Below are 144,179 nucleotides of genomic sequence, written 5' to 3'. Positions count from 1 at the left end.
GGTCCAGTCCCATAGTTACCAAACCTTACAAAGGTGTCTTACTACTCAACCGGTACTGAGATGTCCTGATTTTAATCTCCCATTTCACCTGCAGACGGATGCCTCGGACGTGGGTCTGGGGGCAGTTCTTTTCCAAAAAGATAAAGAGAACGTAAGCCACCCTGTGGTGTTTATTAGTCGCAAACTTTTCCCCAGGGAACAAAGATATCCTATAATAGAAAGGGAGTGCCTGGCCATCAAGTGGGCAATTGAGAGCCTGCAGTATTATCTCCTAGGGCGGTCTTTCCTACTATATACGGACCACGCTCCTCTTACGTGGCTCTCAAGATATAAAGATACCAACGTACGTATTCTGAGATGGTTTATGGAGCTTCAACCTTTTTCCTTCCAGGTTTGCCACCTCCCTGGTGATCTTAAGGGTCAGGCTGACTATTAGGCCCTCTGGGACTCGAACAGCCACATTCTTGGGAGGGGATGTGTAACCGGGCATCTATCGCCGTGGTTGCCCTCTCTCCGACGGAGGCCGTAACAACATACCCCTGGGGCACTCCTGGGAGTCCCTAAGGGATGACGTCAGATGCAGAAGGCGTCTCGTTATGCCCTGAAATAGAGAACGGACGAGAAGAGCCGCGTTTCAGAAAGCAGGAAGGAACCCTGCAGGCACGGACCGAGGAGAAAGACACGCCGAAGCAAGAAAGAGCCGAGGAAGAACGCGACACGAGCGGAAAGAAGCCAGAGCAAAGAGAAAGTCTCGGAGCGCCTCCAGCAACTACCGAGGAGAAACCAGGATACCACGAAGGGGCCAGCCACGTCCCAGGAGGGGCGTGGCACCCACAGGCACGATCGTACCTAGCCTGGGGTTTCTGGCCGGCTTGGCTACGGGGAGGGAAACCAGGGGAGGGGGATACGGGAAGTGAGGAGGGGAGGTCCTACAGAGAAGGGGAAATCTACTGATCCTACCACTAACCTCACTGTGAGGGGAATCCCTCTTAGAAAAAGGAATAAAGACAAAGAGGGAAATTAAACCAGAAGGTTCACGGAAAGGTGACAGACACTACTGAGCGAAGTTACCCCACCACAACCCTTCACCGCCCTCTCCTCCCACCAGCCCTAATAACCCTATTAAGACCCCTACCTTACCTCTACACTTACCTATTGTCCCGTTCTTCTTTTTGTTTTGGGCAAAACCTGGGCTGCTGCCACGAGAGAAAGACCGGGGCCTCCTTGTACCCGGGAACGGGCTGCATGGGAACCTCGACCCAGAAACCTACAAGAGAGAAAAGAACCCGGATGAATACCATAAGAAGCCAACCTGAAACATAAGAATCAAAGAGGACAACCTTATATACCTATAAATAAAACAATTATCCACTCAGTCCTGAGCCTATAGAGTTATTCCAATAGCTCTCCCACCTGGAGGCAAAGAACCCATTACAGAGACCTTAGCTAAATGTTTTCCAAATTAGTGTTCTAAATTGTTTTGCATGAAGCCCAACATGCTAATGCTAATCAGTGGTTAGGACAGGCGTTCACCTAAACTGACGCAAATAGACAAACGACCGAGACTATGCTTTGTTGAACTGACACAATATTGACACTCTGCAAAACTTGATCTATGTTCACGCCGTGTTATCTTCTGATGTTTGTGATTCTCACTTTAATGAAATCTTATCAAAGTTACCATATCATGACTATGCTATTATGTTTCTTGGTGTTGAGATTAATGCATATGCTTCTAGATTGTAAATAATAGGCAATACAATTCATAAAATTCTACTAAACTGGTGTGGTTATTCATGGCTGAAAGGTCATGGTAGCGTTTTGAATTGATTAATGACTTTGACTAAAGTGAAATGCATTGTTGTGATAAATATTGATGACATCTTGATGTATTGATTGATATACTGATTAGCTATCTCGTCCTACGGTGTCTCTCAACTGGGTCAAAAGATTCATTGGCCTAAAATGAGTCCTAATGTGAAATAAAGTATCATAAAGGGACACGTTAACAGTTCTAAACACTGGTCTCACTTGTGGAGCTTTTGTGGGACAAGAAAGTCCAGTGCTCACTTAGGACTATTAGACATTCTACTCCAAGATAAAATGGCAAGTTCTCTTGACACAGCTTCGCAGTGGGATAGCCGTAATTCATTTTGTTGATTGGACTAGCTTTATTTTTTTCTATAAGAAAATCAACCAAACAGACTTGAGAACAGTGACCTGAAAAAACAAGGGAATAAGTCTAAACACAGTCATAAAACCAGTCAGTAAGTCAGATCCAATATTCCTGAAAAACCATGTTGTGCTTGTTGTGTTTGATGAATGGAAGATGGTACGTATGAGATCAGCAAAGTGAGTTGGAAAACGAGTGTTTGAATCTTTCACACAGAGCTGTTTGTAAGACTTCCTTCCGCTGATGTTGAGGACATTTCGTTCTGCATTAATATTGCAACAAACTTGTTTACGTTATCAAAGCACATATTAACCATATCTATTTTGGCCTAAGGAACATTTTCAAATTAACTCCGTGGAGGGGGATACAAAGTGATACCACAACACTTTACAGTTCTTTGTACAGTTAACACAGGAGAACCCAGCTGTGGTGCTACAGCATGTTCCATTTGTTTATATAAAATAAGAGCTGTTACCTAGAAGTGTACGATAGAAGGGAATGAATGGAACAAGTTTCACCAATAACTTACAATTTAAACCTGGTCGCAAAGGGTTATAACCTCTGCTCAGCGTGATGGAGTTGCAGAGGAGTGAGTGACCTAGAGGATTAGTACATCCAGCTGCACTCATAAATGATGGATTTTCTTTAGTGTAACAGTGCAATACAAATGGGAACTCCCATACATGATAAAGGAAAACATTGTATATGTTTCATAACAGCCCAAGGACCTGTGTTTTTGAAACTCATAGAATACTCCATGTAGAAGTCACGTAATATGTGGATCTTCTGCAGCGAAAAACAAGGTACTTTCTAACTTCTCTGTATTTATAAGAGTGTATGTGGCTTCTTTTTCAGACATGGTTTTTTGAGCGGAAGTCAAATCATAAGGTTCAAACACAGTATTCGTATTTAACACGGCACTCTTGTATGTGAGTCGTCATGGCACTTTACCTCATTTTAGTATTTGTAACGCCCGCATTAGCTGTGTACTAGCTGGCATCTGAACCTGTCCGGGTTATAAAAGATTTAAGTCTACCTTTAGGAGAAAAAGGGCTGGTGACATTATAGTACTTGTTATGTACACTTCTTATGAGAGTGTTCGGAAGAGTTTGGAAACCATTGTCAATAACTTTAAATATTTTCATTATTTCTTGCCAATTTCTCAATATTTGTCTGCAGCTTCCCAGAGTAAGTCTGCACATCTTTATAAGAGGAATATATATCCAAGGGCACAAAATGTTTATTTTTAACTGGCGAGAACCTTGGAGAAAATAATTAAAACCCTTTTCATCTCTAACTGTGGGGAGGTGCTCCGTTGCAGCAGCTAGGTTGAAAAGTGTTAGCCGCCTGTGACATAGCTTGCCTAAACTGTATGTGATAACAGTGACAGATTCATATTTTTTATACTTGGGGGTGTGGGTGATTAGCTTAAGGACCGGGAGTATTGGAACGAAATTAATTCATACATACATTACTATTAACTGGCCACAGGGCTACCCCATCAGACTGTAACACAGTCAAATTATAAGTCCTATTTTGGATCATTTCCTTCAATTCAGTATCTGTAATATATTTCCTCCACTGCCAATTCACAAATTGTGTTGAACTCATATTCAGAACAGAGGGTGTCTTAAAATTTCTAATGGACCCAAATCCCAACCAAGTTATCTGCCGGCCTTCTTTATTTCGGAAAATAATTTCTCTGGGTATTATGCAAGCTCTAAATAAAGCTTCCGTACCCTGAATGTACCAACATTTTGTTTCTCAGATACTTTTTTCATTATTGCTTTGTTTCTAACAACTATAGCTTTGTATAGCAAGATTTTCAATGAATTGTGTAAATTCCATCAGGGCATGCAATTGTCTTAATGTAGCACACTTCTGCAGGTAGTCAGGTACTAAACCCTTTCCCTTCATGGATGATGTGTATCCAAGAAAAATCACATTTAAGTATGCAATTTGGGATTTTTTTAAAACTTATTTTTCAATTCTGTCTGGCTAATAATGTTACTATACTGTTCACCCTAGTCAGAGGCTCATTCAAGTAACTCAGTTGTATTATCAATGTAAGATAGTGTCTTAGAATCTTCCTGTAAGATCTCCATGAATCTTTCTGCAAGCAAACCAGTGATATTCTTATTGTCCATGGGCAATCTCATATAGCAGTATTGAAACCCATTGAATGCAAAAACGTTTAAATACCGACTTTCCGGTGGTATGTTTTGGCTGAAAAAAACTATTGTAAATATCCAGGGTTGGTTGGTATTTTTTCTATACTAGGTCATCATCTGCCAAGTGCCATGAACACTTTGTACAGCAAAAGTATGCAGATCAAAATCCTGTAATTTAAAACTGTTCTATATGATCTGGGAAGTATTAAAACCAGAAAAAAGGATGTTCATTGTAGAGTTACAAGGCACTATTATGCCTTGATATTGTATCTGATCTAAAATAGCGTTTATGTCGTGTTTTGCTTTTGACTTAAGAGGATATTGAGCCTGCACTTGGGGCTCACTCCTTAAAGGAATGATAGTTAAGTTTAATGATGGGGTCAAACCAATGTGCATATGATGAGCATACAAAACAGAAGCAATTAATATATATGGCTCACAAATTTCTATTATTGACAGAACTGTGTTTGATAAAGAATGATCTAGCACCAAGATCAGGAAATCAATTATTAAACCAGGGCATAATAGTATCATATTCAATAGTTATTTTCGGACTAGAATAGCTCTTAAGGCATGTGTTACTTATGTCTAGGTTTATGTAGCAAAAGATGAGGACAGCATTATTAGAAGACACCTTAAGGCACTTTGCATGGAGTTTGATCCTTGTGCCTCTCCCCAATATCTACTCTAGAGATGCAAAGCTCCACGGATGTCATTGTGGATACTACAAGGCAGTGTTAGAGGTGAACCTAAGCTGACTTAAGGGGTTCCACCATGCTATAAAATTAAAAGCAAACACTGTACCCGCTAAACACAAGGTTGGGAATATCCCTTTTGTGGCTAGAAAGGTTAGTCCTATCTTATGTAAGAAGTATCAGGACTGTGTTACTATGGTTATCTCCTGTGGTTGTGGTAAGGAATATGTCTAGTTGGGTAAGGTTGTAAGTTGATCTGTGCACTTTGAATAGGAACATTTAGATTGATTGGTAGCCTTTACCTAAAATTAATGAGCTAGTGCCAACCTTATTTGGGGCATGCACAGGACTTTCAATCTGAAAAGTGCATGTCATTAGATGAGCTTGAAGAAAGATCTAGGAGTTTAACAGCTGTTGTGAACACCTGAAGTTGTGTTTTGTTTAGGATGGATGCCTTTTGGGGTGGCGTCAGCGTCAGCTGTATTTTTCCATCAAAGTTTTGAAAATGTCAAAGGAATTATAATGTTAAAATACATTATATGACAAGCAGGGTGTAAATAGGGGCTGAAGAGGCAGAGGAAAGGAAGAGGTATGGGGATTGATAGGAGTACTAAGTGAGAGAAACACAATTTTGGAAAAAAATAATGAACATTTTAGGACTTTCAAAACAGAGATTAGAGAGTGTGTGTGTGTGTGTTTTTGTCAGTCTGTGCGCGCATAAATGCCAGGTGAAATCTGACAGACAACTCACCATGTCCGACTGAAAACAACTATAGCCAACTATTCATCAGAAAACACATTTATTAGGAGGGTGTAGTACCCCAAACACCCCCGAAGCTAAGCCCCGGTGTGTGGGGTAATAGATTTCTAATACAAACAGATCACAAACCACTATTCCATATTCTTTCTAGTGGCAAACAGATAAACATGGCTGCTAGACTGCGCAGGTTGGTTTCACGTGTTAGTGCACAGGTGTTTGATGTCTACTGCAATCTAGGCCATAGAATGCTTGCAGAGATTGCCCTTCCAGGTAGCTCTTGGAAAAAGTAGAAGGTTTAGAACAGGATGAATGGCGGGGTTGTATTATGGCCAGAATTGAGGTTGAAGGGGAAACTAACAGCTGCACGAACAAAGAGTAGTGGAAAGATGAGTTGGCTGCAGCTCTGTTTTTGTGTCCTGTTTTCTGTTTACTTATCAATAGTTGTTTGGGCAAGCTGTCTTTGATTTTTATGCTACAACCTTCTTAGAAAATGAACGATGACATTTCCTTGGAAGTCAGGTTGTTGTTTAGGGAGTTTAAACCGATTCCACAAACCACGTTAACACACAAATTGTAACATTGACTCACTGAGGCCACTTGGGGCGTGCTTTAAATAAAGAAGGCTCAGCCAGATGTTTTGGATGCCTGACTAGGATACTGATCTGGATTTGTATAGTCAGGCTTGCTGTGTTTTTAGTGCTGCAAATAAAATTGTATGCATGCTTGAACCACAATTGGAACACATTGAGTCAGCATGGCACACTTTAGGTATGGATTTCATGGGGTCTTTCCGGTTTCTCAGAATAGATTGTCCGTATTTAATTGCTATCACAGACTACTATACCCAATGTTTTCAATGGCAGTTTGTAGAGCAGATCACCACAAGTAACATCATTAAGTTTCTGAAGGATGTTTTCATAAGCAAGGGTTTTTCTGCTTAACTGATCACTGACAGGAACGACGAGGACTTTTAAGCGCTGCTAGCATGTAGCATTATAGAACTTCCTTGTTTCATCCTCACACCATTGGGTAACGTCAGAGAGCTAATTATAATCTGAAGAATTTATACAGTGGGCGCTGGTTAGCTAGTGAGATACATGAGTCCTTGAAGCACATGACATGGGCACACAGAACTATACACATTCAGACAAAAGTCTCTTTTCTTTCTGCAAGGGGGTAGACAAGCCACCTCCATGTTTGTTTCTGACCAAACACATATGGCAAATGGTGGAATTGCAATAGGGTCTCCAAGTTGCACGGGAAAGGGTATATAGGAAGTGAGATGGATGTGATTGATGCTACTTTTCGCATGTGACGGCAGGTGGATGAGTGTGAGTTGGGTGCAATGATGGATTCTGGCCATATGGAATAAGAAACAAGATTGGATTCTGGCCACACACAATTGGAAACAAGATTTTCTATCTGTGACATCACGTCCCCTGTGCCTATGTTGTTGATTGAAGTGGTATATGGCCTGTTGTTACACGTGGGGAAAAACTGTTATGTTGCCCAGGAACTGAATGTTTATGTTTTGGATTCAAGCTTTACTCCGTTTTGGGATGATATGTAGTGATAACATACAGGGCCATATGGACTAAAGCGTTTTCCCATTAACACAGAATGGGTAAAACCCTTTGATACATCTGGCACATAGTTCGATTACATGACATTACTGTGCATGTTGGAATGTTAAGACATTCCAATGCATGTCCCAAGGGTATTGTAAGGGCTGTGTGTGTAACAAGCAGTTATGAGTTGTGCTTTGAAGCTGCCACACTGTCTGGGAATTAACTTATTTGAAGTGACTGGTGTCTCCATTCATCATTTATTTTAACTTCTTCCAATGACTCATATGGCTCCCAGAGAGCATAGAACTCCCCCTCTGCCAGACCTTATTAAGATCATTTTCGACCTCTGTAAAAGTTACCCCGTAATTGTGTCATTCTTGGACTTTTGAATGCATGAAATCCATGTTTTGATCCTGTCCTTCTTTCTAATCATTTTTAAGCCAAAAAAAGGATCTGCTTTTGTCAAACACAGTAAATGTTTGCCACCATACTGGCAAGACCTGTTCGAGCCGAACCATACTGTCATATTCATTAATGCATTAGGGCGTGCGTGGTCTGAATCCTACAGCTGGACAGGTATAGTTAGTCTGTGTTAGACCTGGCATCCTTGGAGTGGTTCTCCCTGTCTTTTTGCTTCTGCTCCCTGTATTTTTCACTGAGTGCTGTACTTCGTTTTTTGCAGTTTTTTGGTACTTTGGGAACTTTACCACTTGACCAGTGCTAAAGTGCAAGTGCTCTCTGTATAAAATGTGATTATGATTGGATATCCCTGATTGGCATATTTGATTTACTAGTAAGTCCCTAGTAAAGTGCACTAGAGGGGCCCATGGCCTGTAAATCAAATGCTACTAGTGGGCCTGCAGCACTGATTGTGCCACCCACATGAGTAGCCCTGTAAACATGTCTCAGACCTGCCACTGCAATGTCTGTGTGTTCAGGTTTGCACTGCTAAATCAACCTGGCAAGTGTACGCACTTGCCAGGCCCATACCCTCCCTTTTACTACATGTAAGTCACCCCTAAGGTAGGCCCTATGTAGCCCCATGGGCAGGGTGCAGTGTATGTAAGAGGTAGGATATGTACTGGTGTGTTTTACATGTCCTGAAATACTGCCAAATTCGGTTTTCACTATGGCAAGGCCTGTCTCTCCCATATGTTAACTTAGGGAATGCCTTTAAATATCTTTCAAGTGCAGTTTTCTATTGGGAGCAGATAGAGAGTTTGGGGTCCCTGGACTCAAATTAAAAATACATCTTTTGGTAGATTTGGGTTTTTAGATTGCCTGTTTGGAAATGCCACTTTTAGAAAGTGGGCATTTTCTTGCTTACCCATTCTGTGCCTCTGCCTGCCTGTGGAATCCACATCTGTGTCAGACTGGCAGTTGAGCTGTTTGTGAATTCCCTCTACACAGTAACAAAAAAAGGAGCTGAGGTCTGTCCTGCATATCCTGATGAGTCTTCCTGGGCTAGAGTGGGGAGGGAGGAGCTACCCCTGCACCTGAAAGGGCTGTGCCTGTCCTCACACAATGCAGTCTCCAGCCCCCCAGATTGTCTCTGAAGCTAGGCCTGGGAAAGGCAGGATGTTGTGAAAAACAAAGACTTTCCTTTGAAGTTTGCCTACTTCAAATGCAGAAATGAGCATAGGTAGTGGACCCAAAACCCCAGATTTTTGGAACACTTCTGGATCAAGGGGAACCTCTGCTAAGGAGAAGAACTGAAGACCTGGAGGAGGAATATGGCCCCTTTGATGTATGTGCTTCTCTGGGTTGCCCTGAAGTTGCTGCTTCTGCATTAAAGAGGACAAAGACTGGACTTTGCTGTGTATTCTGGTTGTGAAGATTCTCCAAGGGCTTGGACTGAGCGTGCCTCCTGTTAAGAAGTCTCAGGAACATCAACAACTTCATCTGCCAGCATCTGGGCTCTCTTGCTGAGCCCCTCTGACTTGCCAGGTGGTGCCACATCCAGTCCCTGGGCCCCTGGAAGGAGAACCTAGCTGAACCAGAGAGCCGAGCAGCAGAAAAATCGATGCAGCGCCTGCACCGCGGCTGACAAATCAATGCAGCACCAGTGAAATCAACACATCGCTAGCTCAGCGCAGATTCACCGCTGCCATGCAGCCGGATTTTTCATGCATCGTCCCTGAGTGTCAAAATCTTCACCATCACCACACGGACCCGGATCTGGAAACCGATGCATTGCTTACCCGGCGAAGAAAGATTTGACGCACAAACTCACTTGCGAGTAAGGAATCGACGCATCGCTTGCTTTTCTGACACATGCTTGCCTGGGCGGCTTTATTTTTGATGCATACCATGTATGTGCTAAAACAATGCATCCATTGATTTTTCTGGGTTGAGACTCTTTTTACTTTAAAAATTCATACCTTTGCTTATGTCTGATGGTTTTTTGTTGTTTTGGTCTTGCTTGATTTAGATAAATATTGGCTATTTTTCAAAACTAGTGTGGAGTCTTTTTGTGGTGGTTTCACTGTGTTACTGTGTGTTTGTACAAATTCTTTACACATTGCCTCTGAAATAAGCCTGACTGCTTGTGCTAAGGTACTTAAGGGGTGAACAGGGGTTATCTAAGCTGTGTATCTCCCTTACCCTGACTAGAGTGAGGGTTCAGACTTGGACAGGTTGTAAATTGACTGCCAACTAGAGACCCCATTTCTATCAGTCTGCCAGCAATTTTGTAAGGCCTTACTACTCTATACATTCGTAAATCACTGCAGATTTTGTCTTGGGCTCTTAAGCTCTCTATGGACTGCTACTTACAGTTTTCTACCTTGATTTTAGCATTTGGTCAGGACTTTCCAACACATATGTGGGTATGGTCTGTTTTCCTTACACATAATTTTTTCACTCCATTTTTGCACCACATTGCTGTAGGCCCTCTTTAATTACTAAATTGTAAAGATTCATTGTTTGTTTCGATGTCTTGGTGCCCTTCAATTCTGTTAAGAAACTCTTTCACACCATGGTGTATGGTAATTTATTTTAAATTTTCTTTATGGTCCTTTGTCTATAGAAACAGTACAACAACAGCAGAACATCGCCACAATGTGTATTACATTTCTTGTAAGAACGGTGTAGCACTCTGCAATCCTCAGTGAGCAGTGACCGTGAGATAAGCACAAGACCCTCATGGGTCCTGTGTCGCCAAGGGCACATGAAACCGCTTACAGTAACTTGTGCCTAAGGTAGATATTGAGACAGCTCGATTGTTGATAAGATAATGGCATGGGTGATTACGCAGGGATGCCGGGGTGGCCACTTGGCATCCTAGACATGGAAAAGGTGGGGTCTATCGCTCTAAGCTGACTTCCACTGCGGTAGCAGCTGTTGGCGTTGTATCAGAATTTCTGTTTTGAAGAAAGGTAATAAAAGGACCCCAAATATCATTAGGGTGGGACCTTTGAGGCATCAACTCCCAGTAGTTGGTCAGTTGTTCCTGACAATACACCACATCACACATCCATGTCTTGGTGGAGGGGGCAGGTTTCCTTCCCCAGTGCATGGCACAGCAGTCAGTGGACATTGTGCTGTGGGTACATTGTTAACATAACTCAGCAGGGCCACCACAGGGTTGAAAGTGGGAGAATGACTAGTTATCATGTGATTACTTTCAGAGGCTGGTGTGAAATTGCAGCACATGCATCTAGGGTCAGAGACCAGCACAAGTTTGAAGAGCTGGAACGGGGGTGCGATAGAGGTGCTCCAGGAAGGTAAAATGAATGAGACAAAGTCTACAGTTAGGAGAGAGTTGTTCTGGTTGACCACAGCAGAAGGACCACTGTGTGTCTATGAGAGGAAGTGCATATCCTCCTCCCAATGGGATCGCACATGTGGGGGAGCTGCTGGCAATGAATTGTGCTTGATGTTGTAGAGATGAGTAATCAGTTTGTGCGGGGATGGGGATGTGTGTATATGTTCCAGTGTTTTAGGGAGGCAGTGAAGGGGATGGAAAGATGTTGTGTATTATGTGGCATGTAGCTTGTATCTGGTCATAAAACAATGTGTCTAGGAAAGTGGGGGGCATGGATGCTTGTCCCTCAAGGGGTCGGAGGAATTGGTCATCAGGGCAATGATCAAAAAACAGTAAAGGCCGCCTTTGCGTGCGCAAGCAATTGCACCCTTTTCCTAGAGTGGTGGCATCATAGGGTTGTTGGCAAGCAGATTGGATGGTGCATATAGTGATAAAAGGCCTGCTCTCCTCCTTCACCCCCCATGCCCATCTAACACACTCAACTGTGTTGATTTCAGCACGAGGAGCTTTGTAGGGCAGGTTTAGGGCTGTCGAGAGGGGTTAGAGGGTTGCGCAGTCCACTTCCACGGCTATGTGGGTTTGTAAAGGAGTCAGGTAGAGCCAAAAGTGTAGGAACTGGGCCTGAGCACAGTATTAGTACAGTGCCAGATCTGGTGCTCCCCAACCACTCTTTACAAGTGGTAGGATAAGGACCTCCAAGAGATCCGTGGTTGTCTCCCTGCCCAAACCAAGGATATCAAGTTAGCCTTCAGTCACTTTAGGAATTGGGCAGTGAGAGGGAGGGGAATATTTATAAAAAGGTTTTGGGAATTTGGGGAAAATGGACATCTTGGCGATCGCTATGTGACCAGCTAGAGATATGGGCAGTTTGGACCATATCGGCATGTTGTCCTTCAACCAAAACATGGCGTGTCCATAATTTGCTCACCATATTTCATCAGGATCACAGCTCAGCCAGATCCCTAGGTATCTAGTCGGTTCCTCTGCCTATTTCATGGAATACTCACTGGGAAATGGGAATTGGATATCAGTAAGACAATGTATTATCGACTTGGTCCAATTGACCTTTATACCTGAAGAGCCTCCAGATTTTATTACCTCCTGGATCAGTGGTGTCAGGTTCTCCCTAGGGTTACATGTGTAAAGAGCGATGTCATCAGAATACATTGAAACCATTAACCCCCTGGTGGTGAACCCTATACCCCTGTTTGCATGACATTGATGCAGTCTGGCAGCAACGGGCTCCATCGTGATAGCAAAGAGTAATGGAGAGAGTGGGCACCCTTGCCTAGTACATTGGGACACCAGGAAAGGGTCCGAGGTAACTCAGTTGAGGTGCAATTTGGTTGTGGGTGCCAGATAGAGAAGTTGTATTTGTTTAAAGTAAAGTGGGCTGTGGCCGAGCCGTGCTAGCAGAGGAAAGATAAATGCCCATTTTAGGGAATCAAATGCTTTAGTTGCATCTAGTAGGGCTGCAACCACAGAAATCTTAAGGTTAAGGTGGTGCATAACCACAAAAATGGTGCAGAGGTTATGCGACGTGACCTTAATCTGGACAAAGCCCAATTGATTGGGCCGCACTATCTTGGGCAGGAGGGATATCTGGCAGTTGTCAAGCTCCTTAGCATAGATTTTATTGTTTACGTTTATGAGTCGCAGCAGTCAGCTGGTTTAAGGACGGTGATGTTTACCGCTTTCCGCAGCGAGAGCAGGAGCAAGCTTGTGTGTAGGGATTCCTGATATGTCACCAGGAGGCGTGGGGCTAAGAAGGAGGCATATTCCTTGTAAAAGGCAGTAGTAAGGCCATTGAGGTCAGGGGCCTTGTCTCCAGGGAATCCACTTTAGACATAGATGATTTCTTCAGTGGTAATGGGGATGTCCAGATAGGCATGGTGGACGCTATACAGCCACTGTATGGCATTGAAGTATTTAGTGAGCTCAGCCATGTCAAGAACCCGGGTGGCTGTATAAAGTTATATATAGAAGTTTGACATTACATTTAGTATTTCTGGTGAGGATGACACTAGTCTAGAGTCAGAGTCCTAAAGCTGCGCAATATAGCCAAATGTCCGCGATGGGCAAAGTAGACCCTCCCCTGTTCTGTCCGGTTGGTCCCTTTCACCATACCGTCAAGCCTTCACTTCCCGGTACAAATAGCGGGTTTCGCAGGTGGCCTCCTCCTGGAATTCAGACAATTTGTTGTAGATACTGGCCAGGGTAGCTTCATTTTTGGTATGAACGTATTGCCTTTCTGGGATGCAAATTTCCCAGTCCAGTCTGGTCAGGGACCCCCAGATCGCACTCAGAACCGCAGATTGTTTTGCAATACAGGCACCATGTATGACTGCCTTAAAGGCTTCCAGGAGTGTGGATGGCGATTTTACTGAGTCTTTGTTGTGATTCAAGTAGTCAATGGTATCCATGCGAATTTCCTCTCGGAATATATCATCTCACAGCGTAGCTGGCGGTAGCCTCCAAGTGAATGCTCGAGCTGTAGTCGGGGCACTTGGATCTCCAGAAGAACCAGAGTGTGATCCGAGAGGGTGCGTGGAAAGTGGCCCACCCTAGACCTCCAGGTCTGGACAACCTTGGATACCAGCCAGAAATCTATTCTGGACCAGGCGTTATGGGCTGCTGGAAGACAAGTGCCCTCATGGGCTTGGGGGTGTAGGAGCCGCCAGATATCTTGTAGGGAATTATCCTGCGCCAACATGTTGAGAGTCGACATGGAACTGGGATGAAGACTTCTGGAGGACCCAAATCAGTGTGTTTGGTCATCCATCACAGCATTAAAATCACCGTCCCATAAGAGAGCGCGGGGTCTCAGTCCAGATAATTTTGTTCAAAGGTCAGCAAAAAACTCAGGGTTGTCAGAGTTGGGACCATGAACTGCCACCAGAGTCACTGGGTGCCTGTAAGAATGGTATAACAACCATTAGGGTCGAGGGAGTGGGATAGCTGCCATGGGAGCCCTCTACGGAGCAGAATCGAAACACCACAAGCATAATTAGAGTAAGTGGGGAAGTAGGTCTCATTGCACCATATAGTGCACAGGCCAAGGGCTAGTGAGTTGTGTATATGGGTTTCCTGGAGGAAGCAAATGTCTATTTTATGTCTGTTATTGTAGGAGTGTAGCAAGCATGCTTTAAGGTGATCGTTTATGTCACTATTGTTCCAAGTGATGCAGTTTAAAGTGGCCATGTTATTTGAGGGGATGGGACAATAAAGCAGATGGGCAGGTGCTGCATGAGCTATGGTATGATGGTGCAGTTAAAGGAAAACATGACCTGTGGCGAGGATGAAACAAAGAACTACAAACAACAATAAACCAAAATCAGAAACAAAAAAAAGACCTCCCTCCTCCCACTCCAACCCACCAATCAGGTTGAGAAAAGCACATCCCCCCCCATCCACGATGTTTCCCATTCTGCCACAATGTGGCAGAATGGGAAACATCCCTGGGGAGGGGGTACACCCAGCAACAACCCTGCCATGTATAGCTAGGGTGCCTGAACAAGAGGTAGAAGGGAAGCACCCACATGGATGAGTACATTGGTAGGTTAGAACAGGATATGAGATGTTGTGAGCAAACAGACTGAGAAAACAAAGCTCCCTACGTTGAAGGTGCAAGGAGGAACAGCATGGGACACATCAACATACAAGAGAATGAGTTGTTACAGTAACTATCAATTGTTGTCGTTCAGTTGGGTCTCCTGCACATCGCTGGGTGACCCCTGAGATAGTGGTGGACTTTTGCAGTTTGCTTGGCAAATTTCAGTGCCGATTTAGCATCCGTAAAGAAATTGGGCTTTCCCTCATAAGAGATCCTGAGTTTAGCCGGATATAGGAGGGCATATGGAATCTCAGCTTTCTGAAGGAGCCTTTTAACAGGCATGAGGTTGTGCTAGGCCGCTTCCACCGCCAGTGTGAAATCAGGGTAAAAGGAGATGTTATTGCCTTGATATTGGACTGAACCACATTCTCTAGTAAGTCATAGGACTGCATTGCGATCCCGATATTTCAATAGCCTTGCTATTATGGGACAGGATGGCATGTCTGGAGGTGGGCGGGGGCCAAGCGGGTGATAAGCATGCTCCACGCTGAAGACCGATGACAGGCCCTCACCAAAGAGATCCCTCAAGACTGTTCCACAAAGTCCACCATCTTGGAAATTGCTGTTGATTCTGGAATTCCTATAATTCGGAGATTGTTGTGCCGGGACCTTGCCTCCAGATCTTTATTTTTGGCCTCGATCAGTTCTAATACCTTGTCCATACAGAGCATATGTTTCTTGTATTCTGTCTGGAGATCATCAGCATCAGAAATGTGATTTTCCAGGTGGTCCAGTCTTGTTTCATGTTTGTCCACACGGTGTTTAACCTGGTCTAACCGACTAGTGATCAGGTCCAGCTTAGTGTCAATATTTTTTAGGCTTGTCTTGATGTCCAGGAGCAGCTCCTACAGGTCAATCTCCTGGGGTCCATTTTCCTCTGATTGATCCACGGCGGGCTTGGAGCCCCCACCATGTTCCTCTTGTTGGGTCAGGCGTTTTTTCTAAATTAAAGGTTGGCTTGCTTGGCCTCATGTTTACCCTTGTTGCAGCCTCCGTGGTAGTAAGCGTGGACAAGGGGCAGGCAGACCTCCAGCACTGAGATGGATGAGGTACCAGAGTCCACGGTGACATCTGTGCGTCCCTGGGTGAGTGTCCATGTGACAGCACCAGGTCCAGAACCCTGGGACAATGTAGCCCCGCCACACCCTAGTTAGTTAAGTATGCCAGAGGGCACGAGCAGGCTCGGGTATGAGGTCTCCCGGCAGGCCCCACAGGCAGCGTTGGCATGAGTACGCGGAATGCCAAAGGTCTATTGTGCAATACGGCAGGCCTGAAGATGCCTCCCCCCCTCTAAAAGATCTCAGCATAGGAGGGTAAAAGAATACATTTCCACACAATCTGTACAGCTGAGTGTCCTCCTTGTAGAGTTAAAAGAGGTAATAAAGGTCTGGGAGCATTAGGTACCAATTGTTATACTAATGTATGGAGGAGGCACCCCAGGGCATCAAGCCAGTTCAGTTATACATGCACTGGTTGAAGTGCACAGTGGGGGATTATGGTGACAGTAATGCCTGCACTGGCCAGAGAGGCCTGCCTTCCCATGTAGTGTAGGTCCATATCTAACCAGTCCACCTAAGCAATGGGGCCATACCAGTTTGTGGTCTGAGAGCGAATTCTGATTTGAATGACAGCCGTGTGGGGCTATTAAACTGTAGTCAGGCCGGAGGGACAGCGCTGGCAACTAACAATGTTGTGGGCCCAGGTGGTGCCACAGTTGTTAAGGGCCGGGCCGACTCACCCGGTCACAGCAGGTGTGCCTCCTGCGTTCACACAGGGGCCACAGTTAGCGATTCTCCAACAAGGAAGCTCTCAGGACCACCAGCACATTGGGCTGCAGCCACATGTCAGGCCGTACACCACCACCCGGCCACAGGCTCCCAGACCATGGTGCCAGGGCTTCAGATCCGCAAGGACGTAGTCCAGTCCCCACCGAGCACGCTTGATGCTCATCAGGCGGTGACGGCGAGTAGAAGCAACAGTGCATTGAGTAGTTCCGGCCACCTTCCAGGTGCACAGGCCTCTGCTCCCCAGCCCCGCATCAGCCAGGCCACCCCCCATGTCCAAGAGGCCCACGCTTGTCCATCTTAATCTTGTGTTCTGGTGTGCCCTGGGGCCCCCAGGGGGACTCCGCTTGGATCTGGTCTCCTAAGGGATCCCGCACAGATTGGACCCAGGTGAGGGCCATCCCATTTGTGCCAGATGTATGTCGGGTGGTTTGTTTGCCTGACAGACCCCTCTACTGAGCGGCCATCTTGCAGCCCAGAGTAGCCACTCCCCCACTGTGTACGGTAATTTCACGGTTGGATCATCCTGTAATAAATTATTTATGATTAATTGAGTTACAGTTAATCCCCAGTACGATCCTTATTACTTTTTTTCGATTTTGCAATCACTGAATAAACTTTTTGTCTTGACGATGAGCTTTCAATAATCTCTAAGGTCGAAACATCGTCAACACCCCCAAGATTGTATCTTCTAGGTACCATAATTTTTTATTTGGAATTCCTGAATGTTTGTATCTTATCCACCTCTGTAGCTTGTTCTCATTGTTCATATTAGTCTGTGTATAATTATGAAGCCGTTGGTTCTCAGACACAGCTCCATATAATAACCATTTTGAGCACCGCATCACTGCTGCAAGTATAATTGTTCCCCAGTAAATGTCTCATCCATCTCTATATGAATTGTGACCTCTCACATTATTTATGTGAGAGGCGAGGAACCCTCGAGTGGAATTCTGCAACCACATCACTTTGATAGTTATATAACTTTATTGGGCTGCATAACCATAAAAGTAAACACAATAAGTAAAGGAGTAAAATAACAGTAATAAATAACAGTAATAAAAATCAATACATTTCGAATCATACATCCACTTGTCAAAGTTCATGTTGGATTGTATTAGTCACTTCTTAGATGTTTTGAGTAAATAGTTAAAAAAAATATTGGATGAATTAAGATAAAATTAAATACATAGATTAAGATATAGACAGCACAAAGGGAGACACATATTAGGCAAATATCACTAAGTCAGGGCAAGGTAAGTGGTGACATGGGAGGACTAAGTAATACCAGGGTAGTTGTACTGCGTAAATGACTAAAAGAATAAAATGCATATGCACGGCTTAACAGGAGGATTGCCTGTTGACCACTCAAGATGACGCAAGGATTTCATGTATAACAAATCTAAACATAGAGCAATCCTATCAACAATATATGAAAATACAAATAAAGACAACATCATAATGACCAATAAAAATGATATAACTGAGGCGACAACACAATTTTCATAACACATTAGAGATCTATAAAAAGCGGCTGCCCTAGAGCCTTGTCCCTTATAATCTATGTCAAATGCAAGAATTGGCTACGCTACACACAATTGATTCTTTAAATTTTGTTCGCAGGAGGCTCAGTGCCACAAGCTATTGTCTGCAGCCTGTCCACGGATAGGGACTATCCAGTGGTTTCTTGGTCGAGCATAACCTGTGCAGAAAAATAGAAGGTGTGGCACTGTCTCAGCTGCCCCCAAACAAACAGGGCAGATGTCGTTCTGGGTTCTATGATTCTCCCACTTTGAGAAAAAAAGAAATAACTGGGAGAGTTTTATACCGAAACATCAGGAACAATCGCCTGGCTAGTGGAACAGAAATATAATCAAGAAAGTCTTCAAATTTTCTTTGGTTCTTAATGGCCATACCATTAGATATTAGGGACCCGTGCTTCTTATTACTCACTTCCAGACATGAATGAAATGCCCAAAAAGTATCCTTGACACATTTCTTGAAGACCGTCACATTTTTCACCCCCCAGTCCCATACATTGGCAGCGCCTAATCAAACTAGAGAATTCTTGATGTAATAGATCCATTTGATTTTCCTGCCTTTGTTAAGACCAATTACTTCAAGAAGAGCACTTTAAAAACTTTCAAGAGCACGGGTATGCTTCTAGGGCCACCAATAGATAATAGGTCTTACGTTGGCCTTGAGGTCAATGGGTTTGATACCCAAGTCCCAACATAAAGGGAGAAGGATGGTACTTTTAGGCAAAGACAGTAAGTCTCTCAGGAAGCTATTTTTAATGGATACCTAAGAGGTAAGCCCTGAGTGGTCCCATAACTCAGCCCTTTAAAGGGCACTTCCAACCGCCTTTGCATTGCACACATTAATAGCTGGGGCGACATGCTTTGAATTTGTAAAATTATTGAATTTTGTTACCCCTCCAGCATGCTGGCATAATTTAAGACTACGTTTCTTTACTTCGGCCTACCAGGACATTTTAGTGTTAAATCTAACTCCTAAATAATCAAACTAGGAGACCCTTTCCAGAGTAGAACTGCCCAGCCTTATAGAGCCTTAGAATGATTTGTGGGGGTTTATAGGTATGATCTTGGCTTTAGAATGATTACTATTTAACCCTCTATCTAGACAAAAGGCCTCAAAACGGTCTACATGGACCTGAAAGTCTGCCAGGGTTTTGGATACCAGCAGTGTATTGTCTGCAGGCAGGAGCAGAGGAATCTTTTGGCCAGCTATACAAAGGGCTTCATTGTTACAATTCTCCAAGTAGGCTGCAGCATCATTTAAGTAAAGGGATAATAAAGTGGGAGCAAGGACCCACCCCTGCCAAACCTCTTTGTGGGTTCCTATACTTTCCGAACGTTCTCCCTGGGGTCCCCATCTTACTTGTGCGTAGGTCCCTTCATGAAGACGAATTAAGATACCAAGTAAATCTCAGGGTACACTATTATGCTCTAGGACTTCCCAAAGTAGGCACCATGAGACCAAATCGAATGGGGACTTTGAGTCCACAAACGCTATGTAAAGATGTTGTTTCTGTAAAACTATGTACTTCCAGTAGATTTTTAGGAGCCTCAGCACCTGATCGACTGTGCTAATTTGTTTCCTAAAACCAGCTTCTAAAAAGGACAGGCCATTTTGTTTCCTCAATCCATAGATCTAATCTATTTAATATCTATTAACAGGACACCTTCTGTAAAGCATTGATTAGGTTAATAGTCCTATAGTTTACCGGGAAATCCCTGGAGCCTTTGATGTAAAGCGAAAATATTTTCGCGCCCTTCCAGCTACATGGAATTTCTGCACCTTGCTGGATAGCATTAGTCAGTTTATGGATACAAGTGGCCCAATCCTCAGTGACAGCTAGAAAGAGGTCACCTAGAGTTAATCCAGGCAACCACATCACAGACCTTATTGTTACTCCCTTCCTCAGATCAACCAACTACATCCTCCTCAGGGACCTCAATTTCTACCTAGAAAACACCACAGACCCCCAACTCCATGGCTGTCCCTTGAAAGCCTCAGAAACCTTGGACTCACCCAGTTCGTCACTGGACCAACTCACACACTCTCACACTCAGACCCTCAGACCCTCAAACCTATTTTCTCCTCCAGCAACAGGATCACCCTCACCCATATAGTCTGACCACTATATCATACATTTGAAGATACCTGCCCACCAAGCCACCCACAAGAAAAAAACCAAAGCACCATCAAGTGACTGGGGCACAATATGGGAAAAAACTGGACCAAGACCATACAAGAATGTCCACCCAACCACACAGGGGACCTTGATGTTGACACCAAGCTCTTCAATAAATGGCTCACCAACTGTGCCAATTGCACTTCTTGAAAGAAAATAAAAACTCAACAAAAACACCACCTCAAGATCCACATAAAAAGCCACCCTCAACCTCTACCAATACGAACTATGAGATGTAAAGAAAAAGGCCCTAACTCTCAGACTCGAAGCCAGCCCCAACAATAGCAAAGAAGGCTCCACCATTGTCAAGGAGTTCTCCAACCCCACAGCTGCCAACCCCAACATCATCCCATCCCAAGCACTCTGCAACAACCTCTTATACTTCTTCGAACTGAAGTTTGCCAAGATCTACAACACATTCAACCCACAGCATACCAATATGAACACCCAGCAGGACATCTCATTAATGGCCAAACAGCAGCTAAGCATCTGGAATCCCCATTAAATGAAGATACCACCACCCTGATGATTGCCATCCACTCAGGAGCCCTCTCAGTCCCATGCCTCCACTTCATAAACAACCTTGAAAAACCATCATCTACTCCGCACTCACCACTATCATTAACACCTCCATAATCAATGCAGAAGTCAACACCCTATTGAAGAAACCAACAACGGACACCAATACCCTCAGTAGCTACAGACCCATCTCACGCTTGCCTTATTCAGCTAAAGTAATGGAGAAGGCCATTAATACCCAACTCGCAGACCACCTATAACTCCATCAACTCCTAGACTGCTCTCAATCTGGCTTTTGCACCAATGACAGCACAGAAACAGCACTCGTTGCGACCACCAATGACATTGGAAGCATCTTTGATGGCAGCACTTATCCTCCTTGACCTCTCCACAGCTTTTGGTACGGTCTCCCCCAACTCACTCATCAGAAACCTTCAGTACTTGGGTATCTGTGGAGCGTCCCTCAAGTGATATTCTCCTCCTCATGTACAGAACTTATTGAGTTAGACTTCCCCCCTACACCACCTCAGAACCCAAGAAACTGATCTGGGGAGTCCCTCAAGGATCGTCGCTCAGCCCTACATTCTCAAGCATCCACATAATGTCCCTTGCGACATCATCAAAGCCCACGGCATCAACATAGTATACTACACTGACGACATACAGCTCATCCTCTTCTTGAACGACTCAACCAACACCGCCAAAGCTAATTTTGCCAACTGCATGCGCAATGTCGCTGCATGAATGAAAAAAACTGCTCCAGCTCCCAACAGACAAAACAAAAGTCTTTATTTTCGGCAACAACCACTCCCACTTGGATGCCTAAAGGTGGCCTTCCAAACCTGGCTCCCACCCACGACCATGCCAAGAACTTAGGGATCATCCTGGACACCAACCTCTTCATGAGCAGACAGATCAAAGCTATCACCTCACCATGCTTCCACATCCTACGAGTGCTGAACATCGTTTTCAAGTGGAAACCAGGGCAAAAATAAAAATGAAGGTACCAGTTTCACATGCAAATGTACACTCAGGCAAGGGAACACACTCAGTTTCCATGCAGGGAATATTTTCGTCCCAAGAAGAATGTATCAGAACAGTGAAAAAAATGCATTTCTTTTCCACTTGTTGCTATGTTTCATCATTTTGAATTCATGGCAAATTATGGCCCACATTATGACTTTGGCAGCAAATCCCACTTACCGCCACGCTGACTGCCGGCAACATACCGCAGCGGCGGATATCCGTTCACCATATTATGACACACACACACCAATCCGTCACTATCCAGACACAAATCCGCCACACCAAAGGTCAGTGATAAACTGGCGGTATCAAAACCCACACCATTATGCCAACAGAACAACGCCCACTACATTATGACCCACACATCACCACTGCAGACATTCAACGGTGGTAAACCATTGGCGGTACATACCGCCACGCTCAAAATACACACACTTAAACTAAACAACACCACGTTGGACAATTCAAACTACACACACCTGACACTCATACACACACCACACACACCACACACCCACACCACTATAAAACACCCACCCACAACCCCTTACGAATACAAATCATTGGCACGAGACAGACACCACAACCACAGACAAGACCAGAGACACATAGCACCATCACCAATACACCACCCATGCACCTCACAACACATACCCCAACACATCACCCTACACATCCTCACCCACACTACTCACACAACACCTATGGCACTACAACAACACCCCAGATTCTCTGAGGAGGAGCTAAGGGTCATGGTGGAGGAAATCATCAGGGTAGAGCCACAGCTATTTGGAGCACCGGTGGAGCAGATATCCATTGCTAGGAAGATGGAGCTATGCGGAGGATCGTGGACAGGGTCAACACCATGGGACAGCACCCCAGAACAAGGGATGATATCAGGAAGAGGTGGAACGACCTATGGGGTAAGGTACGTTCCATTGCAGCAAGATACCAACTCGCTGTACAGAGGACTGGTTGTGGACCCCCACCTCCTTCCCCACAACTAACAACATGGGAGGAGCAAGTCTTGGCAATCATGCATCCTCAGGGCCTGGCAGGAGTAGCAGGAGGACTGGACTCTGGTAAGTCAACTCTATACTACTATCACCCCCTACCTGCATGCCATCACATACCCTCACCCTCACTCCCATCACTCCACCACTTCCCACACACCGCGCAATCACATCTCACTCATCCCAATGCCAAGCCCTGCATGCCATACCAATGCATGAACACCACTCACAGGCATGCATGGACACTTATCACTAAAGCATGCAAACTAGAGAGAATCACCTAGCCCACCACATACCAACTCACACAAGTTAAAGCTGCCAGGGCAAATCCAACCAAAGAGGGCAAGCCACCCATGCACAAAATGTCAAACACAGATACAGTAACACTGCATTTACATCCCCACAGGTATCCCAGCCAATGTCAGCGGAGAAGAGGTGCCAGCAATTTCCAGTCCCCCCACAGAAGAGGCCCACAGTGATGACAGCAACTCTGGCCGCCTGGATCTGGATGACCAACCTGGCCCATCAGGGACCTCTGGACAGTCGGTTATCCAGCCACAGTCACACACCACCACATAGCCTCCCCCCTCAGGAAACACCACCACAGCACCCACCCACCCAGTGTACCCATGCCTCTGTCCCCAGGACACGTCAACCAGCAGTGTGTCAACCACTACAGGGACCCCAGGGCACACCTCACACCCAAGACAATCAGGGACCTGGGGTCAGTGGCAGTGGGCACACGGTTCAGGGGACAGAGGCACAGGACAACAGGGAAACTGGGAGGAGTGCTGTGTGCCAGGGGGAGGACAGGCCCAAGGAACCGACTCTCCAGGAGGCACTCTCCGAGATCCTGGAAGTATACCAACATTCCCAGGATACGCTGGGCCCGACCCTGGCCAATGTGCAGGAGAACAGGTGGCTGCAGGAGGGACAGTACCAGGGGATCAGGGAGGACTTGCAGGTCATTAACACCACCCTGGTCTCCATTGCAGGGGTGCTGGCAGACATGGCCAACATTATGAGGGAGGCAGTCTTACAACAGCGGGCCCCTGCCAATAGCCAGACTACTTAACCGCCCTCCACTGCCGTTAGTGGACAGGAGCCCCCGCCACAGGACCAACAGGCCACCAGCACCTCTCCCCCTGCTGAAGGAGAACCACCCCGCAAATGTTCCCTGCGATCCAGGCAGAAGACAGAGACTATTGCCAAGACCCCTGCCAGGAAATAAGACTCTCCTGATTGTCACCCTTGTGTCCCACTCTGTCACCCTGTCCACCTTAAAATGTCATTGCTCCCCTTGCTATGTCCCTGTGCTACCAATAGACTGGAACTATACCCTGGACTTTCCTCCATCATTACCCCAGCCCATTGCACTTCCCCCTTTTCTTCATAGCACTTCAATAAACACACTTTGAAAAAATACAAGTATGGAGTATATCAAATGATTTAAGTATATATTCGTTTAACAAGGTTCAAATATTGCAAATCAACTGTACAGTAATGTGCACATAGGATAGACCTGTTGTTGGCTGCAGTGAAAACACCAAGAGCGATAGTGGGGCACCAACATCTACAAAAAGAGTTGGCAAAGGGCACAGTGAGTGGGCATAGAAGTGGGAAATCACAGCCTGACTGTGACAATGTGAAACAAACAAATGACAATTAAATGTGAAGTTACACTGTCTTACCTGTGTGTCATTGGAAGTATTGTCGAATCACTGCAGTTCTGTTGTCCTCATCCGCATCCTCTGCCTCCTCATCTTCACTGTCTACAGGATCCACTGCTGCCAGACGGCCATCTCCAGCCTCCTCCCCATGCAGAAAAGGCACATGGCATCTCAAGACAAGGTTATGCAACATGCAGCATGCCATGAGTAGCACAAGGATCCACCTGTTAGATAGAGGCACCGAAACCTGGCCTTCAGGAGGCCAAAGGTACGTTCAAGGATCCTTCTTGTTCGCCCATGTGCCTCATGGTTACGTTCATCTGCCCTTGTCCTGGGATTTCTCACAGAGGTCAGTAGCCATGATAGGTTGGGGTAACCTGAGTCACCTGCAAATATTGTGTGATAACATTTAGCCACACACTATGCCATATGGCCCCCACCATGCCCATACACCAACATCCACTGGGTGGGAGCCAGGGCACACCTATTAGCCACACAATGAACCTCTGTAGTTGGGCCATCACATTTGGGATGCTGCTATTCCTCAGGATAAAGGCATCATGCACAGACCCAGGATACTTTGCATTGACATGGGAGATGTACTGGTCCGCCAGGCACACCATCTGGACATTCATTGAGTGAAAACTCTTTCGATTTCTGAACACCTGTTCATTTTGCCAGGGGGAACAAATGCCATATGTGTGCCATCAATTGCCCCAATGATGTTGGGGATATGTCCCATTGCATAGAAGTCAGTCTTCACTGTGGCCAAATCCTCCACCTGGGGGAAAACAATGTTGCTGCAGATGTGTTTAATCAGGGCAGACAACACTCTTATCAGCACTATTGAGAACATTGGCTGTGACATTCCTGCTGCCAAGCCCAATGTCACTAGGAAATAACCAGTTGCCAAGAAATGGAGCACAGTTAGGACTTGCACAAGAGGGAGGATCCCAGTGGGGTGATGGATAGCAGATATCAGGTCAGGCTCCAGTTGGGTACACAGCTCTGTGATTGTGGCCCTGTCAAGTCTGTAGGTGAGGATAATGTGCCTGTCCTCCATTGTTGCCAAGTCTACCAGGGGTCTGTACAAGGACATATGTCTCCATCTCCTATTCATCCGCAGCGGTAGCAATCTATGGGGCAAAAGAGTGAGGAGCCAGTCACAAACTGTACTTCATAGCCACAACAGTACAATGCATGATGTTAATTTGAAATGTATAAGTGGCATCCGTCCTGTAGGTACAATTGTGAACTGTGACGCAGTTATAATCCAGGGCCTGCCACCTCCCCCCCTGAAACAGTGTCCGCATGTTCTGTGTGGAGGGACAGGTGGACGTGAGGTAATTCCACTGACGTTGTGTTCAGTTGCGGGAGGCGGTCAGGAACTGCTGTGCAACGCCTCATTGGATAATATTGGCCACTATGGGGTACAGTGGCCAATGGGGATGTACACCGGTGGTGACGGTATGCACCGCCGCGGACATCACCGCCATTTTCTATTTGTTCACTCACTTGCTACCTGACGTTCAACAGGAGAGGACCTATACTGCATGTGCTGGTGTGACCTGTGTCTGGAACCGACGATGGCGCGTGTGACTGGGGAAAGGGCCCCTGCCTTCACCTCGGCGGGGTTGGAGAGACTGGTGGAGGGGGTCCTACCCGAGTACCGACTGCTGTATTGGTCTCCAGACCAACAGTTGAGTACACTGTGAGCACGATGCATGGGGCATGAATGCATGGGGTGGTGTTTGTGAAGGGGGTTGGTGGATGTACCCTGGGTGAAGTGCAGCTCGTGTGCTGGGGCAGGTCTGTGTTAATGGGGATTGGAAGGGGTATGGTGGGCCATGAGTGTAACAGGCAGGACTGTCTGACTAATACCTTTCCCTGTGTGTATTTCCTCTGCAGGTCAGCACCCATCAAAAGAAGGGTATATGGCGTGCCATCGCCAAGGACGTGCAGACCCTGGGGGTCTACGGCACGCGGAGCCCCCACTGTCGGAAATGGTAGGAGGACCTGAGACGCTGGGAATGGAAGATGACGGAGGCCCAGCTGGGGATGGCCTCCCAACGAGGAAGGGGTGCCGTCGAACCCTGATTCCGCTGATGGCCCGCATACTGGCAGTGGCCTATCCAGAGCTGGATGGGTGCTTGAGGGCATCACAGCAGCCACAAGGGGGCGAGTACAGTGCCCATCATTACTACTCACGCCTGGTGGGGTGATATCCGGGTGGGGGATGTGTGTCTGTGGGTGCCCCTAGGCCAGGCCTGACATTGCAGAGTAGGTCCCATGTTGGCCAGGGTTCTGATGTGATATTCCTCCTACCTAGCTTGTAGGCATCCACTACTGGGCAGGGCTATGTGGGTCCCAGTATGCTGTAGTTGGTGGTATGTTCCCCTCCCCATGCCCTGGTGACTACCATTGTTACTGGTAGTGCATTGCATAGTGCGTAGGACTGTTCCCTGTGTGTGAGAGTGCTGTGTACGCCAACGGTGGTGTTGGTGCAGCCATTGACCAAGTGTATCCTTTGTCTCCCCCCCTTTTTTGTTTTGTCATCCTGTCCTTATGTGCATTAGCATCATCTGGCGGAGGAGCAGAGGCACCAGCAACGGAGGGAGCTGCATCCCACAGGACCCAGGAGGCAGAGTCCACTGATGCTGAGGGCACCAGTGGGACAGAGGGTGAGGGGAGCACCACGGCGGAGACCGAAGGGGACAGTTTGGACACAGATACCTCCTCTGATAGAAGCTCCCCGGTGGTGGCAAGATGCTATCCCCACCTGCTGCCAGGAAGTGCAAGGAGCCTGCCCAAAGTGATGCCAGGAAGAGCAAGGAGCCATCCCCAGCTACTGCCAGGAAGGACAAGGGGCCTGCACCAGAAGGCAGGAAGGACAAGGGGCCTGGTGCTGGGACTTGGTCGGAGTCTCCACCATCAACCATGGTTGTGCAGCCACCCGAGGCTGCAGGGGATGGGCAGTAGCTTCCCTCCACAACCACCACCAGCAGCAGCAGCACCACCACCACTAGCAGTGATTAGCCATCCGAGGCTGCAGGGGATGGGCAGAAGCTTCCCCCCACAAACACCACCAGCAGCACCGGCACCACCAGCACCACCACCAGCAGCAGTGGGCAGCTGTCTGAGGCTGCAGGGGATGGGCAGGAGCTTTCCCCCACAACCACCACCAGCAGCAGTACCACCACTGAACAGCTGTCACTGCCAGCGGACGGTCTGTAGACCTGCCTCCATGGACTGTTGTATAGCCTGCCCCATGCAAATCCTGTGGGAATGACACCTAGCTGAGTGTAACCGGGCGTCCATCGCCGCGGTTACGAACGGTAGGCCCGGGCCGGCAGAATTGTACCCCGGGGGTACCCACAGGAGAATAGCCGACCCGGAAGTGGTATCCGACCTGGATATCTGGGACACGGAGACGGCAAAAAGAGGAGAGGAGAAGCCAGAGCGCGTGCGACCCGACAAGTCAGAAGAAGACTCGTGGAGCAGGACCGAGACCGAGTGGAGAACGCGCTGGAAGCGGAAGGAAGAATAGAATCAAAGGAGAAGGCCGATTGCGAGGACGTGAACAATGGAAGAAGGAATCCAGAGACAGCGGGAAGCCTGGAAAAGGGTCTGAAGACCCCCACGGAGACACCGAGGCGAAACGAACAACGCCGCCACATCAATGGAGGGGCGTGGCTGACACAGGTACGATCGTACCTTAGATTAAATTTCATGCCCGAGTGGATGAAGGGTGGAAGAGTGGGAGAGAGCTAGAGGGAAACGAGAGGGGGTCGGGAGGAAAGGATTAAAAGAAGGAGAAACTTTCCCCCAGGTACATAACGGCACAAAGGGGGGTGGTGAAGATAACCACCCTCCTATAAAATAAAGAAAGAGAGAGAGAGAGAGAGAGCCTCCTGTACCGGGGAGAGGGTAATACACTATAAATGTATTCTTCTCACTCGCCTACACCCCCTTCCCTCCCACACCCCTACTAGCCCTGATAATTCTTCAAACCAACACCTGCATTTACCTGTTTTTCCCATTCTTTTCTTTGGGAAACCGACCAACATCCTCTGGGGATGAGTTCCTGTTTCCTCCCGACGACCATCCAGATGGGATCCTGGCCACCAATTAGAACGCCCTAGAAGAAAAAACCCATATCATCATCTTTACTTGGGACAAAGAAGAAGAGAAGACCAAAGACATTTCTTAAAGAGAGACAGTATATAAAGTGAAGGCTCCACTTCAACATATCCCAAATAAAGGGAAATTGCAACCAAGCTCAGAGTCTAAAGAGTCATTTACATACCCAAACCCGTACAGCGCAGGAACCCACTACACTGAGAGACTGTGACCTTGCACTCCCCAAGATCTGCATCACAGGGCACGATGCCCCCTCCAGAACCAGTGGGTAAGCCAACCACTCACCCCATCCTCCCCAGGATGGAGATCACAGGGCACGATGCCCCCTCCAGAACCAGTGGGGAAGCCACCCACTCATCCCATCCTCCCCAGGATGAAGATCACAGGGCACGATGCCCCCTCCGTAACCAGTGGTCAAGTCACCCACTTGAGAGACCGTGGCGTGGCACTCCCTAGAACCAAGCACAGGGCATGATCCCCCCTCTAGACCATGTGGGCATGTCACCCACTTGAGAGACTGTGGCCTTGCACTCCCCAGGACAGAGCACAGGGCATGTTGCCCCCTCCAGAACCAGTGGTCTTATATCATCTGCTGGCTGAGGTGCCCCCGTTCCCCATCCCCCTGAGGTGCCTGCCTGTTTTCAAACTGATGCCCCTGTAGTGTTCTCTCCATGTTTTTGCAGGAGACAAGTTGGGCCTTGGACTTTGTCATGTGGCCCTGTGTCCCAGGCACATTGAGGACTGAGCAGTGTCCCTTGAATTGTACATACTTATATACTTTTAGATTGGATGTACATATTTGTACTGTATTTATATTATTACACTCACTTACTCCTGAGGGGTAAGGGGTCAATATGTTTTCTTACTGCATCTGATTGTGTGTATGGTGTTGGGGGTGGGTGTGTGTGTTGTGCGTGTGTGTGTCACTCTCCTTTTCATCCCCCCTCCTCAGTGTGCTAGGCGGCTGTACTCACCGTGGTCTTCTTTGCTGTCGTTGGTGTTCGTGGTGGAGCAGGACGAAGAAGAACATTGGAAATATTTGCAGCTCGGGCTCCATGGCAGTGTGGTTGCTCCCTGTGTCTCCAATGGTGAGTCCTTTCACTTCTCTGCAGCGTTTCCACCAGGCTTTTGATGTAGTTGGTACCGCCCCGGAAAAGGTGGCAAATTGGGCTGTCATAATACAGTGGGAGGAACTTTGTCTTCCGCCTGGCTGTAGGCGGCTACCGTTGTGGTGGCTGTTGTTTCCGCCCTGGCGGCCGGTGTGGTAAAGTGGCTGTCTATCTGAGATCTTTCCGCCATGGTCATAATTTGGAGGTAATTACCGCCAGCCTGTTGGCGGTATTACTGCCACTTTATCACCGACCGCCAGGGTTGTAATGAGGGCCTATGTGTTAAAATAAAATTATCAACTCTGTGTTTCTCATATGTGATAGTTCATCACAAGTGAATAAAATGAAAACGTATTAACAATGATAAGGATTAAATCAAGCCAATAACATAGCTCTTACGATTGGCCTGACAACTATTCTTTTTTTTTTAATCTCTTTTTTTGCACCTCACCACGATTTATGAATACATTTTCAGTTTGTGGCATACGCTAGGCTTCAATGAAGGCAAATATGTTGTCATCTGCATCAAGGAATTATGGCATCACTTTGTGGGATTCAGAGTTAAAGGTAATATGTGGTCACTTTCCGTGTTGCCACTGAAGTCAATAGCGCTGTGATGTTACTTCTATTTACACTTGCATTTTGGTGAAATTGGTGCCCATAGTTCATCAATTAGTATTTCTGTCACAAACAAAATAACCCTTTGTGGTCCCTAAAAATAAATCCAAAACAAAAAAAGGTATTTTTTAAAAGCAAATAACATCTACATGCAATATACATGTCTAATAGCAATGGAATGAGAACTAGCTTGTGATATTTTTCAGTTTCTGGAAAAAAATATGGGCAGGGCAATTGGCTGTAATGCTATAAAAACCAAACTGTTTAAAATGAAATCCATTATCAAAGCAAGTAAAAGCTAAGAACCTAGTCTGTATCAAAAGATTGCTAAGTGTGACAAAACATCAGCAGAAAAAATACTTGTGTTCATTTGTGAAATACATTATTACAGTTACTCACAACAAAACCTCCATTGTCTAAAAATGCAGACACTATTATGTGCTAGTAATAGAAAAGAGATATAGGCCCTCATTATGAACTTAGCGGTCTTCACTGAAGACCACCGAGGTCCCGCTGGACCGAAGACCGCCAGTGTTGGCGGTCTTCCTCCAACCATATTATGACTGGTGGTGACTCTCCGGCATTTTTTGGTCGGAGAGCCGTCAGCAGCCATACTGGCGGTCGGCGGCGCAGTGGAGGTTGCTCCTCCGTCACCGCCACGTCATCAGAACACCGCCCACCGAATTACGCTTCAGTATTTGGCATGGCGGTGTTCTGGTGACGAGGAACTGGTGGCGGAGCAGCCCCCATGGAACCCGTTCCCCCCCGGACGACCACCGAGGCAGGTAAGGTGATCGTCCAACAGGGGAGGGGGTGGGGGGTTGTTGTGTGGTTAGTGCGTGAATGGGGGTGTGTGGGTGCGTGTATGTATGCAGGGGGTGTGATGTGTGTAGTGGGGATGTATTGTGTATGTGTGTGTGCATGTCTGCATGTATGTGCGCGTGTATGTGTGTGAGTGGTGTGTGCGTGCGTGAGTGGGGGGCGGAGGATATGTCTGGGGGGCCCATTGAGGTCAGGGGGTGGGGGAGGGGAGGGAGCCCTACCACCTTTGGAGGGTTGTAGGGGGGTTGTGGTTATTGGGGAAGGACTCTGGGGATGGGGGCGGGGGAGAAGCCTATCAGTGCCAGGGAAAGAATTCCCTGGCACTGTTAGTGCCTACCGCCATGGTTTTCGTGGTGGTTCAAAAACCACAAAAACCATGGCTGTATGCCTGGTCATTATCCCGCAGGCAGGCTAGTGATGGCCGCTGGGCTGGAGACCGTGGTTTCCAGCCTGGCTGCCGTTACTGCTGTGGCAGACTCTGTGGTACATTGGCAGTTTGGCATGTGCCAAACCGCCAATGTCATAATATGGTGGTAATTACCGCCAGCCTGTTGACGGTGCTACCGCCAACTCAACACCGTCCGCCAGGGTTGTAATGAGGGCCTTAGATATTTCAGTGCACATCTAAATTCTGTCTTGGTGTCAGCAACTGTTTTGGTTTTGTTGAAGCAGATGTCCTAATTAGAAATTATTAATGAGTGTTTATGTATTTTGAATAATGAATTATGTAGAAAATGAATGACGTAGAGAAAAATAATGTACACGTTTAAAATTCTGACTTCAAAGAATGGCCATCAGTGTCCACGAAATGTACTTATTAATGATTAATACTTATAAATATTGAAAATGTATTAGATTAACATAGTAATGTGTCATATTAAGGGTTATGAAGTATGCTTTAGTTTATAAATTGTAGGCCTTAACTTAGCAAGTGTCTTGGCCTAGGTTTGCCAGGCCTCATGCAGAAGCTGTATTCCTTAGCGTTCAATAGAAAATGCTGACAGAGTGAATTAACTGTGAAAAGTTCATTGTTTTAATATAATGCTTAGCAGAAGCTTTCCATGAGAACCAACTAACAGGAGACAGTGTCCTTAAAAATGTAGCGAGCAATGTGTAATGTGTGTGAGATGTACTTTTCCAGGACGTGAACAATGAAGACACTGACTGGAGAGGAAGATGCAACAAATTTGATACCTGACGAGCCGGATGATGAGGACATCGTAAAGCAGACCAATCAACTTCGTGTGAAGGGCGAAATATTAGAATTCATAGATTTGGTATAGAAATATTATTGGATAGTGTATAAACATGCAATTAACTGACCAATAGGGAATTAGGGGATAGTTTAGGTGACTTTGATATGACAAAGCGACAGAGAATAATTTTTCAGATTTTAGAGAATTACTGAGATATTGAGAGAAGAAGAGACTCAAGATTCTGCCATTGGGCTCATACTCTCTGACTGAGAGCCTGATGTTTTGCTGATCGATTGATGACCTGAGGACGAAGACTGATTCTACTTGCTGACCCATATGGTGGATAGGTAGATATGACAATGTGACTGTAACGCATTTTCATGCCTTTTCTTTCTAGGTACCAACTGCGCTGTCTTAATAGTTTTTTCTTTAGCTAGATGTTTTCTAAATTTGTGTTCAAAATTTGTTTTGCATGAAGCCCCACATGCTGATGCTAATTTGGATTAATTGAGGCTATTCACATGACAACTGACAAACTGCAGGGACAAATGTTTGATGAGCTATCTTGCTGAATTCTATGTGTCATATATCACTGTTGCAGCTGACTTTGCTATTGATTTTCACTATTGCCTTAGAATGTGTTGTCGTTCAAGTTTTGATTTTATTGCGTTTCTTCTGTCGCTTTGGTCAACCTGTATTGTTTTCCATGTGTGCCAGTTGATATTGAGATGAATCTACATGAATTTAGAATTGTTAATATAAGGGAAATAAAATTGCTAAACTTTACTTAGGGTGTGGTTGTTCACGGCTGAAAAGTCATGGTCTGTGACAATTACTGACTCCGTCGATTATTGATTTGACTAATGATTATTGCGTAGTGATTATTGTTTCTGTTCTGGAGCTATGGTAAGAACATCTTAAACGAGTAAAAAAGTTAATCAACCTATAAGCATCCCCTTGTAAGTTTGCTTATTAAGGACTGACGCGCTAACAGTTATGGTAGCTGAGGATGGTTAGCCTCTTTGAGAGCTTGCCATAGGTGTCCAGAACAAAGTGACAGGTGTTAACAGTTGTGACAAGAGACTGGACAGGTGCCCCTAGTTATGATAATAGTTTAAAGATTTATCCGTTTAAGAGTTCATTATTACTGAGATTTGGACTTTGTTTTTCAAAGATGACATTTGTAAAGAAAATGATGTTCCCTTAAGCCCAGAAATGACTTTCCCAGATCCTGGATCCTGGTAGTAGTGTTGGGTATGTTCCTGGCATTCTAGTAATAGAGTGAGAGAGATAGTTCGCGCTTACACAGCTTATGCAAATCGAATCGCAGGTGAATTGTGACATATGGGAGAATTTAGGGAGTTTGCGTACTCCAAATGAAGTTTTAGTAGGAGTGTGCGTACTCTGCAGTATGAGAGTAGGGAAGTTGTTGAACTTCACATGCGTGTGGCGCTTTGTGCTAAAAAATTGTCCACGTGGTTGTTGATGTACGGACCCTGCGTAGTCTAAGACTCCGGAGTATTTTGAAAAAGTGTATGAGACACTTGGTTATATGTTGTAATCTGTCTGGTTTAGGAGGTTGATCGGGCGTGGTCAACAAGTCAGTGAGTTAAGTGGGGCGAGAGGGAATTTCAACTGAGATTTGCCGAGTCCTATGTGCATCAGGACAGACCCATTGATCAGTTGAGAGTAAAATTTGCGAGTTTAATTTTGCTCGCGGATCTGGGAGACCGAGAAAGAGGAATAGCTGCATGCGTGAAAGAGCCATCAGTGGAAATCCGTAAGGTCTCTGAAGCAATTGTGTTACATTCCCTGTAGTAAACCAGCAGATTTTGTTTGTTTTTTGATTAGTGCTCGCAATATTTTGCATTTGTTTTGTGAGAATTTGAATTTAGGAGGACGAGCCGCAAGACTTTGTCAGCCACAGTACATGTGAGTGTAACATCATTTGAGCCGCGCTGAGATAGGTTGGTTAGTGATAAGGGTCGGGCACAGATTGGCAGCCATCCGTGAGAGGCGATTGGTTGAGAACGTGGGTGAAAGGAATCTTGGGAGTAAAAGTCATTTCCTGATTTGATTTTGAATAAACAAAAGTATAAAAGATAAAGTTTTTCCAGGTGTTGAAAAGTGCACTAAGGGGAGATACATACATTAGAGTGATTGTAGGAGAGCTTACCCCACCAGAGAATACACCAGCTTACATTGTAATGGAGGAGAGAGATGTCGCGCCATGTCTTTGGTTAAAGCAATGGTGCAAGTTACCAGAGAAAAATGGGAGCTTAGCATTTCCTGAGAGTGTGATGTTCAATTTGAGAATTTTGGAGCAATTGCGGATGGCGCAATATGAATCAAAGCCCCTTCCGAGACCAGCACAGTTTGAGGCATTAGCAGTTTGGGAGCTGGTAGCTAGACAGCAACAGCAAATGAAATTTGAGAGAAGAATACGAAGGGTAGAAAAGACTTTAGCGAGGATGAGACAGAAGGAAAGAAAGTGACTAGAAAAATGAATAAAAGTCAGTCTGAGAGTAAGAGAGCTAAAAGGTCTTCCATAGTAGAGGAGGAATCAGATGCTGAGGATCTTGTTACGCAGATACTGAGAAACCGACCACCACCGTATGGAGTGCATGAGAGTGGTCCGAGTAATTGTGCTGATCCAACAGCCCCGGCACAGTCAGTGTGTCCGGTACAGGTTAATGCTAACCTGACACAGGGTGTGGTGCAAGGTAGTCATAATGTGCTGACTACTTCTGTAGTTCAGGTGCAGATGCAGCCGCCACTGATACAGAGAATTCATCCTGATGTGCCTATTTTAGAGACGACTCCAAATCTAGTGATGCCTACGAAGCAACTGGTTCTGAGACCAATGTTGGTCCAGACTGAGCTGACTCCGATTTTGTTGCCCCAAGTGCAGCCGCAGGTAATGGCGAGATTTACGCCAATGGCAGGGACACATTCAGACTTGACTCCGGTAATGAATCAGAGTATGGGAGTTACTCTCCCACAGAGTACAGGTAGTAGAGCAGCCCCAGATGCAATATCGCTGCCAATTACTGTTGGTCCAGCAGTACCATTATTTGCGCAAAAGAAGCCAATTATGAGTATACAAGGAGCAATGTCCCAGAGTCTAATGAGGAGGGGACCAACCGAACAAGTTCAGGTAGCCTCTTCTGTGGGTCAGACGTTTGATGGATCCAGATCATTGTTGGATCTCAGTCCACTTGTTGCACTTTCAGATGTCGTGAATGGACCAAGTGCAGGTCAGAGCTTGAAGCTATTGACACCGCAAACTCCGAGTGCAGTGGTACAGCAGGTGCCACCGGTTCAAGCTAGTAACATTTCATTACAGCGACTGACAGCTCAGCAGTTGACTGAATGGTTAGACAATCTGAATACCCCACAGAATACTTGTAAGAGTGAGGAGCAAATCAATTGTGTTAGATTAAGCATGGAAGCAGATTAATTAGTTGAGGGAAATATGGGGGTGAATAGATTAGAATCCTACACAGAAGCAGAGTTGAGATACTTATGCCCAAGGATTACAAGAGAGGTAGGCAAAGTGCATCATAGATTGACAGATTTGGTGGGAAAGCATGGCATAGAAATTGAGAAAATGAAGCACTTAAAGAGAAGTTACAGATTATATTTTGAGGCAAAAGATTTTGAAACACATGAGGTCAGCTGGAATGAAGGCACACCTAAAAGAGTTATTGCAGAGTGCTCAGGTTTGGGGAGCTTTAGAGAAGTGGGAAGGCAGATGCGTAAAGAAAAGAGACTCTCTAGAAGTGACTGAGAATGTACAACAGGACAAGGATCCGGGGAAGATTTTACCAATGAGACAAATCCCAGGGGGGAATTTTGTTCACGTCCCTTGGAGTAGGAATGATACTCTGTTGTTCACGAACGATTATTTAAAATTGAGAGAGAAGCCAATAGAGTGGTATCATCAGACAGACAGGTTTGTGAAGCTCGCAAAGTGTTTGTTGGAGGACTTGAACACCTTACTGGAAATGGTGGTTCCACCTGACTTGTGGGTTGAGTGTAAGAGAGCTGTAGATTGGCCAACAAGTGAACCCGAGAGAGATAACAGTACAGGTGCACCATCTCCTGAGATAATAAAATATTAAATAAAGTGATAGAGTTTCTGAAGACAAGGATTTCGCCCAAGAATATTGATTGACAGAGGATTGATAGGACAGTGCAGGAAGTTAAGGAGTCGATACATGCATACTAGGAGAGATTGTTGAAGGCATTCAAGGAGTACAGTGGCAAAGAAGCAATTGAGATGAAAGGCATGCTACATTTTGTGTCCAGATTTGTTGAAGGATTGAGACCTGAGATATGTCAGATGATTAAGAGTCATTTGATTTGCTAGCAAGGAAAGTCAATTGATGAGATGCTGCAGTATGCGAAATACTGAGGTGATGAGATTGAGGTGAAGCAGAAAAAGTTGAAAGAGAAGGTGATGCAGATCAAGGTAGCTCAAACAGGAGTGCAAAGGAAGTTTTGTGCAGCAGATACCGTAGCAGCAGGGAAATGTCATGTTTCAGCCCCAGATGTGAGAGGTAGAGGTCATGGGGGCAATATGAATCGTGGTCCAGATTTGAATACTGTAGTGGTTCAGAATGATGTGCAGGGAATGAAGAAGCTATTGCCGTGTCACATTTGTGGAGCCGTGGGTCACTGGAAGCGGGAGTGTCCGATGATGGTGCAGGAAGGTGTTGTTCAGCAAGGTAGCAACATCAATACATTTCAGAATGTGAGAGGTCCAAGACTAAGGGGTCCAAATCCAAATTTTCAGAATAATGTGAATCAGATGCAGAATTTCCAGCCCATGTAACAGGTGCAAATGCCCCGTGCACAAGTGTCACTGTTGCAGCCAATGCAGCAGCAGGTTACTATGGTACCTAGTCAGCAAATGCACATACCTCAAGCCCCGATGGAGCAGCAACAGATGATGCTTTCTCAACAGGTCACAGGTCAGAGACAAGACAGAAGTAGTAACACAGTGCACCAATTCCCATTACACAGCGAGAATGAAATAAATGGTGAATGGATGAGTGACAGTTCAGATGAGGAGGCATGTGTGCTTGCAACTTTAGAAGTAGATCAGAGAGGACCCTATGTAAGGGGGAAGGTGATGGGCCACAGAGTTTCATTTTTGGTGAACACAGGAACAACACGCTCTACCATAAGAAGTGCAGAGGTCCCGAATCTGCCCCTTTCAGGAAGAACGGTTCAGGTTGTGGGGGTAGTAAATCAGTATTTGACAAACCCGATCACAGACCCAGTGCAAGTTGAGATTGGCAATTTCCAAGGACTGCATAAATTAGTAGTCTGCGATTTGAGTCCGGTATCCCTACTGGGAAGGGACTTGTTGTGTAAGACAAAGTGTTTGATTACTTGCTCAAATGATGGAATTGAAATTCAGACAAATAGTGATGATGAGGAAAACCCAGCCCAGAAACAGTGTGAAACTATAAATGAGGAGTACCCCTTGATTGAGTTTTTCCCGATGTTCACAGTGAAAGAGCTTCATTCTGATTTGCAGGGAACAGTGCAAGAGAACCTGTGGGATTTGACAGGGAAATAAGTCAATTTGATCAAGGGAGTGGAGCCGACTAAGGTTACCTTAAAGACGAATGCAGTCTTTCCTCAACTTCCGCAGTACAACATGACACAAGATGTCCTGATGAAAGTGGCTCAGATAATTGCAGATTTTGTGAAGCAGGGAGTTCTGAAGGAAGTGTTGAGAAGCCCATGTAGTTCACCAATAATGGGTTTGAAGAAGGCATGTGGAAAGGTTCGAATTGTTCAGGATTTGAGAAAGATAAATGAGATTGTGGTCAAGTGTTGACCCGAGATGCCCAATCCAGCTGTGATAATGTTCCAGATTCCATGTGATGCATAGTGGTTCACAGTTGTTGATCTGTCACAAGCGTTCTTTTCTGTGCCTCTTCATGAGGATAGTCAATTTCTCTTGTTTCAAATTCCTGAATCGAGTCTACTGCTGGGTACACAGAGTCACCTTCCATGTTCAACCAGATTTTGAAAAAGAATTTGGAGTCATTAGAGTTACCGTTTCAATCGACTTTGGTACAGTACATTGATGACTTATAGATTGTGTCCAAGACAAGGGACGAGTGTAAGTATGACTCGATTGCCCTGTTGAACCAGTTGGGAAAGTATGGTCATAAAGTGTCTCCACTAAAATTGCAGTATTGTCAGAAAGTAGTGAAGTATTTGGGTCACCAAACTGAGAAAGTGTCAAGGAAAATATCCAGAGAGAGGATTACAATGATACTGCAGAGAAGTCCCCCAACCACACAGAGAGATGTCAGGATGTTTCTGGGAATGGTGGGCTATTGTCACCAAAGGAAATTACGAGACCACAGCAGAAGTTGACTCATAAGGAAGTCACAGATCCTATAGTACTAGACCAGGATGAGATAAAAGCGTTCACTGACGTAAGAGAGAGTTTGTGTAGAGCTACCGCATTGGGTATGCCTGACTACATGAAACCTTTCACATTGTTTTGTCATGAGCGTGATGCATGTTCATTTTCTGTCTTGACTCAGGTCCATGGAGGTGCTCATCACCCAGTAGCATATTTTCCAGCTACCTTGGACCCAGTTGCAGCAGCCTTACCAGGTTGTTTGCATGCAGTCGCTACAGTTGGTCAGAGTCTTTCACAGTGTGAGGGCGTGGTGGTGGGATATCCCCTGACTGTAATGGCCCCTCACTCGATTGGGATTTTACTGACAAGGACGAAAACCCAATACTTGACTGGTGCTAGGATGACTAGGTATGAGACAAGTATTTTGGGTGCACCAAACGTGACACTGAAAAGATGTACAGTGCTGAACCCGGCAACTTTACTTCCCAGTGATACTACCGAAATTGAAAATGAGGAAGATGTAGAATATGAAGCTTCCTGGCTTCGAGGAGTGTATTCTGCTCAGGGAGTGGAATTGGTCGCTCTTACTAGGCGTGCCATGTTTCTGCTCGATTGAGGGTTACTATCTACACAGATAGCCAATACAGATTTGGAATAGATCATGAATTTGGTGAATTGTGGTCGCAGAGAGGTTTTCTGACCTCTACTGGATCACCAGTGAGAAATGGTGAGAGAATAAAGGAGTTGTTATATGCAAATCTATTACCTGAAGAAATTGCCGTGGTGAAATGCAGTGCACATCTAAAGTCACAGGACTACGTGTTCTTGGGAAATGGATATGTGGATCAAGTCGCAAGGTTTTGTGCATTGAACTGTATATCGTTCAAAGCCAAGTGGAAATTGTTACCTGAAGAAGACACAACATGTACGAGTTATGCATTAAAAGTGATTGAGACTTTGGGAGAGTTCAAATGTTTACAGAGTGATGTGGACAAAGAGGAGAAACGTTTATGGAGTAAAATGAAATGTGTTCAAAGACAAGATGAATTGTGGATGTCTGAGGAGGGCCAATCGGTTTTACCAAATAGCCTGTTGTCCCATATGGCAAGGTACTATCATGGTGAGGCACACATTGGGAGGTATGCCATGGTTTGTCTGTTCAAAATTGATTGGTTTAACCCTAAGTTTAGACAAGCAACTGAAGCAGTATGCCATAGCTGGTCATTTGTCAGCAATTAAATGTGGGCAAAGGGACAGTGGTTAATTTGAGCCACATTGGAAGAGCAGGAAGTCCATTCAGCAGAATGCAATTGGATTTTATTGAGATGCCTGCCTGTGGAGGTTTGAGATATGTATTGGTGATTGTGTGCATCTTTAGTCACTGGATTGAAGCGTACCCTACACTGAGAAATGATAGTCTCACAGTAGCGAACCTGTTGCTTAGGAAACTGATACCGCAATTCGGATTTCCAATCTCTTTAGAATCAGACAGGGGAAGTCACTTCAATAATGAGGTGATTAAACTACTGTGTGCAGCATTGAACATCGAGCAGAAGTTACATTGTAGTTATCGACCTGAAGCATCAGGACTAGTGGAGCAGATGAATGGTACTTTGAAGTCAAGAATTGCCAAAATGTGTGCAACTACGAATTGGAAATGGCCTGATGCACTGCCTTTGGTGTTGATATCTATGAGAAACACACCTGACAGGAAGACAGGATTGTCACCCCATGAGATCCTCATGAGCAGAGTAATGAGGTTGCCAGCAGTTCCAGCAAATGCACTTGTCAACATTACAGATGATATGGTGTTGGATTATTGCGAGGGTCTTGCTGATGTAGTCCGCTCTTTCTCTCAGCAGGTGTAAGCCACCACACTGCCACCAATCCATGATCCAGGGCACAACCTGAAAGCCGGAGACTGAGTTGTTGTCCGAAAGCATGTGCGAAAGATGTATTCCTTAGCGTTCAATAGAAAATGATGACAGAGTGAATTAACTGTGAAAAGTTCATGTTTTAATATAATGCTTAGCAGAAGCTTTCCATGAGAACCAACTAACAGGAGACAGTGGGGGTTATTCTAACTTTGGAGGAGGTGTTAATCCGTCCCAAAAGTGACGGAAAAGTGACGGATTTACCACCAGCCGTATTACGAGTCCATTATATCCTATGGAACTCGTAATACGGCTGGTGGTATATCCGTCACTTTACCGTCACTTTTGGGACGGATTAACACTCCTCCAAAGTTAGAATAACCCCCAGTGTCCTTAAAAATGTAGCGAGCAATGTGTAATGTGTGTGAGATGTACTTTTCCAGGACGTGAACAATGAAGACACTGACTGGAGAGGAAGATGCAACAAATTTGATACCTGACGAGCCGGATGATGAGGACATCGTAAAGCAGACCAATCAACTTCGTGTGAAGGGCGAAATATTAGAATTCATAGATTTGGTATAGAAATATTATTGGATAGTGTATAAACATGCAATTAACTGACCAATAGGGAATTAGGGGATAGTTTAGGTGACTTTGATATGACAATGCGACAGAGAATAATTTTTCAGATTTTAGAGAATTACTGAGATATTGAGAGAAGAAGAGACTCAAGATTCTGCCATTGGGCTCATACTCTCTGACTGAGAGCCTGATGTTTTGCTGATCGATTGATGACCTGAGGACGAAGACTGATTCTACTTGCTGACCCATATGGTGTATAGGTAGATATGACAATGTGACTGTAACGCATTTTCATGCCTTTTCTTTCTAGGTACCAACTGCGCTGTCTTAATAGTTTTCTTTAGCTAGATGTTTTCTAAATTTGTGTTCAAAATTTGTTTTGCATGAAGCCCCACATGCTGATGCTAATTTGGATTAATTGAGGCTATTCACATGACAACTGACAAACTGCAGGGACAAATGTTTGATGAGCTATCTTGCTGAATTCTATGTGTCATATATCACTGTTGCAGCTGACTTTGCTATTGATTTTCACTATTGCCTTAGAATGTGTTGTCGTTCAAGTTTTGATTTTATTGCGTTTCTTCTGTCGCTTTGGTCAACCTGTATTGTTTTCTATGTGTGCCAGTTGATATTGAGATGAATCTACATGAATTTAGAATTGTTAATATAAGGGAAATTAAATTGCTAAACTTTACTTAGGGTGTGGTTGTTCACGGCTGAAAAGTCATGGTCTGTGACAATTACTGACTCCGTCGATTATTGATTTGACTAATGATTATTGCGTAGTGATTATTGTTTCTGTTCTGGAGCTATGGTAAGAACATCTTAAACGAGTAAAAAAGTTAATCAACCTATAAGCATCCCCTTGTAAGTTTGCTTATTAAGGACTGACGCGCTAACAGTTATGGTAGCAGAGGATGGTTAGCCTCTTTGAGAGCTTGCCATAGGTGTCCAGAACAAAGTGACAGGTGTTAACAGTTGTGACAAGAGACTGGACAGGTGCCCCTAGTTATGATAATAGTTTAAAGATTTATCCGTTTGAGAGTTCATTATTACTGAGATTTGGACTTTGTTTTTCAAAGATGACATTTGTAAAGAAAATGATGTTTCCTTAAGCCCAGAAATGACTTTCCCAGATCCTGGATCCTGGTAGTAGTGTTGGGTATGTTCCTGGCATTCTAGTAATAGAGTGAGAGAGATAGTTCGCGCTTACACAGCTTATGCAAATCGAATCGCAGGTGAATTGTGACATATGGGAGAATTTAGGGAGTTTGCGTACTCCAAATGAAGTTTTAGTAGGAGTGTGCGTACTCTGCAGTATGAGAGTAGGGAAGTTGTTGAACTTCACATGCGTGTGGCGCTTTGTGCTAAAAAATTGTCCACGTGGTTGTTGATGTACGGACCCTGCGTAGTCTAAGACTCCGGAGTATTTTGAAAAAGTGTATGAGACACTTGGTTATATGTTGTAATCTGTCTGGTTTAGTAGGTTGATCGGGCGTGGTCAACAAGTCAGTGAGTTAAGTGGGGCGAGAGGGAATTTCAACTGAGATTTGCCGAGTCCTATGTGCATCAGGACAGACCCATTGATCAGTTGAGAGTAAAATTTGCGAGTTGAATTTTGCTTGCGGATCTGGGAGACCGAGAAAGAGGAATAGCTGCATGCGTGAAAGAGCCATCAGTGGAAATCCGTAAGGTCTCTGAAGCAATTGTGTTACATTCCCTGTAGTAAACCAGCAGATTTTGTTTGTTTTTTGATTAGTGCTCGCAATATTTTGCATTTGTTTTGTGAGAATTTAATATTTAGGAGGACGAGCCGCAAGACTTTGTCAGCCACAGTACATGTGAGTGTGACATCATTTGAGCCGCGCTGAGATAGGTTGGTTAGTGATAAGGGTCGGGCACAGATTGGCAGCCATCCGTGAGAGGCGATTGGTTGAGAACGTGGGTGAAAGGAATCTTGGGAGTAAAAGTCATTTCCTGATTTAATTTTGAATAAACAAAAGTAGAAAAGATAAAGTTTTTCCAGGTGTTGAAAAGTGCACTAAGGGGAGATACATACATTAGAGTGATTGTAGGAGAGCTTACCCCACCAGAGAATACACCAGCTTACAATGTAATGGAGGAGAGAGATGTTGCGCCATGTCTTTGGTTAAAGCAATGGTGCAAGTTACCAGAGAAAAATGGGAGCTTAGCGTTTCCTGAGAGTGTGATGTTCAATTTGAGAATTTTGGAGCAATTGCGGATGGCGCTATATGAATCAAAGCCCCTTCCGAGACCAGCACAGTTTGAGGCATTAGCAGTTTGGGAGCTGGTAGCTAGACAGCAACAGCAAATGAAATTTGAGAGAAGAATACGAAGGGTAGAAAAGACTTTAGCGAGGATGAGACAGAAGGAAAGAAAGTGACTAGAAAAATGAATAAAAGTCAGTCTGAGAGTAAGAGAGCTAAAAGGTCTTCCATAGTAGAGGAGGAATCAGATGCTGAGGATCTTGTTACGCAGATACTGAGAAACCGACCACCACCGTATGGAGTGCATGAGAGTGGTCCGAGTAATTGTGCTGATCCAACAGCCCCGGCACAGTCTGTGTGTCCGGTACAGGTTAATGCTAACCTGACACAGGGTGTGGTGCAAGGTAGTCATAATGTGCTGACTACTTCTGTAGTTCAGGTGCAGATGCAGCCGCCACTGATACAGAGAATTCATCCTGATGTGCCTATTTTAGAGACGACTCCAAATCTAGTGGTGCCTACGAAGCAACTGGTTCTGAGACCAATGTTGGTCCAGACTGAGCTGACTCCGATTTTGTTGCCCCAAGTGCAGCCGCAGGTAATGGCGAGATTTACGCCAATGGCAGGGACACATTCAGACTTGACTCCGGTAATGAATCAGAGTATGGGAGTCACTCTCCCACAGAGTACAGGTAGTAGAGCAGCCCCAGATGCAATATCGCTGCCAATTACTGTTGGTCCAGCAGTACCATTATTTGCGCAAAAGAAGCCAATTATGAGTAAACAAGGAGCAATGTCCCAGAGTCTAATGAGGAGGGGACCAACCGAACAAGTTCAGGTAGCCTCTTCTGTGGGTCAGACGTTTGATGGATCCAGATCATTGTTGGATCTCAGTCCACTTGTTGCACTTTCAGATGTCGTGAATGGACCAAGTGCAGGTCAGAGCTTGAAGCTATTGACACCGCAAACTCCGAGTGCAGTGGTACAGCAGGTGCCACCGGTTCAAGCTAGTAACATTTCATTACAGCGACTGACAGCTCAGCAGTTGACTGAATGGTTAGACAATCTGAATACCCCACAGAATACTTGTAAGAGTGAGGAGCAAATCAATTGTGTTAGATTAAGCATGGAAGCAGATTAATTAGTTGAGGGAAAAATGGGGGTGAATAGATTAGAATCCTACACAGAAGCAGAGTTGAGATACTTATGCCCAAGGATTACAAGAGAGGTAGGCAAAGTGCATCATAGATTGACAGATTTGGTGGGAAAGCATGGCATAGAAATTGAGAAAATGAAGCACTTAAAGAGAAGTTACAGATTATATTTTGAGGCAAAAGATTTTGAAACACATGAGGTCAGCTGGAATGAAGGCACACCTAAAAGAGTTATTGCAGAGTGCTCAGGTTTGGGGAGCTTTAGAGAAGTGGGAAGGCAGATGGGTAAAGAAAAGAGACTCTCTAGAAGTGACTGAGAATGTACAACAGGACAAGGATCCGGGGAAGATTTTACCAATGAGACAAATCCCAGGGGGGAATTTTGTTCACGTCCCTTGGAGTAGGAATGATACTCTGTTGTTCACGAACGATTATCCAAAATTGAGAGAGAAGCCAATAGAGTGGTATCATCAGACAGACAGGTTTGTGAAGCTCGCAAAGTGTTTGTTGGAGGACTTGAACACCTTACTGGAAATGGTGGTTCCACCTGACTTGTGGGTTGAGTGTAAGAGAGCTGTAGATTGGCCAACAAGTGAACCCGAGAGAGATAACAGTACAGGTGCACCATCTCCTGAGATAATAAAATATTAAATAAAGTGATAGAGTTTCTGAAGACAAGGATTTCGCCCAAGAATATTGATTGACAGAGGATTGATAGGACAGTGCAGGAAGTTAAGGAGTCGATACATGCATACTAGGAGAGATTGTTGAAGGCATTCAAGGAGTACAGTGGCAAAGAAGCAATTGAGATGAAAGGCATGCTACATTTTGAGTTCAGATTTGTTGAAGGATTGAGACCTGAGATATGTCAGATGATTAAGAGTCATTTGATTTGCTAGCAAGGAAAGTCAATTGATGAGATGCTGCAGTATGCGAAATACTGAGGTGATGAGATTGAGGTGAAGCAGAAAAAGTTGAAAGAGAAGGTGATGCAGATCAAGGTAGCTCAAACAGGAGTGCAAAGGAAGTTTTGTGCAGCAGATACCGTAGCAGCAGGGAAATGTCATGTTTCAGCCCCAGATGTGAGAGGTAGAGGTCATGGGGGCAATATGAATCGTGGTCCAGATTTGAATACTGTAGTGGTTCAGAATGATGTTCAGGGAATGAAGAAGCTATTGCCGTGTCACATTTGTGGAGCCGTGGGTCACTGGAAGCGGGAGTGTCCGATGATGGTGCAGGAAGGTGTTGTTCAGCAAGGTAGCAACATCAATACATTTCAGAATGTGAGAGGACCAAGACTAAGGGGTCCAAATCCAAATTTTCAGAATAATGTGAATCAGATGCAGAATTTCCAGCCCATGTAACAGGTGCAAATGCCCCGTGCACAAGTGTCACTGTTGCAGCCAATGCAGCAGCAGGTTACTATGGTACCTAGTCAGCAAATGCACATACCTCAAGCCCCGATGGAGCAGCAACAGATGATGCTTTCTCAACAGGTCACAGGTCAGAGACAAGACAGAAGTAGTAACACAGTGCACCAATTCCCATTACACAGCGAGAATGAAATAAATGGTGAATGGATGAGTGACAGTTCAGATGAGGAGGCATGTGTGCTTGCGACTTTAGAAGTAGATCAGAGAGGACCCTATGTAAGGGGGAAGGTGATGGGCCACAGAGTTTCATTTTTGGTGAACACAGGAACAACACGCTCTACCATAAGAAGTGCAGAGGTCCCGAATCTGCCCCTTTCAGGAAGAACGGTTCAGGTTGTAGGGTTAGTAAATCAGTATTTGACAAACCCGATCACAGACCCAGTGCAAGTTGAGATTGGCAATTTCCAAGGACTGCATAAATTAGTAGTCTGCAATTTGAGTCCGGTATCCCTACTGGGAAGGGACTTGTTGTGTAAGACAAAGTGTTTGATTACTTGCTCAAATGATGGAATTGAAATTCAGACAAATAGTGATGATGAGGAAAACCCAGCCCAGAAACAGTGTGAAACTATAAATGAGGAGTACCCCTTGATTGAGTTTTTCCCGATGTTCACAGTGAAAGAGCTTCATTCTGATTTGCAGGGAACAGTGCAAGAGAACCTGTGGGATTTGACAGGGAAATAAGTCAATTTGATCAAGGGAGTGGAGCCGACTAAGGTTACCTTAAAGACGAATGCAGTCTTTCCTCAACTTCCGCAGTACAACATGACACAAGATGTCCTGATGAAAGTGGCTCAGATAATTGCAGATTTTGTGAAGCAGGGAGTTCTGAAGGAAGTGTTGAGAAGCCCATGTAGTTCACCAATAATGGGTTTGAAGAAGGCATGTGGAAAGGTTCGAATTGTTCAGGATTTGAGAAAGATAAATGAGATTGTGGTCAAGTGTTGACCCGAGATGCCCAATCCAGCTGTGATAATGTTCCAGATTCCATGTGATGCATAGTGGTTCACAGTTGTTGATCTGTCACAAGCGTTCTTTTCTGTGCCTCTTCATGAGGATAGTCAATTTCTCTTGTTTCAAATTCCTGAATCGAGTCTACTGCTGGTATAGACTTCCTCAAGGGTACACAGAGTCACCTTCCATGTTCAACCAGATTTTGAAAAAGAATTTGGAGTCATTAGAGTTACCGTTTCAATCGACTTTGGTACAGTACATTGATGACTTATAGATTGTGTCCAAGACAAGGGACGAGTGTAAGTATGACTCGATTGCCCTGTTGAACCAGTTGGGAAAGTATGGTCATAAAGTGTCTCCACTAAAATTGCAGTATTGTCAGAAAGTAGTGAAGTATTTGGGTCACCAAACTGAGAAAGTGTCAAGGAAAATATCCAGAGAGAGGATTACAATGATACTGCAGAGAAGTCCCCCAACCACACAGAGAGATGTCAGGATGTTTCTGGGAATGGTGGGCTATTGTCACCAAAGGAAATTACGAGACCCCCGCAGAAGTTGACTCATAAGGAAGTCACAGATCCTATAGTACTAGACCAGGATGAGATAAAAGCGTTCACTGACGTAAGAGAGAGTTTGTGTAGAGCTACCGCATTGGGTATGCCTGACTACATGAAACCTTTCACATTGTTTTGTCATGAGCGTGATGCATGTTCATTTTCTGTCTTGACTCAGGTCCATGGAGGTGCTCATCACCCAGTAGCATATTTTCCAGCTACCTTGGACCCAGTTGCAGCAGCCTTACCAGGTTGTTTGCATGCAGTCGCTACAGTTGGTCAGAGTCTTTCACAGTGTGAGGGCGTGGTGGTGGGATATCCCCTGACTGTAATGGCCCCTCACTCGATTGGGATTTTACTGACAAGGACGAAAACCCAATACTTGACTGGTGCTAGGATGACTAGGTATGAGACAAGTATTTTGGGTGCACCAAACGTGACACTGAAAAGATGTACAGTGCTGAACCCGGCAACTTTACTTCCCAGTGATACTACCGAAATTGAAAATGAGGAAGATGTAGAATATGAAGCTTCCTGGCTTCGAGGAGTGTATTCTGCTCAGGGAGTGGAATTGGTCGCTCTTACTAGGCGTGCCATGTTTCTGCTCGATTGAGGGTTACTATCTACACAGATAGCCAATACAGATTTGGAATAGATCATGAATTTGGTGAATTGTGGTCGCAGAGAGGTTTTCTGACCTCTACTGGATCACCAGTGAGAAATGGTGAGAGAATAAAGGAGTTGTTATATGCAAATCTATTACCTGAAGAAATTGCCGTGGTGAAATGCAGTGCACATCTAAAGTCACAGGACTACGTGTTCTTGGGAAATGGATATGTGGATCAAGTCGCAAGGTTTTGTGCATTGAACTGTATATCGTTCAAAGCCAAGTGGAAATTGTTACCTGAAGAAGACACAACATGTACGAGTTATGCATTAAAAGTGATTGAGACTTTGGGAGAGTTCAAATGTTTACAGAGTGATGTGGACAAAGAGGAGAAACGTTTATGGAGTAAAATGAAATGTGTTCAAAGACAAGATGAATTGTGGATGTCTGAGGAGGGCCAATCGGTTTTACCAAATAGCCTGTTGTCCCATATGGCAAGGTACTATCATGGTGAGGCACACATTGGGAGGTATGCCATGGTTTGTCTGTTCAAAATTGATTGGTTTAACCCTAAGTTTAGACAAGCAACTGAAGCAGTATGCCATAGCTGGTCATTTGTCAGCAATTAAATGTGGGCAAAGGGACAGTGGTTAATTTGAGCCACATTGGAAGAGCAGGACGTCCATTCAGCAGAATGCAATTGGATTTTATTGAGATGCCTGCCTGTGGAGGTTTGAGATATGTATTGGTGATTGTGTGCATCTTTAGTCACTGGATTGAAGCGTACCCTACACTGAGAAATGATAGTCTCACAGTAGCGAACCTGTTGCTTAGGAAACTGATACCGCAATTCGGATTTCCAATCTCTTTAGAATCAGATAGGGGAAGTCACTTCAATAATGAGGTGATTAAACTACTGTGTGCAGCATTGAACATCGAGCAGAAGTTACATTGTAGTTATCGACCTGAAGCATCAGGACTAGTGGAGCAGATGAATGGTACTTTGAAGTCAAGAATTGCCAAAATGTGTGCAACTACAAATTAGAAATGGCCTGATGCACTGCCTTTGGTGTTGATATCTATGAGAAACACACCTGACAGGAAGACAGGATTGTCACCCCATGAGATCCTCATGAGCAGAGCAATGAGGTTGCCAGCAGTTCCAGCAAATGCACTTGTCAACATTACAGATGATATGGTGTTGGATTATTGCGAGGGTCTGGCTGATGTAGTCCGCTCTTTCTCTCAGCAGGTGTAAGCCACCACACTGCCACCAATCCATGATCCAGGGCACAACCTGAAAGCCGGAGACTGAGTTGTTGTCTGAAAGCATGTGCGAAAGATGTACTTGGAGCATCGCTGGAAGGGACTGTACCAGGTGGTCTTAACGACTACGACAGATGTGAAGTGTGCTGAGATCCTGAACTGGATTCACGCAAGTCACACAAAGAAAGTGGCATGTCGGCTGGATCATGAATAAGCGTTGTTGAGAGTGCCAACAACAGTGAAACAAATCACAGCACCAGAAAAAGAACCAAGAGGAACTGAGACTGGATCTGAGCTTGTTGAGGACAGTTCAGTTACTCCAGAGAGAGACAAGGGTGGAGACCTTCAGGAGGGTGCTGGAGAACGTATCTCAACTGAAGCAGCAGTAGAGCCTAATACAGAGGGGGCCCTCCCATACGTAGATGATTCTGAAAGACAGGTAGAGCTAGTGCCAGACCCAGAAGGGGAAGGAGTTGAGGATCAAAGTCAAGGTGGTCCGACTCCTCCTGAACCGGTTGCAGGTCCATCAAGAGAAAACACCACAGAGAAAGAAAAGGATTTGAGTTCAATCCTGAAGAGAATACTGACAGAAGGTTCACTAAAAGGATATAAGTGGCCGAAATCGCAAGTGATTTTTGAGGTGACATGAAAGAGATCAAGGAGCTGAACTACTGAAACAATCTGAGAAAAGTGACAGGTGTTAACAGTTGTGACAAGAGACTGGACAGGTGCCCCTAGTTATGATAAAAGTTTAAAGATTTATCTGTTTGAGAGTTCATTATTACTGAGATTTGGACTTTGTTTTTCAAAGATGACATTTGTATAGAAAATTATGTTCTCTTAAGCCCAGAAATGACTTTCCCAGATCCTGGATCCTGGTAGTAGTGTTGGGTATGTTTCTGGCGTTCTAGTGATAGAGTGAGGGAGATAGTTCGCGCTTACACAGCTTATGCAAATCGAATCGCAGGTGAATTGTGACATATGGGAGAATTTAGGGAGTTTGCATACTCCAAATGAAGTTTTAGTAGGAGTGTACGTACTCTTCAGTATGAGAGTACGGAAGTCGTCAAACTTCACATGCGTGTGGCGCTTTGTGCTTAAAAAGTGTCCACGTGGTTGTTGATGTACGGACCCTGCGTGGTCTAAGACTCCAGAGTATTTTGAAAAAGTGTATGAGACACTTGGTTATATGTTGTAATCTGTCTGGTTTAGTAGGTTGATCGGGCGTGGTCAAAAGTCAGTGAGTTAAGTGGGGCGAGAGGGAATTTCAACTGAGATTTGGCGAGTCCTATGTGCATCAGGGCAGACCCATTGATCAGTTGAGAGTAAAATTTGCAGGTCGAATTTTGCTTGCGGATCTGGGAGACCGAGAAAGAGGAATAGCTGCATGCATGAAAGAGCCATCAGTGGAAATCCGTAAGGTCTCTGAAGCGATTGTGTTACCTTCCCTGTAGTAAACCAGCAGCTTTTTTTGGTTTTTGATTAGTGCTCGCAATATTTTGCATTCGTTTTGTGATAATTTGAGTTTAGGAGGACGAGCCGCAAGACTTTGTCAGCCACAGTACATGTGAGTGTGATGTCATTTGAGCCCCGCTGAGATTGGTTGGTTAGTGATAAGGGTCGCGCACAGATTGGCAGTCATCCATTAGAGGCGATTGGTTGAGAACGTGGGTGAAAGGAATCTTGGGAGTAAAAGACATTTCCTGATTTGATTTTGAATAAACAAAAGTAGAAAAGATTAAGTTTTTCTAGGCGTTGAAAAGTGCCCTAAGGGGAGATACATACATTAGAGCGAGTGTAGGAGAGCCTATCCCGCCAGCAAATACACCAGCTTACATTGTAATGGAGGAGAGAGATGTTGTGCCATGTCTTTGGTTAAAGCAATGGTGCAAGTTAACAGAGAAAAATGGGAGCTTAGCGTTTCCTGAGAATCGGATGTTCAATTTGAGAATTTTGGAGCAATTGCGGATGGCGCTATATGAATCAAAGCCCCTTCCGAGACCAGCACAGTTTGAGGCATTAGCAGTTCGGGAGCTGGTAGCTAGACAGCAACAGCAAATGAAATTTGAGAGAATACGAAGGGCAGAAAAGACTTTTGCGGAGGCTAAATGGGATTGGGAACAGAAGAAATGGAGATCAGTGAATTTGCAGGATGTTAAGTTGTTTCCAGCTATTACACAGGAGGATGAGACGGAAGGAAAGAAAGTGACTAGAAAAACGAATAAAAGTCTGTCTGAGAGTAAGGGAACTAATAGGACTTCCATAGTAGAGGAGGAATCAGATGCTGAGGATCTTGTTACGCAGATACTGAGAAACTGACCACTACCGTATGGAGTGCATGAGAGTGGTCCGAGTACTTGTTCTGATTCAACAGCCCCAGCACAGGCAGCGGGTCCGGTACAGGTTAATGCTAACCAGCAACAGGGTGTGGTGCAAGGTAGTCCTAATGTGCTGACTACTCCTGTAGTTCAGTCGCAGATGCAGCCGCCACCGATACAGAGAATTCATCCTGATGTGCCTATTTTAGAGACGACTCCGAATCTAGTGGTGCCTACGGAGCAACTGGTTCTGAGACCAATATTGGTCCAGACTGAGCCGACTCCGATTTTGTTGCCCCAAGTGCAGCCGCAGGTAATGCCCAGATTTACGCCAATGGCAGGGACACAGTCAGACTTCACTCCGGAAATGAATCAGAGTATGGGAGTTACTCTCCCACAGAGTACAGGTGCTAGAGCAGCCCCAGATGCAATATCGCTGCTGATTACTGTTGGTCAAGCGGTACCATTATTTGCGCAAAAGAAGCCAATTATGAGTAAACAAGGAACAATGTCCCAGAGTCTAATGAGGAGGGGACCAACCGAACAAGTTCAGGTAGTCTCTTCTGTGGGTCAGACGTTTGATGGATCCAGATCATTGTTGGATCTCAGTCCACTTGTTGTACTTTCAGATGCTGTGAATGGACCAAGTGCAGGTCAGAGCTTGAAGCTATTGACACCGCAAACTCCGAGTGCAGTGGTACAGCAGGTGCCACCAGTTCAAGCTAGTAACATTTCATTACAGCGACTGACAGCTCAGCAGTTGACTGAATGGTTAGACAATCTGAATGCCCCACAGAATACTTCTAAGGGTGAGGAGCAAATCAATTGTGTTAGATTAAGTGTGGAAGCAGATGTATTAGTTGAGGGAAACATGGGGGTGAATAGATTAGAATCCTACACAGAAGCAGAGTTGAGATACTTATGCCTAAGGATTACAAGAGAGGTGGGCAAAGTGCATCAGAGATTGGCAGATTTGGCAGAAAAGCATGGCATAGAAATTGAGAAAACGAAGCACTTAAAGATAAGTTACAGATTATATTTTGAGGCAAAGGATTTTGAACACATGAGGTCAGCTGGAATGAAGGCACACCTAAAAGAATTATTGCAGAGTGCTCAGGTTTGGGGAGCTTTAGAGAAGTGGGAAGGCAGATGGGTAAAGAAAAGAGACTCTCTAGAAGTGACTGAGAATGTACAACAGGACAAGGATCCGGTGAAGATTTTACCAATGAGAGAAATCCCAGGGGGAAATTTTGTTCACGTCCCTTGGAGTAGGAATGATACTCTGTCGTTCACGAACGATTATCCAAAATTGAGAGAGAAGCCAGTAGAGTGGTATCAGCAGACAGACAGGTTTGTGAAGCTTGCAAAGTGTTTGTGGGAGGACTTGAGCACCTTACTGGAAATAGTGGTTCCACCTGACTTGTGGATTGAGTGTAAGAGAGCTGTAGATTGGCCAACAAATGAACCCGAGAGAGATAACAGTACAGGTGAACCATCTCCTGAAGTAATTAAATATTATATAAAGTGATCGAGTTTCTGAAGGCAAGGATTTCGCCCAAGAATATTGATTGACAGAGGATTGATAGGACAGTGCAGGAAGTAAGAGTCAATACATGCGGACTATGAGAGATTGTTGAAGTCATTCAAGGAGTACAGTGGCAAAGAAGCAGTTGAGCTGAAAGACATGCTACATTTTGTGTTCAGATTTGTGGAAGGATTGAGACCTGAGATAGGTCAGATGATTAGGAGTCATTTGATTTGCTGGCAAGGAAAGTCAATTGAAGAGATTCTGAAGTATGCGAAATACTGAGGTGATGAGTTGAAGCAGAAAAAGTTTAAAGAGACGGTGATGGTGATGCAGATCAAGGTAGCTCAAACAGGAGTGCAAAGGAAGTTTTGAGCAGTAGATACCGCAGCAGCAGGGAAATGTCATGTTTCAGCCCCAGATGAGAGGTAGAGGTTGTGGGGGCAATATGAATCGTGGTCCAGATTTGAATACTGTAGTGGTTCAGAATGATGTGCAGGGAATGAAGAAGCTATTGCTGTGTCACATTTGCAGAGCCGTGGGTCACTGGAAGCGGGAGTGTCCGATGATGGTGCAGGAAGGTGTTGTTCAGCAAGGTAGCAACATCAATATATTTCAGTATGTGAGAGGACCAAGTAGGAGGCTGGCCTGGCTTGTAGTGGGTACCTTGTGGTACTTGCACCTTGTGCCAGGTCCAGTTATCCTTTATTAGTAGAGTAGAGGTGATCTATCAGCTTAGGCTGATAGAGGTAGCTATAGCAGAGCAGCTTAGGCTGAACTAGGAGACATGCAAAGTTCCTACTATACCACTTATATCATATAGCACCATATCATAAGAAAACACAATACTCAGAGTTACTAAAAATAAAGGTACTTTATTTTAGTGACTATATGCCAAAAGTATCTTAAAGGATATACTCCCTTAGGAGGTAAGTAATATACACAAATTATATGCACACAAACCAAAATCAGGTAAGTAACAGTTTGAAAAGTAGTGCAAACAATGTAGAATCACAATAGAATGTAATAGGGAGAAATAGGCCTGGGGCAACACAAACCATATATTCCAAAAGTGGAATGCGAACCACAAATGGACCCCAGGCCTAGTGTAGTGTGTACAGGGTCGCTGGGAGTGTAAGAAAACACTAAGGGTGTCCAAGATACGCCACCCCAAGACCCTGAAAAGTAGGAGTAAAGGTACCCTACTACCCCAGAAAGACAGTAAAGTCGAGATCGGGGATTCTGCAAGGACAACAACTGACTGCAAAATGCTGAAAACGGATTCCTGGACCTGAGGACCTGTAATGGAAGGGGACCAAGTCCAAGAGTCACACAAGTGTCCAGGGGGGACAGGAGCCCACTAAACCCCGGAAGAAGGTGCAAAAGGGCTGCCTCCGGGTGGAAGAAGCTGAAGATTCTGCAACAACGGAAGGTGCCAGGAACTTCTCCTTTGATCAGAAGATGTCCCACGGTGTGCTGGAGAATGCAGAGTTGTTTACATGCAGCAAGACCGCAAACAAGGCTTGCTAGCTGCAAGAGTCCCGGTTGAGGATTTTGGGTGCTGCCAGGGCCCAGGACGGACCAGGAGAATGCCTCTTGGAGGCGGAGACAGAGGGGGCGCTCAGCAACACAGATCCCACGCAGAAGCAGGCAGCACCTGCAGAAGCACCTGAACAGGCACTTAGAAGATCTGAGTACAACGGTCAACTCAGAGTCACAAAAGAGGGTCCCACGACACCAGAGTCGAACTCTGTGAGTTGGGTAATGCAGGACGGAGTGCTGGGGACCTGGGCTAGGCTGTGCGCAAAGGAAGTCTTGCAAAAGTGCACAGAAGCCCGAGCAGCTGCAGTTCATGCAGTACACAGGATTACTGTCTGGCGTGGGGAGGCAAGGACTTACCTCCACCAAATTTGGACAGAAGGGCCACTGGGCTGTCGAAGACACTTGGACCCATCTCCTGTGTTCCAGGGACCACGCTCATCAGGATGAGAGGGGACCCAGAGGACTGATGATGCAGAAGTTTGGTGCTTGCGTTAGCAGGGGGAAGATTCCGTCGACCCACAGGGGATTTCTTCTTGGTTTCCAGTACAGGGTGAAGGCAGACAGCCCTCAGAGCATGAACCACCAGGAAACAGTCAAGAAAGCCGTCAGGATGAGGCGCTACAATGTTGCTGGTAGTCTTCTTGCTACTTTGTTGTGGTTATGCAGGCGTCTTGGAGCAGTCAGCGGTCGATCCTTGGCAGAAGTCGAAGAGGGAAGTGCAGAGGAACTCTGGTGAGGTCTTGCATGCGTTATCTGGTGAGATACCCACAGGAGCGACCCTAAATAGCCCACAGAGGAGGACTGGCCACAGAGAAAGGTAAGCACCTATCAGGAGGGGTCTCTGACATCACCTGCTGGCACTTGCCACTCAGAGCTGTCCATTGTGCCCTCACACCTCTGCATCCAAGATGGCAGAGGTCTGGGACACACTGGAGGAGCTCTGGGCACCTCCCCTGGGAGGTGCTGCTCAGAGGAGTGGTCACTCCCCTTTCCTTTCTCCAGTTTCACGCCAGAGCAGGGCTGGGGGGATCCCTGAACCGGTGTAGACTGGCTTATGCAGAGAGGGCACCATCTGTGCCCTTCAAAGCATTTCCAGAGGCCAGGAGAGTTTACTCCTCCCAGGCCTTTCACATCTATTTCCAAAGGAAGAGGGTGTAACACCCTCTCTCAGAGGAAATCCTTTGTTCTGCCTTCCTGGGACCAGGCTGCCCAGGCCCCAGGGTGGCAGAAACCTGTCTGAGGGGTTGGCAGCAGCAGTAGCTGCAGTGGAGACCCCGGAAAGTTAGTTTGGCAGTACCCGGGGATGCATGGAATTGTGCCCCCAATACCAGAATGGTATTGGTGTGACAATTCCATGATCCTAGACATGTTACATGGCCATGTTCGGAGTTACCATGGTGACGCTACATATAGGTAGTGTCCTATATGTAACGCACACGTGTAATGGTGTCCCCGCACTCACAAAGTCTGGGGAATTTGCCCTGAACAATGTGGGGACACCTTGGCTAAGGATAGGGTGCCCACACACTAATTAACTTTGCACCTAACCTTCACCAAGTGAGGGTTAGACATATAGGTGACTTATAAGTTACTTAAGTGCAGTGTAAAATGGCTGTGAAATAACGTGGACGTTATTTCACTCAGGCTGCAGTGGCAGTCCTGTGTAAGAATTGTCTGAGCTCCCTATGGGTGGCAAAAGAAATGCTGCAGCCCATAGGGATCTCCTGAAACCTCAATACCCTGGGTACCTAGGTACCATATACTAGGGAATTATAAGGGTGTTCCAGTGTGCCAATCAGAATTGGTAAAATTAGTCACTAGCCTGCAGTGACAATTTTAAAAGCAGAGAGAGCATAAACACTGAGGTTCTGGTTAGCAGAGCCTCAGTGCTACAGTTAGGCACCACACAGGGAACACATATAGGCCACAAACTTATGAGTACTGGGTTCCTGGCTAGCAGGATCCCAGTGAGACCGTAAAAACACCCTGACATATATTCACAAACAGGCCAAAAGTGGGGGTAACAAGGCTAGAAAGAGGCCACCTTCCTACACCCCCCCTCCAAACGAAGGACAATAAGGCTAACCTTGGCCAGTTGAGTATTTATTGTCTAAGTGGTGATAATTGGAGAGTAGCTCTGCAATAGATTGGTTACTGCCTTTATCATCCACTATATGGTTACTTCCCTGTGGGGATGTAAACCACCCTGTTGGAAGTTTGTTAGCTAGCCAGCAATGTAAACTTATATTTTCAGAGTTCCTATTAGTATGTTTTAGTTTAGAGCAGTGGGAATTGTCCACTGGACCTATATCAAAGGATGAGAATGCCAGACAGGGATGCTGTCTCAGTAAAGCCATAGATGGGCAAAAACGTTGTCCATATGGCTGTAAGAGAGAACAGGTTTGCTGTTTCTCTTGAGTTGGAGCAGGGCAGGGATGCTGTCCTATAAGCTCCACACTAGGGCAGGGCTGCTGTCCTAAGTGTTGTGAGGCAGTGCAGTGCTGCTGCACTAAAGTTTCTCTGGGAGGGTTGGAGGTATGCTCCATGTCAACTAAAATGGTGCACTTTTTCTCACCACTATTAGTTATTTCACAGAGAGGTACTTCTACCTCTGGGAGTACAGCTGTGTTAGCTGATGATTCCCTTGGTACAGATGCCACCCCAGGAGAGGTTTCTCCTACCACAGGAATGGTATCCTGAATGGCAGGGTGGGTGGGGGATACTTTGATGCCCTTTTTACCTGTTGTTGGAGAAGGATCCTGAGTTTTCAGGCCTTTTTCTCTCCTTTGCTTTTTCATCTCAGCTGAAATGAGAGGAAGCAATTCCTCAGGGATACCCAGCATGGCTGCATGGGTATTAAACTCTACCTCAGCCCAACCTGAGGCCTCTAGGTCATTACCTAAGAGACAGTCTACAGGTAAGCTAGATGATACTACCACCTGCTTAGGGCCAGTAACTCCACCCAAACTAAACTGAACTATAGATAAGGGAAGGATCTTAGTGGAGTTATGGACATCAATAATCTTGTACTGTTGTCCAATGATGTGTTGTGCAGGAGACACTAGGTTTTCAGGCACCAAAGTGATACTGGCACCTGTGTCCCTGTAGCACTGAGCCTCAACACCATTTATTGAAACTGTCTGCCTATACTTATCCGTTGTAACCGGACAAGCAGCCAGTGTGGCAAGGCCAATGCCACCAGGTGTGACAGAAACTGTTTTGGGACTGACTGCCCCAGTTTCTATGATGGACCCATAAGTGAACCCAACTACACCCTTATTTTGGCTGTTGCCAGCAGTCCCACTACTATTACCACTACTGCTAGGGGCACTAGAGTTTGATGTATTAGTGGTGGTAGGCTCAGGGGTTTTACCTGGGCAGGACTTATCACCTGGCCTATGGCCTTTATTTTTACACACATAGCACCAATGCTTTTTAATGTGTTTGGATTGTGAAGAAGAGGACGAAGTTGATTTATCCCCACCCCATGAAGAGTGTTTAGGATTTGAAGAAGGGTCTTTAGTTTTACCCTTATTCCCATGCTTATCCTGAGATTTCTCACCATCTTTCTTCTTGCCATCCTTGTCACCTCCTGTATGAACTTTTCTGTTCACTCTTGTTCTGACCCATTTGTCTGCCTTCTTTCCCAATTCTTGGGGAGAGGTCAGATCTGAGTCTACCAAGTACTGGTGCAACAAATCAGACACACAATTGTTCAAATTATGCTCTCTCAGGATTTGATTATACAGGCTTTCATAGTCAGTCACCTTACTGCCATGTAACCAACCCTCCAAGGCCTTCACTGAACAGTCTACAAAGTCTGTCCAGTCTTGAGAGGACTCTTTTCTGGTGTCTCTGAACTTAATCCTGTATTGTTCAGTGGTTAAGCCAAATCCATCCAAGAGTGCATCCTTCAAAACTTTGTAGTTATTAGCATCACTTTCTCTGACAGTAAGGAGCCTATCCCTACCTTTACCAGTGAAAGATAGCCACAAGATAGCAGCCCTCTACCTTTGAGGGACTAACTGCACCATACAGGCCCTCTCAAGTGCAGCAAACCACTTGTTAATGTCACCCCCCTCCTTGTAAGGGGGGACTATATTATGCAGGTTTCTGGAATCTTGCTCTTTAACAGGGTTGCTATAAAAACACTGCTGCTGCCACCATGGGGAACTAACCCCAATCTCTGCCTTCCCCTCTCTACATCCAGAGATTCCCTGTCTAAGGCCAGCTGCTGCTGTTTAAGCTTCAGCCTGGCCTCTTCCAACCTCAGCTTTCTGAGTTCCCTTTCCATTAAGTTATCCTCAAGGTGGGAGGCTTGGAAATGGTGAGATGCAGAGGAAATTTTGGAATTGGCAGAGAGAGACCTGTCCCTAACTGGCTGAACCCTAGTAACCTGGCCTTTAGGAGAGAAAGGTGCCCTACTAATGTGTGACCCACTACCAGTGTCACTAGGTGGCCTGCTAGGTGTCAGGTCTTTGTAAGAACCCTCCCCAATCTCTCAGGGAACTCCTCTGATTCTGACTGGGTACCTTCCCCTCCTACCTCCTGTTCCTGGGATGGGCAAGACTGGTTCTGGTCATTTTCTAGGAGAAGGTTGAAGAGAAAGTCTTTGGTAGGATTCTTACCAATGCTTAAGCCTCTTTCTATGAAGAGACCCCTCAAACTTTTAAAGTTTAAACTCTCATAGGTTGCTTGAACAATTTTGGGAGTGAGCTCTACTGCAGACATGATAGAAAAGGTTTAGGACAGAGAGAGAAAAAGTTTTAGAACTTTTGAATGTATAGAGAAAAAAAACTTTTACAAACTTTTTGAAAACTTTAAAACGTTTGCAGAACTTTTCAGAAACTTTGTAGAAAGTTTTAGAGCCGAACAGTAAACTGTTTTGGTTCAATGTGTATATATTGAAATATTTGGTATATGTTATTCTCATGAACAGCACCAATGACAAAGTGGTAAAGCAGTTACAAGTACTTATCCCACCGCTGCACCACCAATGTAGGAGGCTGGCCTGGCTTGTAGTGGGTACCTTGTGGTACTTACACCTTGTGCCAGGTCCAGTTATCCCTTATTAGTAGAATAGAGGTGTTCTAGCAGCTTAGACTGATAGAGGTAGCTATAGCAGAGTAGCTTAGGCTGAACTAGGAGACATGCAAAGCTCCTACTATACAACTTATATCATATAGCACTATATCATAAGAAAACACAATACTCAGAGTTACTAAAAATAAAGGTACTTTATTTTAGTGACAATATGCCAAAAGTATCTCAGAGGATATACTCCCTTAGGAGGTAAGTAATATACACAAATGATATGCACACAAACCAAAATCAGGTAAGTAACAGTTAGAAGAGTAGTGCAAACAATGTAGAATCACAATAGAATGTAATAGGGAGAAATAGGCCTGGGGCAACACAAACCATATACTCCAAAAGTGGAATGCGAACCGCAAATGGACCCCAGGCCTAGTGTAGTGTGTAGAGGGTCGCTGGGAGTATAAGAAAACACAAGATACCCCACCCCAAGACCCTGAAAAGTAGGAGTAACGTTACCCTACTACCCCAGAAAGACAGTAAAGTCGAAATAGGGGATTCTGCAATGACAACAACTGACAGCAAAGCGATGAAGACGGATTCCTGGACCGGAGGACCTGTAAAGGAAGGGGACCAAGTTCAAGAGTCATGCAAGTGTCCAGGGGAGGCAGGAGCCCACTAAACCCCGGATGAAGGTGCAAGAGGGCTGCCTCCGGGTGGAAGAAGCCAAAGATTCTGCAACAATGGAAGGTGCCAGGAACTTCTCCTTTTGTCAGAAGATGTCCCACAGCGTGCTGGAGGATGCAGAGTTGTTTCCAAGCAGAAAGACTGCAAACAAGCCTTGCTAGCTGCAAGAGTCACAGTTGAGGATTTTGGGTGCTGCCAGGGCCCAGGAAGGACCATGAGGTCGCACCTTGGAGGAGGAGACAGAGGGGGGGGGGGCACAGCACCACAGAGAGCCCACGCAGATGCAGGCAGCACCTGCAGAAGTACCTGAACAAGCACTTACAAGATCTGAGGATAGTGGTCGACTCAGAGTCACAAAAGAGGGTCCCACGACATCAGAGTCCAACTCAGCGAGTTGGGCAATGCACGATGGAGTGCTGGGGACCTGGGTTAGGCTGTGCATAAAGAAAGTCTTGCAAAAGTGCACAGAAGCCCGAGCAGCTGCAGTTCACGCAGTACACAGGATTACTGTCTGTTGTGGGGAGGCAAGGACTTACCTCCACCAAATTTGGACAGAAGGGCCATTGGACTGTCAAAGACACTTGGACCCAGCTCCTGTGTTCCAGGGACTACGCTTGTCAGGATCAGAGGGGATCCAGAGGACCGGTGATGCAGAAGTTTGGTGCCTGCGTTAGCAGGGGGAAGATTCTGTCGACCCACAGGAGATTTCTTCTTGGCTTCCAGTGCAGAGTGAAGGCAGACAGCCCTCAGAGCATGCACCACCAGGAAACAGTTGAGAAAGCCAGCAGGATGAGGCGCTACAAGGATGCTGGTAGTCTTCTTGCTACTTTGTTGTGGTTATGCAGGCGTCCTGGAGCAGTCAGCGGTCGATCCTTGGCAGAAGTCAAAGAGGGAGGTGCAGAGGAACTCTGGGGAGCTCTTGTATTCGTTATCTGGTGAGATACCATCAGGAGAGACCCTAAATAGCCCACAGAGAAGGATTGGCTACAGAGAAAGGTAAGCACCTATCAGGAGGGGTCTCTGATGTCACCTGCTGGCACTGGCCACTCAGAGCTGTCCATTGTGCCCTCACAATTCTGCAACCAAGTTAGCAGAGGTCTGGGACACACTGGAGGAGTTCTGGGTACCTCCCCTGGGAGGTGCTGGTCAGGGGAGTGGTTACTTTCCTTTCCTTTGTCCAGTTTCGGGCCAGAGCAGGGCTGGGGGGGATCCCTGAACCGGTGTACACTGGCTTATGCAGAGAGGGCACCATCTGTGCCCTTCAAAGCATTTCTAGAGGCCAGGAGAGGTTACTCCTCCCAGGCCCTTCACACCTATTTCCAAAGGGAGAGGGTGTAACACCCTCTCTCAGAGGAAATCCTTTGTTCTGCCTTCCTGGGACCAGGCTGCCCAGGCTCCAGGGTGGCAGAAACCTGTCTGAGGGGTTGTCAGCAGCAGTAGCTGCAGTGGAGACCCCAGAAAGTTAGTTTGGCAGTACCCGGGCTCTGTGCTGGAGACACAGCGATGCATGGAATTGTACCCCCAATACCAGAATGGTATTGGGGAGACAATTCCATGATCCTAGACATGTTACATGGCCATGTTTGGAGTTACCATGGTGACGCTACATATAGGTAGTGACCTATATGTAGTGCGCACATGTAATGGTGTCCCCGTAAAGCACTGGGTTTTTCAGAACCCAGCGGTTCTAGGGAACACACCCTAAGACTTCAAGTCCTTCCTGTTTCAGACTACAGAAACACAGAGTCTTCTTGGTGAAGTCAAAGATCTTGTTTATTGGCTGCAGCCAGTAACAGGTATCCTAGAAGTACAACACGGTGTATATTCTCAGGAGACTGCTGCTCTTGCAAAGCTAACCTTCTCTTTTATACAAAATATTATGCTTTGGGCAAACATTCCTTATTTTACAGTTGACCATTCACATATTTTCACTACAAAGAAATAGCAGGTTTATGATGACAAGCCCATATTTCAGTTTGTCCAGCCCTCAATCAATTACCCGGCAAGGCTTAGTACTTTCATCAGATATCGACGGACCCCCAATATAAACGGGCACCTCCTCCTTGTAAAGCAAGTCATAAAGAAAGAAACAGGGACAGGTGTGTGTAAGATTAGGCATGGTTTGTGTGTGAAGAAAGGTTTATGATGTGTTGTGCCTTGATACTAATCTCATTCGGCCACTGGGAAAAGAAACTGGCCGAACAGGTTTGGCTTCAGGCAGTGGAGTCAGCTTGCCCAGGTCACAGAGGAGTCAGAAAAGATGTACGTGTCCTTCAGACTCATTTTCAGCATTAGTCATTGGCCTATGTGAGGGCAATCACAAAATGGCTGTCGTTTAAATGGAACACGAGGGTTCAGGACGGAAACTCTGATATTCGGGTGATTTCGTTACCCGAATATGAATACAATGCTTGTGCATACTATTCTAATCATTCCCGGTCTGCTGATACCAAAATCGTTGTGATACGACGACGTTTATAACACGGGTCCAGAATTTTCAGTACCACAGACCCTCCTTTTGCCCTTACATAGGCAATAACCTATACTCACGCTAATCTGAGTCCAGGTCTATATTCATAAAGTCGTTGAGATGTTGCTGTAGCATCATCCTATTACTTAGCTCGTCCCTTGATACAGGTTTCCTTACACACGATGTAGCACAGAGGCCACATATTGCAGGAGCACACTGTACACATAGACAGGACAGGAAAAGAATGGCTAAGATCATCCCAATGACTACCAGGGTCTTCCATCCCCAGATATCAGCTCCCAGAACCACCCCATCAATGACCAATCTCCTTTATCCGCGTGAATAGATTTGGAGATCTTATGCAGTTTGGAAATGGCCTGGTAGACTGTCGGAGCGTTATCTGGGATGAAAACACAGCAACTTGATTGGATCACTTTACATACCCCACCTCGGTCTGCAAGTATGATGTCTAATGCGACCCTGTTCTGAAGAGTCATAAGGCGATCCGACTGGAGCTCAGCTGTCAAATTACCAAGGGCACCAGCGGTTTCAACTACTGTGGATTCAACCACCTTTGTCAATTGCCTTATGTTCCTGTTGTTAACCATAGGACCCCAAAACGGCAGAATACCCTTTGCGAAATCTCCAAATTCTTATCCTGTAGTGTCTTCTTTACTTATGACACCTCTAACTATCCTTGTCTTAAGGTAATCTGCCGCGGCCGTGTAGGTGGGAGGTAACAGGAATGAAACAAAACATGTGCCTGAGAAGTCAGGAGGCAACCATGTATAGGCTCTATTATGGCAGATGAAATAGGTACCCTTAGCTGCTAAGAACGAAGGAGAAGTCTGAGACGCAAAAACATATGTTTCAGTGCAGATACTTTTCCCTAACTGAGCTCTGGGATTCTTGCCATTACCTTGCAGACATAGGTGACCCTGATGGGGTACAATCCAAATCGGGGAGGATCTCTTTGCTCGCTGGTTCCCACTCAGAGTAACTCCATATCCTGTTACGTTCCATCCAATATATGCTAGTGTCTCATCTCTCGGGATAGTCTCATAGGAAATATCTTCCCTAATCATATCTACTATACCCTTAGCTAGAGCACTATTCTTAGGATTATCTTTCACAGAACGTAGGGGGTTGGCTTCATACGCGTATATGAACACCGTTCTATATGCCCATACAGAACCATTATGGCTGAAAGGCAGGACCAGATAAGGGATACCTTTATCAGTAGTATGGGGCATAAGACCACACACCCAACAGTTAGTTGTGTTCACTACTAATTGGTGTTGGTGTAGAAGCTGAATGAATGAATTGTTGGCAAACTCTAATCTTCTGGCAGACTCGTGTTCAGGCAGGGGGTGAAAAGAATGCGAGGAAACAGTAGAAGGAGGTATGGGCTGAGTAATGGGTGCAAATGTCACTTGAAAAGAGAATAAAACATATCCTATTAAAAACGTAATTACACTAAGCAACATGAAAATACATAATATCAAAAATCGTTTCTTTGTCATTATTATACCCATTCTGGCTTTAAAGTCCATCTGTCTGGCAGGTCTCTCATTCTTGAAAAACTCCATCCTCTCTAATTGCTGCTCGTGGTGGTAGGGTGTTCTATGCTAGGGAATGCTTCTGTCAGTCCAGGGCAACTCCCTTAGACCGACCAGAACTGTCGACCTAACGTCTTCAGCTGCACTCCAAAGACTTGGGCAACCACGACCCTACAGCTGAACCCGGATGGCGGTTCGAAAAAAAAATAAAAGAAATAAATAAGAAAGTTTCTCAGATGAGAGAGCCGCACTTTTAAAAAAAATAGCAAAGGAACGGGAAAAAAATTATTTGTCCTTAGTTCTTGGTCTCAAATTATAACGGCTTTTTCCAGGTACTGTCTGGTTCTGGAACAAAAGTTCAGGCTCTGTAGTGTTCAATCGAATTGACGGTGGCACAGCTTCTTGCAAATTACTGTCACTTTCTTGTTCAGAAATTGTTCCTTTTACACGTGCATCGCTAAATGGCAAAAAACGAGGCACAGTCTCAGTCTCAGAGTCAGCGATCCCCTCCTGGACCCATCGGTCGTGCGGTAGAGGAAAAGGGACCCTCTTGCAGTGTACGCCGTGGATCCAGTTCTTTTTCCCTTCCACTCGAACAGCTGATCTTGTTGAGAGAAGGACGAGGTAGGGGCCGGTCCAACGGGGCTTGTCATTCTTTGTCCGCTGGAAGTTCTTGACCAATACCCATGATCCAGGATCGATAAGATGTCCTGGAGCTTCAGAGACCTGAGGCAGAGTATCGTGAACCTGTTGGTGTAGAACACGCAATTTAGCCGTCAATTCATACAAATAATCAAGCAGTACAGGGTGTTCGATCTCACTGAATTTTGTTGGTCTTGGCACTCCCCATATGTTGGCCGGGCGGCCGAACACAATTTCATAGGGACTAAGTCCCACTCGCGAATGCACAGTCATTCTTGTTGATAGGAGTGCTAGAGGCAGAGCGTCAGGCCATTTAAGACCAGAGCTCGCTTGTATCTTTGCCAACTTCAGTTTTAGCGTGCCATTATAGCACTCTACTAGTCCAGCTGATTGGGGGTGATTTGCAGCGTGGAATTTGTGCTGGATACCTAGCCCTTCACATACTTTTTTCATCACTCGACCCACAAATTCACTCCCATTATCACTCCAGACCATTCTCGGCATTCCAAACCTAGGCAAGAATTCTTTGGCAAGGGCTTTAGCTGTGGATAAGGCAGTGTTGTCTTTTAAGGGATATGCTTCTACCCATCTTGAAAAAGCACAAACAACAACGAGTACGTATTTCAGATTGTTGCACCTTTCCATGTGGATGAAATCTACCTGCAAAACCTCGAACGGATACGTTGGAGGCGCAAAATGACCAGCTGGAGATGGGGTTCCCCTACCAGGATTGTATTTCAGACACACCATGCAATTCTTGACCACATTCTCTGCACATTTAGGAATTCTAGCATTTTGCCATACTGGAGCCAACAACTTACAAATCCCTTTCACACTGATATGGGCCATTCCATGAGCCATTGTCACCACTGCAAGCACATACGCATCGGGTAACAACCATCGCTGATGTTCTGACAAGTCAACCCAACAACCATTTTCATCCAATTTACCCGTACTTTCTTTCCACACACTCAACTCTTTCTCTGAAGCTTCGGCTTGAATAGACTTCACACCCTCTATCGTATCTTCACATATTCCAACGTCACCAACCCATCTTGCGGGGCCTGCAACATACATTCGATTCATCACATCTTTTGCTGTTTCTTTTGCGATTTCGTCAGCAAATGCATTGCCACGACCGACATCATCAGTAACCTTCTTGTGTGCACTGCATTTCACAATCGCAACTTGTAATGGCAAGGTCAGTGACTCAAGAAGCTCATTCACCAACTGACCATGCTGAATTTTAGCTCCATGCGAAGTCAGGAACCCACGTTCTTTCCACAATCGTCCAAAACTATGGGCCACACCAAACGCATACTGGCTGTCGGTATATAAGGTCACTTTCATTTCTTTCGATAACACACACGCTCTCGTAATTGCAATCAGCTCTGCTGCTTGAGCTGAATTATGTGGTATACGTGCAGCTTCAACAATCGTATGCAAAGTTGTGACAGCATATGCTGCAGTCGTATCACCATTCGGAAGCTTGAAGCATGAACCATCCACCCATAAGGTACCATCACACTTTACAAGAGGAGTATCTTTAAGATCTACTCTCCCTTTCGTTTCTTCTTCTGTCCTAAGAAAACAATCATGTTGTTCAACATCATCTGTCTCTACTGAAATCGGCAATAACGTGGCTGGATTCAACGTATTGCACCTCTTTATGTGCACATGACTCGCTAATAGTGTCAACTGGTAACCTGACAATCGAGCACTAGTTCAATGCTGTGTCTTGGTCCTGTTTAACAACGTGTCCACTGCATGTGGAACCATCACAATCAACATATTATTCATCACTAACCCAGCAGACTGTCGAATAGAAACAGCTGCTGCGGCTCTCAAGCAACTCGGCAATGCTTTAGCTACCGGATCCAAAGTTGACGAAAAATATGCGCATGGGCGCTGCTTGTCTCCAAAAGACTGTGTCAGCACTGACAATGCACAACCCTCTTTCTCATGGACATACAGTGTAAAGGGCTTACTGTAGTCAGGGGCACCCAACACAGGAGCCGAACACAATGCATTACGCAATTCGGAAAAACTTTTCTGACAATCTTCAGACCACGGAACGGGGTTCAGTGTATCTTTATAGGTCAATGCTACCAAAGGTTTGGCCAGCAAAGAAAAATTTGGTATCCATTGTCTGCAGTATGATGTAATGCCCAAGAAAGCACGTACTTCTCTCTGTGTCCTTGGCACACTCAATTTTTGCCATTGCCTGAATTCTTTCTGAGGTCAGTTTCCTTCCCTCCTTCGATAAGAGATGACCTAAGTAGGTCACTTCTTGTCGACAATATTGCAGTTTTGAAAGGGACACTTTGTGATGTAAATCAGACAAATGACGCAACAACAACAAGGTGGCTTCTTTACAAATCTCTTCAGTATCTGTAGCGACTAACAAATCATCAATGTACTGAATAAGGGTAGCGCCGTCAGGTAAAATGATTGCATCAAGCTGTGTTTTTAAAGCCTGACTATATATTGATGGACTTTCACAGTAGCCTTGAGGAGCGCGTTTGAAGCGGAAACATCGGCCTCCTAAACTGAATCCAAAAATATCCCTGCTCTCCTCTGCAATCGGGATGCTGAAGAAAGCATTCTTTAAGTCAATCACCGAGAACCAGGTGGCGGAAGCTGGAATCATAGTCAATATGGCAGTGATATCAGGAACAACTGGAAACTGTGGCACAACTATTTTATTTACCTCTCTAAGATCAATCACGAGCCTGTAAACAGGTGGCTTAGAGGGGCCAGTACGTTTCAAAACAGGCAGAACAGGACTATTACAAACGTTGCCTCTTGTCTCTTCAATTACATCTTTTTCAATTAAATCATAAATGATCACTTGCAACGCCTTTTCACCTTCACTAGAGATCTTGTATTGTTGAATGCGTGGAAATTTAACATTGGCTTTCAATGTCACAACATAAGGCGGTATTTCCAACAGACCCACATCATTAGGACCAGTAGCCCAAAAGGTATCAGGAAGAAACGACAATTCGGTCGGAAGTTTATCCTTCGACAAATACATTGGAGAGACCATTTTCCTACCCAGTGTAAGTTGTACTCCCGAAGGAGAACAATATAATGTTGCATACAATCTTTTCAACAAATCCAATCCTAACAAGTTTTCACCACAACCTGTCGTCAGAATAAGGGGTGCTTCCAATTCACAAGGTCCAACAGAAAGGGACATAGGACTAGAAATCGGGTTTCTAACCGGGGCGCCAGAAAAACCTACTGAAACATTCATCTCGCCAGACAAAGGTGCGCCAGGGAGTTTTGAGTGCATAATAGAACTCTTTGTAGCACCAGTATCCAACAGAAAAGGCTTCGACACACCTGAGGTAATCACCTTAACATAAGGTCCATTCTGATCCACTGGAACTAAAAAAACTCCCTCTCTTCGTCTATGGCTGTCCTAGCAATTATTACCTTCCAAGTTCTCATCTTCTGCATAGTAGTTGTCAGCATATTACTGAGCCGTCCTACCAGACGCATTATGTTGCTGGTCAAAACTATTCATTGAGTTTTGAGACGGAAAGGAACGCGTGTTCTGGGGAAAACTTCCACGTCCTCTACCTCTAGGAGCTTGTTGAACACCTCGACCTCTTGCGCCAGAAGCACCATTCGTACGCTGTAACAAAATAGGACAACTATACTTGAAATGACCCTCTTCTTTACAATATGAACACGTGGTTGAGAAAACTCGAACCTTTGCGAGTTTCTCTGGAACTGTTGAGGTTGCTGATAGTTACTCTGACCACCACGTGGCGGATACGCCTGTTGTAAAAGAACCTTCGTCTTTAATTCTTTAGTTTTCTTGTCTGCTCTATCCTTCTCATCTTTATTCCTATTTTCGTAGTACTGTGCAGTAGCCAATATTTGTGCTGAAAAGGAAACGGCCCAAGAACTCTCTGAATCCTTCAATTTCTTACACAGCTCGGCAAGCAAATTGTGCACAAACTTGTCAACGAACAACTGTTGACCACCTTCTGTACTCATATCTTGACCACTGTGGTCGATAAACGTTTCCTCAAACCTGGTGAAGAAATCAGACACTGTTTCATCTTTCTTCTGCTTACACACAGACAATTTATCCCAATTCACACGCATCGCAGGCATTAAAGTCTTCATGTAAGTAATGATCCTAGCAGGCAGTTCTGCTACCAAAGGCTCAGGCTTGGCACCACCAACTTGTCTATCATTTGCAGCACTAATATTAGCCCATGAGTCACCTAACTCTTGCGCATGATCTGTATGGCGAATCAATCCCCACAAAGGCTGTGGAACAACATTCCCAAATAACATGTCTATGTCGGCTAAATTCATAATGCATGAGTCTGCAGTCTGTGATAATTCCTTATAATACCCTGCAGGGTTTTTACGGGGATCAGGCAAAGTCTGCTTAAGGGCTAAAACTTCAGCTCGCTTCCACGGAACATGTACCCAAACACGCTGAAAATGAGCTGGGACAGCATCAATTTGATTAGCATCATCAGCCGCAACGGCGTCCTTCCATACCGGAGGGACTTCTCTCATTGGGTACTGCCGCACCTTTTTTTTAACAGAAGAGTCATGTTGGAACAATGACTGAGAAGGATCCTTATTCCTAAAGGACAACAACGTCGCAACTGCTTTCTCAACATCGGGACCCACAATCATGCCCTTTGCAAACTCAAACCGTACACGGCACAAATCAGGCGGATTTGTTTCCAAATCATTATCTTCCAATTCCTCACAAAGGAAAGCACACATTTTCTCAAAAACGTATCTTTGTTTTGGTGCTCCCCATTGACGGAAGACATCCATAACAGACTCTACATCGTATCTTAAAGGGTAAACAACCCATTTACGCGCCATACGGTCAAACATTTCTCTCTCTTGAGAATTAGGCAGTTGACTACGCGACTGCTTACGCTCCGAATCTGGGGTCACACCAGATGAAGAGAGGAAATATAAGGCTGGCAACAGTATCTGTCATTCTCTGTCGGACAGAGGGAGAAGTTGATGAAAGAACAGGAGGAAAAACAGAGGGAGGCAAGACAGAGGCAGTATCAGGAAGAACACCAGAAGAGGCAGTCGATGTAGTACATAAAGTCGCAGGAGGTAGAGATGGAGCAGGTAGCGAAGTCGGCGGCCCTTGAAGGGGCTGCACCATAGTAGTAGGAGCAAACTGAAAAGGAGCTGGCGGCTGTGGAAGAACCTGAGGCATAATAACCGGAGGCTGAACAGCTAAAGGTTGCGGAGGTGCTGTAGCATTCTGCGCATAAGGGGGTGGCGAACTCAAGAAGTGTGACATTAAAGGATCTTTCTCAAGTTCTTTTGCTGCATCTTGCTGAAGAAGCGGAAGAACTGGATAACATTTATCGGTCACCAATTTATGTTGCCTGTGCAACTGCTCATTCATCTGTCCTTCTTCATCATCTTTAAACTGCATAGCAGCTTGCATTATCGAGATACCCTCTTCCCTCTTATTTCTCTTTGCTAATTTAATTTCCTTCTGTTTGGCTTCCTTACGCCATAGGCGGAAAGAGTCAAACATCGCCGGCCGGGCTTTCTTCTTAAAAAGTTTAACCTCCAGATTATTCAGAATCTCTGTGTCAAAACTACCATATTGGGGCCATTTTAAAACTCCATCTTTCCTGGTGTATCGGATCCATACTTCATTATATATGATGGGGCCTATGCCATGTTTCACATATAGTTCATAGGTTGGAGTTCCAATCGGAGGAACCGGACACGAGTCCTCCAATCGGGAATCCCTATTATAACCAAGACAAAACAAATTTCCATATCTGCTAAGACCAGGCATCTTAGCTCTCTAGTCTAGCTTCAAACTTCAAAGGATTATCGAATACGATAGTCTCGTGAATACACGAATCCCTCGGCTTTGGTACTTGCAAGTTCCAAATCCAAGATCCCAAGGGGATACCAAACTAAGAACCAAACTAAGGACTGGGAGACGCTCCACTTATACTTAACTGAGGTATCGATGACGTCACCAGAAGACTCGTTTATCGTTTTGCTCTACCAAATCATCAAGGGTCCAAAACAGGGCGATAGTCAGGGCAGCAGTCCTTCGTAGCCGTCGGAAAGCGGGGAACCTCGCAGCAAAGACTTTCGGACCACGTCGACATACAGGGGTCGATGAAGTGGCGGCCTCCCTCCAGAATTTTCACACAAAGCTCCTCACGAACCTCTGGCTTGGACTGGTACCGCTGAAATCGCCCCACGTTGGGCGCCAACTGAAGTACTGGGTTTTTCAGAACCCAGCGGTGCCAGGGAACACACCCTAAGACTTCGAGTCCTTCCTGTTTCAGACTACAGAAACACAGAGTCTTCTTGGTGAAGTCAAAGATCTTGTTTATTGGCTGCAGCCAGTAACAGGTATCCTAGAAGTACAACACAGTGTATATTCTCAGGAGACTGCTGCTCTTGCAAAGCTAACCTTCTCTTTTATACAAAATATTATGCTTTGGGCAAAGAAATAGCAGGTTTATGATGACAAGCCCATATTTCAGTTTGTCCAGCCCTCAATCAATTACCCGGCAAGGCTTAGTACTTTCATCAGATATCGACGGACCCCCAATATAAACGGGCACCTCCTCCTTGTAAAGCAAGTCATAAAGAAAGAAACAGGGACAGGTGTGTGTAAGATTAGGCATGGTTTGTGTGTGATGAAAGGTTTATGATGTGCTGTGCCTTGATACTAATCTCATTCGGCCACTGGGAAAGAAACTGGCCGAACAGGTTTGGCTTCAGGCAGTGGAGTCAGCTTGCCCAGGTCACAGAGGAGTCAGCAAAGATGTACGTGTCCTTCAGACTCATTTTCAGCATTAGTCATTGGCCTATGTGAGGGCAATCACAAAATGGCTGTCGTTTAAATGGAACACGAGGGTTCAGGACGGAAACTCTGATATTCGGGTGATTTCGTTACCCGAATATGAATACAATGCTTGTGCATACTATTCTAATCATTCCCGGTCTGCTGATACCAAAATCGTTGTGATACGACGACGTTTATAACACGGGTCCAGATTTTTCAGTACCCCCCCGCACTCACACAGTCCGGGGAATTTGCCCTGAACAATGTGGGGGCACCTTGGCTAGTGCTAGGGTGCCCACACACTAAGGGAGTCATTCCGACCCTGGCGGTCCATGACCGCCAGGGCCGGGGACCACGGAAGCACCGCCAACAGGCTGGCGGTGCTTCCAGGGCCATTCTGACCGCGGCGGTAAAGCTGCGGTCAGAAAAGGGGAACCAGCGGTTTCCCGGCGGTTTTCCCCTGGCCCAGGGAATCCTCCATGGCGGCGCTGCTTGCATCGCCGCCATTGGGATTCCGACCCCCTTCCCGCCAGCCTGGTTCTGGCGTTTTTCACCGCCAGAAACAGGATGGCGGGAACGGGTGTCGTGGGGCCCCTGCACTGCCCATGCCACTGGCATGGGCAGTGCAGGGGCCCCCTAACAGGGCCCCATAAAGATTTTCACTGTCTGCTTTGCAGACAGTGAAAATCGCGACGGGTGCCACTGCACCCGTCGCACCCCTGCAACTCCGCCGGCTCCATTCGTAGACGGCTTCCTTGTTGCAGGGTCTTTCCCGCTGGGCCGGCGGGCGCCCTTTTGGCGGTCGCCCGCCGGCCCAGCGGGAAAGCCAGAATGGCATCCGCGGTCTTCTGACCGCGGAGCGGCCATTTGGCAGTTCCCGTTTGGCTGGCGGCGCCCGCCGTCAGCCAAACTTAGAATGAGGCCCTAAGTAACTTTGCACCTGACCTTCACCAAGTGAGGGTTAGACATATAGGTGACTTATAAGTTACTTAAGTGCAGTGTAAAATGGCTGTGAAATAACGTGGACGTTATTTCACTCAGGTTGCAGTGGCAGTTCCTGTGTAAGAATTGTCTGAGCTCCCTATGGGTGGCAAAAGAAATGCTGCAGCCCATAGGGATCTCCTGGAACCCCAATACCCTGGGTACCTAGGTACTAGGGAATTATAAGCGTGTTCCAGTGTGCCAATCAGAATTGGTAAAATTAGTCACTAGCCTGCAGTGACAATTTTAAAAGCAGAGAGAGCATAAACACTGAGGTTCTGGTTAGCAGAGCCTCAGTGATACAGTTAGGCACCACACAGGGAACACATATAGGCCACAAACTTATAAGCACTGGGGTCCTGGCTAGCAGGATCCCAGTGACACGTATCAAACACACTGACAACATAGGGTTTTCACTATGAGCACTGGGCCCGGGCTAGCAGGATCCCAGGGAGACAGTAAAAACACCCTGACATATATTCACAAACAGGCCAAAAGTGGGGGTAACAAGGCTAGAAAGAGGCTACCTTCCTACACTAAGGGGTCCAAATCCACATTTCCAGAATAATGTGAATCAGATGCAGAATTTCCAGCCCATGTAGCAGGTGCAAATGCCCTGTGCACAAGTGTCAAAGTTGCAGCCAATGCAGAAGCAGGTTACCATGGTACCTAGTCAGCAAATGCACATACCTCAAGCCCCGATGGAGCAGCAACAGATGATGCTTTCTCAACAGGTCACAGGTCAGAGACAGGACAGAAGTAGTAACACAATGCACCAATTCCCATTACACAGCGAGAATGAAATAAATGGTGAATGGATGAGTGACAGTTCAGATGAGAAGCCATGTGTGCTTGCGACTTCTTTAGAAGTAGATCAGAGAGGACCCTATGTAAGGGGGAAGGTGATGGGCCACAGAGTTTCATTTTTGGTGAACACAGGAGCAACACGCTCTACCACAAGAAGTGTAGACGTCCCGAATCTGCCCCTTTCAGGAAGAACAGTTCAGGTTGTGGGGGTAGTAAATCAGTATTTGACAAACCCGATCACAGACCCAGTGCAAGTTGAGATTTGCAATTTCCAAGGACTGCATAAATTAGTAGTCTGCGATTTGAGTCCGGTATCCCTACTGGGAAGGGACTTGTTGTGTAAGACAAAGGGGGATAGTACAACTTTGGAGGAGGTGTTAGTCCGTCCCAAAAGTGACGGTAAAGTGATGGATATACCACCAGCCGTATTACGAGTCCATTATATCCTATGGAACTCGTAATACGGCTGGTGGTATATCCGTCACATTTGGGACGTATAAACACCTCCTCCAAACATGTAATAACCCCCAAAGTGTTTGATTACTTGCTCAAATGATGGAACTGAAATTCAGACAAATAGTGATGATGAGGAAAACCCAGCCCAGAAACAGAGTGTGAAACTATAAATGAGTAGTAGCCCTTGATTGAGTTTTTCCGGATGTTCACAGTGAAAGAGCTTCATTCTGATATGCAGGGAACAGTACAAGCGAACCTGTGGGATTTGACAGGGAAAGAAGTCAATTTGATCAAGGGAGTGGAGCCGATTAATGTTACCTTAAAGCCAAATGCGGTATTTCCTCAACTTCCACAGTACAACATGACACAAGATGTCCTGATGAAAGTGGCTCAGATAATTGCAGATTTTATGAAGCAGGGAGTTCTGAAGGAAGTGTTGAGCAGCCCATGTAAATCACCAATAATAGGCATGTGGGAAGGTTCGAATTGTTCAGGATTTGAGAAAGATAAATGAGATTGTGGTGAAGTGTTGTCCCGAAATGCCCAATCCAGCTGTGATAATGTTCCAGATTCCATGTGATGCATAGTGGTTCACAGTTGTTGATCTGTCACAAGCGTTCTTTTCTGTGCCTCTTCATGAGGATAGTCAATTTCTCTTGTTTCAAATTCCTGGATCGAGTCTACTGCTGGTATAGACTTCCTCAAGTGTACATGGAGTAACCTTCCTTGTTCTACCAGATTCTGAAAAAGAATTTGGAGTCATTAGAGTTACCTTTTCAATCGACTTTGGTACATTACATTGATGACTTATGGATTGCGTCCAAGACAAAGAACGAGTGTAAGTATGACTCGATTGCCCTGTTGAACCAGTTGGAAAGGTATGGTCATAAAGTGTCTCCACTAAAATTGCAGTATTGTCAGAAAGTAGTGAAGTATTTGGGTCACCAAACTGAGAAAGGGTCAAGGAAAATATCCAGAGAGAGGATTACAATGATACTGCAGAAAAGTCCCCCAACCACACAGAGAGATGTCAGGATGTTTCTGGGAATGGTGGGCTATTGCCGCCAATGGATCCCGAATTGTTCAGAAATTATGACACCACTGCAGAAGTTGACTCATAAGGAAGTCACAGATCCTATAGTGCTAGACCAGGATGAGATAAAAGCTTTCACTGACGTGAGAGAGAGTTTGTGTAGAGCTCCAGCATTGGGTATGCCTGACTACACGAAACCGTTCACATTGTTTTGTCATGAGCGTGATGCATGTTCATTGTTTGTCTTGACTCAGGTCCATGGAGGTTCTCATCACCCAGTAGCATATTTTCCAGCTACCTTGGACCCAGTTGCAGCAGCCTTACCAGGTTGTTTGCATGCAGTCGCTACAGTTGGTCAGAGTCTTTCACAGTGTGAGGGCGTGGTGATGGGATATCCCCTGACTGTAATGGTCCCTCACTCGACACTGAAAAGATGTACAGTGCTGAACCCGGAAACTTTACTTCCAAGTGATACTACTAAAATTGAAAATGAGGAAGATGTAGATCATGATTGTCTTGAAGTAACTGAGTTGTGCACAAAAACGAGACCTGACATTAGAGATACCCGATTGGAAGAAAATGACCAAATTGTTTTTGTTGTTGGTTCTTGTCTGAGTCAACACAGGAACACTGAGAGCAGGATATGCTGTGTGCACAATTACAGGTACCTTAGAAGCTTCCTGGCTTCGAGGAGTGTATTCTGCTCAGTTAGCGGAATTGGTCGTTCTTACTAGGAGTGCTATGTTTCTGTTCGATTGAGAGTTACTATCTACACAGATAGCAAACACAGATTTGGAATAGGTCATGAATTTGGTGAATTGTGATCGCAGAGAGGTTTTCTGACCTCTACTGGATCACCAGTGAGAAATGGTGAGAGAATAAAGGAGTTGTTATATGCAAATCTATTACCTGAAGAAATTGCCGTGGTGAAATGCAGTGCACATCTAAAGTCACAGGACTACGTGTTCTTGGGAAATGGATATGTGGATCAAATCGCAAGGTTTTGCGCATTGAACTGTATATCGTTCAAAGACAAGTGGGAATTGTTACCTGAAGAAGACACAACATGTACGAGTTATGCATTAAAAGTGATTGACACTTTGGGAGAGTTAAAATCTTTATAGAGTAATGTGGACAAAGAGCAGCAACGTTCACGGAGTAAAATGAAATGTGTTTAAAGACAAGATGAATTGTGGGTGTCTAAGGAGGGCCAATCGGTTTTGCCAAATAGCCTGTTGTCCCATATGGCGAGGTACTATCATGGTCAGGCACACATTGGGAGGGATGCCATGGTTTGTCTGTTTAAACTTGATTGGTTTAACCCTAAGTTTAGACAAGCAGCTGAAGCAGTATGCCATAGCTGTGTCATTTTGTCAGCAATTAATTGTGGGGAAAGGGACAGTGGTTAATTTGAGCCACATTGGAAGAGCAGGAAGTCCATTCAGCAGAATGCAATTGGATTTTATTGAGGTGCCTGCCTGTGGAGGTTTGAGATATATATTGGTGATTGTGTGCATCTTTAGTCACTGGATTGAAACGTACCCTACACAGAGAAATGATAGTCTCACAGTAGCTAAACTGTTGCTTAGGAAACTGATACTGCACTTTGGATTTCCGATCTCTTTAGAATTAGATAGGGGAAGTCACTTCAATAATGAGGTGATTAAACTACTGTGTGCAGCATTGAACATCGAGCAGAAGTTGCATTGTAGTTATCGCTCTGAAGCATCAGGACTAGTGGAGCAGATGAATGGTACTTTGAAGTCAAGAATTGCCAAAATGTGTGCAACTACGAATTGGAAATGGCCTGATGCACTGCCTTTTGTGTTGATGTCAATGATAACACACCTGACAGGAAGACAGGATTGTCACCCCATGAGATCCTTATGGGCAGAGCAATGAGGTTGCCAGCAGTTCTAGCAAATGCACTTGTCAACATTACAGATGATATGGTGTTGGATTATTGCAAGGGTCTGGCTGATTTGTCCGCTCTTTCTCTCAGCAGGTGGAGGCCACCACACTGCCACCGATCCATGATCCAGGGCACAACCTGAGAGCCGGAGACTGAGTTGTCCGAAAGCATGTGCGAAAGATGTACTTGGAGAATCGCTGGAAGGGACCGTACCAGGTGGTCTTAACGACTACGACAGATGTGAAGTATGCTGAGATCCTGAACTGGATTCACGCAAGTCACACAAAGAAAGTGGCATGTCAACTGGATAATGAATAAGCATTCTTGAGAGTGCCAACAACAGTGAGACAAATAACAGCACCAGAAAAAGAACCAAGAGGAACGGAGGCTGGATCTGAGTTTTTTGAGGACGGTTCAGTCACTCCAGAGAGAGACAAGGGTGGAGACCTTCAGGAGGGTGCTGGAGAACCTATCTCAACTGAAGCAGCAGTAGAGCCTAATACAAATGGGGCCCTCCCCTAAGTAGACGATTCTGAGAGACAGGTAGAGCAAGTGCCAGACCCAGAAGGGGAGGGAGTTGAGGTGGATCAAAGTCAAGGTGGTCCGACTCCTCCTGAACCGGTTGCAGGTCCATCAAGAGAAAACACCACAGAGAAAGAAAAGGATTTGAGTTCAATCCTGAAGAGAATACTGACAGATGGTTCACTAAAAGGAGATAAGTGGCCGAAATCGCAAGTGGAGAATAGGAAAGAGGTGGTTGTTGAACCAACCATAAAGGAAGAAGTAGATACTATGAGAAAAGAAGAACGAAGTGAAGGAGAACTGAATGGTGATCGAAAGTTGAAGACAAAGAGAATAGCAAGTCAAAGATATGCATGTTATGAATTGGCATATGCAACTACTAACGAATGGCAACAAGAGTTTTTGTCTTTTTGTTTTGATAGGGAAGTTCCAAGTCAATATTTTGAGGTGACATGAAAGAGATCAAGGAGCTGAACTGTTGAAACAATCTGAGAAATATTTTTGAGAAAGAGACTGTTGAAGGTAACCGGAAAAGACATTGATAACCTGATTTGACTTTTTGAAACCTGATTTTGACAAGCTGCCATCTGATTTTTACAAGGAAGAAGGGTTCCTGGAAGTGAAACTGAATTGCTGAAAGAAGAGTTGTCTATTTTTCATTTTTGCTGCAAGTTTTCTAAGTTATTTCTGCTTTCTGATTCTTTACAGATCATGGCTGATTTAGATAAACAGGTTAGAGATGGTAGGGCTGTAAATATATGAGCATTGGTTTGGCAATTTTGTGTGGGATTTTGTTTATAGTATTGATTGGGGGAATGTCTGTTCTTGATTCGAAAGGAGCCAACCATAATTCTGCTTTTGAGACTATTACACTAACAGCTTTAGAGAGGTTTAAGTTAGATGAGAAGTATTTGCTTGATTATACTAATGCACAAATAGAACTTTCTTCTAACGTTTTCTATCGCTTATTGAGTGAGTATGTTGAGACGGTGGATGCGAAGGATTGTCTTGTGCGTACGCAGATTCCTTCATCAGTCGAGGAAGGAGTCACCTATCATAGTCTTCCACTAACTTACGGGATAGGTTGTAGTCTGTTATTAACAAGGTTTTATAACCAGGAGTATATTCAGCATTTCTATTCTAATCATGACCTTGTGTTTTAGTTTGTTCCCATTATTAGATATTTCAGTAGAGTAGCTAAGGACGATGACAAGTATTAGTTAGAGGATTCTTTGAACCTACTTTGACGTTTGGCACAGCTTATGCACAAAAAAAACAATGTGACATGCTTGCTTATGCCTTTAGAGAAGAGATTCTTGGATCATACTGATGACAGAAGAAAGGCGCTGAAGGAGAAACTAGAAAAAGGCTTACAGAAAAGGACTTACAAGAATGATTATGTTTAAAGTGCAATTAAAACGCAAGGGAAATTAGCTTTAGATGTATTACATGTAGGGAAGCTTTGTATATGTAGGCCAAAGTCCCGCACTGACACTTTATTTGTGGGTACGAGTGAATGCAGGCATGTGTTTTTTGTTTCAGAGTAAATGGACATTTTTGTTGAATAGGCAGGACCCTGCGATTCCGGGGATATATTATATTTGTGGACTTAATGCTTATTACCGTCTTCCAAGTGGATGGTATGGGACAAGTTATTTGGGGATAGTATTCCTAAAGATTCACCAGATGGAGGATTTGAAAAGGTTTCAGAAAGTGACTGAATTACATCATAAAAGACAGAGGAGAGAGTCCTCTTCTGCGACAGTGGGAGATATATTTAGTGCGGTGATTCCTTCAGTGGGAGTATGCCTGGATTGAATCAAGATTTGAAAGTTGTCTACTATAGTGGATAACATGCTGACAATTTTTTCAGGGGTTATACGCCTGATAGATACTGAATTGGCTGCAGATAGAGCTATGACTCTTTAAAATCGTCTTGTTAAAGACATTCTTTTAGCGAAGGATGGCGGAGTCTGTAATATGATTAACTCTAGGCATTGTTGCTCGTACATTCCTAACAATAGTGAAGAGATAAGAGACTTACTAAATAATCTGAATAATGCAAGTAGTTATTTGAAGGAATTGAAAGAACTAGGTGTTTGGGAAAAGGTTGGTAAGGGGTTTGCTTCAGTGGGAAATTGGCTTCGTAGTATTTGGAATGTATTGCTATTGAAAATGTTACAGGGAATATTAATTGTTGTGGTTTGTCTATTGGGGCTATTGGGATTATGCTAATTATGTAAAATAATTAAATTGAAAAGGTCTAAGAATAATCAGAAGAGGGAAGAAAAGAAAAGGACAAGAATTTACAAGGAAAACTCAGGGAGGAGAAACATTTTCGAAGAAATAGAGTTATAAAACTTTTTGGGTGGAAATTAGTGTGATGACACATTTAGTCATCAGAGGAGGGATTGCTGAAGCAGATGTCTTAATTAGAAATTATTAATGAGTGTTTATGTATTTTGAATAAAGAATTATGGAGAAAATGAATGACAAAGAGAAAAATAATGTACACATTTGAAATTGTGACCTCGAAGAATGGCCACCAGTGTCCACGAAATGTACTTATTAATGATTAATACTTATGAAATATTGAAAATGTATTAGATTAACGTAGTAATATGTCATATTAAGGGTTATAAAGTATGTTTTAGTTTATAAATTGTAGGCCTTAACTTAGCGAGTGTCTTGGTCTAGGTTTGCCAGGCCTCATGCACAAGCTGTATTCCTTATCGTAGAAAATGCTGACAGAGTGAATTAACTGTGAAAAGTTCATTGTTTTAATAAAATGCTTAGCAGAAGCTTTCCATGAGAACCAACTAACAGGAGACAGTGTCCTTAAAAATGTAGCGAGCAATGTGTAATGTGTGTGAGATGTACTTTCCCAGGACGCGAACAATGAAGAAACTGACTGGAGAGGAAGATGCAATAAATTCAATACCTGACGAGCCGGATGATGAGGACATCGTAAAGCAGACCAATCAACTTTGTGCGAAGGGCAAAATATTAGAATTCATAGATTTGGTATAGAAATATTATTGGATAGTGTATAAACATATGATTAACTGACCAATAGGGAATTAGGGGATAGTTTAGGTGACTTTGTAACAGCGCGACAGAGGAGAATTATTCAGATTTTAGGGAATTACTGCAATATTGAGAGAAGAAGAGACTCGAGATTCTGTCATTGGGCTCATACTATCTGACTGAGAGCCTGATGTTTTGCTGATCGATTGATGACCTGAGGATGAAGACTGAGGTGGTCATTACAACCCTGGCGGTCGGTGTTAAAGCGGCGCTAATACCGCAAACAGGCCGGCGGAAAAAAAAGGGAATTATGACCGTGGCGGAAACCGCCAACAAAGACAGCCACTTTAACACTCCGACTGCCACAGCGGTACAGACAAGCAGCGCGGCGGTCACCGCCAACAGACAGGCGGGAGACAAAGTACCACCCACAGTATCACAACCTACCAATCCGCCACCTTTTCCGGGGCGGATTCTCCGTGGATAAAAACACGGCGGAAACAGCCTTTTCAATGGGAAAACGCTCACCTCTACACACTCCACGAGGAACGAGGGCACCATGGAGCCAGAACTCCAAATACTCCCTGCAATAGTCTTCCTGCTTCTCTACGATCATCATCAACGTTGGCGCCGAAGACAACGGTGAGTACTGCACCTACGACATAGGGGAAGGGGAGGCAAAAGTCAGGGACACACACACGCAACACCCCCACCCCGACCCTCACCCACTACAACACACACACCAATCCATATCCAAACATTACAGTAACACCCCCCAACCCACCCGGAAGAATGCAAAGACAAAAGGAAATGAGTTCAACCATTGTAATATATCAAAATAGAGTAAGCAAATATATACATATATACACTATTAACAAAATATACACTACGAATAGTAGACCAGGTATTGCACTATTCATAGTCCGTGGACCACTGGGCCCAAAATGCATGGGCGAGGCCCACACATGATACCTGAGCACAACTGAGAGAACACTGCTGGGGCATCAGATAGAAATGCAACAGGCACCTCAGGGGGAAGGGAAGGGGGGGCACCTCAGCTGGATGACAGCACCACGCCAGATCCACGAGGGAGCTCCTTGCCCATTGATGTATCCTGGGGAGTGCAAAGCCACATTCTCACAAGTCTCTACAGTGGGTGAGTTGCCCACTGGACCATCCTGGGGAGTGCAAAGCCACAGTCTCACAAGTCTCTACAGTGGGTGGGTTGCCCACTGGACCATCCTAGGGAGTGCAAAGCCACAGTCTCACAAGTCTCTACAGTGGGTGGGTTGCCCACTGCCATATCCTTGGGAGTGCAAAGCCACAGTCTCATAAGTCTCTACAGTGGGTGGGTTGCCCACTGCCATATCCTGGGGAGTCCAAAGCCACAGTCTCACAAGTCTCTACAGTGGGTGGGTTGCCCACTGCCATATCCTGGGGAGTGCAAAGCCACAGTCTCACAAGTCTCTACAGTGGGTCGGTTGCCCACTGCCATATCCTGGGGAGTTCAAAGCCACAGTCTCATAAGTCTCTACAGTGGGTGGGTTGCCCACTGCCATATCCTGGGGAGTGCAAAGCCACAGTCTCACAAGTCTCTGCAGTGGGTGGATTGCCCACTGCCATATCCTGGGGAGTGCAAAGCCACAGTCTCACAAGTCTCTACAGTGGGTGGTCTGCCCACTGCTTTATCCTGGGGAGTGCAAAGCCACAGTCTCTCAAGTGGATAACAGTCTCCACTGGTTCTGGAGGGGGCTTGGTGCCCAGAGTGCTTCATCCTGCCAAGGACTGAGTTAGTGGATGTGATTCTCCACTGGTTCTGGAGGGGGCTTGGTGCCCAGAGTGCTTCATCCTGCCAAGGACTGAGGTAGTGGATGTGAATCTCCACTGGTTCTGGAGGGGGACTGGTGCCCAGAGTGCTTCATCCTGCCAAGGACTGAGGTAGTGGATGTGAATCTCCACTGGTTCTGGAGGGCGACTGGTGCCCAGAGTGCTTCATTCTGCCAAGGACTGAGGTAGTGGATGTGAATCTCCACTGGTTCTGGAGGGGGCTTGGTGCCCAGAGTGCTTCATCCTGCCAAGGACTGAGGTAGTGGATTTGAATCTCCACTGGTTCTGGAGGGGGACTGGTGCCCAGAGTGCTTCATCCTCTGCAGGACAGACGGGGAGTGGGTGCATGTCTCCACTGGTTCTGGAGGGGGACTGGTGCCCAGAGTGCTTCATCCTGGGCAGGACAGACGGAGTGGATGCATGTCTCCACTGGTTCTGGAGGGGGACTGGTGCCCAGAGTGCATCACTCTCACCGTGACGGTCCCAGTTCCGTCACTGCCCCTGCCGCACATGGGCTAGCGGTGCTTGAGTTGGCGGTGCTTGCCCCGTTCAGCGGTGCTTGCCATGGCCGTCTTTGCCCTGTTCAGCGGTGCTTGCCCTGTTCAGCGGTGCTTGCTATGGCGGTCTTTGCCCTGTTCAGCGGTCCTTGCCCTGTTCAGCGGTGCTTGACTTTGCTGTCTCTGACCTGTGCAGCGGTGTTTGCCATGGCGGTCCCTTATTGCCCAGCGGTGCTGTGGCTGCCGGGGCCCTCCTGGGCACTGACTCTGGCGGTGGTCTCCTGACCAGTGATGATAGGACTGCCCTCCTGGGCACTGACTCTGGCAGTGGTCTCCTGACCAGTGACGATAGGACTGCCCTCCTGGGCACTGACTCTGGCGGTGGTCTCCTGACCAGTGACGATCGGGCTGGCGGTAGCCTCCTGGGCAGCGGGGATGATGGCGGTCTTCTCCGCCATGCTGCTCTTCCCAGAGTTGCCGGGTTTCTTGTGGCCCACCTTGGAAGGAGTCACAGCTGACTCCACACTCCCACCGGGACCCCTGGGAGCGGCTTTGGTGGCTGGAGTCTTCCCCCTCTCCCGCCGGGCACTGGCCAACTTCTGATGCTTCACAGGTGGGGGACTGTCTGTGCTGTGGCTCTGTGCCACACTGGCTGCCCTGGTGGCCGGTGCACTCCAGATTCCGGTGACTACAGGCACCACTGGTCCCGGAGATGTTGTGGCTGAGGTGCTAGTTCGGGACCTAGGAGACGGTCGGGGAGGTGTGGGAAAGAGGTCAAGGGTGGACAGGAAAAGTTTTGTGGACACACTGGGACGGGTAGCTGGAGGGGGTTTGTGAGTGGAGGAAGAGGTGGTGGTTGTAGGAGGTGTACGTTTGGTGACTTTGGGTGAAGGTGCATGCGCTGGAGGCTGTCGTGAGGTGGATGGCTGTTGGGTGGGTGTGTGCCTGCGTTTGTGTATCTTGGGAGGGGGCGTCACAGACACACTGGGAGAGGACACAGGGGATGTGTGAATGGTAGTGGGGGTGGTGTCTGCATGTGAGCAGAGTGTGGTGGTGGGTGTGCTGGAGAGGGACGTAGTGGCTGTAGATGTAGTGCATGCAGGTGTGAGTGTAGACGAGACCAGGAGGGAGGAGGGAGACGAGGAGGAGGGGGACACAGTGGAGGCAGTGGATGTTGGTGTGTCTGCATGTGTGTGATGCTTGCGTGAGTGCCTGTGGGATGTGTGGTGCTTATGTTTGCCAGAGCTTCCCTTGTGTGTTGACGTGTGTGCATGCTGGTCTGTAGGTGTGCTTGGGATAGACTGAGGTAGAGGGGATTGGGTCTGGGTGGAGGAAGTTGGAGGGGGAAGGCTAGAGACGGGGACAATGGCTGCCATCAGTGCTGAGGCCAGAGTCTGAACAGAATGAATGCCCTCCAGGAATGCATTAGTTTGTTGCAACTGCCTCTCTACACCCTGGATGGCATTCAAAATGGTAGACTGCCCAACAGTGAGGAACCTGAGGAGGTCAATGGCCTCTTCACTGAGGGCAGCAGGGGTGACTGGGACAGGGCCTGAGGTGCCTGGGGTGAAGGTGATGCCCACCCTCCTGCGTGAGCGGGCACGGGGCAAAGGCTGAGGGGCTGCTGGGAGGGCGGTGCTGGAAGGGGGTGTGGCGACTGTACCTGTAGATGCGGGGGGCACAGATGTTGCCGCCACCACAAGGGAGCTCCCATCAGAGGACGAGTCCATGTCGCTGGTGTCAGATCCTGTCCCTGCCGTGGAGCTCCCCTCGCCCTCCGTCCCACTGGTGAACTCTGAGTCCGTAGTCTCGCCCTCCAGGGCCATGTGGGATGCAGCTCCCTCGTGCTCCGGTGCCACTGCTCCTCCACCTGATGATGCTAATGCACACAAGAACAGGGAGACCACAAAAAGGGGGGGGGGGGCGACAGAAGAAAGACATGTTGAGTGCATGCATTACCGCTACCATTGGCGGACACAACAGACACAGAAGCCCCCTGCACTACGCCGCGCTCTTGGGCTCCACTGTTCAATTCCTGGGAAATGGTCTACAAGGCTATGGATGACATCTGCACACATAGATGACACAGGGGCATGACTAGGTGTACTTGGCACTCTACAGAGGTGGGGTGGGGTGCCACATGGCCTGCCTTACGGAGGGGCCTTGCCTACGGAACTCGCCCTGGCCTAGGGAAACCCACAGCCCACCTCCCCCACCCAGGCACCTCCACTGCGCGCAAAGTCAGCAGAATGAGAGTGTACTCACCCCCTTGTGTCTGCTGTGATGCCCTCAAGCGCCCATCCAACTCCGTGTAGGCCACCGCCAGGATCCTGAACATCAGGGGGTCATGGTGCGACGGGCACCCCACCCACGTTGGGAGGCCATCCCCAGCTGAGCCTCTGCCGTCTTCTTGCTCCAGCGGCGAATGTCCTCCCATCTTTCCGGCAGTGGGTGCTCCGTCTGTGGTAGACCCCCAGGGTCCGGACGTCCTTGGCGATGGCACGCCAAATAAATTTTTTTCCAGTTGGTGCTGACCTACATGAAATGTACAGGGAAAAAAGAGAAGTTATTACCAACTGCACCGTCAAAGAGATTGGACCCCATCCCTACCCTTGCCATGTGGCACATGCATTCACCGTCTTTCATGCACGCAGCACTCTCCCCCCTTCCTTCTTACATCCAGCCCTCTCCACACAGGCATAGCCCATACAACATGCTCCCTGTGTACTCACCTGTTTGTTTGGAGGACCGTAGAGTAGCGTGTACTGGGGGAGGACCCCATCCACGAGCTTCTCCAACTCCTCCGATGTGAAGGCAGGGGCCCTTTCCCCAGACACTTGAGCCATTGTCTCTTCCAGACCGAGGTCACAGCAGCACTTGCAGTGTAGGTCCTCTCCTGTCGAAGATCATGTATTGAGTGATTGAACAGATGGAAAATGGCGGTAACGTCCGCGGTGGTGCGTACCGTCACCGCCGGCGTACATCGTCATTGGCTCCTGGGACCCATAAGGTCCAATGTTAACCAATGCAGCATTGCGCCGCGGTCATCGACCGCCTACCTCGATGGTGTACAATGCCAGCGCAGTTACCTCACATCCCATTGTCCCACTTTACAGGTCAGGCAGCTGCCATTTCAGGGGCCCACATGGCTTCATTTTCAACTGCGTCACACATACCTAGGCCTACACTCTACACACATACAGGCCATCTTTTGTGTATGAATGGTGTTCTGTGTAAACTGTGGGTACGTACCTCTGAGTTGTTTGACTCTGTGCTCGCTGTTCTCCTCCATAGGCACTGTCCGCTGGGACATGTGAGGAGATGGCGGCATCCTCCGGTGCACCGACCGTTGGTGGACCTGTCGACAATGGAGGAGCGACATGTGATTATCACATACAGGCTTGACCGTGCCACAATCCAGGAACTGTGTACCCAGTTGGAGCCAGACCTGATGTCAGCAATCCGCCATCCCACAGGAATCCCCCCTCAAGTGCAGGTGCCGTCAGTGCTCCATTTCCTTGCAAGTGGGTCTTTTCAAACAACAGTGGCTATAGCATCAGGGATGTCCCAGCCTATGTTTTCCAACGTATTGTCCAGAGTGTTGTCTGCCCTTCTGAAACACATGCGGAGCTATATCGTTTTTACTCAGGTGGAGGATTTGCCTACAGTGAAAGGTGATTTCTATGCCCTGGGACACATCCCCAACATCATAGGTGCCATTGATGGGACCCATGTGGCTTTGCCCCCCCCCCCCACAGGAGTGAACAGGTGTACAGAAACCGGAAGAGTTATCATTCGATGAATGTGCAGATGGTGTGTTTGGCAGACCAGTACATCTCCCATGTGAATGCCATGTTCCCTGGCTCAGTGCATGACGCCTAAATCCTGCGGAATAGCAGCATCCCGTATGTGATGGGTCAACTCGAGAGGCACTGTGTGGCTATTAGGTGAGCACCTGGAAGCAAGTCAGTGGGAATGGTTGTCTGGTTCTGGGGATATCCCTCCACGTTAGTGCGTGTCTAACAGTTGTCCCTCGCCATTTGCAGGTGACTCTGGTTACCCCAACCTGTCATGGCTACTGACACCAGTGAGGAATCCCAGGACAAGGGCAGAGGAACGCTACAATGAGGCCCATGGGCGAACTAGGAGGGTGATCAAGCGGACCTTCGGCCTCCTGAAGGCCAGGTTCAGGTGCCTCCATATGACAGGTGGATCCCTATTCTACTCACCAAAGAAGGTGTGCCAGATCATCATAGCCTGCTGTATGCTTCACAACTTGGCTTCGTGACGACAGGTGCCTTTTCTGCAGGAGGATGGTCCGGATGGCGGTGTTGTGGCAGCTGTGGAACCTGTGGACAGTGAAGACGAGGAAGCAGAGGAAGAAGACATGAACAACAGGGACTCAGTGATCCAGCAATATTTCCAGTGAGACACAGGTAAGAGTACAGACCTACGGGGGCCCGTCCCCCATTTTGAATACCTATGCCTAGGGTTATACGCATGGTATATGGATATATGCAGTCATGCTCAACTCAGAATTGTGTGTAGTGTATCTTACCAAACTATGGAGTGTTGTCCAAAGGGCCTGGCCGAATGTGTCTTATTGGTGGCAAACGCATACATGCCAACCTTTTGACTTAAAATTGTGGGTCATGTAAAGTCTTTAACAGAGTGATCCTGTTAAGGTGAATAAAGTACAAAACCTTTTTTGGATGTGTTTGAGGTTTAAACAGGGGTGATCCTACTAATGTCTATAGAGACAGTCTGTTTGTTAGATACCAATAAAAAGAAGGTAACATCTACCATATGTGAGTGACTTGACAGGTATACCATATGTACATCATGTGGTCATAGAGACAGTCTTTGTTAGGTGAGTAGATACCAATAAAAAGAAGGTAACTGCAGTGAAGGACTCCAATACTTCACTTCTTCTCAACTCCATGTTTATTGTAATAAACATGAGATACAATGTATTGCAGAGATACACAAAGTACAACCAGCACCGTTAACCTCCTTCTCTCGAATCCCCATCCTACATTCCAATCCACATGTAAGACTCCGTGTAGTAGGATTCCACTCCACCCGCTCCCATGAACATTCTACTACCATCGCTACACATCCCCCTTCCTTTAATAGAACAGAAGAAAAAAAACTATTATTAAAAAAATAAAACATAATTTTACCTACAACATAACATAATACAGTGCAGTTTAATCACATACAAAACTTTCTAAGACTCTAGGTTTTATTAAAATCCTCCCAAGCAAACGTTTCCTTTCATCACCACTTTTCACCATCTCCTTAATCATACTTCCATTACTAACCATCTTCATTCACATTTATATTACACTGACCATTGTACCGTTCAGCAACATCCTTGGACACAACTTCATGTCCAACCCGCCTACCCTTATTACTCTCACACTGTGTGACATTTAACCACCAATACCTACCATTATTCTTATCATCCAAAGCATCTTGCATGAGTCCATCACTTTAATTTCCAGACCTCACAATCGCAATGTGACTCATATGACACATGCAGCCATCTTCCAGTTCCACAGTATTTTGAATAACTTTCCTGATCCTTGTGGGTTTGCTAAACCTACTCTCACCCTTGCCTACTTTCCTGACAGACTTAATCTGCACCCATTGTCCCACTTTCAAATGCACTTCCTTGGTACCATATTTGCCATCAAAATATCTTTTGTTCTTTTCTTGCGTATCCATTATGCACTGCCTTACATTTTCCGTATTCCAATTCACTTGTCTGCTTCTCTGCATCCATCCCGGATTAATCCTTGAAAAAGGAACTCTACCTCTCATTAAATTAAATGGGCTTTGACCAATAGTCTCATGAGGTCTCACCCTATACGCCCATAACATCCTTTTGAGCTCATTTTCCAAATTCTTCTTTTACTGGCCATTTGAATAATACCCTTGAATACTCTATTTACACATTCAACTACAAAGTTCCCCCTGGGGTGATATAATGCTGTAAACATCTACTCTATACCAGCTAACCTTACAAAAGTTTTCATTTCCTTTGACTTAAATTATACGCCATTGTCCTTCAATATGACCCTTGGGAATCCTTCCCTCAAAAATACTTTTCCAAGAATTCTATTACTGCCCTGGCATTAATCCTGTGAATTATTGAAAATTCAATTAATCTGGAAAACAAATCCACCAAAACCACTATATATCGACACGTACCATCATTCCATGCAATTGGGCCCATAATGTCCAATGCAACCTCATTCCACGGCAATTCAGGACAGCCTAATGATGACATGGGTGGATTTAATGTTTTCTGGGCTTTGTCACTAGTCTCACAATCCACACATTCTTGTACAAACCTTTCAATTTCCAAATCTATTTTTGGCCACCAGAGAGTACTTTGATGCCCCTTTTAGTGCGAGCAATGCCTGAATGCCCTTCACGACCCATAGAGATGAGCTTCTGTCTGATTCCATATGGAGGAACAATTTTCCCACATCTACAGACAAACTCATCCTCCACACTTAATTAATCTCTAACTTCCCAAAATGCTCTCAACTCGTCCTTAATTTTTATTTTCTTGTCCTCACTCCATCCATGCATTACTTTAGTCTTTACTTCTTTCAACACTTCATCTTTATCATACTCATGCATCCATTCTTCTTTTTGTATCGAACCTCCAATATCATCTGTAAATACCCCTGCTACAAACCATTAATTCCAAGGATCTTAATCCAGTTCCCTTAAAAGCATTGACATTCTGCTAAAAAAATCAGCAGTGACATTTTTAACTCTGGGTACATATTGCACCTCATACAAAAAATCCTAAAGTCTCATACATAACTTTGCTATTCTAGCAGATGCTCTAAATAAACCTTCAGTAGTCAACAATTTTGTGAGAGGTTTATAGTCAGACCTTAAAATGCGTTTTTGTCCCCAAATACATTTTAGAAAATGCTCTAAAGCCGACACACATGCCAAAGTTTCTCTCTCTATTACTGAATACTTTTCTGCTGTGGGAGATAACGAACAGGAAGCAAACACAATATACTCTTCACCACTTTCACCCCTTTATGTTAACACGCTTCCCAGTCCCTTACTACTAGCATGAGTAGTTACAAAACAGCATCCTTTTGGATCAAACCCTTGTAACACTGGAGCATTGGTAATTGCATTCTTTACATCTTGAAAAGGTTTTTGACAACTATCGCTTCATTCAAATCTGACTTTGTTCTTAAGTAGCGTTCTCATTTGATGAGTACTATGGCCCTCATCCTGACCTTGGCGGGCGGCGGAGGTTACCGTTCCGCGGTCGAAAGACCGCGGCGGTAATTCTGACATTCCCGCTGGGCTGGCGGGCGGCCGCCTTCAGGCCGCCCGCCAGCCCAGCGGGAAAGAGGCTTCCACGATGAAGCCGGCTCGGAATCGAGCCGGCGGAGTGGAAGCTGTGCGACGGGTGCAGTTGCACCCGTCGCGTATTTCACTGTCTGCGCAGCAGACAGTGAAATACATTTAGGGGCCCTCTTACGGGGGCCCCTGCAGTGCCCATGCCAGTGGCATGGGCACTGCAGGGGCCCCCAGGGGCCCCGCGACCCCCCCTACCGCCATCCGGTTCCCGGCGGGCGGACCGCCGGGAACTGGATGGCGGTAGGGGGGGTCGGAATTCCCTCGGCGGCGCAGCAAGCTGCGCCACCTTGGAGGATTCCAAGGGGCAGCGGAAAACCGGCGGGAGACCGCCGGTTTTCCTGCACTGACCGCAGCCAAAGCGCCGCGGTCAGAATGCCCTGCGGGGCACCGCCGGTCTGTCGGCGGTGCTCCCGCCGACCCTGGCCCCGGCGGTCTAAGACCGCCGGAGTTAGAATCACCCCCTATGTGACAATTTTGTTTTTTTTACAAATTTCAAATAGAACTCAGCCAATCCCAAAAAGGATCTCAATTCATTTTTGGACTTAGATGATGGAGCATTCACAATATCCTTCACTTATTCCTTTTTAGATTTAATCCCCTCCTGATTAATCTCATGGCCTAAATAAGTAACTTTTCTTTGTGCACACCTACACTTGCTACTCTCTGCTGTCAACCCATTTTATTCCAAATTGCTTAAAACTTTCCTCAACATTTCATAATGATGTTTTCTGCTCTTCGCCATACCTAAAATATTATCCTGAAAGAATGTAACATTTGGTAAATGTCCAAATAATTGCGTTATTAATCTTTGAAAAACCACTGCCGCCAAACCATACGTCATGCGCTTGAAACGAAAACAGACCCATGTTGTACAGAATGTTGTTGAATGCCTACTACGATAATCCAACACACTTGATGATACGCAGATGATATATCCAATGTAGAAAACCACTCAGCTTCTCTAGTTGAGGACAACATCTCATCAATTTAGGGTAAAGGAAATTGATCCACAATGATATTGTCATTCAAACCTCTCAAATCAACACATAAACACACCTTGCCATTAGGTTTGTGTGCCACTACCAATTGTGAAACCCATTCTGATGTTTCTACTGGTTCTATAATTTGAGACTCTCATAAGTTTTCCAATTCCCTCTTCACCTCCTCTCTTACAATAAACGAGATGTTACGTACTTTATGAATTTTAGGTTTACCTCCTTCCTTAAGTGTAATGCGATGTGTGAATCCTTTCAACTGACCCACACTCCCTTGAAAAACTCCAGGATTTTTTTTTTAGTATCTTCTTCATCACACATCACTAACACCAGCTCTACACTATTAGGATCTAAAACTATATGTAACTTATTTTTATCCTTCCAACCCAAATCTAATGGTCCATCCTTAGCTACATAAAATGTACACATTGCCTGCCTGTGCTTAAACTTAAAAACTAGAAGTCTGAATCCAACCATATCTATTCTGTCTCCTGTGTAACTCTTGGGAGTTATGTCTGGAGGTTCCAATTGATTCCCAATACTATTCACAAAATATTCCTGCCATGTAATTTACGATATAACAGTGTATGGGGAACCTGAGTCAGCTGCAACTTGTAGCGTGACTCCACCAAAAGATACCCAACAAATAGGTTTGTTGCGAGCATTCCCAGCAATATTCAGCACCATACTTTCTCGCTTCAACTGCTTAGTACTATGCGCTTCCTCCTCACTCTCCTCTGATAATTCTTCTTCAACTTCTTTAACACATGCCACTTTGTTACTGCATTTCTTTCTGAAAACCCTCGCAAAAAGATCTACTATTCCACATTCTAAACATTTAGCATTTTTAGCTGGACATCATTCAGACTTCGCAGAGTGGAACGCACTTCCACAATGAAAAGACAAATTTCTTTTTCGATCTGACATGTCCATTCTTTTTTTTCTTCCTTATATCATTTTCATGTCTACCCATAGATCCTTTCTTCTGTTTTCCATCACTCACTTTGCCGACCACTTCAACCATCTTCTTGTCCTGTGCATGTGTGGCTTTGGCACATCAGTTTGAGAGTTCAGCTTTCTTTTCCATAGCAATAATGTCTTTAAGATTAGCCTCACCTTCCACACACAGCCTTTCCTGTATAGTTTTGTTTTTAGTATACATTACTATTTAATCACAAACCAGCTCGTCATGCAAACTTCCAAACTTACATGTGCTTGCCAATTGTTTTAAAGCAGAAACGTAACTTTCTATATCTTCATGGTTTTCTTGTTTTCTCTGGAAAAATGAATGACGCGTAACAGCAATGCACACCGCAGGAGGAAAATAATAATTTCAATCTTGAATGGCATCTGTGGTTGGCCAGGTTAAAGGACGACACAGATCTCTGGATTTCTTTAATACTGTGATTTATTGAAGATTATAATGGAGTGATGAATAAGTCTTTCTTTGTGTTTCCTATTTTGTTTCCTGGTTAACTTCTGTTGCGTTTTCCTGGTTCATCACCTCTTCTCTGTTCTTTTCTTCACTTTTAGGGCTTGTCCGGGAAGCGCATGCATGCAAAAAGAACAAGAGAAGCACCAGTAAGTGGTCTTTTCCTTGTCTGTCACTTTCCTTCTCTACCTCTTCTTTTCCTTTCTTCCTCTGTCTTTCATATGTCTTTCTCTCTTTCTCTCTTCCTGTTCTCTGTTCCATCTGTTACTGTGTTTTGTTTCTCTCTCTCCCTCTCTCTCTCTTTACTAGGATTCTGTATCTCTTTTCCTACGCTACTGTCTTCTGCTGTATTGGTTTTCCCTTCCTTGGCGTTGCCTTTACTGTCCTCTTCTTGTTCTCTCTATCTCTCCTATAGTTCTTCCTCGTATGGCTCCTTCTTTTCCTTCTGCTGCCCTGCTGGTAGTTTTATTGCGGAGCCCTTTCCTCTCGGGCTCTCCTCCTATGAGTCCTTGTATTGTAGCTATTTTATGCCTTATTGCTTTCTTTTATCGGGTTTATTCCTATACAGAGCTTGTATTTGTTCTATTTCCTGTTATACCCGCTTCCCCACTCCCCCTTGCTCATTAGACCTACCACTCCTGACCTCCTGCCACCCTGGTTCCCCCATTTCTATTTAAACTCGCACCTGGTCTTGCCACACTTCTACAGAAGCGTGGCAGGGTTTTCTTGCTCTGCCTTACGGGACCACGGCGGACTTCGTTCCTCCGCCGGCCGTCTCTTCCTCTTCTCCGCTGACACACGCCTGTACTCCCACAAAGCCGCTCTCCTCCTTCTCCTAGATACGTGCGTCTCGTCCCAGAGACGCCACCTTTTCTTCCTCTTTAGGTCCTGCGTTGCTGCTTCCTGGACGCAGGGTCAGGGCCAGCCGTGGCGTCTGATTGGTTCCTGCATCGTGAGGTTCCCGGGCATCTGGGGGCAGCGGCAGCACAAGTCGGTGTTGTGTGCGGGCTGACTGCGATCGGCCCGTCACAGCATCCTTAAACACATCACCGTCACTTCTATCAAGTTTTTGTAATTAATTATAGATACGCAAACCTTCCAGACCTAAACAGTGCGTGAGAATCCTCTTTTTCCTCTCTGCAGTGAATAAACCATTACAATCTTCTAAATTTGCTATATGGTTAAAAAAATACTCCTTCCATTCATTCCATAGTACAGTTGGTTCTCCTGGAGATGCTAGAATTTCTATAGGGGCGCTCAAATGAAAAGACTGCATCATCCCTGTATTTGCCGACTTTCTACTTGACGACATATTAACATCAATTACCACAAACACAAAAACAATTTTAACATCCAACTGTACAAAGTCACTTATTGTACTTCCTATACCTCTGCCTTTCAGTGCACAGTGCAGGGTTAAACTGCTGCATTGTAAATACTTCTTTCCAATTTCCGGTAAAACAAAAACGGAAAGAAAATAGCTTCAAGATGCATAAATACACATTTACAATGTTTTCATAGTAATGACTAATTGAAAATGACCCAACCATATGAAATGGCCGCCACGCGTCATCCAACGTGACTTTCTACATTCATTAGAGCTTGTTTAACCGATGTGCAGAGATGGCTGCTGTGTGTGGTGTAACATGCTGTTTCTGTGGGAATTAGAGGTCACAATCTCTCAGCTGGGTGTCATTCCCACAGGATTTGCATGGGGCAGGCCACACAACAGCCCATGGAGGCAGGACTACAGACCGTCCGCCGGCAGTGACGGCTGTTCAGTGGTGGCAGTGGTGGTGCTGCTGCTGCTAGTTGTGGGGGGAAGCTCCTGCCCATCCCCTGCAGCCTTGGACGGCTGCCCACTGCTGGTGGTGGTGCTGCTGCTGGTGGTAGTTGTGGGGGGAAGCTCCTACCCATCCCCTGCAGCCTCGGACGGCTGCCCACTGCTGCTGGTGGTGGTGGTGCTGCTGGTAGTGGTGGGTGAAGCTCCAGCCCATACCCTGCAGCCTCAGACGGCTGCCCACTGCTGGTGGTGGTGGTTGTGGGGAGAAGCTCCAGCCCATCCCCTGCAGCCTCGGACAACTGCCCACTGCTGGTGGTGGTGGTGCTGCTGCTGCTGGTTGTGGGGGAAGCTCCAGCCCATCCCCTGCAGCCTCAGACGGCTGCCCACTGCTGGTGGTAGTGCTGCTGCTGCTGCTGCTGGTGGTTGTGGGGGAAGCTCCTGCCCATCCCCTGCAGCTTCGGATGGCTGCACAACCACTGTTGTTGGTGGGGGCTCTGACTGAGTCCCAGGACAGGCCCCTTGTCCTTCTTGCCTGCTGGTGCAGGCCCCTTGCCCTCCCTGGCAGCAGCTGGGGATGGCTCCTTGCTCTTCTTGGCAGCACCTGGGGCAGGCTCCTTCCCCTTCCTGGCAGTAGCTGGGGATGGCTTTTTGCTCTTCTTGGCAGCACTTGGGGCAGGCTCCTTGCCCTTCCTGGCAGCAGCTGGGGATGGCTCCTTGCCCTTCCTGGCAGCACTTGTGGCAGGCACCCTTTCCGTGAGGCAGCCTGGTGCCCTGGATCCTTTACCACCACGAGTGGGTGTGGACACTAATGGGCCTGTGGACTTGGTGGCTGAGGTGCTTGCCTAGGTTTTAGCCACCCTGCCCAGACATGAAGGACTGGGGGTTGTGAAGAGGTCAATGGTGGAAAGGAAAAGCAGCCTAGGGACATTGGGATGGGGAGAGGGAGAAGGTATGGGAGTGGAGGAAGAGGGAGTAGTTGTGGGAGGTGGCTGTCTGCTGTGTTTGGGTGCAGGTGCATGGGCTGGATGCTGTTGTGAGGTGGATGGCTGTTGGATGTCTAAGTGCTTGGGTTTGTGTACCTTGAGAGGGGGGACAGACACAGTGGGAGAGGACACAAGAGACATGTGCATGGCTGTTGGGGTGGGGACTGCCAGTGAGGTGTGTGTTCTGATAGGTGCGCTGGTGGTGGTGGTAGTGAATGTGGATGTAGTGCATGTAGGCGGGAGTGTAGACGGAACTGGGAGGGAGGTGGAGGAGGAGGAGGACGGGGACACAGTGGAGGCAGTGGATTTTGGTATGTCTGCATCTGGATTGTGTTTGTGTGAGTGCCTGTGGGATGAAGTTTGGTGCTTGTGTTTGCCTGTGCCACGCTTGTGTGTTGACTTGTGTGCATGCTCGTCTGCCTGTGTGCTTGGGATAGGTTGGGGTTGAGGGGAATGGGATTGGGAAGAGGAAGTTGGAGGGGGAGGGTGGAAACAGGAACAATGGCAGCCATCAGAGAGGACGCCAGAGCCTGGATTGATCTCTGTTGGGCCGCCAAGCCAGTGTGAATGCCCTCCAGAAATGCATTGGTTTGTTTCATTTGGGCTGCAAGCCCCTGGATGCATTCATAATGGTTGACTGCCCAACAGAGATGGATCTCAGGAGGTCAATAGCCTCCTCACTCAGGGCAGCAGGGCTCACAGGGCAGGGCCTGAGGTGTCTGGGCTGAAGGAGATGCCCACCCTCCTGGGTGAGTGGGCATGGGCAACTCGATGAGGGGCTGCTGGGAGGGTGGTGCTGGTACAGGGGGTAGTGGCTATCCCTGTAGCTGGGGTGGGCACAGAGATGTCCGCCACCACCAGGGAACTTCCATCGGAGGAGGTATCTGTGTCCGAACTTTCCCCTCCAGTCTCTGCTGTGGTGCTCCCCTCGCCCTCCGTTCCACTGGTGCCCTCAGCGTTGGTGGACTCTGCCTCCTGTGGGATGCAGCTCCCTCCATCGCCGGTGCCTCCTCTCCTCCGCCAGATGATGCTAATGCACATAAGGACAGTATGACAAAACAAGAAAGGGGGGAGAGACAAAGGATACACTTGGTCAATGCCTGCACCATCGCCACCTTTGGCGTACACAGCACACTCACACACAGGAAACAGGCATACACACTATGCAGTGCACTACCAGTAACAATGCTAGTCACCAGGGCATGGGGAGGGACACATACCACCAACTGCAGCATACTTGGACCCACATAGCCCTGCCCAGTAGTGGATGCCTACAAGCTAGATAGGAGGAATATCACATCAGAACCCTGGCCAACATGGGACCTACTCTGCAATGTCAGGCCTGGCCTAGGGGCACCCACAGACACACATCCCCCACCCGGATATCACCCCACCAGGCGTAAGTAGTAATGATGGGCACTGTACTCGCCCCCTTGTGGCTGCTGTGATGCCCTCAAGCGCCCATCCAGCTCAGGATAGGCCACCGCTAGTATGTGGGCCATCAGGGGATCAGGGTTCGACGGGCATCCCTTCCTCGTTGGGAGGCCATCCCCAGCTGGGCCTCTGCCATCTTCCTTGCCCAGCGTCTTAGGTCCTCCCACCGTTTGCAAAAGTGGGTGCTCAGCCTGCCGTAGACCCCCAGGGTCCGCACGTCCTTGGTGATGGCACACACTATACCCTTCTTTTTAGGGACGCTGACCTGCAGAGGAAATACAAACAGGGAAAGGTATTAGTCAGACAGTCCTGCCTGTTATACTCATGGCCCACCATACCCTTTACCATCCCCATTAGCACAGACCTGGCCCAGGACACGAGCTGCACGCCGCCCAGGGGACATCCACCAACCCCCCCCACACAAGGCCTTCACACACACCACTCCATGCATTTATGCCCCATGCATCGTGATCACATTGTACTTACCTGTTGGTCTGGCAGCCCATACAGCAGTTGGTACTGGGGTAGGACCCCATCCACCAGTCTCTCCAACTCCACTGAGGTGAAGGCACGGGCTCTTTCCCCAGTCACACGCGCCATGGTCGTTTCGAGACACAGGTCACAGCAGCACATGCAGTGTAGGTCTTCTCCTGTTAAAGGTCAGGTAGCAAGTGAGTGAACAAATAGAAAATGGCAGTGATGTCCGCGGCGGTGCATACCGTCACCGCGGGCGTACATCACCATTGTCCACTGTACCCAACAGGGCCCAATATTATCCAATGAGGCGTTGCACGGTGGTTCCCGACTGCCTCTCGCAACGGGGGGAATTACCTCACTTTCACCTGTCCCTCCACACAGAACAGGCAGACGCCATTTCGGGGGGGGCAGACCCCGGATTATAACTGCATCACAGTTCACAATTGTACCTACAGGACAGATGCCACTTATACATTTCAAATTAACATCATGCATTGTACTGTTGTGGCTACAATGTACAGTTTGTGACCGGCTCCTCTCTCTTTTGCCCCATAGATTGCTGCCACTGCGGATGAATAGGAGATGGAGAATGCCCACGTGTACAGACCCCTGGTAGACTTGGCAACAATGGAGTACAGGCACATTATCCTCACCTATAGACTTGACAAGGCCACAGTCACGGAGCTGTGTGCCCAACTGGAGTCTGACCTGATATCTGCTATCCGTCACCCCACTGGGATCCCCCATCTTGTGCAAGTCCTATCTGTGCTCCATTTCTTGGCAACTGGTTCTTTCCAAGTGACAGTGGGCTTGGCAGCAGGAATGTCACAGCCAATGTTCTCAAACGTGCCTACAAGAGTGCTGGATGCCCTGATTAAACACATGTGTAGCTACATTGTTTTCTCCCAGGTGGAGGATTTGGCCACAGTGAAGGCTGACTTCTATGCAATGGGACATATCCCCAACATCGTTGGGGCAACTGATGGCACACATATTGCATTTGTTCCCCCCTGGCAAAATGAACAGATGTTCAGAAATCGAAAGAGTTTTCACTCAATGAATGTCCAGATGGTGTGCCTGGCGGACCAGTACATCTCCCACGTCAATGCAAAGTATCCTGAGTCTGTGCATGATGCCTTTATCCTGAGGAATAGCGGCATCCCAAATGTGATGGCCCAACTACAGAGTCACAGGGTGTGGCTAATAGGTGAGCCCTGGTTCCCACCCAGTGGATGTCGGTGTATTGGTATGGTGTGGGCCATATGGCATAGTGTGTGGCTAAATGCTGTCCCTCAATATTTGCAGGTGACTTGGATTACCCCAATCTATCATGGCTATTGACCCATGTGAGGAATGCCAGGACAAAGGCAGAGGAACGTTACAATGAGGCACATGGACGAGCAAGAAAGATCATTGAATGTACCTTTGGCCTCCTGAAGGCCACGTTTCAGTGCCTCTATCTAACAGGTGGATCGCTGTGGTACTCAGCCAAGAAGGTCTGCCAGATAATCGTGGCATGCTGCATTTAGCATAATCTTGCCTTGAGACACCATGTGCCTTTTCTGCAGGAGGAGGAGGCTGGAGATGGCCATGTGGCAGCAGTTGACCCTGTGGACAGTGAAGATGAGGAGGCAGGGGATGAGGACAACAGAACTGCAGTGATTTGACAATACTTCCACTGACACACAGGTGAGACAGTGTAACTTCACATTTCACTGTCATTTGTTTGTTTCACATTGTCACTGGCATGCTGTGCTTACCCACTTCTATGCCCACTCACTGTACCCTTTGGCAACTCTTTTTGAAGATGTTGGTGCCCCACTATCGCACCTTTTGTGTTCACTGGAAACAACTACAGGTCTATCCTATGTGCACATTACTGTACAGTTCATTTGCAATGTTTGAACCTTGTTAAACGAATACATACTTAAATCATTTGACAAACTCCATTTTTTCAAAGTGTACTTATTGAAGTGCTATGAAGAAATGGGGGAAGTGCAATGGGCTGGGGTGATGATGGAGGAAAGTCCAGGGTATTGTTCCATTCTTTTTGTAGCACAGGTGCATTGTCCAAGGGGACATAGGAAGGGGAGCAATGGCAGTTTAAGGTGGACAGGGTGACAGAGTGGGACACAGTCAGGAGAGTCTTATTTCCTAGCGGGGTTTTGGCAATAGTCTCTGGCTTCTGCCTGGATCGTAGGGAACGTATGCAGGGTGGTTCTCCTTCTGCAGGGGAAGGGGTGCTGGTGGCCTGTTGGTCCTGTGGCAGGGCCTCCTGTCCACTAGCAGAGGTGGAGGTCAGTTCAATAGTCTGGCTAGTGGCAGGGGCCTACTGTTGTAAGACTGCCTCCCTTATAATGGTGGCCATGTCTGCCAGCACCCATGCAATGGAGACCAGGGTGGTGTTAATGGCCTGCAAGTCTTCCCTGATCCCATGGTACTGTCCCTCCTGCAGCCGCCGGTTCTCCTGAACGTGGTCCAGCATATGGCACACCGTATCCTGGGAATGTTGGTATGCTCCCAGGATCTTGATAAGTGCCTCCTGGAGAGTTGGTGCACAGCACTCCTCCCAGTTTCCCTGTTGTACTGTGCCTCTGTCCCCTGAACTGTGTGCCCACTGCCACTGACCCCAGGTTCCTGATTGTCTTGTGTGTGAGGAGTGCCCTGGGGTCCCTTTTGTGGTGGACACACTGCTGATTGACGTGTCCTGGGGACAGAGGCATGGGTACACTGGGTGGGTGCTGTGGTGGTGTTTACTGAGGGGGAGGCTCTGTGGGGGGGTGTGACTGTGGCTGCGTAACCGACTGTCCAGAGGTCCCTGATGGGCCAGGTTGGTCATCCAGATCCAGGTGACCAGAGTTGTTGTCATCACTGTGGGCCTCTTCTGTGGGGGGGACTGGAAATTGCTGGCACCTCTTCTCCGCTGACATTGGCTGGGATACCTGTGGGGATGTAAATGCAGTGTTATTGTTTCTGTGTGTGACATATTGAGCATGGGTGGCTTGCCTTCTTTGGTTGGATTTTCCCTGGCAGATTTACCTTGTGCGAGTTGGTACGTGGTGGGCTAGGCAATTCTCTCTAGTGTGCATGCTTTGGTGATAGATGTTCATGCAGGCCTGTGAGTGGTGTCCATGCATTGGTATGGCATGCAGGGCTTGGCATTGGGATGAGTGTGATGTGATGGTGGGGTGTTTGGGAAGTGGCAGAGTGAGAGTGAGGGTATGTGTTGGCATGCAGGTAGGGGGGTGATAGTAGTAGAGAGTTGACTTACCAGAGTCCAGTCCTCCTGCTACTCCTACCAGGCCCTCAGGATGCATGATTGTCTATTCTTGCTCCTTCCATGTTGTTAGTTGTGGGGGAAGAGGTTGGGGTCCACCGCCAGTCCTCTGTACAGGGAGTTGGTGCCTCGCTGCAATGGAATGCACCTTCCCCCGTAGATCGTTCCACCTCTTCCTGATATCATCCCTTGTTCTTGGGTGCTGTACAACGGGGTTGACCCTGTCCAGGATCCTCCGCCGTAGCTACATCTTCCTATCAATGGAAATCTGCTGCACCTGTGCTCCAAATAGCTGTGGCTCTACCCGGATGATTTCCTCCACCATGACCCTTAGCTCCTTCTCAGAGAATCTGGGGTGTCGTTGTGGTGCCATGGGTGTTGTGTGAGTAGTGTGGATGAGGGTGTGTAGGGTGATGTGTTGGGGTGTGTGTTGTGAGGTGCGTGGGTGGTGTATTGATGATGGTGGTGTGTGGCTCTGGTCTTGTCTGTGGTCATGGTGTCTGTCTCGTGCCAATGGTTTGTAGTCATAAAGGGTTGTGGGTACTGTGGGTGGGTGTTTTATAGTGTTGTGGGTGTGGTGTGTGTATGAGTGTCAGGTGTGTGTAGTTTGAATTGTCCAATGTGGTGTTGTTTTGTTTGAGTGTGTGTATTTTGAGCGCAGAAGTATGTACAGCCCATGGTTTACTGCGGTTAAATGTCCACTGTGGTGATTCATGGGTCCTAATGTGATGGGCGTTGTTCTGTTGGCGTAACAGTGTGGGTTTTGATACTGCCAGTTTATCACTGACATTTGGTGTGGCGGACTTGTGTCTGTGGCTGTATGGTGACGGATTGGTGTGTGTGTATCATAACATGGTTAACGGATATCCGCGGCGGCGACGGTATGTTGGCAGCAGTCAGCATGGCAGTAAGTGGGATTTACCCCCAATGTCATAATGAGGGCCATAGTCTCAACATTAGGCCCCAGTGTGCCACTGATCATCACATATCCTCATACCACCCTTTAAAGGCTTTACTGAATTATACACTTCATATATCCATTTCACGAAATTGCAGTCCAGTTCAATAGTCATATACAAGACTTCACACCACTATATGACACTTTAGTTCACTCTATGCTACTCCACTCCACTGTACAACAGTTTACCCCACTCTTTGCTTCTGTACGACACTCCAATGTACACCACTGCACTCTATAACCCTTGTCTTGTTGGAAAGCGGATTATTGGTAAGGGCTGGTAAGTACCTACGCTTAGCAATAAGCCACTTACCACCACTAGGTCCAGTCAGGTCTCAATAAATGAATCCCCGCTCAACCCTTGGTTGCTTGGCAACGAGCGACAAGGCTTAGCTTAGGAGACAGGTGTGTAAAGCATTTAAAAATCACAAAACAGTAAATAAGTAAAGCACAAAACTCAATAAAAATCCAACACCACTTTATAAACATAGATTATAATTGTATCTTTAAAATGACACTGAAATTATTATAAGTGGATAAAGGGAACCGGAGATATGAATTTTTAAAGAAAAAGTGCATAGAAACTAAAAGCGCCAATTTGGTCATCTAGACCAGGGCAAAGTCAAACTTTGAAGCTGATCGCAATGGAGCCCTGCTTGGCTACAGCAAGCGGGAGGCCTCTGTCAAAAGTTTACCTTTGGACTTAGGTGGTCCTTCCGAGTTTGGCGGTAACCTGACTGCCACGCCGGCTGCGGTGTTGTGACCGCCACCAGGGTGGCGGTGCAGACCACCATATAACGAGTAAGGCGGTGAGCCCAGTGGAACACTGACAACTGATCGCCAGTACCGCCACCGCCGATGAGCAACATCCAGCGGCGGTAGGCCCCTTCAGGCTGGCAGAAACAAATGTCCCGTCCACTACATTCCAAGTCACCACACCACCAGGATATCTGGGGCGGGCTGGCCATGATGAAAATCCTGGGGCAAACAGAAAGGACAAAAGGAGACACCCACCTCCAGGCAAAGAGATGCGTCCACGGCCACCAGGACAAACAAAGTGCTAGCCTTCCCAGCGTTGTATCTCGCCATACACCTTCAGGGCCAGCGACTCGACGAAGATGACAACTGTAATTACGCCTAGCACAGAGTGGAGGAAATGGCAGTGATACACTCCCACACATAGCACACATTCCCCGCACAGACAGCTAAGGCCACACACACACAGGCACACACAAAATACATCAAAGCCAAGTACCCAGTACACACACAAAGCGAAGCAAATACGTGCCAAACATGCAGCACAACACACACAAACACCACCAATACAGTCATACACAACACCCCATAACCACACAATTACCACAAACACCTCAACGCAGGCATAGACAGGCACGTTATGAAATACCACACATACACACACACACCATAAACTGTATGTAGCAATGATGCACAATCAATAGCAGTGAACACACATCCAAACAGTGACACAGGTGACACATCACGCACAACCAATATACACCGAAATCCACAGATGCAGCACCATAACCACGGATGCACACAACACCCCATACAATCCCACAAGCAAGCAGTCAGACACATAACAACATGCATATGGCACAAACTACCTACCCAGCGCATGCAACAACACAGACACAATCCATACACAGACCACACACACCATTGCACACAGATGTCACACCAACATGTAGAAGGAAACCAGGACAAGCATCTCAACTTGCCAAGCACAGCAATGTGGGCAGATGTATTTTTAAGCAAAATATAAAAATAAATAAAAATAAACTACATACAAAATGTGCCAAATGGCAAGTCCAGTGTCTGGAAATGCAGGACACATTGTCCATATATCATGGCCCCAACTTGACTCCTGACAGCAAATAGGCCTCCACATCATAGGGGAATCAATGGGACAGGCAAGCACCTCACGGGTTTCGGTGGGGCTGGCTTGGATTTGGAAGGGGCATGTCTCAGTTTGGGCTTGGGAGGGGGGACTTTGGCTCTGGAAGGGGTGGATTTTTTGCTGGGTGGAGGAGCAGGGGAAACACCAGAAGGGGTACCCGAGGAATGGGAGGTGGAAGGGACTAGGAGGAGCAGGGGGACACAACGTTTACGGGTAACACAGGGTGGGAGGGGAGTACAGTAGCAAGGAAGACTTTTTTAGGTACACGGGGTGGTCTCATGATTAAGGGTTGGGAGTGGAGGTAGAGGGAGTGCTCGTCTGATGTGTTGGTGTACTGTGCATGGATGCCGGTGTGTGCAATGTGTGCATGCCTTTGGTGGGTGAATGTTGGGTGGTGAGTGCGTATGTGTGCATTCATTGGGAGGAGGACGGTAGAGATGCAGGGAGAGGGAATGGGAGATGTGAGAGTGAATGTTGGGGTGTGTGCAAGTGAGGTGGATGTGCTGCAGGTGGCAGAGAAGGTAGATGTGGTAAGTGCAGATGTGGTGTGTGTGGGTGGGTGTCTGTGAGTCTGCTGTTGTGGTGATTGAGGGTATGACAGAAATACTAGCAGGACCAGTGTGTGATGATGCAGTGCTGGCAGGTGTGAGTGGTGATGTGACTGTGAGGGAGGCAGTGTGGGAAGTGTCTGTAGGTGTGTATGCAGATGTGTGTTGTGTGTGTGCATAACTGTGGGTTCATTTGTGGTGCTTATGTCTATCTTTGCACACCTTGTCTGTTGTAGTGGCTGTATGCTGGTCTGTAGGTGTGCCCTGGACGGGTGTAGGGAGAGGGATTGTGTGTTGGGAACAGGTAGCTGAAGGGGGGACGGAAGATGAAGGGGCACTGGCTGCCATCAATGAGGAGGCCAGAGCCTGAAAAGATCTCTATAGGACAGACAAGGCACAGTGAATGCCTTCCAGGAAGGCATTGAACTGCTGCACCTGCGATGCCAGTCCCTGGATGGCATTCACAGTGGTTGTCTGCCCCACAAGATGGACCTCAGGAGGTCAATAGCCTCCACATTGAGGGCAGCAGGGCTGACTGGGACAGGGACAGAGGTGCCTGCGGTGAAGGAGACGCCCACCCTCCTGGGTGAGTGGGCACGGGCAACTGGGTGGGGAGCTACAGGGAGGAAGGTGCTGGTAACGGGGGTGGCGGACAAGCATGGTGGTGAGGTGGTCCCAGATGGGTCCACCACCGCCAGGGAGCCGCCATCGGAGGAGGAATCTATCTCAGATGTGGTGGTTGCTCCAGTCTCCCTGTGGTGCTCCCCTCGCCCTCCATCCCACTGGTCCCCTCGGCTTCGCTGGTGCCAGCCTCCTGGTTCCTGTGGGCTGTTGCATCCCCACTCCCTGGTGCCCTACCTCCTTTGCCAGATGATGCTAATGCACACATAGACAGAGGTGGAGAGAGAAGGATGGTGGGAGAAACAGAAAAGGAGGAAATTGTGTTAACCCACACATCCACTTCACATACAAACAATGCATACATTAGCCCCTGTTCGGGAAAAAAAGAGACCATTTTGCAGTCATGAACCATAGAGTCATGCAAGCGATACCCATACTTATCAGCAATCACCTCATCCCTGCAGCCTATACACCTGATTAAAAGCTCCTACATGCCTGTCAACTGGCTAAATGACTGATCCAACAATTCAACCCATTAACATACCCAACCACATGTCAGTCATAACAGGATGAAACAAATCTGACCTCAGAGGAACTGTGCACACAAACTAAACAACAGTTCCAGAGGTCCATTTATGTTGCAATTGAAGCAATTGCAATGTTAACGAAACATACCTGTCATTACCCAAATACAGTGCCAATAAGATCACCTTGTACTACTACAGTACATGCAGAGATGGAGGATGCAGCCAGTGAAATGATAGAACATTTGAGCGACCCATATGTACAGTTGAATGTGTGTCACAGTACCACCACTTCTGTTCCTGCATAGCTCTACATAGCTAATGTGTCACCTGATTGGTGTAACAACCAGGACTGTACCCTCCCCAAATCTCATCTGAACACGTAAATCCCAAGTCCAGTGAAGGTCACAGTACACAACCATGCAGAAGTCACCTAACAGTCTACACTCCCTTATGGCTGCTGTGCTGCCCTCAAGCGCCCATCCAACTCTGGGTAGGCCACCACCAATATGAGGGCCATTAGTGGTGTCAGGGTCCGAAGGGCACCCCTTCCACGTTGGGAGACCATCCCCAGCTGGGCCTCTGCAGTCTTCCGGGCCCAGCATCTTAGGTCCTCCCACTGCTTCCTGCAATGGGCCCTAGGGTCCGCACTTCCTTGGCGATGGCTCTCCATAACCCTTTTTTCTGGGGGACGCTGACCTGCATGGGAAACATTCCAAAAATGGGGGACATGATGTAAATGATAAAAATACAGCTGCGACCTTAGGCGACACACAACATACACGGACCATGCCCACTGCTAATATACCACACACATTATGTGCATGCAGAACCCCAAATCAGTCATAACATGTCAATGTGTACACACATTAATCATGAAACACCACCCGAAATGTGGGACAAAGGACGTTGTACTGACCTGTTGCCCTGGAGCACCGTACAACCACCCATACAGGGGTAGGACTCTTCCACCAGTTTCTCCAGCTCCTCACTTGTGAAGGCTGGGGCCCTATCCCCTGCAGCGTGTGCCATTGTTGCTCCAAGATTCAGGACACAGCAGCACATGAAGTCGAGGTCTTCCTTGCCCGAATGCCATGAGTCAAGTGAGCTGGCTCATACGAAATGGCGGTCATGAACGTCACCGCTGGTAGTGATCGTCATTGGTCCCAGTTTCCCGTATACGTCAATGTTCTCCAATGAGGAGTTGCGCAGTGGTTCCGACCGCCTTCCGCCATGACAACTGCCGCCGGCGAAATGAGGTCACTTTCATCTGTCCAATGCATGCAGGACAGGCAGATGCCCTTTTAGTATGTTACATGACTGTCCTGGGTTCACATTGTGTCATTACCTGCATATTGTCACAAATTGATTCATTTAGGTTACACTTTGTGGATAATCACATATGTAGTGAGTGTGAGGTGACATCACCACACTTGTCACATTTGTAAGTATTGACAATCCGTATGGTGGAACACATGGAAGGTGTATGTTTACATGTCCTGTACACGTCCATTGTCACAGGGATTATGTGGCATTGTCTGGTTAGGAATGGTGTTTGGAGTAATGTGTCTTCCCACAACATGACAGCCAACTTACATGACCAATACTTCGTGATTGTCAAATGTCATACGTGGTGCACAACATTGTGAGAGGTTCCCAGATTGTTGCTTGTCTCCCTGCCTAGATATCGCCAAAATGGAGTGATGAGGAGTGCACCACTTTACCGGCCACTCGTAGATCTTGAAACCATGGAAGAGCGCCACATCATCCTGACCTATCGACTGAACCGTTTGTGCATCAGGGAACTGGTCCCCCAGTTGAAGGCAGACCTCCTGCCGGCTTTGAGAAATCCCCATGCCATCCCTCCAACAGTCCAGGCATTGTCAGTCCTGCATTTTCTGGCGAGTGGCTCTTTTCAGGTGATTGTGGGACTGGCTGCAGGGATGTCACAGCCCAAGTTCAGTAAGGTGTTGCAGGATGTGCTGGATGCCCTACTCAAGCATGTGAACAGGTACATTAGGTTCCCACAACATGCAGAATTGCCCACTGTTGAAGCAGCCTTCTGCAATATATCAAATGTCCCACATGTAGTAGGGGCCTTTGATGGGACTCACATTGCCTTGGTACCTCTGAGGGCCAATGAACAGGTCTACAGAAACCGGAAAAGTACATATTTGCTCAATGCACAAGTTGTGTGTCTTGCTGAAGAATACATACCACATGTAACCGCAAAGCTCCCTGGATCAGTACATGATTCCTATTTCCTGAGGAACAGCAGTATCCCTGCATTGATGTCACAGCTACAGGGAGAAAGAGCCTGGCTCACAGGTATGTGTACTGCTCTCCATGTCAGACGTTTGTACCCCTCATTACACAGTCTGCACTCTGTCTAGCATTGTTACCTATAGTCGTGTCCCCTTTTCCACAGAGGTGACTCCGGATACCCCAACCTGCCCGGGCTCCTGATACCTGCTAAATGTCCAACTACACGAGCGGAGAACAGGTACAATGAGGCACATGGCCAGATGAGTGATTGAGAAGACTTTCGGTCTCTTGAAAGTTAGATTTAATTGCGTGTGTCCGGTGGTGCCCTACAATACCGACCAGGGAAAGTCTGCAAGATCTTTGTTGCATGCTGCATGCTCCATAATATGGCCCTCAGAAGGCACATCTCACTGTTGGAGGAAGGGGACATTGATGCTGGAGCAGTATTTGGGGCCGGTGACTCTGATGCTGAGGAGGAGGCAGACGAGGATGAGGCACATTGCAGAATGTAGAGATGTGAAGTGGATTTAGCAGTAATGCAAGGGTAGGGAGTGTTGCATTGTGGTAGTTGCAGTACTTGCTGCAGTGTGGAGTATCGATGCACTAGGTAGACCTGTGAGGGAATGGTGCCAGTAGGGAGCTGTGACATGCAAGGGTGGGTATTGGGTCCATGGTGGTTTTGTGCACGTTAGTTTGGTGTGAGGGGGTGAGAGGGTGGTGAGGGTACATGCTGTGCATGGGGCTGGGGTATGTTGTTGACTTACCAGTGTCCAGTCCACTGAGTATTCCCATCAGCCCTTCTGGGTGTAGGATGGCTAAGACCTTCTCCTCCTATGATGATAATTCTGGGAAGGCAGTGGGGACCCTCCACCAGTTTTCATGACAGCGGTTTTCTGCCTGGAAGCCATGGCCATACCTTTCCCCGTAGGTCGTTCCACCTCTTCCTAATGTCCTCCCTTGTGCATGGATGGTTCCCCACAGCGTTCAACCTGATGACTATCCTCTGCCATAAGTCCTTTTTCTGGGCAATGGATGTCTGCTGGACCTGTCCTCCAAACAGTTGCCGCTCCACTCTGACAATTTCATTGACCATTACCCTCAGCACCTGGTCTGTGATTCTGTTTTTTTGTGTGGTGCCATGGTGGTCGGGTTGTGGGTAGGGGGGTGTTGTGCAGGGATGCTGGGTGTGCTGTTTGTTGGTTTGAGTATGGGATGTGCTTGTGGTTTGTGGTGTTTGTTTGCAGTGGTGTGTTGTGTGATGGTGCCTGTGATATCTAGGTGCAGTGCCTTCTTTTAGTGTGCTCTTGCCTTGCTCTAACAAAGTTTCAGGGTGGAAAGGGTTCTGGGTATGTGTGGGGGGGGGTTTTGTAGTGCTGTGGTCAGGTTTGTGTATGTGTACCAGGTGTGGGTTAATGGTGTTGTCAATGTGGTGCAGTGCCCTGGTGGCGGTGCATTTTTTCCCACAGAGGTTCAGACCACCAATGGAATAACGGTATGTTGAGACCGCAGTGCAGAGTTGTGATTTGCTATTTGGCGGATAGAATGCTCTCGGCATGGCAGTGCTGGTGGTGCAGACGCCTCTGTCACGCCATTGTTTCATCCGACAGTGTAGTTTTTTGGGTAATTGTTTTGCGGAGTTGTGTTGGTGACTCCTTATGCGGAGGTCTACATACCGCCATCACTGGCGGTCTTTCAGTGGCCACTTACATGGCAGTCTTCGGTAAAGACTGCCAAAGTCAGAATGATCACCTTTGTCTTTTCTTGAAGGTTTTCTTCAGCGAGACAAAGGCCCTCATTCTGACCTCGGCGGTCTTTTCGCAAGACCGCTGAGTTACCGCCGCGGTGAAGACCGCCGACCGCGGCGGTATGCCGCTGTGCGCATTCCGACCGCTGGGAGCATTCCGCCGGGAAACCGCCGGCAGCCAGACTGGTGGTCGGCGGGAAAGTTGAGACTGGTCAACCTCCACCGCCACGCCAGCAGAACACCGCCCCCAGAATTACGACCCACATTTCTGTGTGGCGGTCTTCTGTTGGCGGTGTGCTGTCGGCGGTCACGTCCCTATGGCTCCCGTCGCCTCCCGGAGGACCAACGCACAAGGTAAGTTGATCGTCCGTGAGGGGAGGGGGTGGGGGGGTGTTGTGTGATGTGTGCGTGCATGGGGGTGTGCAGATGTGCATGTTGGGGTGCGTGCATGTCGGGGTGCGTGTATGTGCATTTCGGGGTGGGGGTGGGGAGGGGGTTCGTACCACCTCTGGGGGGTGGCAGGGGGGTGGAGGGGGTGGGGGGAGGACTCGGGGGGCAGTGGGGGGTGGGGGGGGGACCCCTATCAGTGCCAGGGAAGGAATTCCCGGGCCCCGATAGTGCCTACCGCCATGGTTCGCATGGCGGTTCCCGACCGCCAGAAACCGCGGCGGTAAGCAGGGTCATGATACGGGTGGCGGTCTTGGGGCGACCGCCGGGCCGGAGTGCGCAAACTCCAGCCCGTCGGTCATGACCGCCGTGGCGGTCGGAGTGGGGAAGTGGCGGTCGATCGCGGCGGTGACCGCCGCGGTCAGAATGCCATTTTTTGGACCGCCGGTCTGTTCGCGGTCCGACCGCCGCCTCTCCGCCGACCGCCAAGGTCAGAATGAGGGCCAAAGTCACCAATCCGATTTGACCTCCCTGGAGCCCTCTTCGGATACGCATCGCAGGAGACTTTGGTGAAGACTTCTACGTTCAGACTTAGATGATTTTCCGGGACAAAAATCTTCATCCGGGCCAGAGCTGAATCTTGATCTGACGTCCCTGGAGCCCTCTTCAGGTATGCTGCGCGGGAAGTCCCAGTTAACTTTTCACCTTCAGACTTAGTCACTTTTTAGAAGCGTTTTCTCTTTGCTGTCGTGCGACCCTCCACAGCAAGCCGATTTCGAGTCAACTTTGTTGGATTGCCTTTCCAGAGGCCCCACTGAATTCCTGGAAGTCTGGGGCTCTGGAGCTTTTCAGCAGGAAGAACCTGCAAGTCAGGCCAGGTCGCGATCGATGTAAGCCAGCTTGACTCTCGACGGCGGGTCGGTCGCTTTATGGAGCTTTTTTCCAAAAGTTTTCCATCTTCTCCAAACATCTGGATCTTGTTCCAGAAGGTCTTTTGAGGTCCTTTAGGAGTCCACAGCTCACCACAAGGTTCCAGAAGCTCTGAGTTGCCCTTTGAGGGTTAGGACTCCAACTCCCAGAACGCACCTGGTTCAAATTAAAAAATGACCACTAGCCACTGCTCACCTGGTCAGTTCCTTCAGGTTTTGATGCAGGGGACTATGGTTAGCTATTTATCACTTGTAGCAAGCAGTGAGTCCCTTCTTGAACCAGTTAGAGACAGGCAAAGTCCTTTTAGTGGTGAAGCCCAAGTGTGCAGCTGGTGCGGTCCTTCAGAGTGAAGCGTCCAGGTGCAGGTCAGGGGTCCAGCAGGGCAGTCTTTCTTCTTCTGATGTTGTTCCTTGTAGGGATCTGTGGTGTGGGTACCTCTATGTCAAATGTATCCTTGTTCCTGGGATGAAAGGCAGTGGGGGGGCAACTGTCCAAACACAGGCAGGCCACGACCCCCTTGGATGACCACTTCCTGGGAAGTGTGGCAAAAATCAATCCCAGGGAGCACCACTCCTTAAAAATCCAAACTTGCAGAGCCTGAGTTTTGGAGGTTAGGTCTGGCTGAGCCCATCCACTGGAGCAGCTAACATTCCCAAACACACCCCTCTCCTGCCCTCTTCTAATTTAATCAAGAAGGCATCTAATTGTCTGGGGTTGCAGGAAATGGAGGAGGTCCTGAGCTGCTCCAAATGTCCTTCCCTCCTCTGAAGACCAGTTTGGCTGCTCCTCCCCCATCCTGTTTCACCACCTGCTGAGACAGATCTCCTCCCCCAGCCACTTCCTTTGTGTTCCGCCCAGGCCACTTCCCACCTCATCAAGGCAGCCTGGCCAAGTTGCCAGAGGCTTGCCAATCATAGAAGGGCACTACAGAGCTGAAACTGGTAACTTTTAGGAAGAGTTTTAAAACTCTTTCCCTGAACCAGCTATATTAAATCCAACAATGGAAAGTTGTGTGATTTATTATAACAATTAATTTGAGACCAAACCTGCCATATCTTGCTCCTTTGGAGACTTAGGCCCTCATCACAACTCTGTCGGTAAATGCCACCTATCGCCGTGCTGACAGCCACCAACATACCGTGACCGCGGCAGTATACCGCTACGGGTACTATGACCCACACAGAGAAATCCACCACTATACAGACACCCACACAAGTCCGCCACACCAAAGGTCAGTGATGAACTGGCGATAGCAAAACCTACACCGTTAGGCCAACAGGAATACGCCCACAGTATCACGACCCACAAATCACTGCGGCAGTCTTTCAACCGTGGTAAACCATTGACGGTACACACAGCCGCACTGAAAATACACATACACTTACAAAACACCACAAACATTGGACAATTCAAAATACAAACACCTGACACACATACACACACCACACCCACACACCCACACCACTATAAAACACACACCCACATTACCCACAATCCTTTATGAGAAAAAAAGATTGCCAACAGAGAGAGACACAAGCCAGGAGCATCCACTCACTTTGAGACACAGAACACCATCACCTGTACACCATCCACGCACCTTACAGCACACACCCCAACATAGCACCCCACACATCACCCCACACATCCTCACACATATCACTCACACCACATCCATGGCACCCCAAATACAGTATACCCCAGGTTTTCAGAGGAGGAGCTAAGGGTCATGGTGGAGGAAATCATCCGGGTAGAGCCACAGCTATTCGGATCACAGGTGCAGCAGAGGTCCATTGCTAGGAAGATGGAGCTATGGTGGAGAATCATGGACAGGGTCAATGCCGTGGGACAGCACCCCAGAACAAGGGATGACATCAGAAAGAGGTGGAACGACCTACGGGGGAAGGTGCATTCCATGGTTGCAAGACACCAGGCAGCAGTACAGAGGACTGGCGGTGGACCCCTACCTCCTCCCCCACAACTAACAACATGGGAGGAGCAATTCTTGACGATCATGCATCCTGAGCACCTCGCAGGAGTAGCAGGAGGACTGGACTCTGGTAAGTCAAATCTTTACTACTATATCCTCCACCCTACCTGCATGCCATCACAAACTCCTACCTCTACCCTCACTCCCATCACTCCACCACCTCACATATACCCCACTATCACAACCCACCCATCCCAATACCAAGCCCTGCACGCCACACCAATCCATGGACCCCCATCACAGAGCATGCACACAAGGCAAAGCTGACAGGGCAATCACAACCATACAGGTAAACACACCCATGCACAAGATGGCACACACAGATACAATAACACTACAATTGCATCCCCCCAGGACCTCTACTCAACGTCACTGGAGAGGAGTTGCCACCAACATCCAGCCCCCCCCCCCAGAGGAGGCCAACAGTGATGACAGCAGCTCTGCACGCCTGGATCAGGATGACCAAACTGGCCCATCAGGGACCTCTGGAGAGTCGGTTACCCTGCCACTGTTCCATACCACCACAGAGCCTTCCCCCTCAGGAAACACCAGCACAGCACCCACCTAGCGGGCCCATGCCACTGTCCCCAGGACACGTCAATCAGCAGTGTGTCCACCACTACAGGGACCCCAGGCAAACCCACAAACACAGGACGATCAGGGACCTGGGGTCAGTGGCAGTGGGCACACAGTTCATGGGACAGAGGCACAGGACAACAGGAAAGCTGGAAGGACTGCTGTGTGACAGGGGGAGGACAGGCCCAGGGAACCCACTCTCCAGGAGGCACCCACCAACATCCTGGGAGCATACCACCATTCCCAGGAGACCATGGGCCAGATACTGGCCAAGTTGCAGGAGACCCAGGGACTGCAGGAGGGACAGTACCTGGGGATCAGGGAGGACCTCAAACACATCTACATCTTGGTCACCATTGCAGGGGTGATGGGTGACATGGCCAACACCATGAGGGAGGCAGTGGCACACCAATGGGCCCCTGACACTAGCCACACCGAAGAACAGCCCTCCACCTCCGCTAGTGGACAAGAGGCCCGCCACAAGACCAGCAGGTCACCAGCACCCCACCCCCTGCAGAAGGAGAACCACCCCGCAAACGGTCCCTGCAATCCAGGCAGAAGCCAGAGAACATTGCCAAGACCCCCACCAGGAAATAAGACTCTCCTGATTGTCACCCTTGTGTTCCACTCTGTCACCCTCTCCACCTTGAACTGCCATTGCTCCCCTTCCTATGCCCCATTGGACAATGCACCTGTGATACCAAGAGACTGGACTCTAACTGGACATTCCTCCACCATCACCCCGGGCCATTGCACATCCCCCTCTACTTATTAGCACTTAAATAAACATCCTTGGAACAAATACAAATATGGATTCTGTCAAATGATTGAAATATGTGTTAGTACAACATTCGGAAAACATTGCAAGTCATATGTACAGTTATATATACATTGGTAGGACCTTAAGTGGGCAGCAGTAAACAAACCAGGAGCCAGAGTGGGCCACAGAGATCTGAAAATAGAGATGCCAAAGGGTACAGTAAGTGGCCATAGACATAGGGAATCAGGCTGCCACGTACAATGTTCAACATAAAACTGAAAAGTAAAGTGAAGTCACAGTGTCTTACCTGTGTGTCACTGGAAGTACTGCTGTATTATATTACTTCTGTTGTCCACATCTTCTTCCTCTGCCTCCTCTTCCTCACTGTCCACAGGCTCCACCACTGCCAGGCTCATCCTCCTACAGAAAAGGCACCTGGCGTCTCAAGGCCAGGTTGTGCAACATGCAACAATGATCTGACACACTTCCTTGGGTGAGTAGTACAGGGATCCACCTGTCAGATGGAGGCACCAGAACCTGGCCTTCAGGAGGCCGAAGGTCCGCTCAATTATCCTCCTTGTTCGCCCATGTGCCTCATTGTACGTTCCTCTGCCCTTGTCCTGGCATTTCTCACTGGGGTCAGTAGCTATGAGAGGTTGGGGTAACCAGAGTCACCTGAAAACATTGAGGGACAACTGTTAGACACACACTAACCCTTAGGGGCAACCCCATACCCAGACACCAACATATACTGGGTGGGGACCTTGGGCTCACCTATTAGCCACACCCGGTGCCTCTGGAGTTGAGCCATCACATATAGGATGCTGCTATTCCTCAAGTTAATGGCGTCATGCACAGAGTCAGGACACTTGTCATTCACATGGGAGATGTACCAGTCCGCCAAACACACCATCTGCACATTCATAGAGTGATAGCTTTTTCTATTCCTGAACACTTGTTCATTTCTCCGGGGGGGGGGGGACAAATGCTACATGTGTACCATCAATGGCACCAATGATGTTGGGGATATGTCCCAGGGTATAGAAGTCAGCTTTCACTGTGGCCAAATTCTCCACCTGTGGGAATACAAAGGAGCTGCGCATGTGTTTCATCAGGACTGACAACACTCTGGTCAACACGTTTGAGAACATTGGCTGAGACATCCCTGATGCCATGGCCACTGTTGTTTTGAAGGAACACTTGCCAGGAAATGGAGCACTGACAGGACCTGCACTAGAGGGGGATACCTATGGGCTGGCAGATAGCTGACATCAGGTCTGGCTCCAATTGGGCACACAGTTCTTGGATTGCGGCCCGATCAAGTCTGTAGGTCAGGATAATGTGTCTGTCCCCCATTGGTGCAAGGTCCACCAGGGGTGTGTACATTGGAGGATGTCTCCATCTCATATTCATCCTCAGCGGTCGAAGCCTATGGAGGAAAACGGTGAGCAGAGGGTCATAATCAAACATCTATTGCAATAATTATACATTTCTACATTTACAGAACCAGTATGTGAATCCGAGAGTCAGTTGCTGTGCCAATGTCTGCTGTGACGCAGTTAGGTGCCATGTCTTGTGCCCGCCTGAAATGGCAGCGGCCTGACCTGTGAGGAGGGACAAGTGGAAATGAAGTAATTCTGCTGGCGTTGTGCGCCATTGTGGTAGGCGGTCGATGACCGCCGCGCAACTTTGCATTGGTTAATTATTGGGCCCTATGGGTTCCAGGAGCCAATGGGGATGTACGCCGGCTGTGACGGTAAGCACCGCCGCGTACGTGACTGCCATTTTCTATACATTCACTCACTTTCTACCTGACCTTCAACAGGAGAGGACCTACACTGCAAGTGCGGCTGTGACCTGTGTCTGGAAGCAACAATGGCTCATGTGTCTGGGGAAAGGGCCCCTGCCTTCACTGCGGAGGAGTTGGAGAGACTGGTGGATGGGGTCCTACCCCAGTACACTTTAATCTATGGTCCTCCAGACAAACAGGTGAATACACTGTGAGCATGATGCGTTGGCGATGAATGGATGGAGTGGTGTGTGTGTGTGTGTAAGCCACATGTAGGGGGGTGCTGAGGCATCCTGGCCAGAGTGCTGCATGTACTGTGGTCAATGTTTATGCGTCAGGGGATGGGAGGGATATGGTGGGCCATGAGTATGACGGTCCGGATGGTTAACTAATTCCCTTTTCTGCTGTGTTTTGCCTGCAGGTCAGCGCCCACCAGAAAAAGGGTATTTGGCGTGTCATCGCCAAGGAGTTGCGGACCCTGGGGGTCTTTGACAGGCGGAGCACCCACTGCCGCAAACGGTGGGAGAACCCGCGCCGCTAGGCAAGGAAGACGGCGGTGGCCCAGCTGGGGCTGGCCTCCCAACGAGGAAGGGGTGCCCGTTGTACCCTGACCCCCCTGATGTTCTGCATCCTGGCGGTGGCCTATCCGGAGTTGGATGGGCACTTGAGGGCATCACAGCAGCCACAAGGGGGTGAGTACAAATCCAGATTCATAACTTTGGGCACGTTAAGGTTTAACCTGGTTGTGGATGTGGACTGTGGGTGCCCCTAGGCCAGGTTGAACATGGCAGAGTAGGTCCCTTGTTGGGCAGGCTCTGAAGCACTCCAACCCCAATAGTGTTAGTGGGCATCTACTACTGGTCAGGGACCTGTTGGTTTCAGGGGTGCAGCTGATGGCGTTAGGCATTGCACCCCATGGGCTGGTGACTAGCATTGTAACTGGTAGTGCATGGAATAGTGCATAGGGCTGTTCCCTGTGAGTTGTGTACACAAACGGTAGTGTTGTTGCTGGCATTGACCAAGTGTGTCCTCTGTCTCTCCCCCCATCTTGTTTTGTCACCCTGTCCTTGCATGCTTTAGCGTAAGGAGCTGCATCCCACATGGGCCAGGAGGCCGAATCCACCAACGGTGAGGGCACCAGTGGGATGGAGGGCGAGGGGAGCACCACAACGGGGATGGGAGGCGACACCACAGACAGCGACTCCTCCTCTGATGGAAGCTCCCTGGCGGTGGCGGACACCTCTGTGCCCACCCCAACAACAGGTACAGCCGCCAACCCCCCTACCAGCACCACCCTCCCAGCAGGCACTGAGCGTGTTTCCCGTGCCAGCTCACCCAGGAGGGTGGGCATCTCCTTCACCCCAGGCACCTCAGGCCCTGCCCCATTCAGCCCTACTTCCCTCAGTGAGGAGGCTATTGACCTCCTGACATCCCTCCCTGTTGGGCAGTCAACCATTCTGAATGCCATCCAGGGTGTCGAGAGGCATTTGCAACAAACAAATGCATACCTGGAGGGCATTGACTCTGGCGTGGTGGCCCAACAGAGAGCATCTCAGGCTCTGGCCTCCGCACTGATGGAAGCCATTGTCCCTGTCTCTAGCCTCCCCCTCCAACTTCCTCTACCCAGTCCCAATCCCCTCAACCCCAGCCTATCCCAATCACACCTTCAGACCAGCATTCACCCAAATCAACACACAGACGTGGCTCAGGCAAACACAAGCACCACACTTCATCTCACAGGCACTCACACAAGCACCATCTCCATGCAGACACACCAACATCTACTGCCTCCACTGTGTCCCCCTCCTCCTCGTCTTCCACCTCCCTCCGAGAAGTGTCTCCACTCACACCTGCATGCACTACATCCTCATCCACTACCTCCATCACCAGCACTCCCATCACTACACACCCCTCACTGGCAGTCACCACCCCCACATCCATGCACACGTCCCCTGTGTCCTCTCCCAGTGTGTCTGTGACCCCTCCTCCCAAAGTACCCAACGCAAGCACCCACCCACCCAACAGCCATCCACCTCACAACAGCATCCAGCCCATGCACCTGCCCCCAATTCAGCAGACAGACACCTCCTACAACCTCTCCCTCTTTCTCCAGTCCCAAACCTTCTCCTTCTTCCCACCCCAGTGTCCCTAAGAAGCTCTTCCTGGCAAACATTGACCTGTTTCCTATCCCTCCCCATCCCCCGTCCTTCCCCTCAGGACAGGGTGACCAAAACCCTGCCCAGCACCTCAGCCACCGAGTCCACGTCCGCTGTGGTTCCTGCATCTGTCAGAGGCTCAAAAGGGGCACCTGTCAGGCCAGCCAGTGTGCCACCAACACCTGCCAAGGCAAAACCCATTCCGCCACCTGGCAAGGTGAAGAAGGGGACAGCATCCAGCAAGGGGAAGGAACCACAACCACCCAGCAAGGCCACCTCAAAGTCGCCAGACTCAAGGTGACACCACCATCTGCCAAGGTCAGGAAGGGGCACAAAACACCAAGCAAGGCACTACAGCCATCCGAGGCTGCAGGAGAAGGGCTGGTGGCTACCAGCACAACCGCCTGCACTGCCACCTGCACCGCGGCCAGCACCGCCAGCAGCCCCGCCACCTGCACCGCGGCCATCACCAGCACTACCACCACTGTGCAGCCGTAGCCGCTGGATGGACTTTAGCCCTGCCTCCATGGACTATCATGCATCCTGGTCACTGCAAATCTTGTGGCTCTGACACCCAGGTGAGAGACTGTGAACTGCCACCCCCCAAAGTGTTGCATCACTGGGCACAAAGCCCCGTCCAGAACCAGTGGAGAAAGGCATCCACTCACGCTATCCTTGGCAGGATGAATCACACTGGGCACAAAGCCCCCTCCAGAACCAGTGGAGAAAGGCATCCCCTCACCCTATCCTTGGCAGAATGAAGCACACTGGGCACTGAGCCCCCTCCAGAACCAGTGGAGAAATGCATCCACTCACCCTATCCTTGGCAGGATGAAGCACACTGGGCACTAAGCCCCCTCCAGAACCAGTGGAGAAAGGCATCCAATCACCCTATCATTGGCATGATGAAGCACACTGGGCACAAAGCCCCCTCCAGAACCAGTAGAGAAATGCATCCACTCACCCTATCCTTGGCAGGATGTAGCAGACTGGGCACAAAGCCCCCTCCAGAACCAGTGGTGAAATGCATCCACTCACCCTATCCTTGGCAGGATGAAGCACACTGGGCACAAAGCTCCCTCCAGAACCAGTGGAGAAAGGCATCCACTCACCCTATCATTGGCAGGATGAAGCACACTGGGCACAAAGCCCCCTCCAGAACCAGTGGAGAAAGGCACCCACTTGAGAGACTGTGGCCTTGTACTCCCCAGGACCAAGCAGTGGGCAAACCACCCACTTGAGAGACTGTGGCCTTGCACTCCCAGGACCAAGCAGTGGGCAAACCACCCACTTGAGAGACTGTGGTCTTGCACTCCCCAGGACCAAGCAGTGGACAAACCATCCACTTGAGAGACTTGAGAGACTGTGGTTTTACACTTCCGAGGACCAGGCTGTGGGCAAACCACCCACTAGAGAGACTGTGGCTTTGCACTCCCCAGGACCAAGCAGTGGGCAAAGCACCCACTTGAGAGACTGTGGCTTTGCACTCCCCACAACCAAGCAATGGGCACAACACCCACTTGAGAGACTGTGGCTTTGCACTCCCCAGGACATCGCTGTGGGCATGTTGCCCCCTTGAGGATCAGTGGTGTAGTACCATCTTCCGGCTTAGGTGCCTCCCCTCCCCATTCGCCTTAGGTGCCTGTGTTTTTTCGACCTGATGCCCCTACAGTGTTCTCTCCGTTTTGAGGCAGGAGTCAAGTGTGGGCTTCGCCCATGATTTTTGGGCCCACTGGTCCACGGACATTTACAAAGGACAGTGTACGGCCTTCTGTACATAATGTAATTATTTGTAAATACTGATTTTTTTACATTCGTTTGATATATCTGCATGTTTCAAAATATCACTGATTTAACTCAATTCCTTTTGTCCTTGCGTTCTTCCAGGGGGTAACGAGGTGTATCTGTAATGTTGGTGCATGTGTTTGTGTGTATGGTGTTGTGGGTGAGGATGGGGATGGCGGTGTTACTTGTTGCGTGTGTGTGTGTCACTCTCTTTTTCCTCCCCCCTCCCCTGTGTGCTAGGTGCAGTACTCACCGTCGTCGTCGCCGCCGCCTTCTTTCTACTTCCTGGTGAACTAGTAGATACACTAACATGGGGAGGACCTGCAGTTCGGGCTCCATGGCGTCCTGGTTCTTCGTTGAGTGTCGAAAAGTGAGTGGTTCCCCTTCATGGTTCTGTTTCTGCCGTGCTTTTGATGTCATTGGTACCGCCCTGGAAAATCTGGCGGATTGGCCTCTCACAATACAGTGGGCGGTACCTTGTCTCCCGCCTGTCTGTTAGCGGTGACCGCCGCGGTGTTTGTTTCTACTGCCCTGGTGGTCGGAGTGTTAAAGTGGCTGTCTATGTTGGCGGTTTCCACCGTGGTCGTGATCCCATTTTTTTTAACCGCAGGCCTGTTGGCGGTTTTACCGCCGCTTTAACACCGACTGCCGGGTTGTAATGAGGGCCTATGTATTTACATATCTATTTATTTACCACTCTAGTCCTACTGCACTAGAGAAAAATAAATAAAATTAAATCTAAAAATAAAATTCAAAATATAAATAATTTAATTAAATGTAAAAAAAATTATATAGATATATAAATAAAATAATAAATAAATAAAAAATAATATACATTTTACTCTCTCATAAGCTTTAGTCTGTCTCCCCATCACCTTATGTCACTATCGATCTATCCTCCATCCCCACTCTGACTCATCCCAAACACGTTGTACTACTTTCATCTCCAGAATAACCCTGCCTAAGCGTTTCCCTCCTCTACCGCATCTAACTCATACCAAACCTCAGCTAACTACCATGATCTCCCAAACAACCCTACTGAATTCTCCTCATTTATCTCACCTTTGTCTCATCCAAAACCCCTCGTGCTACTATGATCTCCTTTGCCCCTTTCCGCAGACTCTTACCTCCTCCATCTGTTCTTTACTCATCCCAAGCTTCATCCGATTACTATAAACTCCAGATTAACACTTCTGGATTCTTCCTTCCTCTATCCCTCCCTTACTTTAGTCAATCCAACTAACAAACTCACATATCCTCTGTTCAAATTAACTCATATTAACACTAATACTGTACTCATATTTCCCTATACTAATCCATCACTAATTCCTCTTGGGTTCTGGAGTAGCGTGCTACTCGCTCGAAAAGTTATTTGACGCTGCGTCAGGGGTAGTAAGCACTTTATAAATACAATTACAATTAATGAAGTACACAAATACAGGATTGGCGATTTGAGCTATTGTGTAATCTATGCAATAAAGAAAGATGTAAGGGGGGAATAGAGAAAAAAGTTGAGAATAATGGAATCAAAATATATCATAGCCTTGGATATCAAAGAACTGAATGGTATGAATTGTGGGGGAGAAATTATATATACATTTGTAATGAATGAAGCGTAACTTTATCTCTGTGCAGTGGAACTACATTATTAATGTGTTGATATAATGACATAAGTGGAGAAATCAAAAGAACTGTTGCTTAGCTTTTTGAAAAATAAGAGCCTTTAAGTGTAGTGTTTTTGTCAGGTTTTAACGTTTTTAAAAGATTTTCTTTGCAGATGTTGGAGGAGGAAGGACTCCAGACTGGAGAAGCGAAGGAGTTATAATATCGACGTTTGTTCTTATTCATAGTAAGAATATGGTAGGGGAATTGTCCACGTTGACTATTGATGTTTTATTTTTTTGATTGTGAACCGACATGGAGAATTGCCCACTAGGGCTCCGTTAAAAATTGTTATGAAGAGCTGGACTCTCTAAAGACACTATTGACATTTAAGGACTAGGCCCGGGCATGCCTGCAGCCATGACAGTGCTGCTCTCAAGCACAAACTAATTTCTGGAACAGATTTCCTAATCCAGATGCCACTAAATCTAGAAAAAAAGAGATTTTTGACTAGATTTTCTTCTCCAACTGACCCTGCAATTTGTTTTTCAGATTGAGAAGGCATTTTTTCAAACAGGAAGGAAATACAGTGCGTCAGAGTCTCCAACTTCCTGTTCCTGCCCAGCAGGCTCCTGCCAGTGCCTTATTCATCTCCTGGTCACTTTTCACTTGGCTTTTGAGGTGGAAGGATCACTCTCTTTGCCTCCTGGATTTACCTTTGGATTCAAGGACTTTGTTTTTGATGAATCACACAAGTAAGTTACAAAACTATTGTATGGGGGGGATTTTTGTTTGATTAGGCATGCAATAGTATTTCTTTGTACTTTAATTAGATTTGTACATTTTATAGTGGTAGATGGCCCAGAGTTTTTGTATAGGCTTAGTTATTATTTATTTTGCATTTCATTTATTTTTCACCTTTTGTAAAGGAAAATTGTTGTCCAGCTCCGTACCTTTTCTACATGTTTGTAACATTTGCAATATTATTATAGTATGTGGCCTAGATTTTCAAAGGGCCATCTAGCCTAGTAGTCATCAGTGTATGAAATAAATGTTTCAGTGGCATATGTTTTTAAAACTTTATTTAGGGTAGGGATGGCATTGGATAAATTAAAAATGTTGGCTATTGTTTGCATTTCATTTTATTTTACAAAAAGTGTATATGTTTCGGGGTAATATTTGATGGAATCGGAGGATGTGTGATGTTGTTAACTTTCTATAGTTTGGTTAATTTTCTAATGTTTTGCATTGCTGAATTAATGTTGGTCACTTTTCTTCAGTGTTACCACCACCATGCCTCCTTATTGCCAGTGTGTGTGTGTCTGTGTGTTTCTCATTGTCCACCATTTCTCTTTGTTCTCCAAGCAGTGTGGCCAGGGGCCATTTTCTGTCCATAGGCTTGCATGTGTTTTTTGTTCTCCATGCCTCATTGTTTGCAGTTGTTGTTTGACCATGTGGCTCGTGGCCATTTTGTCCAACCAGCCAGTGTCCCTTCGCAATAGGCCTGCATGTGTTCATTATTCCCCATGCCTCCTTGTTTGCAGTTGTTGTTTGACCATGTGGCTGGTGGCCATTTTATCCATCCAGCCAGTGTCCCTTTGCCATAGGCTTGCATGTGTTCTTCTTTGTTCTCCTTGCTACTTGTAGTTGTTGTTTGACCATGTGGCTGTCAGCCATTTTGTGCATGCAGCTAGTGTCCCTTTGCCATAGGCTTGCATGTGTTCTTTGTTTGTCATGCCTTCTTGCTCCTTGTTGTTTTTGTTGGACTATGTCGTTGGCTGGCAGCCATTTTGTCCATCCAGCCAGTGGACCTTGGCATAGGCTTTAAGGGTCCTTTGTTTGGCATGCCTCCTTGCTCCTTGTTGCTTGATCATGTTGCTGGCTGGCAGGTGGGTTGATGGTTCAATAGGTGGGTCTCCCCAATGCTGTGACAGTGATGCTAATAGCTAATAGTGAGCTGTATAGAAGAAACTGTCCTGGCGGCAAACCAGTTTAGTCTGTCAGTACATAAAAAATAGTCAGAGTGCTCTTGCTGTATAAATCTCAAAATGTGTGTAGCCCTACAGCTTGCCAGGTCTCCAGCTCTGCTGCGGATGTGGGCATAGTGTTCATAGGTGTACCAAGTAAGGCTACCGCTGGCGCATAGGGAACCATCACACATGTGAGCTGGAGACTCCTACGATAACAACGGTGCACAACGCACACAAGGAGGGACTCTGACACCCTTGTGCATGTGATCGGGTGGAACAAGTAGGACTCTTTGGCTAGTGACCAGGGTGGCAGCATAGTAGCTGTGTCCGACAACTGCAGGCCCGAGAGCTATCTAGCCACCAACTGTTATGGAGAAGCTAAATAATATTGCTCCAGGTTCGGCACTGCAAGGCCGTCCCGATTCAGGGTGTACAACTTTGCCAGTGCAACTCTAAAGCGACCCATATTTCAGATAAATTCCCTAATCTTTGGCTCAAGCTCCCTGAAGAACTTAGTCAGGATGTATATGGGTAGGTTGGAGAAATAATACAAAAGCCGGGGAGTACCTATATCTTCAGGAGGGCCACTCGCCCCATCACTGACAGCGGCAGTACCTGTTAGAAGGACATCAGGGCTCGAATAGATGTGACCACGTGTTTCAGATTTCTGTCATGTAGGTCTTCCATGGAGTGGTATATTCAAATACCCAGATACCGAAATGTCCGGGGCTACCAGAGGACTGGCCCAGATCTAGTAAATCCTGTGCAAAGTGGAATACGCATGATTTTGCCTAATTCAAGCTTAGACCTGACAGGGAGGCGAAATGCTGCAATATTTCAGCGATTTCATCAGGAGTATCTGAGATGTTTCTAAAATATAAAAGTAGGTTGTCTGCGTAAAGGGATACAATATGTGTCACGTCACCCACTGAAATACCCCAGGCCTCACCTCACCAGCTATCGCTAGCAAGAAGAGCTATGAGGAAAGGGGGACAGCCCTGGCGGGTCCCCCTGCTGATCAGGATCGGTCCAGAAATAGCAGAGCTAGTTTTGACCCTGACCAGGGGTTGAGCATATAGCAGCTGCACTAAGCGCAGAAAGCAGGGGCCCGAGGCCACAGCGGTGCAGCAGCTGAAACAGGAAAGGCCACTCCAATGAATCAAAGGCTTTTTCAAGATCCAAAACAAGGCATCTGGCTTCAGGCCAGGTTTGTGATGAATATTTCATGACACAGAAGAAACGACTGAGACTTAGCGAAGTACTGTGCATTGGTACAAACCTGTTTTGGTCTGAATGGACCAACTTTGGGACTAGTGGTGCTAAACGGGTCCCCGGACTTTAGACAGGATCTTGTAATCCATGTTGAGCATTGCTAGTGGTCTGTAGGAGCTCATTTCCGTTGGGTCTTTTTCAGGCTTGGGGAGAGAGATTAGCAAGGCCTCACCTTTGAGGTGGTTAAAATAGCCACAGATAGCACCTCCTCGTATATGCACAACAGACGAGGAGTAATCTTGTGGGCGTACGCTTTTTAAAATTCTGCTGGGAGGCCATTAGGGCCCAGAGTTTCGCCGGTCGCCAGGGCGTGTATGCCCTTCTGTATCTCAAATGGCGTTATTGGCTCAACCAGCTCTGTTTGCTACTTGGCCATAAGACAGGGCTGGGAAAGCAGGGACAGAAATGTGTCAAAGTCCGCAGAGTTCGCCAATACAGTCGATTGGTACAACAGTGTATAGTATCAGGTAAGCTCATTGTGTATCTTGCATTGGGTGTGCAATAGGGGTCTTGCAGAGGAGTGCAATGCCAGTATAGTGGTACTAGTTTGCGCCTGAGGTATCAGCCAAGCCAAAAAGTGATCGGACATGTCCACCGCAGCATGTGTTTGAGACGAATACGCCACACAGTTGAGGAATTGCAACCTTTTCAGCAGGGACACGTGCACCCTATGTCGCTCTGCAAGATGGTGCTGCTCTGCAGGGTCATGTGTTGTGTGTGTTTCATGCTGTAGTGGCGCTTCTTCCACTCAAATTAAGACACTTTCGATAGACCTGCGCATGTTCCACTGTGTGCCCAGGCAATGACCCCTCATGGTGACCTTGAATGCTTCCCATTCAAGGAACCTCGAGGACGTTGTGCGGTCATTACAGTCAAAATATTCAGTTATGGCATTGCCTAGAGAGGTCCATAAGGAGATATCCTCCAATGCCTCAGATCGCAGTCGTCAACTGGGGATGGCAGGGGCAGGGTTATTCCATGTCATCTGTAAATATTGCGGATTCTGGTCAGAGTGGGTGCAACCCAGGTAGTCTGTATCTAGCACTGAGGGTATCAGATTGGATCTGCAGAGGGTTCTGTCTAGTCGTACGTGCAGTTGGTACAGGACAGAATAGAACAAAAATACCCTGATCATGCTATTTCGCTGGCGCCAGATATTGGTCAAATGCCAGCACTCGAGTCATTCTTTTAAGGTGCGTGCAGCATACATCTCAGGTGCAGTGGGTAATGACAGAAAGGATCGATCAAGCCCCGGGTCGATGGCGCTATTGAAGTCCCCACCTACGAGCCACGGAATACCACTCCAAAGGGAAAGTACGCTAGACAACCTGTTAAGGAAGGTAGCTTGTTCTGTGTTTGGTGCATAACTAGACTCCAATATGAGTAAGCAGCCACCCAAGTGCCAGCGCACAAACACATAGCAGCCCTTGGTGTCAACAACCTATTCGTCAGCCATAAAGGGGGTGCCCGCCCTCATCCATATAAAAGCTCCCCGAGCATACAAGGAGAAGTGAGTTGCAAATAGTTGTCCTCGCCAGCGCCGCTGCAGCCTGTTAGCTTCTGGGAGTGTGAGGTGCGTTTCCTGCAAAAGCACAATGTGTACGGAATGCTTTTTAAGGTATGAGTAGATGGAGTACCTACGTGCAGGCGTGTGTATACCTTACATTCCACGTGAGGATATAAGTTGGGGCTCAACAGTGCATCTGCACATTAAGTAGCTGCAATGGTTTTCCACAGTCAGCAGCCAGTTCACAGGGGGGAATCGAGGGGCCAGACTCCACCCGACAACAAACAAACATGACTGAGAACAAACATCTGCTGCCAGAACACTTAGTAAGAATACCATAAAGGTAGAGGGACAACCAGTATCCACCCAATCTACCGAACTCTACAGTCTGATTCAACAAAGAGAAAAGTACCTGCAAGGGGGCATGTCAAGGGAGATCAACAGCAGAAGCCCCAGTTTTAGCAAGCATGCAGGCAATTACAGGATATTTAGCATGTCTTGGTTTGTGACAATACAATGATATTTATGCAAAGTTTTAAAATCAGCTTACTCAGACAGTATTGAGAGGAAGAGAGGGAGAGAATGAGAGGGTGAGAGGGGTGAGGTAAGAGAAAGGAGGAAAAAAGAGAGGCGAGCCAGCAGGATATCTAACTTGACAATTTCAGGCAGTTAACAATTATACATAAGTAGAGTCAGATAATTTGTGACATCAGCAAGGAATAACAGTGTAAGCATACAAGTTGTGGACCCAGGGCAACTTTCGACTCAGATTATTTCATCTGCTGTCTGTAGTGTCACATCAGGTGGGGCCATTGAGTTAGCCTCAAGTGGCCGCCACTTAAAGAGTCATCTTCGCTGCCTGTTCCCTCTGGTCCTCCTCTAGGTCCGAGACATGTGCCGCTTCTCTAATAGCTGCCGCAGTTTGTAAGGCACGATGATGGTCTTGTATGATCTGTTCCATGTCAGGAGCATGCCCTGACCATGGAGAGGGATTCCTGTGGTGTCCTCTACCTCGGCAACGGCCAGGCTGTGACCCCTGTGTTCTGCCATGAGTCCCTGGTGATACCTGTTGGCGAACCAGGCCCATTGACTCCAACCACTCCCAGGCAGCTTCAAGGGTATCAAAGAACCACGTTTTTCCATCGGCCATGACTTGCAGTCTCATAGGGAATAGGAGGGAGTACTTCAGGTTGAGGTTTCGCAACTGATGCTTTACAGATAGGATGGAGCTCCTCTGCTTCTGTACAGCAGTGGTATAGTCCGTGAACAACATAACTTTGGAATTGTCTACTTGGATGTCTGGGAGCGCCCTTACCTTAGGTAATATGGAGTATCTGTCTACATAATGGAGCAAGCAGAACAGCAGAGGCCCCGGGTTCGACCCCGGAGGTGGGGGCTACGCCTGCAATCTATAGGCCCGCTCAATAGAGAAGAACGGCGTGAGCAACCCCAGCAGGGACCAGGTCACTTATCCATCGCTCTACATAGGAGACAGCATCACTGCCCTCAATGCCCTCCGGGAAGCCCACCACAAGAATTACGTTTCTCCTGGAAAGTCCATCTGCATATTCTGCTCTGCATTCCAAAGCAATGACTTGATGCAATGTCTGTACAGAGGTTTCCACTTGGCTGGCCTTGGGGGTGAGGTTGTGTAGGGTGCGCTCCAACTAGCGAGTCTTATCTGCCAGTTTACAATTATCCGCATGCAGCAGGGTGAGGTCAGTGACCACATTGTCGATCTTGTGCTCCAGAGATGTTCTAGTTTGGTCCAGGGATGTGCTGGGGTGTTCCACCGCCACCAGGATAACATCCAGCTTTTGTCCTGTGGACTCTGACGGGCTGAAGCCTGGCGCTGGGGAATTATTGCCAGCCGCAGGGTGCTAGGGACCCATAGCGGCAGATGCTGAGGGCAAGCGGTCCAGGCCGGTGCCACCGGGTGAGATTTCTTATAGTGCTGGACTGCGGCCGCTGCCTACCGGTACCTCGGATGCTTTCTGGCTGTGACCACAGACCCAACAGGTGCTGCAAGGGGCCAGGCAGCAGCCAGAGGGGAGGTCAAATCCACCACAAGGTGGGTCACACTATCACAGGAGGGCAGCCTTCCCCCTGTGAGTCCAAGGAGGGTGGGTCCACCAGCGTGCCTCAGGCGGCTCCTCTGAAGGCACAATGGCGTGGATGGTCCCATGTGTTGGGCAGCAGCACTGAGTACACCAGATAAAAAAAAATGCACTTCAGTTTTACTTCTTATGGGTGTGGCTGTGCACTTTCGGCAATTCCCAGTGATGATTTGCAGTGCATCCCATACGTTCGCCTTGAATAATAATACATCATGTGGAAGAGTAGGCGGCCAGTGTCCCTTGCCTTAGGCTTGCATGTGTCCTTTGTTTGCCATGGTTCATTCCTCCTTTTGTTGTTGTTTGACCATGTGACCGTCTGGCAGTCATTTTGTCCATCCAGCCAGTGACCGTTGCAATAGGCCTGCACGTGTCCTTTGTTTACCATGCATCCTTCCTCCAGGTTGTTGTTGGTTGACCACGTGGCTGGCTGGCAGCCATTTTGTGCAGGCAGCCAGTATGTCTTTAACATAGGCTTACATACAAACATCGGTAATTATTGATTTGTTTTTTAAGTTTCTATTTTTATTTTTTATTTCCTATTTTATTTTTATTTAAATTTTTTATTCCAATTTTGAAGTTTTTTATTTTTACTTTTTTAATTTTTTTTTAATTTTAATTTTTATATTTTCATTTTTTTATGTTTGTTATAATTTAGAATTTTTTTACTTTAAAAAAACAAAAACTAATTTTGGTTTTATTTTCATTTTTATATTTTAGGTTTCTTTATTTTTTTATAATTTTTAATTTTAATTTTAATTTTATTCTGCATTTTGCCTTGATTCATCCATCCACATCCATCCATTCCTCCATCCATCAATCCATCCATCAAGGACGCACAGCTGCATTACAGCATTCGGTTTCTTTAACCCCTTCGCTGCAAGGCCTTTTCCCCTCCTGTGCCGAGCCTTTTTTTGGCTATTTGGGGCAGTTCGCGCTTAGGCCCTTATACCTTTTGGTTCACATAAGCTACCCACGCCAAATTTGCGTCTTTTTTTTCCAACATCCTAGGGATTCTAGAGGTACCCAGACTTTGTGAGTTCCCCTGAAGGAGACCAAGAAATTAGCCAAAATACAGCAAAAATGTCGTTTTAAAAAAATAAAAATGGGAAAAAAGGGCTGCAGAAGAAGGTTCGTGGTTTTTCCCCTGAAAATGGCATCAACAAAGGGTTTGCAGTGGACAAATCACCATCTTCCCAGCTTTCAGGAACAGGCAGACTGACCCCATTATTCAACATAATTTTGACATTTTACTGGGACATACCCCATTTTTACTATTTTTTGTGCATTCAGCCTCCTTCCAGTTAGTGACAGAAATGGGCAAGAAACCAATGCTGGATCCCAGAATGCTAAACACTTCTGCAGAGTAGACAAAATTCTGAATTCAGCAAGGGGTCACTTGTGTAGCTCCTACAAGTGTTTCCTACAGAAAATAACAGCTGAAATAAAAGAATATTGAAATTGAGGTGAAAAAAACAGCCATTTTTCTCCACGTTTTACTCTGTAACTTTTTCCTGCGATGTCAGATTTTTTAAAGCAATATACCGATACATCAGCTGGACTCTTCTGGTTGCGGGGATATAGGGCTTGTAGGTTCATCAAGAACCCTAGGTACCCAGAGCCAATAAATGAGCTGCACCTTGCAATGGGTTTTCATTCTATACCGGGTATACAGCAATTCATTTGCTGAAATATAAAAAATGAAAAATAGGTATCAAGAAAACATTTGTATTTCCAAAATGGCCACAAGATAAGGTGTTGAGAAGCAGTGGTTATTTGCACATCTCTGAATTCCGGGGTGCCCATACTAGCATGTGAATTCCAGGGTATTTCTCAAATAGACGTCTTTTTTATACACTGTCTTATATTTGAAGGAAACAATGTAGAGAAAGACAAGGGGCAATAACATTTGTTTTGCTATTCTGTGTTCCCCCATGTCTGCCGATAAAAATGGTACCTCACTTGCGTGGGTAGGCCTAGCGCCCGCGACAGAAACTGCCCCAAAGCACAACATGGACACATCACATTTTGACAAAGAAAACAGAGCTGTTTTTTGCAAAGTGGCTAGCTGTGGATTTTGGCCTCTAGCTCAGCCGGCACCTAGGAAAACCTAGCAAACCTGCGCAGTTTTGAAAACTAGACACCTAGGGGAATCCAAGATGGGGTGACTTGTGGGGCTCTGACTAGGTTCTGTTACCCAAAATCCTTTGCAAACCTCAAAATTTGGCCAAAAAACAGTTTTACCTCACATTTCGGTGACAGAAAGTTCTGGAATCAGAGAGGAGCCCCAAATTTCCTTCCACCCAGCGTTCCCCCATGTCTCCCGATAAAAATAGTACCTCACTTGTGGGGGTAGGCCTAGCTACCGCAACAGAAAAAGCCCCAAAACACAACGTGGACACATCACATTTTCACAAAGAAAACAGAGCTGTTTTTTGCAAAGCACCTAGCTGTGTATTTTGCCCTCTAGCTCAGCCGGCACCTAGGGAAACCTAGCAAACCTGCGCAGTTTTAAAAACTAGACAACTAGGGGAATCCAAGATGGGGTGACTTGTGTGGCTCTGACCAGGTTCTGTTACCCAGAATCCTTTGCAAACCTCCAAATTTGGCCAAAAAAACACCTTTTCCTCTCATTTCGGTGACAGAAAGTTCTGGAATCAGAGAGGAGCCACAAAGTTCCTTACACCCAGCGTTCTTCCAAGTCTCCCGATAAAAATGGTACCTCATTTTTGTGGGTGGGCCTACTGCCCGCGAAAGGAAATGCCCCAAAACACTATCTGGACACATCAAAATGATCAAATACAAAACTACCTGTTCTTGCGGGGGCACCTGCGTTTTTGGTCCTGAGCTCAGCAGCCTTCTAGGGAAATCTACCAAACCCAGACATTTCTGAAAACTAGACACCCGAGGGAGTCCAGTTAGGTGTGAATTGCGTGGATCCCCCAATGTTTTCTTACCCAGAATCCTCAGCAAACCTCAAATTTAGCTAAAAAATCACATTTTTACCCACATTTATGTGTGGGATCACCACACTGGGACACATTTCATACCACCCAATGTTCCCCTCAGTCTCCCGGTATAAATGATACCTCATTTGTGTAGGTGGTCCAAGTGCTTGTGAAAGGGAAGAGCCAAAAACATGTCAATATTGAGGGGGAACCGAAGGGGGTCCAAAAGGGCAGTTTGCAAAACAAACATTTTTAGGCTGACAAGTGCAGCAGAATTTTTATCAGTATAGATGAGACAATACTGGGTGGTAGGAATTTTGTGGATTCCCGTGGATTCCGGAAGGTTCCATCACAAAAATGTGGGAAAAATGTGTGATTTCCAGCAAAGTTGGAGGTTTGCAGGGGATAGTGGGTACAAAAATGGTGCGGGTGCATGTGAAAAACACCACCCTGGAAACACCCAGATGTTTAGTTTTCAGATGTGTCTAGGTCTTGTGGATTTTTCTAAATGGCAGCGTCCCAAAGTCCATAAAGTGCTGCCCTCACCATTCCAAGTGGGACGATTTTGAGAGATAGCCTAGCTCTCATGGGCCAAATGTAAAACTAAAACCCAAAATAATCAATTGTCTCCTTGCTTTCTGTGGGATAAGATGTTTTAGAGTGCGGAGGAGAGCTGAAAGACTGTTACCCCCTTCAGTTGGCGTGGGGGCGTAACCAGGCCCATAATGGTTGGTAGCCACCACCCCAATATATATATATATATTTTTAATTCCCTGGCATCTAGTAGACTTTCTGCCCCCCTGGGGTGTGGATCAGGGGTAATTGCCCCATCTGCCCACTGGTGGGCAGAACAACTTTGGCCCCATTTATTTGAGGTGGGAGTATGGCTATACCCCCACCCTCTTATTTAAAAAAAAAAAAACTTCCCTGTTCTCTGGTGGGCTTTCTGCCCCCCCTTGGGGGCAGATGGGCCTTCCAAAAATAGGCCCATGGCCAACAGTAATGTGCCCCCATGGGGAGCGACCCGTACCCAAGGGGTTGCCCTCCTAAAGAAAACACACGCATACACACACACCAATACCTGGTGCCTAAGTGGTTTCTGCCAAGGCCAGAAATGGTCTAAATATAATTTGCCCCCCCAGGGGAGCGACCCTCGACTAAGGGCTCCCCACCTCTAAAAAAAAAAACAATTTTTATTTTTATCCCTGGCGCCCCCGGTGGGGGCCGAAAAGGCCTAAAATAAATTTGCCCTCAGTCCCCTGGGGAGCGACCCTGGCCTAAGGGGTCACTCCCCACCTCTATAAAAAACCTCTAAAAAAACAATTTTCCCTGGCGCCTATAGGCCTCTGCCCCCCCCTGGGGGAGGCATAATTGGCCTAAAATAAATTTACCCACCCAACCCCCCGGGGAGCGACCCTTGCCTAAGGGGTCGCTCCCCTTGCGTGATCACTGGGGCAAAAAAAAGATCCCCGGTGCCTAGTGGTTTCAACCGATCTGCCCCCAAAGCTAAGGGGTCGCTCCCCACCTCTAAAAAATAAAAACAAAAAAAATGTATCCCTGGCGCCTAGAGGCTTCTGCCCTCGGGGCCTAATAACAATAGGCCGATATGCCCCCAGGGGGGGCAGAAATGGGCAAAAAAATATTTGCCCCCTGTCCTCCTCCACCCCCCTTGCCTACGGGGTCGCTCCCCTTCCGTGAATTTGGCGTAAAAAAAACAAAAAAACTCCTTGGTGTCTAGTGGTAGACTGGCCTCATAAAAGAAGGCCAATCTGCCCCAAAGGAGGGCAGAAATGGCCTAAATATAATTTGCCCCCTAGGGAGCGACCCTTGCTCCCCAACAAAAAAAACCCACACAAACAAATATAAAAAAAGATCCCTGGCGCCCACTGGATTCTGTCCCCCCTGGGGGCAGATCGGCCTAACAATGCCCCCAGGGGGGCAGAAAAGGCCTTGAAAAATATTGCCCCCATGGGGAGCGACCCTTGCCCAAGGGGTCGCTCCCCTTATGCCAATTTCAAATAAAAAATAAATCCCTGGTGTCTAGTGGGCATTTCAAAAGCCGGATCGCTTTACAATCCGGCTTTTGAAATGCTCTGAGAGACTTCAAAGGGAAGGAAATTCCTTTCCTTCCCTTTGAAGCCTCTCAGGGCCCCATCACCTGATCGGAAGAGAAATGCTTTGCATTTCTCTTCTGATCGCGCTGGAAGCCTCTGATGAGGTCATCAGACGTCACTGGGGGGTAAGAGGGGGTTGGGTGGAAGGGGAAGGGCTTCCCCTTCCATCCCTGCCTTGGAGGGGTGGAAGGGAAGCCCACAGAGCGCTCCCTCTGAGCTCAGTGCCCAGGAGGTAATGGTTACGTCCTCGGCACATAAGCACTGTGCCGCGGGACGTAACCATTACGTCCGCGGCACAGAAGGGGTTAAGTGTAATTCCATTTCCTCCAGGTCAGTCTGGCTGCAGAGCACTGCAGACAAAATCAGCAGCATAATTCCTTTTGTTAGTGATTATTCCATTTACCCTGGACCACCTTGACACCATAGGTTATTTAAAGGATTATTCCATTTACCCATGCACCTCTCTATGACTACCTCAAGTGTCTCCTTCAAAACAGATGGAGAGAAAGCAAAGAGCTAGATCTGCCTGTTGTGCAGTCTGATTTGAAATGTAATGTTTTATGGTGTGGCGGTGTGGTTTGCCTTTACAATGCCTTGATTAAATTGGTATTTTTTATTACATAAGTAACCAACAACACTAAAATTGCATTTGTCTGTACTATTTAACCTGCAACAGTGCCACGTTTCACTAACTACAAGTTTTTCTTGCTTGGTTGTTTTTAGGTGCACAAGAGAAGAGACCACACATCACCTGTCGTACTGCCAAAGAGAAGGCTTTACAGTTACTTTGGTTCACAAACCCTTTTGCGTGTGCATCTTAGTGCCACTGCCAACCTTGAGCTTAAGATTTCCCAAAGAAAGAAGGTGGTCAGTGAGAAGAAACAGCCTTCTGCTAGTGGCGTACAACCGTAACCTTTTTTAGGAGATGTGTGCCAGCCACTCCGGCCTCCAGGGAGGAACCTGGGAGCAGAACTCCAGCATGAACAGCACCACTCCATCCTATGCCAAGACCATGTTTGTCAATGAGGCAGCCACTGCAATCATGGTGATGCCGACCAGCACTGATGTTGAATTGGATTAGACCCTTTTGCAAAGTAGCACCCAGTTGTTTCAGGAAACAATGTGGACAGCAGCTGCAGCAAGATATTCCCGAAGTTGGAGCAGAACAGGAAGTTGAGCTTTCTATCAAGCAAGAACCTCTTCTTTTAGAATCAATGGCTCCCAAAATCTCCAGCAAGAAAAAGGAAGGGTACTCCTCCACCATCTTCTCCAAGGACCTCTTCTGATGACAGGGACATGGAGTGGACCCCAGCAGAATCCAGGAGACACCAGTAGAGGCAAGGGAAAAGAAAACTTCAAGAAATCCTTAGAGTCATGGAAGGGGACAGTGACAAGGAAGATGATGATGATAAGCCAGTCACTGTGGAAGCTGGCACAAAGCAGTCCGACATTTCTATCTAACCTGCTCCAATGGATGTGGCACAGGCATCACCGCCAGATCCCATATTTGTAAGGCCCCAGCAGAGACCTGCACCAACCTATTCCTCAGTAGAAGTATGCACTGCAGAGATGCAATCGACACAACCACCTACCTCCAGTTCTTCTTCATGCATTGGCCCAATAAGATAGTACTCCTCCCCAGTTTGGGACTTTTTTTACGATTAGCAAACAGGAGGACATTGCCATTTGTTCCATGTGCCACATGAGTGTTTGTCCAGGTAAGCCTGGTTCACATTATGGGGCTGGAGGCCAGACTACACATATGTGAGGAGAGCCAGAAAACATCAGCTACAACTGGTAAAATCACAATGGAAGGTGAGAAAGAAGAGGTTGACATCCTTTTGCAAAGCAGCCCTGTTCCTAGCAGCGTGGCAGAATCATCCGCCTTAGCAACCTCACAATGGCACAGGAAGACTTAGATGGACTCACCATGACACGCATTGAGTCTACCAACACCTGCATCTCAAAAGTCACCTGCGTCAGTAGCCCCACAAAAGAAGAAAATCAAGGCTACAATTACGGATATGTTTAGACAGGAGGGGCCCTGTGGCCACAACCACCCAATGGCACATATGTACAATGTGAAGATAGCAAAAATGTTAGCACTGGACAACCTGCGTTTTTCTTTTGTGAAACAAGTGGGATTTTTAGAGTTTGAGGCAGCCCTCTGCCCGAAATTGAAGGTTCCAAGTCATACCTATTTTGCCAGAATTTCGGTTCCAGCGCTGCATCATGATGTGCTGCAACTGGTTGGACAAGCTTTGCAGCAAAGTGTTGTCCACACTATCCACCTGATGACAGATATGTGGTCCAGTTGTCAGACAATTGATTGCATGTGCATCACTGGATCTCTTTTGTGGGGGTAAAGCAAAAGCTATCTACAGGTCTTGGCCCTGAAGACATTTTTAAGAGTGTTGGGCGGCATGCAATAGTAGCCATGTTCACCATGGAGAAATCACACAATGCTGCAAATATCTTGGACAAATTTAATAGAAGGTGTCTGAATGGCTGTGACCCAGAAGTCTTCAAATTGGATTTATTGTCACAGACAATGGCAGTAATATTATCAAGGCCATGACAGACAGTGGCTATTTCAGGGTCCTGTGTTTGGCGCACTGCATTAACCTGGTTGTGCAAGACTTTTCTTAAAAAAGAAGACATAGGCCCTCATTACAACCCTGGCGGTCAGTGTTAAAGCGGCAGTAATACCGCCAACAGGCCAGCGGTAAAAAAAATGGGATCACGACCACGGCGGAAACCGCCAACACAGCCAGCCACTGTAACACCTCGACCACCACGGCGGTAGCAACAAACACCGTGGCGGTAACCGCCAACAGCCAGGCGGAAGACAATGTACTGCCCACCCCATCACAACCCGCCAATCCGCCAGCTTTTCCGTGGCGGTACCAACGCCATCAAAAGCACGTCGGAAACAGGACTTGGAAGGGAAACCACTCCCCTCTCGACACTCAACGAAGAACCAGGACGCCATGGAGCCCAAGCTGCAGGTCCTGCCCCTGCTGGTCTACCTTCTCATATACCAGGAATACGAAAGGCAGTAGCTACGACCACAGAAACTACTGCACCTAGTACACAGGGGATGGGGAGGAAAAAGAGAGTGACACACACACGCAACACCCCCACCCTCACCCACAACACCACACACACAAACACATGCATCAACATTACATTTATACCCTGTAACCCCCTGGAAGAACGCAAGGACAAAAGGAATTGAGTTAAACAGTGGTATTTTAGAAATAGGCAGATATACGTAATAAATAGAAAAACAGTATATACAAAAATATACAATATGTACATAAGACAGTACATTGTCCATTCAAAATGTCCGCGGGCCACTGGGCCAAAAACCATGGGCCAAGCCCACACTTGACTCCTGCTTCAATACGGAGAGAACACTGCAGGGGCATCAGGCCGAAAACACACAGTCACCTCAGGGGGATGGGGAGGGCACCTCAGCCGGAAGATGGAATAACACCACTGCTCCTCGAGGGGGATCCATGCCCACTGCTTGGTCCTGGGGAGTGCAAAGCCACAGTCTCTCAAGTGGGTGGTTTGCCCACTGCTTGGTCCTGGGGAATGCAAGGCCACAGTTTTCCAAGTGGATGGCTTCTTCCACTGGTCCTGGAAGGGGCCCAGTGTGCTTCATCCTGCCAAGGATAGGGTGAGTGGATGCATATCTCCACTGGTCCTGGAGGGGGCCTTGTGCCCAGTGTGCTTCATCCTGCCAAAGATAGGGTGAGTGAATGCCTTTCACCACTGGTTCTGGAGGGGGCCTTGTGCCCAGTGTGCTTCATCCTGCCAAGGATAGAGTGAGTGGATGCATATCTCCACTGGTTCTGGAGGGGGCCTTGTGCCCAGTGTGCTTCATCCTGCTAAGGATAGGGTGAGTGGATGCCTTTCTCCACTGGTTCTGGAGGGGGCCTTGTGCCCAGTGATGCAACACTTGGGGTGTGGCAGTTCACAGTCCCTCACCTGGGTGTCTGAGGCACGAGATTTGCAGGGAACAGGTTGCATGATAGTCCATGGAGGCAGGGCTAGACTCCATCCTGAGGCGGCTAAGGCTGCAAACTGGTGGTAGTGCTGGTGCTGGTGGGGGTGCTGCCAGTGGTGGTGGGAGCCTCCAGCCCCTCTCCTGCAGCCTCGGGCGGCTACCCACTGGGGCTGCTGCTACTGGTAGTGGTCCTACTGTCAGCAGTGCAGGTGGCGGTGCTAGTGGTGGGGCAGGCGGCGGTGCTAGTGGCGGTGCAGGGGACGGTGCTGGCCGTGGTGCAGGTGCCGGTGCTGCCAGTGGTGGAGGGAGGCTCCAGCCCTTCTGCTGCAGCCTCGGACTGCTGCCAGTAGTGGTGCTAGCGGCGGGGCTGCTGGCGTTGCTGCCCGCAGTGTAGGTGGCAGGGCTGGCGGTTGTGCTGGTAGCCACCAGGCCTTCACGTGCAGCCTCCGACTACTGAAGTGCCTTGCCTGGTGTTTTCTGCCCCTTCCTCACTTTGGCAGATGCTGGTGTGACCTTGGGTCTGGCAGCTGGAGTTTTTGAGGAGGTCTTGCTGGGTGGTTCATGCTGTCCCCCTCTTCACCTTGGCAGGCGGTGGAATGGTTTTGCCCTTTGCAGGGGTTGGTGGCACACTGGCTGGACTGACGGGTGCCACCTTTGAGCCTCTGTGAGTTGCAGGTACCACAGCGGACATCAACTTGGTGGCTGAGGTTTTGGCCTGGGTTCTGGACGCCCTGGCCCGAGGGGAAGGATGGGGGGAGGGGTAGGGAAGAGGTCAATGTTTGCCAGGAAAAGCTTCTTAGAGACACTGGGGCGGGAAGAGGGAGAGGGTCTGGGACTGGAGGAGGAGGGAGAGGTTGTAAAAGGTGTATGCTGAGTTTGGGTGCACATGCATGGGCTGGATGATGTTGTGAGGTGGATGGCTATTGGGTGGGTGGGTGCCTACGTTTGTGTACTTTGGGAGGAGGGGTCACAGACACACTGGGAGAAGACGTGTGCATGGATGTGGGGGTGGTGACTGCCCGTGAGGGGTGTTGTGATGGGCGTGCTGGTGATGGAGGTAGTGGATGAGGATCTAGTGCATGCAGATGTGAGTGGAGACGCTACTGGAAGGGAGGTGGACGAGGAGGAGGAGGGGGACACAGTGGAGGCTGTGGATGTTGGTGTGTCTGCATGGAGATGGTGCTTGTGTGAGTGCCTGTGAGATAAAGTGTGGTGCTTGTCTTTGCCTAAGCTACTTCTGGGAGTTGATTTGGGTGAATGCTGGTCTGAAGGTGTGCTTGGGATAGGCTGGGTTGAGGGGATTAGGTCTGGGTAGAGGAAGTTGGAGGGGAAGGTTAGAGACAGGTACAAGGGCTGCCATCAGTGCTGAGGCCAGAGCCTGAAATGCTCTCTGTTGGGCCGCCATGCCAGAGTGAATGCCCTCCAGGTATGCATTTGTTTGTTGCAAATGCCTCTCAACACCCTGGATGGCATTCAGTATGGTTGACTGCCCAACAGTGAGGGATCTCAGGAGGTCAATAGCCTCCTCATTGAGGGCAGCAGGGATGACTGGGGCAGGGCCTGGGGTGCCTGGGGCGAAGGAGATGCCCACCCTCCTGGGTGAGTGGGCACAGGAAACACGCTGGGGGGCTGCTGGGGGGCGGTGCTGGTAGGAGGGTGGCGGCTGTACCTGTTGTTGGGATTGGCACAGAGGTGTCCACCACCGCCAGGGAGCTTCCATCGAAGGAGGAGTCGCTGCCTGTGGTCTCCCCTCTAGTCCCCGTCGTGGTGCTCCCCTCGCCCTCTGTCCCACTGGTGCCCTCACCCTCGGTGGATTCAGCTTCCAGGCCCATGTGGGATGCAGCTTCCTCCGTCACCGGTGCCTCTGCTCCTCCGCTAGATGATGCTAATACACACAAGGACAGGGTGACAAAACAAAAAGGTGGGGAGAGACAGAGGATACACTTGGTCAATGCCAGCAACACCACTACCGTTGGCGTACACAACACACAGGGAGCAGCCCTATGCACTAGGCCATGCACTACCAGTTACTAAGATAGTCACTAGCCCATGGGGTACAATGCCTACCGCCATTAGCTGCACACCTGAAACCCACAGGACCCTGCTCAGTAGTAGATGCCCACTAACACTATTGGGGTAGAGTGCTTCAGAGCCTGCCCAACAAGAGACCTACCCTACCATCTTTGCCCTGTCCTAGGGGCACCCATAGCACATATCCCCCCTCAGGTAACTCTTAACGTGCGCAAAGTCAGGATTCTGAATCTGTACTCACCCCCTTGTGGCTGCTGTGATGCCTTCAAGCGACCATCCAACTCTGTATAGGCCACCGCCAGGATGCAGAACATCAGGGGGGTCATGCAGTCGTTGGGAGGCCAGCCTCTTCTTTGCCCAGCGATACAGGTCCTCCCACCTTTTGGGGCAGTTGGTGCTCCGCCTGTCAAAGACTCCCAGAGTCCGCACCTCTTTGGCGATGGCACGCCAAATACCCATTTTCTGGTGGGTGCTGACCTGCATGGAAAAGACAGCAGAAAAGGGAATTAGTCAACCGTCCGGACCATCACACTCATGGCACACCAGATCCCTTCCATCCCCTGATGCACATACATTGACCACCTTACATGCAGCACTCTGGCCAGGACACCTCTGCCCCCCCTACATGTGGCTTACACACACAACACTCCATACATTCATGGCCCATGCATCAAGCTCACAGTGTACTCACCTGTTTGTCTGGAGGACCGTAGAGTAACGTGTACTGGGGTAGGACCCCATCCACCAGTTTCTCCAACTCCTCCGCAGTGAAGGCAGGGGCCCTTTCCCCAGACACATGAGCCATTGTCGCTTCCAGACACAGGTCACAGCAGCACTTGCAGTGTAGGTCCTCTCCTGTTGAAGGTCAGGTAGCAATAGAGTGAACAGATAGAAAATGGCAGTCACGTCCACGGCAGTGCGTACCGTCATTGCCGGCGTACATCGACATTGGCTCCTGGAACCCATGGGGCCCAATGATAACCAATGCGAAGTTGCGTGGCGGTCTTCGACCGCCTACCGCGACGGTGCACAACACCAGTGGAATTACCTCATTTCCACTTGTCCCTCCTCACAGGTCAGGCAGCCGCCATTTCAGGGGGGCACAAGGCTTGGCACCTAACTGCGTCACAGCAGACACTGGCACAGCAACTGATTGTCGGATTCACATACTGGTTCTGTAAAGGAACAAAATCATCATTAGTGCAATAGATGTGTGAATATGACCCTCTGCTCACCGTTTTCTTCCATAGGGTTCAACCGCTGAGGCTGAATATGAGATGGCGGCATCCTCCGGTGTACAGACCCCTGGTGGACCTTGCAACAATGGAGGACATACATTATCCTAACGTACGGACTTGATCGGGCCACAATCCAAGAACTGTGTGCCCAATTGGAGCCAGACCTGATGTCAGCTACCCGTCAGCCCACAGGTATCCCCCCTCTAGTGCAGGTCCTGTCAGCGCTCCATTTCCTGGCAAGTGGTTCCTTCCAAACAACAGTGGCCATGGCATCAGGGATGTCTCATCCAATGTTCTCCAACGTGTTGACCAGAGTGTTGTCAGCCCTGCTGAAACACATGCGCAGCTACATCGTATTCCCCCAGGTAGAGAATTTGGCCACAGTGAAAGCTGAGGAGAAATGAACAAGTTTTCAGGGATAGAAAAAGCTATCACTCTATGAATGTGCAGATGGTGTGTTTGGCGGACCAGTACACCTCCCATGTGAATGCCAAATATCCTGGCTCTGTACATGACGCCTTTATCTTGAGGAATAGCAGCAGCATATGTGATGGGCCAACTCCAGAGGCACCGGGTGTGGCTAATAGGTGAGCCCAAGGTCCCCACACAGTCTAAGTAGGTGTCTGGGTATGGGGTTGTCCCTAAGGGTTAGTGTATGTCTAACAGTTGTCCCTCGATATTTGCAGGTGACTCTGCCAGGACAAGGGGAGAGGAACGTTACAGTGAGGCATATGGGTGTACGAGGAGGATTATTGAAAGGACCTTCGGCCTCCTGAAGGCCAGGTTCCTGTGCCTCCATCTGACAGTTGGCTCCCTGTACTACTCACCCAAGAAGGTGTGCCAGATCATCGTTGGATGTTGCACAACCTGGCCTTGAGATGCCAGGTGCCTTTTCTGCAGGAGGATGTGCCTGCAAATGGTCTTGTGGCAGTGGTGGAGCCTGTGGACAGTGAGGAAGAGGAGGCAGAGGAAGAAGATGTTGACAACAGAAGTAATATAATACAGCAGTACTTCCAGTGACACACAGGTAAGACACTGTAACTTCACTTAACTTTTCAGTTTTCTGTTGGACATTGTACATGGCAGCCTTATTTCCCTATGTTTATGGCCACTTACTGTACCCTTTGGCATCTCTATTTTCAGATCTCTGTGTCACACTCTGGCTCCTGCTATGTGTCCTGCTGCCCACCAAATGTCATTCAAAAGTATATTTAACTGTACATATGACTTGCAATGCTTTGATAATGTTGAACTAATACATATTTGAATCATTTGACAGACTCCAGATTTGTATTTGTTCCAAGGTTGTTTATTTAAGTGCTCATAAGTAGAGGGGGATGTGCAATGGGCTGGGGTGATGGTGGAGGAATGTCCAGTTAGAGTCCAGTCTCTTGGTATCACAGGTGAAATGTCCAATGGGGCATAGGAAGGGAAGTAATGGCAGTTCAAGGTGGACAGGGTGACAGAGTGGGACAGAAGGGTGACAATCAGGAGAGTCTTATTTCTTGGCGGGGTCTTGGCATTGTTCTCTGGCTTCTGCCTGGATCGCAAAGACGTTTGCGGGGTGTTTCTCCTCCTGCAGGGGGTGGGGTGCTGGTGGCCTATTGTTCCTGTGGCGGGGCCTCCTGTCTACTAGTGCCGGCAGAGGTGGAGGGCTGTTCTTCGGTGTGGCTAGTGTCAGGAGTCCATTGTTGTGCCACTGCCTCCCTCATGGTGTTGGCCATGTCAGTCAGCACCCCTGCAATGGTGACCAGGATGGTGTAGATGTGTTTGAGGTCCTCCCTGATCCCCAGGTACTGTCCCTCCTGCAGCAGCTGGGTCTCCTGCAACTTGGCCAGTATCTGGCCCATGGTCTCCTGGGAATGGTGGTTTGCTCCGAGGATGTTGGTAAGTGCCTCCAGGAAAGTGGGTTCCCTGGGCTTGTCCTCCCCCTTTCGCTCAGCAGTCCTCCCAGCTTCCCTATTGTACTGTGCCTCTGTCCCCTGAACTGTGTGCCCACTGCCACTGACCCCAGGTCCCTGATCGTCCTGGGTTTGTGGGGTGTCCTGGGGTCCCTGTAGTGGTGGACACACTGCTGATTGACGTGTCCTGGGGGCAGTGGCATGGGCCTGCTGGGTGGGTGCTGTGGTGGTGTTTCCTGAGGGGGGAGGCTCTGTGGTGGGTTGGGACTGTGGCAGGGTAACCGGCTGTCCAGGGGTCCCTGATGGGCCAGGTTGGTCATCCTGATCCAGGCGTGCAGAGCTGCTGTTGTGACTGTGGGCCTCTCCTGTGAGGGGACTGGATGTAGCTGGCACCTCCTCTCCGGTGACGTTGAGTAGGGGTCCTGTGGGGATGCAAATGCAGTGTTTGTGTATCTGCGTGGGCCATCTTGTTCATGGGTATGTTTCCCTCTATGGTTGTTATTACCAAGGCAGCTTTGGCTTGTGTGAGCTGTGATTCGGTTGGCTAAGTGATTGTCACTAGTGTGCATGCTGTGGTGATGGGTGTCCATGCAGGTCTGTGATGGGGGTCCATGCAATGGTGTTACATGCAGGGCTTGGTATTGGGATGGGTGGGTTGTGAAAGTGGAGTATGTGTGAGGTGGTAGACTGATGGGGGTGAGGGTAGGGGTAGGAGTTTGTGATGGCATGCAGGTAGGGTGGGGGGGATAAAGTAGTAAAAATTTGACTTACCAGAGTCCAGTCCTCCTGCTACTCCTACGAGGCCCTAAGGATGCATTATTGCCAAGACTTGCTCCTCCCACATTGTTAGTTGTGGGGGAGGAGGTGGGGGTCCACCGCCAGTCCTCTGTACGGCTACCTGGTGTCTTGCAACCACCGAATGCACCTTCCCCCGTAGGTTGTTCCACTTCTTCCTGATGTCATCCCTAGTTCTGGGGTGCTGTCCCACGGCATTGACCCTGTCCCCGATCCTCCTCTGCCATAGCGCCATCTTCCTTGCAATGGATGTCCGCTGCACCTGTGCTCCAAATAGCTGTGGCTCTACCCAGATTATTTCCTCCACCATGACCCTTAGCTCCTCCTCTGAAAACCTGGGGTGTCATGGATGTGGGGTGAGTGGTATGTGTGACGATGTGTGGGGTGATGTGTGGGGTGTTGTGCTGTGAGGTGCGTGGATGGTGTATGGCTGATGATGTATTGTGCCTCTGAAAGAGTGGGTGCTCCTGGCTTGTCTCTCTCTGCGTGCTATCTTTTTTGTTGTTGCCGTAAGGGGTTGTAGGTAATGTGGGTGGGTGTTTTATAGTGGTGTGGGTGTGGTGTGTGTATGTGTGTCAGGTGTGTGTAGTTTGAATTGTCCAATGTGGTGGTGTCTTGTGTGTGTGTATTTTGAGCGTGACGGTGAGTACCGCCAATGGTTTACCGCGGGTGAAAGACCACCGCGGTGATTCGTGAGTCGTGATACTGTGGGAGTATTCCCGTTAGCGTAACGGTGTGGGTTTTGCTAACGCCAGTTTATCACTGACCTTAGGTCTGGCGGACTTGTGTGGGTGTCTGTATGGTGGCGGATTTCTTAGTGTGGGTCATAATACCTGTAGCGGAATACCG

This window comes from Pleurodeles waltl, chromosome 2_1 (assembly GCF_031143425.1).
Source record: "Pleurodeles waltl isolate 20211129_DDA chromosome 2_1, aPleWal1.hap1.20221129, whole genome shotgun sequence".
NCBI classification, from domain to species: domain Eukaryota; kingdom Metazoa; phylum Chordata; class Amphibia; order Caudata; family Salamandridae; genus Pleurodeles; species Pleurodeles waltl.
This window is presented reverse-complemented; position numbering follows the sequence as displayed.